We start from the raw sequence: 103,564 nt of genomic DNA, 5'->3' as shown, positions 1-103,564 counted from the left end.
CGAGTCCAGGCTCGGCGGCTTCCAACTGGCGGTCGCAGACCATGCCCAACGCCTGGCCTCTGTGGAAGACGGCCTGAATACGTGGTCTGGTAGGATGGTAGAGCTGGAGGCCAGATGCACAGCTCAGGACGAAGTCATCGGCAAGCTAAAAAACAAGCTAATTGATCAAATCAAATCAAATCAAATTTATTTATAAGGCCCAACAACACACGTTAATGTCCCCATGGGCCGTACAGGTCTTCTTTAAACAAGTCAAGAAGAAAACATAACAATAAGTCAAGAACAGAACAAGGACACCATAAGATCCAACAAATTTAAAATAAATGCAAATAAATGAAAGAATGCAAGCACTCCCAGACATACCCCACGCGAAGGTAAGGAAAAACTCACTAAAACCTAACAATAGGTAAAAATGCTCCACAGGCAGTGTGGAGGAGAGAAACCTTAGAAGGGCCATTCAAGGGGGGATCTCCCTTCTTAGATGTCGGTGATAGTAGTGTTGCAGACGGACAGTTGGTAATGATGTCGAGTCACGCAGCCGGCGTTCTAACATACGCATCCTGGGCCTGGATGAATCCCTACACAGCAACCGTCCCAGTGTCTTTTTCGCAGAGGTCCTGGTGGAAATCGTGGGGAAAGACGTCCTCGCTACACCACCGGAGCTCGACCGATGCCACAGGACGCTAACACCCAAGCCAGCGCCCGGCTCCAGGCCTAGGGCGGTAATCGCCCGCTTGCATCACTACAAGATTAAGGAGGCTATTATCCTGGAATCTCGCAAACGGAGAGGGAATCTGACATACAGAGGGACACCAGTCTGGCAGTCTCAATCTTCGAAGACTACTGCCCCGAGGTGGTCGAGCAGCGATCACACTACCGAGATGTCATGGGCCCCCTGTACAAACGTGGATTTAAACCATCGCTCCAGTTCCCTGCGAAGCTCATCATCAGAGCCAAGGATGGCACGAGGATACATCTAACGTCGCCCAAGGATGCCGTGGACTTCCTGAGGACCCGGCCCAGAGAAACCCCGACCCCGACACCACCAGACCCGGACGCGGACCCGGCGGACCCGATGCCGGCTTCGCCGGAGCCGGACGCGGACTCGATGCCGGCCTCATCAGATCCAGACGCGGTAGTAGCATGACTCTGGGCCGTTAGCATCCTGCTACGGCTATCACACAGAGAGGGGTTGCATTTAATATTTTATTACATAATAGTTATGGATGAATACTTGACGTTAGGCTTCGCCTGGAAGTTTATCTTTTTTTCTCTCTCGCTATCTGACATAAGGGGAGGGGCGGACAATTCTGTTGTATATGACCGTTGTACTGTTGCACGACTATAGCCACGGGCTAGGATGCTAAGTGCTAACGTTCCGTTTCGGAAGAAGCGGGACCTATTTTGTTTCGGATATTTCTACCACGCCTATAACTTTTACGCGCTAATGTGTGAGTGAATGGGTACAATGTGAGGAACAAATTGTAAAGCGCTTTGGATAAAAGCGCTATATAACAATGCAGCTATTTACCATTTACCAAGACGAAAAAGATACCTTTTTTTTTTTATCTACTTTTTCTCCCCATTTTCTATTTTTCTCCCTTCCCCAATTTCGTATTGTCCAATTCTACCCTCCCCTGTCTCGAACGCTGTTGGCCATGCCTCCCACAAGCCGGCTGCAATGTGGACGAAGCCTTGCATCACGTGTCCCCTCCGGTACTCGAGAAGGCAGCCGTCGCATCTTTTCACCTGCACAGTGCGATCTCTCAGCGGCGAGGGTCTGCGTGGGAGGGACACGCCGCCCCCGTCGCTTCTTGATTCTACTGCGCAGGCGCACCAACCGACCTGTAGGAGTTGCTGTCCACAACAGCTGATCCCCACCCACCAGCTTCCCACCCCCTAATACTGCCAATTGTATTAGTATGAACGACCAGCCAAGCTGGTAGCAACGCCGAGAGCTGGGCTCGAACCCAGCATCTCCTGCGTTGGTGGCGAGCTCCTTGCCCACTGCGCCACCTAGCCGCCCAAAAAAAAGATACTTTATTAAAGATGCAGAATTTTTGATTTTGAACATTAATATAGCACCAAACAACTAGCTATGTAAAGATATAATGGAGTAATGGCGTCCTGAGCAGAGAATCATGTCACACTCCCTCTGTGTGCGTTCTAATCCGAGCTTCTCTGTTCTTTGTTTTTGTAGATGCTCCGGCCTTAAGCCACACCTGTGAAATAGTTGCCCCTTCCGTTTCTGGTCATGTGACATGTGCGCCCAATCGCGTGACGCGCCCATTTCCGCCTCGACCAGCAGCAAACTACCTAACGCCTAGTTTATCACTGGTTAAGCTTAGGCAACTCTTTCGAAGTTGGTTAAGGTTAGAGTTTGGAATCAGGGCTGGTGTTCTATCGCCCTGCTCTAAGACAAACTCTAACCTTAACCAACTTCGAAAGAGTGCCTAAGCTTAACCGTGAAAGAACTTGCCGTCACACGATTGGTGCGACCAGAAACATCAGTGGCCAATCAGAGCGCAAAACGCGAACGCGGAAGCATAAATGCGTTAGGATTCGAATAGACGCCTCCAGGACCTGTACGCCTCCAGAACCCTGAAGCGTGCAGGTAAGATTGTGGTGACCCCTACCACCCTGGTCACAACCTGTTTGAGACACTCCCCTCACTGTGTTACATTAACACACCCCTACTGGACTATATACTTGCATAAACAATCAAAACATACCTGTTCATACTTTGCTGATTCATACTCTTTGCACATACCTGCCCAATTGCACAGCCCTGCTAATTATCCCATCCCACTGTATTGTTATTTCATTTTAATTAGTGTATATACTTGACTGTAACGTTCTGGGTTTCTGTCCTTTCCCAGGACTGGAAACCCTACCGCCATTCTGGAGTACGTCACCCTGTTCTCTGCACTGATTGACTGTCACCTGTGGTTTGCTGTCACTAATTCCTGCGTGTGGTATGCTGGGAATTTGGCCATATAGTAATCTCATGTTCTCTATCTTTTGTCGGATCTTCAAACAGAACCTGCGAGCAGTCGGCCACAGGACAAGTAATGGACCCTCTTGTCGCTGTTGATATTATTTAATTCTCTTCCTTAAGTACCCTCAGTTGATGCCTGGCATTTCATTGTATACTTGTATGCCGTGACAAATAAAAACTCTTGACTTGACGCCTGGCGTCTCTTTTGTTCATAACTTTATCTTGCTCTAGTGATTCTGATAATAAAAATAACACGCATTTTGAGAAGAGCAACCACATCTCTGTCTCCTTATTACCTTGGAACTCAACTCCTACCTTGAACCGTAACACTTGACCACATCTTGCCCAGTTGTACAGCCCTGGCCTATAGTATTTTATGTTTTACTTAATTGTACTATATTCTATTGTGCTATATTTAATTTAGTTTATATCCCATTTAATTGTATTCGATCTCTTTATTTACAGTTGTACAGCCCTGACCTATATTTTATTTCATAATTATATTATATTGTGCTTAACTTAGTTCCTATTTCATTTTATTTTACTCCACCTCTTTATTGTAGTATCTGTCTGTTAATGTCACACCGAAAACGACCAAAGCAAATTCCTGTATGTGAAAACTACTTGGCAATAAAGACCTTTCTGATTCTTCTGATTGATGTTGTTTCTCTCCGCTATAGTGAGATGCTGTTAGCCATGCCATGCTGATTAGCTTAGTTGAGTGTTAGCTAGGCTATATAAATATAACATAACATTGATTGATTGATTGATTGATTGATTGATTGATTGATTGATTGAAAACTTTATTAACAGATTGCAGAATGGGTACAGTACAGTACAGCTCAATACATACAATTGTTAAGGGGATGCAGACCAGAGAAAGATTTTCGTCTTGTTTACATCAGGGTCCCCCATTTTCAATTCATCGTAACATATACATACATGACATACAGATAGACAGTACTGCTACATCTATACATTTATGACATACCAGATTTGCAAATACAGTACTGTTTGTGATACAAAAAGAGTCCAGAAAAAAAAGTATATACACATTCATTCAATCATAGTCTTTCTGTTAGTTAGAGCATTGGATTTACCTTTACATTTGGTTTACTGTTTATTTTGCCTGTATTGCATAAACTATTTCCCTGCATACAGTCTATGAATGAATGAAATGAATGAAAACTTTATTTAACAGATTGCAGAATGGGTACAATACAGTACGGCTCAATACATACAATTGTTAAGGGGATGCAGACCTGAGAAAGACGTTTGTCTTGTTTCCATCAGGGTCCCCCATTTTCAATTCATATAGACATATATGACATACATGACATACAGATAGTCAGTACTGCTACATCTATACATTTATGACATACCAGATTTGCAAATACAGTACTGTTTGTGATACAGAAGGAGTCAAGAAAAGGGAGTATATACATTTGACGTAGAAACTGTACATTGGAGGTTGGGTGGGGGGGGTTGGGTACATTGGGATATTGACAACCATACTGGGTAATTTACATTGGAGGTGGTTGGGGGGGGGGGGGGGGGCGGGGGGCATACTGTATAAACAAGTAACACTGTACATTGAGGGGGGGGGGGAGGAGACACTGTACAAACAAACACAATTGTACATTGAACTATTGACAAAACCATACTAGGTAAATGACTGTACATTGGAGGGGGTTGGAATGATTGGGTTAGGATATTTACAGGGGCCAGTGTTGAATTGCAGTCTCCCGTAGGTGTCCCTTGAGAGAGGTTTTGAAAGTGGGTAGTGATCCACATTCCTTTACAGCTTTGGGTAGGGCGTTCCACATTGATGTGGCATAATTGCGAAACGTGTTTAGTCCCTTATTTGAGCCGAATCTGGGTTTGACATGATTTGTGGAGCTCCCTCTGGTGTTGTGATCGTGGTATTCACTGACCTTTGGGAAGTATTTTGACATGTACATGGGTACCTTGGTCGTGTAGTGTATCTTGTAGACCAGGCCCATTGCAAGTTGTTGTACTCTGTCGTCTACTCTAAGCCATCCTAGGTTGTCGAAGTGGGCAGGGGTGAGGTGGGTTCTAGGAGTAAGGTCAAGCAGTAGTCTGACCAGTTTGTTTTGAGATGTTTGTAATTTTGTTTTTAGCGCCTTTGAGGTGCTTTGGTACCATGAGGTGCAAGCATAGTCGTAGTACCCCTGAATGAGTGCTCCTGCCAGAGTCTTCAGGGTGTTCTTGTTTACCAGAGAGGAGATCCGGTACAAGAATCGAGTTCGTTGGTTGACTTTTTTTATTACATTGGATGCCATTTTGTCACAGGAGAGATTAGCCTCTAGGATGGACCCCAGGTAGGTAATTTCATCTTTCCTTGTGACAATATTGTCACCCACTGTAACTGAGAAGCCGTCGGTCTTGCTGAGTTTGTTATTTGAACCGAAGAGAATGGACTCTGTTTTGCCCATGTGTAATGATAGTTTGTTATCAGCGAGCCATATGCAGATTCTGCCTAGTTCCGAGCTGAGGGTTTTTTTGTGTGTTTTTATGTAAATGTAAAATGGTAGGTTATATGAATAACTAGGGTTATCCGAATATTTCTGTTACTATTTGTATTATATTATTAATCATATTATTACGTATTAACCTGTTATCACCTTATTATGTCTATGCTTGGGCGCACTGGGCGTGAACGAGCGGGCGGTGGGCGCGCCCGTTGCGACGTTGCGAAGGCTTCAAGATGGCGGAAGCCCTGACAACTCAAGAGGAGCTGGTAAGGCTCGGTTAACCTATTTTCTCTCGCTTTCGTGTCACGTTTGGAGTATACACTTGGCACCCTCTTTGTCTCTGTTATCTGCATGATGTTTTGATATAATTGTTGGTATTATTATTGTTCTTGGGATATATAATAGTACACTACAGTCTGGTAAACAGCTATGGCCCGTTCGCTTCTTCCCGTCTCTCGAGCGAATCCCGTGTGTGACTGACAGCAGTTAGCATGAAGCTTGGTTAGCTACCTTGCTAACTTTTAGTATGATGGCGTTTGCTGAGTGTCTAGCTAAGAATGTTAGCTACTACACACAGAAGACACTTTGCCGGTTCGTCCGGACTATATGCTGCCTATTTAGTCGGTGGGACATTAAGTGACATGTTGTTGGCACTCGGGCAGAAATTCCTTTTTAACGATGTCTGCTAATCGTTGGCTTGCTAACGTTAGCTAACCCAGTGTGGCAAGTATTTAATGGCAATGTTGGCTAACTAGCGTTAGCTACCACATGTAGCTAGCTATTGTACGCGTTTGGTAGCAGTTGGCTCCGCAATAGCATTATAGCCAGCTTGCTAACGTTCTGTTAACATTGTTTTTATGGCAGTAGGATTGATCGGGTTCGTTTTTAATCACTAACCATGATTTTCTTTACGATGTTGTATTCATATGATTATCACACTGTTGGATTGTAATGCTGCTACTCGTTTGACCCCCCCCCAACATATAAGCAACGGTCCAGTTAGCAATATCCTGGCTATCAAATTTACGGCCGACAATTCACAGAACTGGTCCCCGAGTTCCTAGCATTGTTGTTGTTGCCATTACTCCAGTAAAGGGGATGGGCCTGACATTGATATCAAATGCCATGGCAGAGCCTTCGGTGACAGCTTTTCATTTTTACCTCTGCTGATTCCTTGCCAAAACTGGAACTCAATATAGTTAGCAGGCTAGTTATTCGAGATACTATGTTAAGCCTACCTTACAGCGCCCCGTTTTTCCATTTATTTTAACTAACATGAAGATCGATAGCAACATCAAGCAACTGATATCCTGCATATTGTTTTAACAACCCAGTGTTTTTTTTTCACTTGTAAATTGGAGACTCAGGTCAAGTGTTCCTTTGTTAATCCCGTGGGATAGGGGGGGGGGGGTACAAGTAGGATAGGTAGTAATACTAGACCAAAGTGCAAGTATTAATGATAATAGTGATAATAACGGTAGTAGTGAACAGGTAATTGCATTTGAGGCCAGGTTGTCAAAGACATCCCCATCATTTCCCAAATCGTTTATCAAATAACAATAGCACATCTTAATGCCATTACACAAGTTCGAACTGTTCCAGTATCTTGGCTTCTTGACTGGCATCTGTGTCATGAATATACTGTGTATACTATAGCCTATTCCTACTTCCCACCTCTCCACTCTTCATACAAGTAAATCCTTAGAGTCATTGAATACCACGATCCACGACAATACCACGATCACAACACCAGAGGGATCTCCACAAATCATGTAAAACCCAGATTCGGCTCAAACAAGGGACTAAACACGTTTCGCAATTATGCCACAACAATGTGGAACGCCCTACCCAAAGCTGTAAAGGAATGTAAATCACTACCCACCTTCAAAAACACTCTCAAAGAACACCTACGGGAGACTGCAATTCAAAACTGGCCCCTACAAATGTCCTAACCCAGTTGTACAATAAAGACCAAGCATGGCTTTGTCAGTATTCCGATGTACAGCCCCACCCAACCCCACCCCACCTACCCAACCTCCTCCAATGTACAGTTTCCATGTCAAATGTATGTCAGTATTCCAATGTACAGTGTCCCCCCCCCCCCCCCCCCCCCACCTCCAATGTACAGCCCCACCCCACCTACCCAACCTCCCCCAATGCACAGTTTCTATGTCAAATGTATATACTCTTCTTCTGGATTTTTTTAGTATCACAAACAGTACTGTATTTGAAAATCTGGTATGTCATAAATGTATAGATGTAGCAGTACTGTCTATCTGTATGTCATGTGTGTCATATGATGAATTGAAAATGGGGGACCCTGATGGAAACAAGACGAAAGTCTTTCTCAGGTCTGCATCCTCTTAACAATTGTATGTATTGAGCTGTACTGTACTGTACCCATTCTGCAATCTGATAATAAACTTTTCAATCAATCAATCAATTATGAAAATAAATTGTGCAATATATTATCAAGTAATAATTTCACTGACAACTTCGTTGTAAATTACGCTTTTTTCCCCATAACTGAATAAACAAGCTGTCCTCAGAGGAAAATGAGGTCCCCTGAACGCTGTTTGAAGCTAGAAAGCCACCTGAAAGGTTACTGTTTCACTGCTGTCGTTTACAAAGGCGGTGACTGCACTTTTGTTTACAAACATTCTATTTCTAGGCTTGTGTGAGGTTCACACTGCCTCAAACCAAGCTTGTTTTGATTTATAAGATAGAATAATTTTAAGAATTGCATTTGGCCTATTGTAAATGTACAGTTTCTTCCCCCTCGAAATTCTCTAATGTATATATTCTCTTTTATAATCTGTTTCTTAACACATTCCCTGCCACTGGTTATATCCATCAATATAGCCAGTCTGCCACCACTCTAAGCCTATGGAGATGTTCACCTTTGCACGGCTATAACTTTTTAAATTGTATTGCTAAATTGACATTACTATGGCCCATTCAACATCGATTATCTATCGTTCAGGATGTAGGAACGTTATACTTTTTCATTCATAGATTCATACAAAAATACCTTCTAGAATATAAGTATGTTTTTATCGTTTTCTGCAGTAATTTATAGAACGTGAGTTATAGGCATAAACGTATATATAGATTATCAATTGCCATTTATTCCCGATACACGCTATATTAAAAAATTCAACTGTATATGATCCTATACGTTATGCGTCGTCATGCACGGATGAAAGGTGGGGGGGGTCGTTTATAATTCCGTGATCGTCAGTAAATGCTTTATGTAGTATGGGTTAGGGCTGGGCGATATGGCCAAAAACGTTATCGCGATAAAATTATAAAATTATTTTCATATAACTCGATATCGATAATTATCGTCGATATAATGTCTGTCAAGTTTAATTAACTTCTTATGCCCGGCGCCGATGGACGGGCTATTAATAGACTTGTTTTGCTGCTGCGAATGTCTCGAGTTGATGTCGTCATCAGTCCGCGCACGTTAGCAGTTAGCAGTTAGCCGACAAGCGGTGTATCCCATGACAATGTACTAAATATGACCCTAAAATACTCTGTTTCGCCCCAATACATTGCAACGACGTCCACCGCATACCCCACACTACTATAACCGTTAGGGATGCACGATATTGCTTTTTTGACACCGATACCGATAACTTTATGCTCCTCAAGCCGATAACCGATATCGATAACCGATATTTATTGTATTATTAAAAAAAAATTAATGTATATATTTTTTATCAAAAATATTTTTTTTCCAACATGAAACAAAACATATCGCAATACAATAATAATACATAAAAAGACTTTCCAGGACAATAACTTAACACCAACTTAAATGTGACCTAACCAGACAACAGAAACAAAAGCCAAGACAACAGTTTTGACTGATAAAGTGACCATATTTATTTTTCCAAATGAAAATTCACAATCCGTCAACAGCTTGTGGTGCATCCAACCTAAGACGCTCGAAGCTTTTTGTTCTTCTTTTTTCAAAGCGGAGCCTTGAAAAAGAGGCTTTGAGTGGACACATCACCACCTCACATCACCACCACAACAACAACGGGTCACCTGCGGCATCACCACCGCCACGGTGTTGGGGGCCCGCGACGACGGCGCGAGCACGCTTCTACCTATTGACGAGTCGTTTGCTAAATTAAAGAAGTTTGACAGAAGGGCAACCAGCCAGGCAGCGCCGTTATCTCACGGGAACGAGTAGCTACATTAGTTAGCCAACAACCAGCCAGGCAGCGCCGTTATCTCACGGGACGAGTAGCTACATTAGTTAGCTAGCAACCAGCCAGGCAGCGCCGTTATCTCCCGGGACGAGTAGCTACATTAGTTAGCCAGCAACCAGCCAGGCAGCGCCGTTATCTCACGGGAACGAGTAGCTACATTAGTTAGCCAACAACCAGCCAGGCAGCGCCGTTATCTCCCGGGACGAGTAGCTACATTAGTTAGCTAGCAACCAGCCAGGCAGCGCCGTTATCTCCCGGGACGAGTAGCTACATTAGTTAGCCAGCAACCAGCCAGGCAGCGCCGTTATCTCCTGGGACGAGTAGCTACATTAGTTAGCCAGCAACCAGCCAGGCAGCGCCGTTATCTCCCGGGACGAGTAGCTACATTAGTTAGCCAGCAACCAGCCAGGCAGCGCCGTTATCTCCCGGGACGAGTAGCTACATTAGTTAGCCAGCAACCAGCCAGGCAACACCGTTATCTCCCGGGACGAGTAGCTTCATTAGTTAGCCAGCAACCAGTCAAGCTAACGTTAGCTGGCTCCAGCAGCTTGTTGATGTCGTCGGGAGCATTTAGCCTGCTGGCTACCTAGCTCCACTTCAACCAGCATCGGGAGATCCAGCAGCTTGTCGATGTGCTAATAGCCTCAGCAACCTAACGTTAGCTGGCTCCAGCACTATTGGATCGACAAGCTGCTGGAGCCAGCTAACATTAGCTTGCTGAGGCTATTAGCACATCGACAAGCTGCTGGAGCTCCCGATGCTGGTTGAAGTGGAGCTAGGTAGCCAGCAGGCTAAATGCTCCGCGACGCTGAACTGCATGCGCCGGTCTGTCTGTCGAAGACCGAGGGAACCGCAGAAGGGCTCAAGCCGCTAGCTTTTAAGCAGTCCTTGGTGGTGCAAATTAACCTGGCTACTACGGAGCAATAAGTGACTGCGTATTCAACCAAGGGTTGCATCACAGCCACGAAAGGGGCTAGCTTTGCTTAGCTCCTCGCGTCGTCGTGGGCTTCTAAGTTAGTTGTTAACGTTAACTTGCGTGGCTACGTCACAGCCAAGAAAGGGAGCGCTGGATTTGTGTAAAACGCCCTGTTCCTAAACCACACAATGTCAGTCGTACCACAGTACTGACAAAACGGGAGGAGCCTACAGTCAAAACAAACGCACTTCATTCCAATTCACCCACACCGCATTTTTTTTTACCAAAAAATATATTATATTATCGGAGCTATTAATAACGTTATCGGGTTTATCGGGATGACGTCATACACCCACTCGGCACGTGAAGTATAAAATAGTGCCGTGCAAGCTAATTATCCTAGCCAGCCTGGTTTACAAAGTACTAAATATGACCCTAAAATACTCTGTTTCGCCCCAATACATTGCAACGACGTCCACCGTATACCCCACACTACTCTAACCGTGGCCTCAGAATTCACGCCACACACCCACTCCGCACGTAAACTATAAAATAGCGGCGTGCAAGCTAATTATCCTAGCCAGCCTTGTTGACTACTAGAGTCCTACCTCTCTACCCAGAGGTGCAGCGCGGGTCTCCTTCCGCTGTCCGCCATCTCCTTCACTGATTGGTTGTTAGTGCGTGTGCTCATATCCAAGCTTGGAAAATCGATATCGAAACTTTGCGACCACGTTTCATGTTTATTTCGAGGAAATAATTTATCGCGATAGTTATGGTTTTATCGGTGAAAGATCCCAGGTATAGGACGTCGATCGCCTAGGTCCATTTCCGGTTTGTATGTCGCAATAAACGCCGAAATCATATCGATTATAAAAACTTTATAAAGCGATCCATTATGTACATAGTGTCTGTCGGGAGCCTTGCGACAATATCTGACGGCCGGATGAATTTAATCGACGCACAGCAGCCATATCCTGTTTACCAGTGTAACTCGCCCGACCATCCACCAGGTGGCGGTATTGAGCCGTCGTTGTATTGAGCCGTAGGGTCCAGCTGCAGCGCCGGAGGTGTATATATGAATTATGAATGCCATGGCGAAAAAATGAAATATTGATCTCAATATCACTGTACAGTGTGGTCTGGTGGTCAAAGCATGGCGGGCAATAACGTTTTAAAGCGTTTCCGGCGGTGGATGTGTTAAACAGTACTGTATATTTGTATATCTTGTATGTCATAAATGTCATGATGAATTGAAAATGGGGGACCCTGATTAGGGATGGGTACCGAATCCGGTACTTTTAAGGGTACCGACCGAATCACGTCGGTACTACAGAGTACCGATTCACGTGAGATCCACCGGTGCCACATTTCAGTACTGTAAAAAAAAACGTTTTGTTTACCGCAAAGCGAAACCTATGAAGTGTGCCGCATGTTCACGTCAACATTCACATGGAAAATACACGCTTACCTAGGATTTGACTTGATTCAACAACAAAGCAGTCGGCAATGGCAAGCCGAAAAAGGATGCAAGTGTGGTTACACTTTACAAAGCTAGATGCAGACAACGCTCGCTGCAATATTATATATATATTAACAAATTGTTCTAAATAAATAATAATGATAATACATCATTTGAAGTTTGGATTTTTTTTTTTACAACTGAGGTAGGTAGATTAAATGTTTAGACACTATAGTACCGAAAAAAGGTACCACTGGGTGCTGGTATCGATTCACAGTAGGGATGCACCGAATGGGAAATTATTGGCCGAAACCGATACCGAAAATAGGAAACAGTTGGCCGAATGCCGAAAGGCCGAAAATGATTAATATAAATATATATATAATGTATTTTTTTTTTAGCTACCTGATTATGGCAAAAGACATGATTATGGCAAAACTTAACTTAAATAATATTAATAATAATAATCACTTATGGGCCGATAAAACATTTATTCAGCACTTTTGAATGCATACATTAATTCCAGACTGACTGCTGAAAGATTGTACAATTTAAACATTTTCTCTTTGCATACAACAAAATGTGCATTAAAGTCAAGTGCATTTTCTTTTCTCTGTAGGATAACTACAACAATGTGCATTCAGAACAAAGCCAAGGTGCTTTAAAACTGCATAAAGATCTGCATAAAGGCACACACACGAGAGGGAGAATAGCTTATAGCAGACTTAATGATGTTACTGTAGTGCAGGGCTATTCAACTAAATTGTTCAGGGGGCCACATTGTCAGAAACCCAAGGGGCCAGGGGCCGGCCTGCCACGGCGCCTCCCCGAAATATGAATATATGTACACTTGACACAACACGCAACCACATTTTCACAACTTTTATTTAACTACATTGAAAAAGTAGTATACTTTTAAAAAAAAAGTGCTTCATTTATGTGCCACATCTGCAACATCTCATGCAGAAAGTGCTTCATTTATGACTGTGCAACAACTGCAACATCTCCTCTTCAACATTTCAATATAAAAATAAAATAAAAAACAAACAAGTGCATGATGTGCATCTGAACATTCTAACATCAACACTTGAACAAAAAAACACATTTATAGTGCAGCTGAGCTTATGAAAAAGTGCTTCATGTCTGTGCAACAACAGCAAATCACAGCATCTTATTAGCACTTATTGTCCACTCTTAACTCTCAAACATCAGGGGGGTGGGGGGCAGACAGGCCTAGCCTACATACACACATCTAATGAGAGCGATTGCACTTCTTTGACTGGGCAATGGCAGAGAAAGAGGGTTCATAGGAAGTGAGGGCTACCCGCAAACAGTGATGCAAATGCTCATTTGTCAAGGAGGCACGTTGCTTGTTTTAATGGCATTCATGTGAGAGAAACTGGATTCACAGGTGTATGTTGAGCCAAACATTGTTAGCACAGATAATGCCAGCGTTTTTATTTTGGGGAATGTCTTGACATGAATACACTTTATCCAAAATGTTGTGGTGGATTCATTCTCAAGTGCCTGCTTCAGAGCAGATGATGCTTGCATGTCAATTATTTCAAGTTGCAGGAGACCTTCATCAATGTGAAGTTATGCAAGGAACTCTTGTCCTTTTGTGGAAATAGCAGCTACATTGGCAAATGGGTTGCTCACAAAATGCATCAATTCTCTGGACATGTCAAATTCATCAAATCGACTTGCAAAGTTTTCCCTCAATTTATCAATGAAATCTGTCATTAATTGAGTGACTTTTGGCTCAATTGTGCGTGTTAACGTTGACATAAAAAAAAAAAAAGTAAAAAAAAAAAACTATTTTTTAAATTTTTTAAAAAATTTTTTTATTATCATGTAATCTTTGGCGGGCCGGTCAGAATCATCCCGCGGGCCGGATCTGGCCCGCGGGCCGCCAGTTGAATAGCCCTGCTGTAGTGGCTAGTCATAATTCATGGACTGTTGTATTTACTACATCTCCCATGACTCTTAGCGGGGGATGACGTAGCTTACGAGAAACGAGTGAAAGAGGACCTAACGCTAACGTTAGTTTAAAAGGTTTTAACCACGACGGGCATATAGTAATGGCGAGGATATAAAGCATGTTAAAGATGCATTTATTGGATGCGTTCCTCGCGGAGATTACATAGAAACAGCGCGACTCCCAAGAGGAGTTAGTTATCACAGGCTGCAGAACGCAGGAAGAGCTGCCAAGCTGCTCACGTTATACGTTGCGCAAAGTCTGTAGCCGCGTTTTGATTACGTCATCACAACAACACTTTAGGTTACGAACGTTACGTAACCCTGTTCTTTGACATTCAGTGATATATTTTCGGTGGCCGAATATTCGGTGCATCCCTAATTCACAGGTATCGGTTCAAATATGAACGGTACCCAACCCTAACCCTGATGTAAACGAGACAAAAGTCTTTCTCTGGGCCCTGTTCCTCGTACTTGGCTAACTGAGTTAGCCGGATAATTTTCAGGATAACTTGACTTAAGCCAGATCTGTCGGTTCCCCGACGTGCGATTGTCTAAATCGCTATGGCAACAGATCAAAAAGTTTGAATCTGGTCCACCGCAGGGTTTAGTTCAGTTAGCTTGATAAACCATGGCCACGCCCTTGCAAAGAAATGCCAGCTCCCTTCCTGAAATAATCCTCAGTCTAGATCCCATTATACCATTCTGAATTATATTTTTGTGCTTCGTTCTTCTAGAGGGGGCTTTTGAAATGTAAAAGATTAGACCTAAAATGCTGATAATAAATCATATTCAGCCTATGGATTTACTTTCAGATTCCTTTATTAAGCCATTTGTGTAAAACACATTGGTAATTGTTGCAGCATTACGGTGTATGCATTTTTTCATAATTTTATTCACAGTAACAACAACACCAACACAGACACAGGACAAAAACAGTGCAGTGGAGGATTAATAATTGAAATACATATTGTGGCAACCCCAAGCCACCCCTGGGCTTGGTGATTGATGGGCGTTACGTGGCGACCCAATGGCTGGGCACTGCCCATGTTTGGGCGTCCGCTTCCGGACGCACCTGTCACTAGAGAACCATCAGGAGTGATTATCGAATCATGGCGCGGTGCGCCTGTTGGGGAGGGGTGACTTAACGGAGCCGAGGAGCCTCCTCTCAGTCCCCCGTAGCAGCGCAAGGCGAGAGGCCACAGAGCGGAGACGCCGCCCGGCCGACAGATTAACGCCAGCAAGCGATCATTATTTAAATAGAAAATAAAGAGTATGATTTTGGGAACTGCAACCTGTCTGTGTGTTGTTTATTCTGCCACCCCTACACCTGGAATTGCCACAGTGGTGGAGAATGCGGGCATAGTCTACTGGCAATAAGGGGTGCAGAATAAACAACGATAGACTTTATCGAAGTAGAATAAAAGAAATTAAAAAAATATATAATAACGAAAAGAAGCATGGACGCGCTGGTGCAGCAGCTCGTACAGGCGAACCTGGAACAACAGGCCCGGCATGAAGAGGCCCTGCAAGAACAGAGGAAACATACTGGGATGATCCACGCGGAGCTCCAGCGGATGGCCTCTCACCGGCGGGACGAAGGGCCCGCAGGGACGCGGCCTAACCCCGGGCGCTTCATCCCCGAGCTGACGGAGCAGGAGGATATAGAAGCCTATCTCCTAGCGTTTGAGCCAGGGCTTTACGTTAACTTTTTTTGCACATAGCACTGGTGCTACAGAGGTTGATCGTTTTGTAGCACAGGCCAAAATCTTGTAGCACAAGTATAAAATGTGTTATATTTGTAACAGTCACAAATGTGCCTATTGTATTTGTGTTATTTAGTTGCAGTGCCATGTTTGGCTGTCATTTTCATGCTGACAAGTTGACGTCACACAGCCAGACACGTTACGTGTAAGGAATTATGGGATTTGGTGTTGGGTGTATGGACTCTACTAGGGGTGGGAATCACCAGTTTCATCACGATACGATACGATATAGATTCTTTGGACAACAATACGATATTTGCTGATATATGCCACGATATGATACGATGCAGGTGCCTGCAATCGATATGAGACGATATCATAACATAAGCCCATTTAACACAATCAGTAACATTTAGATCAACTCAAAAAAGGCAACGGAAATATCATTTGACATTTTTATTTTTGACCTCTTCCAGACTTTTAAAGGAAAAACAATCTATTGTTTTTAATACACATAGACCTCCTGTTCACTGTAAAGTGCCACGTTTTGATATATTGAGCTTTAAACTTTAAGTTAAATGTTTTGGAACTCGCAACACGCAACCGTTTTATGTTGCATGATCATGAATACATTTATTTTGTATTGTATTTTTTATGTTTAAATATCAACATTATCTGTCCACCCTCAGTACATTTACTATCAATATAATATACTCGTCTGACTTCATGTGATCTTTCCAAACGCACACACACACACACACACACACACACACAGAGAAGGGAGAATGTCTGCCCCCTCCTCCTCACTCTGCTCGTCTGCTGTTCTCTCTATATAAATATGGCTATGAACAGCTTGTTGTTAGCTCATGCTAACGTAACGTTCATTTCGGACTTTATGACGCGAGGATTGCAAAGCATGTTATATGCATTTGACCCGTTGCCGAATAAAACAGCAGGGATTTGTTTTGGGTCGCGACAAGACTATCCACTAGCTCTGTTTCAATGTCCGCGTTCCAAACGCTATTGCTGCTGAGACGAGTCCTGCCGTGTTGTGAGCTGAGCCGAGCGGATATGAGTCACTGTACATTGAGCTCGCAACTCGCGGGGATATTGTTCGCTAGGGATTATGGGATTTGGTGTTTGATATATGGAGTCTTACGCAGAAGGGACATTGTATTTAATCGCACAAGACTACAAGTACCAAGTGGATAGCGGGCCATCGCACCAGTGCTATTGAAGTCAATCCTTTCATCGCACAGACTGACGTCAGTGTCGCACGTGCAACATATATATCGCACTGTACAACCCTGGTTTGAGCGCACCGCCGGCCGGGAGGGCTGGCCAGAGGACGACTGGGGGGGACTGCTGGCCCCCTTACTGTTGGGTAATGCGCAAAAGGCCTACCAGGACCTGCCACCGGAGCAAGCCGAGAACTACACCCGGCTAAAGCAGGAGATTTTGGGCCGCTACGGCCATAGTCTGCAGTCCCGTGCGCAGCGGTTCCATGACTGGGTGTATGACGCACAGGCCTCCCCGCGCTCCCAGATGCACAACCTAGTCCGCATAAGCCGAGCTTGGCTAATGACCGACCCCGCAGGGCCCACTGTCTTGGAAGTGGAACGGATTGTTATGGACCGCTTTGTTAGAGCCCTCCCTTATGACACGAAGAAGCAGGCGAGTCAGGCGGACCCCCGCTCCGTGGAGCAGCTAGTGAATATTGTGGAGGCCCACCAGGTAACGCGGGACTTACTCAAAGGGGGGCGAGGGGAAAAGCCAGAGAGGCTAAGAACGAGGAGGGGTCCCGACGAGCCCAGCCCAAGGGGCCGGGTAGGGAACGCAGGTGATCCCGAACTACCCCGAAGAAGACCGCTGTTTGACCAGGACCAAAGCCGCTGCTATGATTGCGGCGAGCCAGGGCATCTCTCGTGGAACTGCCCAGGCCGGGATGTGTCCATGCCATCGGCGGCAGCTTCAGACCCCCACGGAAAGACGTGCAATTATGGCGCAGCCTGTTGGGCCCATAAGGAAACATCGGCAACACTTTTACCCGTGCGCGTCAACGACGAAGATGCAGTAGCGCTCCTGGACTCGGGTAGTGTCATAACGCTGGTTCAGCCCCATTTGGCACACTGCGACGCAGAGGCTCCGCAAGTGTCAGTGTCCTGTGTGCACGGGGACACAAAGTTGTATCCCACAGCGCAGATCACCCTGACAACCACCAAGGGGGTCTGCTCGATGACAGCCGGCGTGATACCCAACCTGCCGGTAGCGCTGCTGATTGGTCGAGACTGCCCCCTGTATCGCCAGCTGTGCTCAGCCGTCATCTCCCCGCGCACCCCACCCTCCACGGGTAACCCGAGGAAGAGGAAAGGATTACGTCAGCCGAAGGTGTGTGCTCTGAATGTAACGGGGAGTGAGACTGAGACGCCGGCATCAGATGTGGGTGACGACGCGCCGGAGCCCCTGAATGTAACGGGGAGTGAGACTGAGACGGCATCAGGTGTGGGTGACGACGCGCCGGAGCCCCAAGTGGGCCCCGAGACGGATAGCAGTGACGAGGAACCATTTGCGGAGTTCCCCCAGGCGGACGAGGTGGGGAGGGACCTGGCGGGTCAGTTCGGAACGGCCCAGCTGGAAGACCCAAACCTAACGCAGGCCCGTGCGAATATCAAAACCGTAGATGGAAATCCAGTGGAGGGGGTGAGTCATATCCTCACTTTGCAATAAAAAGACAACTGCTGTACCAAGTCGTAAAAAAGAATGATGAGGTTAAAGAACTATTGCTGGTGCCGAAATTCTTTATTCCCACTGTACTCCAGCTAGCGCAGTCACATATCCTCGGAGCGCATCTGGGCGTGGACAAAACCATGGAGCGCATAAAGGCGCGTTTCCATTGGCCGGGCATGAAGAGAGCGGTAGAGGACTACTGCAGGAGCTGCCCAGAGTGTCAACGCACAGCACCAAAGGTACACTATAAAAATCCTCTGATCCCACTGCCCATCATTGAGACTCCATTCTCAAGAATTGCCCTCGACGTGGTGGGCCCCCTAGTCAAATCGTCCCGAGGCCACCAGTATATACTGGTAATCATAGATTATGCAACACGTTACCTCGAAGCCATCCCGTTACGCACGGTGACGGCCAAAATTGTGGCACGGAAGCTCTTTCATTTGTTTAGTCGGGTGGGAATTGCCGACTCCATTCTCACTGATCAGGGCTCGTGCTTTATGTCGCAGGTCATGAAAGAAATGTGCAAACTAATGAAAGTGGAACAGCTGCGAACCTCCATATACCATCCACAGACGGATGGGCTGTGCGAATGCTTTAACAAAACACTGAAAAGCATGCTAAGAAAGGTGATGGAGAAGGATGGGAAGAATTGGGATCAGTTGTTGCCCTTTCTGATGTTCTCTGTGCGTGAGGTCCCACAGGCTTTCACTGGCTTCTCGCCGTTTGAGCTGCTCTACGCCCGCAAGCCGCGGGGTCTCCTGGACATCGCAAAAGAGATTTGAGAGGAACAGCCGTCGCCCCACCGGTCTCTCATAGAGCATGTGCAGGTGATGAGACAGGATGAAGGCGCTCTGGCCAGTGGTGAGAGAACATATGCAACAGGCCCAAGACGCACAGAAGCGCATTTATGACCAGGGCGCACAGCCACGGGAGTTTAATGTGGGGGACCGGGTCCTCGTACTGGTTCTGACAGCAGAGTGCAAATTCCTAGCCAAATGGCAGGGACCCTACGACATAATGAAAAAGTGGGTCCCGTCAACTACAAGGTCCACCAGCCCGACCGTAGGAAGCATCGACAGTTATACCATGTTAACCTGTTAAATAAATGGCATGCCCGGGATGTGTTGCTCTTGCCCCCCCCCCCCCCCTCTCCCCCCTTTTGCGCAGCAGGTGGCAGAGGCGGCCGATGTTCCCATCGGGGGAAAAGTTGTCCCCGACCCAACGGCAGGAGCTTCGGGAGCTGGTCCAACAGAACCGCGACGTGTTTTCGGCCACGCCGGCCGCACCACATTGGCCCAGCACCACATTATCACCAGCCCGGGAGACAAGGTAAAGCTGAAGCCCTGTCGTATCCCAGAGGCAAAAAGAGAGGCCGTAAGAAGAGAAGTGCGGGTCATGCTGGAGATGGGAGTAATTGAGGAGTCTCATAGCGGGTGGTCTAGTCCTATTGTTTTAGTGCCGAAACCCAACTCAACAACCAGGTTCTGCAACGATTTCAGGAAGCTTAATGACATTTCAAAGTTTGACGCCTATCCCATGCCTAGAGTGGATGAGCTCATTGATAGACTGGGCCAGGCCAGGTTCATCACAACTCTAGATCTAACGAAGGGTTATTGGCAAGTCCCTCTGGCCCCCGCCTCGAGGGAGAAGACTGCTTTCTCCACCCCAGACGGGCTATTTCACTATAAAGTTCTCCCGTTTGGCCTGCATGGGGCGCCATCTACCTTTCAGAGGCTGATGGACAGAGTACTACGGCCCCATCGGGATTATGCAGCCGCATATCTCGATGACATTATCATTCATTCGTCAGATTGGGACTCCCACCTCCAAAAGGTGGGAGCGGTGTTGGGTGCCCTCCGGGAGGCGGGTCTCACCGCCAACCCAAAGAAATGCAGGCTGGGACTAGAAGAGGCAGAGTACCTGGGGTTCACAATAGGCCGGGGCAATGTAAAACCGCAGAAGGGGAAAATTGATGCGATAAGGGAGTGGCCTCGCCCTTTAACCACGAAGCAGGTCAGGACATTTAATGGGCTAGCAAGCTATTATAGGAGGTTTATCCCTAACTTCGCTGCTCGCGCTGCTCCCCTCACAGATCTGACCCAGGCGCGGCGGCCGTTCACGGTGAAGTGGACACCGGAGGCGGCGTTCGAGGACCTCAAGACGGCCCTCTATTCGGGACCGGTGCTGGTCTCCCCGAACTTCGACAAGGAGATGACGGTACAGACAGATGCATCAGAGGTGGGACTGGGAGCGGTCCTCTCCCAGCAGCTGGAGGGTGAGGAACATCCAATCGTGTATGTGAGCAGGAAGCTACTGCCACACGAGCGCAATTATTCTGCGGTGGAGCGCGAAGGTCTGGCAATTAAGTGGGCACTGGAGACGCTCCGTTATTATCTGCTGGGGAGGCGCTTCACGCTGGTGACGGATCACGCCCCCCTCGTCTGGATGGCCAAGACAAAGGGGACCAATGCCAGGGTGACTCGATGGTTTCTGGAGTTACAATCGTTTAACTTTTCTGTCATCCACAGGTCCGGGGTGGCGCATGGCAACGCAGACGCCTTCTCCAGGAAGGATGCCTGTTGGGCGTCGGACGCTCTTCCCCGACGGTCGGAGCTGGAGGGGGGGTACTGTGGCAGGCTTGGTGATTGATGGGCGTTACGTGGCGACCCAATGGCTGGGCGCTGCCCATGTTTGGGCGTCCGCTTCCGGACGCACCTGTCACTAGAGAACCATCAGGAGTCATTATCGAATCACGGCGCGGTGCGCCTGTTGGGGAGGGGGGACTTAACGGAGCCGAGGAGCCTCCTCTCAGTCCCCCGTAGCAGCGCAAGGCGAGAGGCCACAGAGCGGAGATGCCGCCCGGCCGACAGATTAACGCCAGCAAGCGATCATTATTTAAATAGAAAATAAAGAGTATGATTTTGGGAACTGCAACCTGTCTGTGTGTTGTTTATTCTGCCACCCCTACACCTGGAATTGCCACAATATATATATAAAGTGTAAAGTGCAGAGTTCCAGTAAAGACCAGTGCAGTGCAGTGTCATTGAGCCAGTGTCACTTGGGGGCGGAGGGGGGGGGGGGGGCCTGAGGCATTGATCAGCCTGGTGGCTGAGGGGAAGAAACTCAGTCTGTGACGAGCTTTCACAGCCTTTGGGATCCTCAGCCTTCTCCCAGAGGGGAGCAGGGTGAAGAGGCTGTGTCCGCGGTGGGAGGGGTCGGCCATGATCTTTCCCCTCTTCAGCGCCATAGAGTCGGGCAGGGACCTGAGGGAGGGCAGGGGACAGCCGATCACCCTCTCCGCAGAGCGAATCACCCGCTGCAGCTTGGCGAGATCTTTTGCCGCTGCAGCGGGGGACCAGGAGATGATGGAGTGGGTGAGGATGGACTCAATGATGCCCGTGTAAAATTGGGGCATCATGGTCCTCGGCAGTTTGTATTTTCTCAACTGCCGGAGGAAGAACATCCTCCCCTGGGCCTTTTTAAGCAGGCCCGTGATGTTAAGCTCCCATTTCAAGTCCCGGGAGATTGTCATGCCTAGGAATCGGCATGACTCCACGGAGGCCACCTGGGTGCCTCCCAGTATGATGGGAGGGGGCAGGGCTGTGTGGGATATTTGTGGATATCCTGAAGAATGTACTCAGTCAACTAGGGGTGGACGGTATACGGTATAAACGGTATGAATTTGCTCTACGGTATGGATTTTGACTATACCGTGTAACCGGTAGAGCAGCTCTAAAATAGCAATGACGTCATGTAACCACAGCGCGACTATTTCAATCGCATTTGCCCCTAAAAATAGATCGAATTAGTCATAGATAATAGATATGTGCAAACTGGAAAAAGTTATTTAGGAGGCTTCGCGCAGTGGGCGCACTGGGCGTGTCAACACGCAATTGTCATTTCATAATAAACACATATCACCGCGGTGCACAGCAAGTTTCAATTTCAGTTCCTGGCATTTTTAACCAGTGGAGAAAGGTAAGAGATCTTACCTATCGTTTTTCTTATATGAATTATTCTACGTTAATAAAACATACCTGGTGATCAACTACAGTTTGCTGTAAACATTATGATATGTGTGTAGTGTTATGATAACGACGGGAGGACGGCTGCAGCAGTGGATTTGCGAAATAGCATGCAGCTGCAGAGCCGCAGAGCCAGTGGCTCTTTCAGGTCTGGTCACAGGCCCGCTCAACAGCGCCCCCCCACCAAACGGCTGAACGACCTGAAAGAGCCACTGGCTCTGCGGCTCTGCAGCTACATTATGCTTCTAGCAAAATCCAGCCCCGCTGTTTGCAATGGGAGCAGCACGGAGTCTCGACTCGGGACTTATTTTATTTGGAATATAATGACTTTATACGCAAAAGTAGCCTAGTTTTAAGTTCAAATATTATAAATCTACATGCCTTGAGGATGTCATTCTTTATATAGCCTGCCTATCAGGCAAAAAAAATTATTCTAACGGAAACACTGATACCGTGATATATACCGTTACCGTCTATGCTTCAAATTATACCGTGATATAAATTTTAGACCATACCGTCCACCCCTACAGTCAACCGAGATCAAGATAATAAGGTTTATTATCCAGACAGATAGAAATATACACATAGTATTTAGAGAGAATGGCTGAGGGGCTCGCCCCAGGTGATCAGCTGAATGACCCAGGTAGAGAGACCTGGATTGTTCTCGGGAGGAGCCTTATATAGTTAAAAGGGGGGGGGATGTGGTCCCATTTGATAGGTCAAATGGGTGGTGGGGGGGACACAGGATTGGGGAGAAAGGGGAGGGGATTGTCTTGAGGGAGTTGGGGACTCATATTATTCCACAGTTACTCACTTTTCTCTTCATAATGTGGGTGAGATTAATGTATAATATACCAGGATTATTTGGAACAGGTAAAATATTGAAAAGTGAATAGATATGGTAAAAGAATGGGACCGATGTAATCCATCGGTTATCAGATAATGAATGAAAATAGAAAACAATTAAAATAATGAAAATGTTGGCCATTGTGATTTGTTGGTTAACTGGATTAATGAATGAAAATCAATTCAAATCCGTGGTTGGCATAACAGTTTAAAATAGAAATATTTACATACGTGATTCATGACATGATTGACTGGACTAAAGTCTGTGTTATTTTGATATCAGAGATGTGGGATTATCACCCTTTTCTTTTATTAATAATCTCAAATACCTATATCAATGATTGGTCCTCAACTCTGATATCAAACAACAAATAACATAATCATTAGAAGCTCTGGTTGTGCCTATCTTAGCTTGGCACTTACCTCCAGTCATTCACGTCGTGAATCAGACATTTAAGTGTTAACTATGTGTCTTCATGATAATATCAATGGGAGCTAAGATCATGGTTGCACATACAGACATAGTAATAAACCAATTAAATACATGTCTGCATCAGCACACTGTCTCTGTGTGGTCAGAGTGCACAGGGTGAAAACACAAAATCGTGTGTATAATTATCAGGAATAGGATTTACAGATATGCATTAACCTAGTGGCTAATGTATAAACTTTTAAAAACCGTTAACCTAGTGGTTTGTATAAAAAAACTGATATACAAGGTGGTTATGATAATCGTTATGCATTGTTCTAGTATTTTGTGGTTCATACTATCAATGGTCAAACAAAACTTGGTGTCTTGGAACAAACCAACTGGTTCTATAAAATTAATAAGAAATACATAACAAGGTGGACAATGTATGTTAGGCGTTTCTCTTGGTCTATGGGTCTCTGATGATGTCCGTCTTCTAGATGATGAAGTCGGGAACATTCACTCCTCCATCATTCAGAGGGGGCCTACAGGAGGTCGCCGTCCACTCCCTGTGTACCTTGTCAAGGGTCACAGGGTCACCGGTAGCAGTGGGGCGGTCAACTATAGTGGCCTTGCAGACTTTTCCTGGAGCCTATGTTGTTCTCCACCACCATCACATGTCTGCCACTGTGCTCACGCTTGACCTTTATCAGGCCTAGAGACATGGCAATAGGGTGGTCTTGAACGTGCTGTGTGGTGGTTGGTCCCCCGCTCCCCGTCATCGCGGTACCAGAGGGGCGAGGGTTTGCTGGTGTAGCGGCCTGTCAGTAGGACGCTCTCTCTCACACGGATGGTGGAGATACACATGGCCTTGGTCTGTCGTAGGCTGCCGGGGTGGTGCAGCATGTCATCCTTTCTGTGTCTGCTCCCCTTCCTTTGGGGACGTCTGTGTCATGTGGGCTGGGTTGGATGGCGGCTCTCTCAGGTTGTGTCCGCAGCTCCTTGGCGGCGTCCCTCGTGGTCCTCTGCTGCCGTGGGTCGCCCTGGTCTCTGGGTTGTGTTCCTCCTTCTCACTCGTCATGTCCTCTCACCAATATGATCTGAGGGTGATAAAATTTTCCTTAGAATCTCCTCACATAAATGATTCAACGTCTTTCTGCTAAAGAGGAAAATCATTTAGGGTTATTTCAATTCATTGTAAATAAAAGCACTTAATTGAAAATAGGAAATGCAAGCCAATTGCATTAGCAGTGATAAGATTTGCCTTAGAATCTCCTCACATAAATGATTCAATGTCTTTCTGCTAAAGAGGAAAATCATTTAGGGTTATTTCAATTCATTGTAAATAAAAGCACTTAATTGAAAATAGGAAATGCAAGCCAATTGCATTAGCAGTGAGTCCTTATGCCAAGAAGGTCATATTCACTATAATCTATCAGATCTTGTATCTAACTAGATCTTGCAGCATTGGGCTTTAAATAAAATTGTAACTGAATGGCCAGTCTTGAATCAGACAAAATAGCTCTTTATCTTTATAGTCTGTGATGTTAAATTGAAGTTGACCTTACCTCAGTACGATGGTGTGCTTCTTCAGGATACTTACCTCGCCATGACTTCTCAGACAGATAGAAATATACACATAGTATTTAGAGAGAGAATGGCTGAGGGGCTCGCCCCAGGTGATCAGCTGAATGACCCAGGTAGAGAGACCTGGATTGTTCTCGGGAGGAGCCTTATATAGTTAAAAGGGGGGGATGTGGTCCCATTTGATAGGTCAAATGGGTGGGGGGGGACACAGAATTGGGGAGAAAGGGGAGGGGATTGTCTTTACATGAGAGAGTTGGGGAATCATTATATTATTCCACAGTTGCCATCTCCTGTCTTTTGAGCATTGAGCTCAAGGTTGTTGCAGCTGCACCAGCTCTGCAGCCTCTCGATCTCCCTCCTGTAGGCCGACTCGTTCCCCTTGGAGATGAGACCCACCAGGGTGGTGTCGTCAGCGAATTTCAGGAGTTTGACAGAGGGGAGGAGAGAGGCACAGCTGTTGGTGTACAGGAAGAACAGTAGTGGGGACAGGACGCAGCCCTGCGGGGAACCAGTGCTGGTGGACCTAGAGCTGGAAATGCTCTTCCCCAGCTTCACCCGCTGAGACCTGTTGGACAGGAAGTCGGTAATCCACCTGCGAGTGGAGGCCGGCACCTGCAGCAGGGATAGCTGGTGCTCCAGGAAGGCCGAGCTGAAGTCCACATACAAGATCCTGACATAGTTGCCCGCACAGTCCAGATGTTCCAGCGTATAGTGCAGAGCCATATCCTAAATAATGCATGTCAATTCATAGCTATACGGCGCTCGCAGTCGCGATACACACTGTGGTTATTAGGGCTGTCTAAATACTTCGAAGCTTCGTTCGATGGGCATGGGCTTCGAATATGAAAATAAAATTCGAAAAAAAAAAAAAAATGTATATATATATATATTTTAGTTTTTGTGTGCAAAATCAACTCTGCCTCTTTTTTTATTTTTTTTTATTATCTTTTTCCCCCTCCTTTTTTCCGATTTTTCTCCCATCCCACTGTTAGTCGTTATGCCAATTCCCAACCCCCTTCCTGGTTGTTGCGCACCCCCCCTACTGTTGGTCCGGGAGGCCGGAGACTGTCACATGCTTTCCTCCGACACATGTGCAGCCAGCCGGCAGCCAGCCTGGTAGCGCAGATTCTCACCGGGAGAGTGTAACGTGTGGAAGGTCACACTACCTTTCTCCAGATCCTACCCTCGCTGTGCAGGCGCCCCAACCGAACTGTAGGGGTCGCTGTCCACAACACCCAGGACCCACCCACGGCTTCCCTCCCCCTAACTCAGCCAAACGAGTTAGTATAGCGATCAGCCCAAGCCAAGGCAATGCTGACTCTCCGGGAGTCGAGACCGCAGCCTCTTGCATTGACGACGAGCACAATCTCCGCTACGCCACCTGACCGCCCAACTCTGCCTCTTTGTTAATTACAACAAGCAATGCTGTTTGTTATTTAAGATGAGGTCGGACTCGGCACTGACAGATTTGTGTTCATTGTGCTGCTTTTATAAAGCCTCAAATGACGGCTTACAATATTTCATGAAAGCAAAGTGTTTAGTTTGTCTAAGATTTTAAAAGGTTTAAACTTTACAGCACTGACAAAGTTGAACAACGTGCTGTACAAGTCCCACAACATAATTTTTTTATAAAAAAAATAAATAAAAATTAATCTCGAACCTTCGAATTAAAATAGAATCTCGGCCCCGAAGCTTCGAATTCCAAAAAAAATTCGAAGGTCAGCCCTAGTGGTTATTTTAATAACGGTGCATTACAAATGTGAATCCCGCGGGGATATTAAATTAAAAATTAAACGCAATTTTTTTTTAATGAATGAAACCTATCGGGCGTTTGGCTCTGATTCGTTTCATATTCTCCGCGGTTTATGTATTTGCTTAACACTTTCGCGGCCACTGGGATCCGTCTAATCTCACTCTATAAAGCCAGTTTATCATAACAACCTTTCATTGTGTGTGAGGCTGTTTGTAGAGCTAAATCTATACTTTATATTATTGCTATCTGTCCATTGTCATTGTCAATTGACACTAAACCGTCCCTTCAATATGCCTTAAATAAATATTTTTTTCATCAATACGTTCCCATTTTATAGCGTCGTGAATATGAACTATATACCGCAATGTTCTGGGGTATTTCCTGGAAGGCGAGATACAGTGCGCTAAGCTAATAACGTTAAATCGAATGGCGTTTCGGCTATACACAAGCTAGAGCTAAAACTCAAAATGCATATCGGTATCACGGTCCACCATGAATGCATGAAAGGGGGGGGGGGGCGGAGGACGTCGTTTCTGATTATTGATTACCAATAACGGCATTAGCCTCATACGCTGATCGGCTATCAAAGCAAGGCCCAATCGAGCTGTAATTTACGTGAAAAAGCTCTTACCGTGGGCCGGTTGGATCCCAAAACGGATTTCCCAGTTATTGATCGCCATCTGGTAGATCGATATGTCCATTGGCTGATGCTATATTCCTTTACTGCATACTGAATTCAGCGTCCCAAAAAGTTTTCCAGGCTACATGCTACAGGCATAGCTTCAGGCTAACAAAAAAGTCCACCCATGATGAAAAAAAAAAACACCGGTCTGTAACAGGGAACACTGCATTATCGAGACAGCGACCCTACGAGGATCTATCTCCCTATCTCCCTGTCTCCGGCTGTCTCGGAGCGATGACCAGAGTGTTGAACGTCCTGTGATTAAGACGGGGAGGACGCAACCCTTTTTGCGCCGCCTTTGTGCCTCAAATAGATTCGCTATCAGCTCTATCTTTAATCTTTCAAAATGTTCAGTTGCTATTGCATGCACTCATCTGTGTTTCACTACACACATGAGTGCATGCTTACCAACTGTTAGTCTGCAACACTACTATCACCGACATCTAAGAAGGGAGATCCTAGAGCCATATGAAATCCGTTTTATTTTTTTCCAAATTCCATTTTATTTTTTTCCAAATTCTGTTTTTTTCGTTTTTAATATTTCAGAATTCTGTATTTTGCTTTGTACGCTCATTTTACCATCAGAAATAGTGTCTAATAAGTGGGAATGAATAAATGTCCACAATTTAATAAGATATAACAGTCCATTTAATAGGGCTGTCTTAAATACTTTGAAGCTTCGAAGCTTCGTTCGATGGGCATGGGATTCGAATATGAAAATAAAATTTGTTTATTTAAAAAAAAAAAAAATTATATATATTTTTGCAAAATCAACTCTGCCTCTCTTTGTTAACTACAACAAGCAATGCTGTTTGTTATTTAAGATGAGGTCGGACTCGGCACTCACAGATTTGTGTTCATTGTGCTGCTTTTATAAAGCCTCAAATGACGGCTTACAATATTTCATGAAAGCAAAGTGTTTTGTTTGTCTAAGATTTTAAAAGGTTTAAACTTTACAGCACTGACAAAGTTGAACAAAGTGCTGTACAAGTCCCACAACATAAAAAAAACAAGTAAATCAGAGGGTGTCTTGGAATGGAGAGTGGGAGAGCTGTTTGGAGACAACCAAACTGTGAGTTAACAGCCGGTAAGCCGGACAGCGGCCCGGCCTAGTTAAAGACTGGACTATAGCAAAGACAGTTAGGTGCTTCACTGGGAGCCTGTATGATTTTTGTTGCTTTCTTAATTTTCTGTTTTGTTTAAATAAATGCCCCTGGCCATTGCCCAGCGGGGAGCTAAAGCTGTTTGACTGTGTGTTTGATTATTTGTACAACCATATTGCACCTTCCACCTACCCCCGTCTGCTACCTTTGTTACAATAACAAACTGTAGCCTAACCTACAATCGTTGTCATAAATGTGGAAATAAATACTTACCTACTAAATACCAAGCGTCTTTCAAATCACGTTAGTTAATAATGTTAACCAGCCAACGGGTGCGCACATAAATTCACTCTGGGGGGGGGGGGGGGGAGGAACGTTAGCTCAAATGACCCTGCTTCATGGCCTTTCAAAAACAAAACGTAATTACTTAGTTTTATATTCAGATGTGTTCTTAATTATATCTTCTATTTCATCATCCAAACTGCCTATTTATTGAATATTTGTACATACTGCTATACTGGCGTTAGGCATTAGACTTTCAGCAGTCGTATAGAATTACAGTGTTCCCATGTGTAAACGGTTAAAGATGGAAATAACACAGATAGACAAATAAACTGTTTATTACCTTTTTATTTTTATTTATTTTTAGTTTTTTTCCCTGCCCTTTTTTGAGGGCACTCCATCCTTTTTTTTTACCTTAAAGGAAAACTCCAACATTTTGCTTATTTAACATCTTCCCTGTAGTGGTGCGGCATAGCTAACCTATTGTTCAATTTGTGATAAAAGCACCAAATTTGGTACATATTTAGCTTAATATATTTAGAAAATATATGGATATTGGGGCATTGCAGATTGGCATTCTGGTGACCATGGTAACCATTTCCAAATATGGCTGCCAGCGATTACTGGCATAGAACACTTTGGCCACCAAAGCTATTGTTTCCATGTTTTTAACACTAGTATGTACATACAACTTAAAGTGAAGAACATGTTTTATAAATATTTTATAAAAAAAATAAAAACAAAATGGTGATGGGCCTTAGGGCCTATTGCCCGATTAAACTGTAGCGAAGAATGGTTCAACAGGGTTCAACTGGCACATTCTCCTTTTTTTGAATTCTTTTATTTTACCAGTGGACGATGGCCACTAGATACATTTTTTGGTACACATCAGGTAACTTAGAATGAGCAGAGAGGAAAGAGGAGAGAAAGAGGGAAAGAGGGAAGGGGGGGAGGTGACCAAAAGAGAGGAGAGAAGCAGAAAACATAAAAGATCAAATGAAAAATAAACAAACAACAAAAATAAGACCCCAAAAAAAATATATTAAATTTTAAATTTAAATAAAAATAAAAAAGGGGGACATCACATAGGGTCAGACATAAGACAGAACATAAAACAATGATACAACATATCAGACAGGCTAGCGGCTGTTCCTGGGGAGGATCTGTTACATTTGATCGTTATTACTTTTAGCAGAAGTCAGATCGTGTGTGTTTGACATATTCTGTCCATTTCGACCAGATCCGGTAGAACTTCTCCTGCTGAATTTGTATTGAAAATGACATATTTTCCATTATGTAGATGTCATGAGTTACGTCTATCCAATCTTCTACTGTGGGTGCCTCTGGTTTTAACCATCTTCTTGTGATAGCTTTCTTGCTTGCTATCAGAAGCATCATTATCAATTTTTTGTCATTGAAGTCCCATTTTTCATAGGGAATATTTCCTAGGTATAGGGTGTCAAAATTGAAGGGGATGTCAATCTCAAAAATTGCTTTTAGGTTCTTATGTATCTCTTGCCAGTATGGTACCAGGGTTTGGCATTCCCAGAATATATGTGAATGATTGGGATCCTGAGATTAACATATTGCATTCTTTTTCCCATTTCTCCTTTATGTACATTGTGTTAGTTGATTTTGATTTGGCCTGGCAGAGTCCTCCATATATTCTGGAGACGATCCTATTACATTTTGATGATTTGACTGCTGATGTAAACACTTCCATGATTTCTTGTTCTCCCGTTCCTATTTCTCCCACTAAATTTTGATTGAAGTAATGTTGTACCTGCAGGTATCTAAAGAAATCTTTTTGCTCCAGTCCGTGTCTTCTCTGTAGTGATTCGAAGCTCTGAAACACCCCTTTGTGGACAAAAGTAAAATAATTTGTTAGGCCTTTATCTGTCCATTATCCATACTTTGAATCTGCCATCTAATTTATTGGGGGGGAAATTGGAATCGAATGCACACCATCTCAACCTTCTGAGAGGATCCTTCACTCCACACAGCTTGATCGTGTCCTGCCAGATTCTCGTGCTACATTAATTTTTTTTTTTTTTTTTCATGTTTTCTATTAATTTGTTATCTGCCACTAGTGCTGCTAGTGGGACCCCGTCTGTCATTTCGCTTTCAATTTCCTTCCATCTTGCTGAGTATGATGGGGCGCACCAGCAAACTATTGGCCTCAGTTGGGCTGCATAGAAGTAGTCCCGTAAGCAGGGTAGGTTTATTCCCCCTTTTTCTTTTCTTGTCTGTAGTGTTTTGTATCTGATTCTGGGTTTTTTCCCCTGCCAGAGGAATCTTGATATTAGTCTATCCCATTCCATGAATTGCTTAGTGGGTATCTCCACTGGGAGGGTCTGGAACAGGTATAGTAGTCTTGGTAAAATGTTCATCTTTATTGAGTCCACCCTGGAGGTTAAACTTAGGAAGGGGATGAGGCTCCATAATGTCTGACTTTAGTTTTTCATTTAAAGGGCCGTAGTTGAGATAAAATATTTTCGAGATATCCCTTGGTAGGTTCACACCCAGGTATTTTAGTGAGTCTACATCCCATTTCAGTTTATATTTCCCTCTAATATGGTTGGGAGGGTTGTAGTTGAACATAAGAATTTGAGTCTTCAGGATATTTAATTTATAACCTGAAAGCGTCCCATATACTTCTAGTAAGTTCATTAGTTTTGGTATTGTCTGTGTGGGTTGCGTTAGGTACACCATGACATAATCTGCAAAAAGGCTTAGTTTATGTTCTCCGTCTGCCATGCCCACTCTTTATGTCAACATTTTGTCGTATCCATTGACTCAGTAGTTCTATAAAAAGCGTGAACAGTCCTGGAGAAGCCGGACAACCCTGTCTAGTCCCGCGTTCTAGGGTGAAGGATTCAGATAGGTCCCCAACTCCCCATTAATTTTGATCCTTGCAGTTGGTTTGTCGTATAGGGCTTGAAAGGTTGCTATTAGGGATGCACGATAAGTATCGGGCCGATACTGGCTGGCTGGTTGCTGGCTAACTAATGTAGCTACTCGTCTCGGGAGCTAACGTCTCTGTCTGGCTGGTTGCTGGCTAACTAACGTAGCTACTCGTCTCGGGAGCTAACGCCTCTGTCTGGCTGGTTGCTGGCTAACTAATGTAGCTACTCGTCTCGGGAGCTAACGTCTCTGTCTGGCTGGTTGCTGGCTAACTAACGTAGCTACTCGTCTCGGGAGCTAACGCCTCTGTCTGGCTGGTTGCTGGCTAACTAATGTAGCTACTCGTTTCGGGAGCTAACGCCTCTGTCTGGCTGGTTGCTGGCTAACTAATGTAGTTACTTGTCTCGGGAGCTAACGTCTCTGTCTGTCTGGTTGCTGGCTAACTAACGTAGCTACTCGTCTCGGGAGCAAACGGCGCTGCCTGGCTGGTATGTATGATTATTATTGTATTGTGATATGTTTTGTTTCATGTTGAAAAAAAAAATGTGATAAAAAAAAAATATATATACATTTAATCTTTTTTTTAATAATACAATAAATATCGGTTATCGGCAGGGCCCGAAACTAGAGCCCGCCACCCGCCATTGGCGACCAGATTTTAGGTTTGGCGTGTGCCTCTGAGAGGTCTGTCCGCCATTTGGCGGGTCACAAAATAGTCATGTAAAATAATTAAAACTGCAGTGTGTTTTGGTCTTACGACAGGCCTAATTTGTGGCTTGTTTACCGATGTCACATCCACTACTCTTCTGTCCTGACTGCCCGTGGCGCCTGCTTGCACTGTAGGAGCTAACTACGCTAAGCTAATTAGCGTTAGCTGCTAATCCTGGAAACGCTCAAAGCACCGTCAGCGAATCCACAAAACCAGTTCCATTAGTGAGGAAAGGGGTTATATTAACGAGGCTTGACAACAGGGGTTCAAAGATAACTTCACATTTATTGGCTATTGGTTTATTTATATCGCTTCATGCATCCACCAGGCTCCGTGTGTTCTGTTGACATCTTAGTCTGTGTGTGACATCATCAACTACGCGACTCAGACGGAGATGCATCCAGCTGCAGCGCTGGAGAATCCTTGCATGCTGCTGAATGTAGAGTATAGGGTCCAGCTGCAGCGCCGGAGAATCCTTACTGGAGCTGGCGGCTACTCGAGTATACACACAGACAGTGGAGCTGTTTGCAGATAGCGAGCATTTTGACTTGTTGCGTGGTGGCGATGTCTCGCAGATAATACAACTACAAGTATGATTATATAATATATATATTTTATAAAAAAAAATTATATAAAATAAAAATAAAAAAATGTAATCAAAAGAAATGTGGCAGGTAAGAAATATGCTTGGGGGTGCTCCAGTAGCACACCATGTACCGCGCTGTGTCGCGGAATACCGTGCTGCGTCACGGACCTGGTTGACTCCGAGTTCGATTCCCGGACTCGCCGCCATTTGCCGAATGTCTTCCCCTGCTCTCTCTCCCATTTCACCCTACATCTGTCGGTCATGCTTGACCAGAAAAGCGATAAACGCAAAAAAATGAAGTTAAAAAAAAAAAAATGCTTGGCGGGTAGATTCTTCCCATCTACCCGCCACTGGCCGGTGAGTCAAAAAGTTAATTTTGTGCCCTGGTTATCGGTATCGGTTATCGGCTTGAGGAGCATAAAGTTATCGGTATCGGTGTCAAAAAATCAATATCGTGCATCCCTAGTTGCTATTATGGACTCATGAAAGCCAAATTTCTCGAATACCTTATATAAGAAGGACCACCCTATATGAATTGAAAATGGGGGACCCTGATGGAAACAAGACAAACGTCTTTCTCAGGTCTGCATCCCCTTAACAATTGTATGTATTGAGCCGTACTGTATTGTACCCATTCTGCAATCTGTTAAATAAAGTTTTCATTCATTCATTCATTAATTCATTAATTCATTAATTCATTCATTCATTCATTCATTCATTCATTCATTCATTCACCACCTTACCGAGTCGAATGCTTTCTCTGCATCTAAACTTATTAGGGCTGCCTCTATTCCCGTTTGGTTGATGTGTCTAATAATGTGTAATGATCTTCTGATGTTGTCTTGTGTCAGCCTCTGTCTAATGAATCCTGTCTGGTCCAGGTGTATAAGGTTGGGTAGGATCTTATCTATTCTGTGATATAATAGATGTAAACAGTTTATATTCCAAGTTTAATACACTTACGGGGCGATAGCTGCCACATTCCAGTTTGTCCTTCCCTTCCTTCGGGATGACTGAGATTATTGCTTCTCTCCAGGAGGGGGGGATTTCTTTTTTTTCTAGTACCCAATTGAATGCCTTCAATAGAGTTGGGGTCAGTTGGTCTCTGAATGTTTTGTACCATTCTGCGGTGAAGCCATCTGTGCCCGGGGATTTATTTGTTTTTAATCTAGAAATTGCAGTGTGTAAATCCTCTATTGTTATTTCGTTTATCAAATTTTTATTTTGCTCAACTGTGACTGGGTAGGTCTAGAGAGGAGAGGAATGTCGCGATCTGGAAGTTGTTGTCTATTTTAGGTTGGGAGTACAGAGTTTTATAGAAGTTTTCGAAGTTCTGTTGGATTTTGTCTTGCCTACATTCAATTGTTCCTGTGACGGGGTTCCTTATTTTATATATTGCTTTATCTGCTTGTTGTTTCCTTAATCTGTATGATAGGAGTTTCAGTGATTTCCCACCCACCTCATAGTGTCGTTGTTTTGTGAATAGTCGTTTTTTTTTTATTTCTAGGTTGCCTATTTCATTTATCTCGTTCTTTATGTCTTTCATCTCTTGTTTCACTCCTTTGGCTAGATTGTGACTATGTTGTCTTTGTAGGTGTTTTAATTTGATCTCCAGGTTGTGTAATCTTTGTCCTCTAAGTTTCTTTAAGTGTGATGTAATGGCGATGATTTTACCTCTTAGTACCGCTTTTAGCGCATCCCAGAGTATGGTTGGTGCCACCTCGTCATTATCGTTTATTTCTAGATAAGTTTCAATTTCCGTCTTCAGAGATTCTTTAGTTCCTGGGTTATTCAGTATTTCTGAGTTTAGCCTCCATAGTGTAGACCTTGGCTTTCTATTGAGGTGTACCGACATATATATAGGGCTGTGGTCAGAGAGGGCGATCGGGCCTATGTCGCATTTATTTATTCTGTGTAGGTCTTTATTGTAGGTGAAGAAATAATCTATCCTTGACTATACTGTATGTGGGGATGAATAATGTGTGTAGTCCCTGCTGGTTGGGTAAAGTTCTCCATACATCTATAATTCCCAGTTCTTTCAAACCCATTCTCTGCCAATGACTGATTAACACGTCATTCTCCGCCATGCGTAATCTGCCAATGACTGATTACGGCGTCATTGAGATCAATATTTAAATTTTTCGTCATGGTATTCACATTTCACCCACGGAGTCTTGACTGGTGCTGTAGATCTCCGCTCAACTCTCCAACGCTTCAATACCGCCACTTGGTGACTGATCGCTCGCGGGACTCCATCTTGACACACTGGATATCGATCCGTTGCCATAACTCAATAAACAACATTATTTGGACGTATATAGTATTATACAACCTGGAAATGGATCGCATAGATCAACATCCCATAATAGCGATCTTTTTGCTCCAGTATCATCCCCCATTGCTACGAGGAAGCTGCCGTGAGTTATAGCGTTTTTGATTATTATTATCTATACAAACTGTTCTGATTAGGCTTGGGCGGTATAATTTTTTTCACACCGTCATACCTTGGCGGGGGGGGGGGTGGGGGGGGGGGGAGCGGAGCTAAGTTAAGTTAACAATATACTCGTTATCACCATACATAACGCTTATATTGAAACACGTTGACATTAGGGCCGTTCTTTCAACCTAAAAGTGCACTTTCTTCAACCTCAAGCCTAAATTCCTTAGCGACCCGTGTTACCAAGTGTAAACAAACGCGCTGTAAACAAACCAGCGCGCACATTCGATACACGTCACAGATATGAAACGAGTCATACGGAGCGTATAACGGAGGCTGACATTAGAGCAATATGACTCACAAACTCACGACAGTAGTACACAACTACACGGACGCACAAAATGTATTCTGCTCTTAATAATAATCAAAACCCAACTTAAGCCATTAAACCAATGTAGTGAATCGCGAAGCCAATACGCACACACACAGTCGAACTGGAACGCTTTACCAAACATACACTACCACCAGCATTCATATCTCATACGTTCATCTTCCAATCGCTTAACCATAACATAACTTACTTACCGGTAGCCAAACAACGTGTCCCTGAGTCCACATTCATGCACGAATCAATTTCAAAACGTTAGAAAAACGCTCCATTTCCCGATTCCTCAATCATCCAATGTCTGGAAGTGGGCCCATGGTTAATAAACGGTCCATAACCGCATTCTATAGAAGAATAAGTCTTTATTTATCGTGCAGATTAACACATGCAAGATGAAAGACCAACGGAACATGCGCGTTGCGTCACCTGCTCAGCTGTGCTCTGCTCTGACTGAGAGGGAAAGACAGACTGCCCTGCCCTCTGCTGGCGCGTGCTGTGCACTACAGAGTCGGCGCACAGTCTGTGACGTCACGGTATTGAAAATCATACCGTCTGTATTTCGAAATACCCTGGTATACCGTCATACCGCCCGAGCCTAGTTCTGATCTATATATCACCCATCAGGGCTGTACACTGCGATGATATCATCGCGAATTGCCCCTTTAATTGGCCGTTGCGATTGGTAAATATTATCTGGGGGCGGGCTTGCGAGTAGTGCTTTCAAGCCTTGGATTCGCATTTCACTCCTAAATTATCCAAGGCGTGTGATGACGCCACTCACGCGAGCTGAGCAGTGAGCACTCAGCAGGTATGATCAGCGGGAACAATCGACTGAGCACTCACTCTGATAGGGCAAGTGTACCGGTGGAATAAGTCCCCGCGTCGGCAAAATGTCAGGCTGAACTCGCGATGCATCTTGTTGTAGCGTCTTTGCATCATCAAAAACCGATGCATTGATATAATTTCCTCTCATCCACTTGTCAGCAGTGCACTGTGACTGCACACACACACAGCAGATACTATTGCTTCGCTACTACATATAAGGCGAGAGCCGCGTCACAGTTATCAACAAACAGTGGAAGTCGAGGAGACATGAATAGAATTGCTCAACATGCTAACGCTAGTAGCCTCTGGCTAACGCCAGTTAGCCGTTCAGCTAACGCTAAACTAGTGTCTAACTAAAGTGACTCTGCAACACCAGTACCATTAGTGAGGAGGGGGGGTATATTGAAGACGCTTGACAACAGGGGTTCAAAGATAACTTCACATTTATTGGTTATTCATTTCTTAATTATATCGCTTCATGCAATCCATCCAGGCTGGCTGCCTCCGTGTTGTTGACATAATGGAGCTACGGTCGGAAAGTATAGACGACGCATCCTAGTGACCTAGTCTAGTGTGTGACATCATCAACTGTCGACGACAGCTCAGACGGGGATGGGCTCTCTCTCTCTCTCTCTCTCTCTCTCTCAATTCAATTCAATTCAAATGGCTTTATTGGCATGACGTACTTCTACATGTTGCCAAAGCAATATTAAACATAAACATGGATTACAAACAGATATAAGTACATACAAAATATCATTGTAAAATATTATATATACAAAAATGTTCATCATAAAATAGAACATAAAATATTACGGCATATCTCTCTCTCTCTCTCTCTCTCGTGTGTTTTTAGCTAAAGTGGATAGAAAAGACAGTTTATGCAAAAGTCTTCTTAGGCACCCAAGAGTTTTTATATAAATTGTAGTAGATTACAGTAGATTCTTTTATTTTTAATAATAATATAAGCTGCATATAAGGAATACAACCAAATCCTCTGTCATACCATAAAATTGTATTATTTATTATTATTATTATTATTATTTTGCATCGTGTTGAATCGCATCGTATCGCCCCGAATCGCATTATGTTGAATCAAATCGTATCGAATCGTATCGTATCTCAACAGGGGGTGAATCATATCGCATCGCCCGGTGCTTCAAATGTATCGTTAATGTATCGTATCGTTGGCACCGTATCGAGATGCACATCGCATCGGCCTCAGTGAGGAGATGCACATCCCTACAGTATAGGGCCCAGCTGCAGCTCCGGAGAATCCTGGCCGTAGCTGGAGGCTACTCAGTACACACAGACAGTGGAGCTGGTTGCATATAGCGAGCATTTAGACTTGTTGCGTGGTGGCGATGTCTCGCAGATAATACAACTACAAGTATGATTATATAATATATATATATATTTTTTTTATCCACTTTTTCTCCCATTTTTCTATATTTTCTCCCATCCCAATTTCGTATCATCCAATTCAACCCTCCCCTGTCACGAACGCTGTTTCTTGCCTCCCACAAGCCGGCTGCAATGTGGACTAAGTCATACATAGCACAAGTCCCCTCCGGTACTTGAGGTAACAGCAGTCGCATCTTTTCACCTGCGCAGCTCGATCTCTCAGTGTCGAGGAGTAACGCGTGGGAGGCTCACGCTGCCCCCGACACTTCCTGATTCTACTGCGCAGGCGCACCAACCGACTTGTAGGAGTCGCTTGTTCACAACGTTCGATCCCCACCCTTCAGTTTTCCCTCCCCGTAATACGGCCAATGTGTATTACTGCGGACGACCAGCTAAACTGAAAACAATGTGGAGAGCTGGATTCGAACACGCGAATCCTAGCGTCTCCACACTGGTGGCGAGTGCCTTGCCCACTACACCACCTAGCCGCCTATAATATATATATTTTATTAAAAAAAAAATTATATAAAATATATTTTTTTCTTTTTTTTTTTAAATCAAAAACAATCGATATAAATAATGGTAAAATTGTTATTTAAAAATTTGCCCCTAAAAAATATTTTTTGCCCCTAAATTTCTCATTTAGGGGCAAGTGTGCCCCTAGTGAAAAAGCTTAGCGTACAGCCCTGCCCATACTACATGAATCATTTAACGTCGGTCATTGCATTATAAACGACCCCCCCCCCCTCCGGTCACCAGCAGATGATGAGTCATGACGTTTAGGACCTTGTACAATTGAAATTTTTTATATAACGTTGATCAGTGTCAAACGGCATTTGGACGGTTTAGGATGAATCAAAGTGGTGGAGGAGAATGGGTTAATGCATTTATTTTCCTGATTATGGGTCTTGTCTCTGTGTTGCCACTTGAGGCATCCAGCCGCGGGTTTAAACGTACATTGAAATCCCCACCACAGATTAATATCCCTTGGGTTTGTGTGGCCATTAAGTCAAATATCTGTCTGTAGAATGTCCAGTCGCTACTTGGGGGCGGATATACGTTCAGTAAGCTTACCAGTGTTCCATCTATTTTCCCTATTATCATTATATACCTGCCTCTCTATCCTTGAACTCTGGTATGCCACCGTTTTTGATATTAATATGGCCACCCCCCTTCTGTGCCCCGATCCGTATGAGGATGAATATGTAAGGGATAATGTATAGATACGAGGTCATTGTCGCAAAATAATTGACCGACAGAGTTTAAAATACCGAGCCCCCTCTGCGAGGTGTTTTAAACGTCAGTGAAGGTCAATTATTTTGCGACAATGATAGAGTATAGCTATACATTATCCCGCTTATTACATGGCTAACTTACTAACAATATACCTAATTCATTTTACATTGACTCGCAACACTGGTTCTGGCTGCGTTCTGGCTCCGCTCGTCGCTCCGCCCCCTGTCATCGCCGGCAGCAGAACACCGGCAGTGTCTAATTGCACTGAAACAGTGTGTGTCAGTGGGGCTTGATTGCGAACAGCTGCGCACAGCGGTCATTATTGTCCCACAGCGGTCATTATTGTCCGATAATGACCGCTGTCAGGGGGCTATTGACCAATCACAAGCAAGCATTTCGGCGAATGTGAAAACGCCATGTAATAATCATGTTTATATCCCAGTTTATTCAGTTTAGCATGCTCAGTATCGGTAAGGTGGGTTTCTTGTAGGTATGCTATTTGTATTCTTTCTTTTTTTCTTTTTGATAATATCTTCTTTCTTTTTATTGGGTTCAGTAAACCGTTGACGTTGAAAGACACAACTTTTACCTCTTATTTCAGGTTGTGGTATGTAGTAATTCCGCTATGTACATGAGGATCCTCCCCGTCGCTAGCCAACAAACAGTAACACACAAAAAAAAGTAAAAACAATACAGAAAACACATTAACTCTAATGACTTCCAAGGTAGAGGTCACTATTGTGACCCTCCATGAGCCTGATACTAGAGGCTCCAAGGGAAGACCCCCCTCTCGTTGTTGACAGGGGGGGGGGCTTGAGGATAACAGTGTTAGAAAGAGCCATGTCCGTTCGTTTCCCTATTCCTATTTGTATTTTATTTTATCCGCTAGATCGTTCTCATCTTCTTAACTTAAAAAGACAGTTTCTGCAATGTGTTGAACGCACCTATTATTTTGGGCTGCCTGTTTCCTCTTGATTGTATATATTATTTTCACCCTTATCTTTAATTGTTATTTTACTATGGCCCTGTATATTCCATGTATACACACTGTAATTCATCATATTAATAATCAGGCCTGGACATTGATGAATAATAATAATTGACCTGGACCTTGATAAATAATATCAGTCAAACCTGAACATTGATAAATAATAATCACTCAGTCAGGCCTGGACGATGATAAGTAATAATCAGTCAAACCTGAACATTGATAAATAATAATCACTCAGTCAGGCCTGGACGATGATAAGTAATAATCAGTCAAACCTGAACATTGATAAATAATAATCACTCTGTCAGGCCTGGACGATGATAAGTAATAATCAGTCAAACCTGAACATTGATAAATAATAATCACTCAGTCAGGCCTGGACAATGATAAGTAATAATCAGTCAAACCTGAACATTGATAAATAATAATCACTCTGTCAGGCCTGGACGATGATAAGTAATAATCAGTCAAACCTGAACATTGATAAATAATAATCACTCAGTCAGGCCTGGACGATGATAAGTAATAATCAGTCAAACCTGAACATTGATAAATAATAATCACTCAGTCAGGCCTGGACGATGATAAGTAATAATCAGTCAAACCTGAACATTGATAAATAATAATCACTCAGTCAGGCCTGGATGTTGATAAATAATCATTCAGACCTGGACATTGAGAAATAATAATCAGTCAGAATTGGACGTTGGTAAATAATAATCAGACAGACCTGTACATTGTTAAATAATAATCTGCGTGATCTGTGAATGTTTTACTTCAATAGTGCTCTGCAACATGATCCAATGATTCATAAAACAATTGAGAAAAATAGTGTCTAAAAAAGCACCTTGTCCATTAATTACCCCTGCAGTTCTCTCCCTGCTCCCGTGACAATAGAGGAACTGTTCGAAATACCCTGTCTTACAACTTTTCATTCTTTGCATGTATGTAAATTGACCAATTATTTGCCCCTCAGTTGTTCAAGTAAAAAGCACAGGGTATGTGTCTAATTTGAGGCAAATCGTATTAGTCAGGTTGTGGGACAAGCGAGCTCCCCAAAAGGACACTATGCGCCCAATAAGCCCCAGTCCATCACCAGTTCATCTGTACTAATCTGCACGCTATTTCTTTATGGCAAATGTAAATGCTGGCAGCAGATTAAGACACCTGTCACATGCACTGAAAAGCAGGGTTCGCCATTATTATCAATATATGTTTTAACTCCATATCCACAGTCGTGTCCTGTAATTAAGATAATAATTATATTATCTCCATTGTTATGTTATTAATCTGTTCATATATCTCTTCGTCTTACTGTCTCTTCTGACTGGTTCTCAGTCTGCAGGTGAGTCCCTCCTGCTGTTTGGCTGTCTCTCCATGCCTCCCGTTTTGCCTCTGGGGATGAGCGAGTCGGTTCCCCTGGCTCGTCGTCCCCTAGCAGCTGTTTGCCATGACATCTGTCTCAGCCGCTCTGTCATCGTCTCCGGGTCCTCGATTGCTTTGATGGGAAGGCCTCGCTGGGCCATATCCCTCGTCGCCTTTGCCGCTGTCTCGTATATCATGATCCCGTCGTTGAATTTCACTTTTAGGCGGGCGGGGAAAATAGTTTGGAAGTATATCTCGTTGTCCTTCAGGATTCTCCTCACCTCCGTATACTCTCTCCGTCGCTAGAGAACTCGTGGTGCGTAGTCATTGTCTAAACTCACACGATTCCCCTTCCAGGTAAGTCCTTTCCTTTGCCAACCCATTCGCAATATTGTGTCTTTGGTTTTAAAACTGAGAAACTTGACCAGGATAGACCTCGGATGGGCTGCTACAGGTGGCTGCGGGCCGACTGCTCTGTGGGCTCTCTATTTGCAGGTCTGTTGATTCGGGAATCTCGAGGCTCTTGCGCAACATTTCCTCAACAAACGCTGTCATGGAGGGGGAATCTTTTTCCACACCCTCTTGGATTCCATATATCCTGATATTATCCCGTCTGGAGCGGCATTCCAAGTCTGTTAACTTGTCTTCCATTCGGATCTGTAGCCGTATCATCTCTGTCATGACGTCATCTGTATTCTCTATCTTCTCCTCCGTTTTCATAATTCGCTCTTCAGCCTTGTCCATTCTTGCGCTTGTTTTTTTTTTTATTCCCCTTTGATATCCTTGAGCTGTCGAGCTGTTTCGTCATGTTGTGACTTATTTTCCTTTCTTAGGCCTCTCAGCTCTTCCAATATCAGGCCCAGGTCAGCCTGGTCTTCAGCCTGGTCTTCCTCGTTGCTGTCAGATTCCGCATCTGACAGCTCCTTTAATATTGCTTGTCTTTTTTCCTTTCTTTTTGTTCTTGCGGCCATTTCTGCCCTCGTAATTTCGCTATTACTCTAACTTTTTAAAGTTCAATTTCGCCGTTTGAGGGGCTTTTGGTCGGACTTGGAACGGGAGCTCTGTCCTCAAGCTGTCATCCCGTCAACGTGTAAACCGTAAGTCAACTGGCACATTCTCAATCACAGAAGCAGAGGCCTGTACACTGAAGTGCAGCCTTCTTGCACCTGCAGCACTTTTTGCAACCACTCTTGCAGCCACAAGAGATCAGCTCGTGGCAGGATTGTGACGCTTGTGGCAATGTCGTCCAGTGTGGCTCATACATTCCTTCTGTCTTCACCCACCCCCAGTCAAAGCAGTGTCTTCCCCCAGATGTGACCACCCTGGTAGACCAGAGCAGCTCGGGTAGGCAGAATTTTCTGTGCCAAGCTTTTACGTGGAAAGAGTTTCCTTCTTGCCTGGTTCACCTAGGTGCAGGTGCTGGTTCTGTCAAATAGAAGTATGACAAACCTCTCAATAGTGTTCATTGCATCATCTGGGATCTCCTTTGGTCCATTTGCCAGCATCAGTAGTGCATCTGTCAGGTCTGGCAGTGACTTCCATGCTGGGGGGGTGAAACACTGCACAGCTGAGAATAGATATATGGGATGAAAACCTGCTGGGCATATTCATCAAATGTCTTGGCACCTGCTGGCTTCATCATCTGAATCATGGCAGCTCCATCAAGAACTACACAGGTAGCATCAGGGGCTTTAGTCTGAGCTGGAGACAGGTCCTCCAGGCATTTCAGAAGGTCACTCTTGGTCCCAAGTCGTAATCTACCTCCATCAGAGAGTGCTGGTGGCCATGCTTGGTTCTCATGCTGAAAGAAGTCTTCCAGGTTTCCATCTCTTGTTTGACAGCTAATGTAGAGTCGTGAAAACAACTCAACATCACTTTTCATTGGGCGCAGTGGGCAGGGCGCTCGCCACTAATGCAGGAGATGCTGGGTTCGAGCCCAGATCTCGGCATTTCTACCAGCTTGGCTGGTCGTTCATACTAACGCAATTGGCAGTGTTAGGGGTGGGAAGCTGGTGGGTGGGGATTGGATGTTGTGGACAGCGACTCCTACAGGTCGGTTGGTGCGCCTGCGCAATAGAATCAGGAAGCAACGGGGGCGGCGTGTCCCTCCCACGCAGACCCTCGCCGCTGAGAGATCGCGCTGTGCAGGTGAAAAGATGCGACGGCTGCCTCCTCGTGTACCGGAGGGGACATGTGATGCAAGGCTTCGTCCACATTGCAGCCGGCTTGTGGGAGGCATGGCCAACAGCGTTCGAGACAGGGGAGGGTAGAATTGGACAATACGAAATTGGGATTGGAGAAAAATAGAAAATGGGAGAAAAAGTAGATAAAAAAAACATCACTTTTCATTGATGTCAGCTGCTGCTTCTCCTTACTTGCCGTCTTTGGCGTTGAGCCAACAGTTTCAACCGGTTGCGGTGGATTGTGTCATCAATGGGTTTTGTTCTCTCCACAAGACATTCCTTTGTGCATGCTTGACACTGTTGTTGGCCAATCTTCTGTGCGTCCTTAACAGTCTCCACTGCCGATGGATCTGCAATCTCTTTGCTGTAAAGGACAAGCAGGTCTTCACTCTCCTCTTCGAATGGGTTGCCCAGTTCTTCCATTACATTGACGAGGGAGCAGACATCTTTTCTAAATGCTTTCTGCACACTTTGTGTCTGATCATGGTGGAGCACCCCATCTTGTCTTCCCATGAGCTGGTGAACATCTTCAAAGTCCTCAATCAGCACTGCAACCTCAGGGTCAGCTACCATCCACCATCTGAGGGCACTAGGGTTGACCTACCGCCCCTCCATCACTCTTGATGCAAGCATTATTTTGGTCATGTGCTTGATCAATGGGGATTGGCGAGAAGACCTGATTGGTCTTCTGAATGGTGAAATTGCCTACATTCAATTCTCTGGCAACATCTGGGTGTCTTGTTGGTAGTTCAGTCATGTCACGAAGATGAACGGATCCAGCGGGTATAGTTCATATGGTCCAGAGCAAAGAACCAGGGGACGAGTTCTGTCAGAGCATCGAGGTACATGCTGAAGGAGGACTGCCGCAGGGATCTCACATAGACCAGTAAACACAGCTCCAATGCCATGACTGTTGCCCAGTACTGGAACTGAGGGCAGCTCTCCTCCCTCCTTGAGCACCATTCATCAAACCCCAAAGGCGCATCTTCTGTATCTGTATCACAGTTATTGTAAGCCCGATACTGCAGGACATATAGTGCAGCCACTGTGACTTGGTGGGCACGTCTTGTGCGAGCAACATGTGCTGCACGCAAGAAGGAGTCGGCAGTGCCTGCTGTTGTGATCTCTGCTTGTACCAGTGCTTCAACCAAGCCACTGCCTTTCAACCAATCACCCAGGGTCTTCAGAGCTGCCATCTCTATGCAGGCCGCCAAACATCACAACAAATCTGTCTTTTTGCTTTTGCAATGTAAGCTTGGGGCCAGCTTATACCTCATACACTGTACTTAAATAAATAACATTTGCACTTTAGTATGCTATAATATGGAAATTACGTTTTTAAGTTGCAGCCTGCTACGATAACTGTTTTACTGATTCACGCCACTATATATTAACACAATCCCGCCCAAGCACGGAGATCTCTGTGTTTCGATTCCACCCATTGTGGACAGAAGGACGGATATATCCGTGGCAAGTTGTTTTGGCTTTTATTCCATTTTAATAACCTATTCAAGGTCGCCGAGCTGCACTGCAGATGTACCCTACTCTTTGAATTCCCCAACGTGCATTACCAGCCAGATCCTCTTAGGGGCGCTGTTGCGATAATGCAGTGTGCCCTGTGGCTGAACGGTGCATTATTTTTTTTGACTTTCAATGGAGTTTTCAGTTAGCTGGATTCTGGATGTGCAGCCTGTAGCTTGGAATACGTTTTGGATCGCGGATTTCACTATGCAATAAGGGGATTTATCATCAGCCAATGGACATATCGATCTACCAGATGGCGATCGATAACGGGGAAATGCTCGGGGGGATCCAACCGGCTCATGGTAAGATCTTTTTCACGTAAATTACAGCCCAATCGGGCCTTGTTATGATACTCAACCAGGCGATCGGCCTATGTGGCTACTTAGACGAACACGGTTATTGGTAATCAATAATAAGAAACAACGTCCCCCGCCCCCCCCTTTCATGCATACATGCTTGAGGATCGTGCCGATCATATGCAGTTTGAGTTTTAACTGTAGCATCTGTATAATGGAAATGCCATTGGATATAACGTTAGTAGCTATTGCCCTTTATCTCGCCTTCCAGGAAATATCCTAGCCGGAATCCCGTATAACGCTTATATTCACGGCGCTATAAAATTAGAACGTATTGATGACATTTTTTTTTCTTTAAGCCATTTTCAAGGGACGGTTTATGGTCTCAATTGACAATGAGAATGGACAGATAGCAATACTATAAAGTATAGATTTAGCTCTACAAACAGCCCCAAGTCTGTTTACATTTGCTGGTCCTCTTGAGTTATATTAGACGCATCCCAGTGGCTGCCAATGTGTTAATATAATGAAATTACAAAAAAAATTGTAAATGTCCTTAGAATAGTGAGTGAGTATTTTATTTGGTTCTCAGGGTTAGTGGGATCTAGATTATAACCGTTATTGCATGCAAATCCAATGGGATAAGAAAGTTTGACCAAGCGCTGGTGGCCATTTTGAAAAATCCTGCCACAGCCAGTTTGTAACGCCCCAATATCCAGTTTTGTTCCCAATATATCTATCAACACATCTGCCAAATTTGGTGCTTTTATCACAAATTGAACAATTGGTTTGATATGTTGAGCTATGCCGCCCCACTACTGGAGTTAGACAAGAAGATACATACCTTTTTTTCGTCTCTCTGCATGCATTGGGCTTAGGGAACGCCTGGACCGTTAGCCTAGCTTAGCTTCATCACTGGAAGTGGAGCAGACATCTAGCCTAGTTCACTACAGTCAGGAAATATACTCCAAATACAATCAAAATACAACTCCCAAACGTTCCTGTAAACATGTTGTGACCTGTGTATTTACCACGTCTCCCAGTCACACAAGTCACACGAGTCTCTCAGTCACGCAAGTCACACAAGTCTCCCAGTCACACAAGTCTCCCAGACACACAAGTCTCCCAGTCACATGCGCCTCCCAGTCACACAAGTCTCCAAGTCTCCCAGTCACACAAGTCTCCAAGTCACACACTTATCAGAAGGAGAAGAGGAAGGAGAAGAGGAAGGAGAAGAAGGAGAAGAAGAAGAGGAAGAAGAAGAGGGAGAAGGAGAAGAAGAAGGAGGAGAAGAAGGAGAAGAAGAAGTGTGTGACTGGGAGACTTGTGTGACTGGGAGACTTGTGTGTCTGGGAGACTTGTGTGACTGGGAGACTCGTGTGACTTGTGTGACTGGGAGATGTGGTAAATTCACAGGTCACAACATGTTTACAGGAACATTTGGGAGTTGTATTTTGATTGTATTTGGAGTATATTTCCTGACTGTAGGCTAGATGTCTGCCCCACTTCCAGTGATGAAGCTAAGCTAGGCTAACGGTCCAGGGGTTCCCTAAGCCCAATGCATGCAGAGGAAAAAGGTATTAAGGCTGTCCCCAAACCGTTTTTGGGATTCGAACTTTGTCAGGGTTTTTCGAACGAATGTTCGAACCTTCGTTTTTAATAATAAAAAAGGGTAAAAAATTGTTTTAATAATATATTTTTTTTTTTATTTTTTTTACTATCAAACAAAATCCTCAATTTGAATAGTGATTAATCTGATTAAATTAGTATTTTTTTTTTATTAAATCAACTTTCCAGACCCAGCCCAGTTTATTTTAATACTATAATATTAGTGTAGCCTAATCTTTATCTGCAACTGTGAAGAAAAACCCCATTGGTTTAAACAGAATAGAAAAAAGAAAGAAAAAAAAAGATTTTATTCTTAAAACATTTAAATTCGAATGTTGATTTAGAATTCGAATGCCAACATAACGAACAAAGGTTCGAACGGTCGAACGTTTGGGCTCAGCCCTAGTGTGTGTGTGACAGTGTGTACTTCGTTGGCAGTGGCAACCTGTAGGTGTTTGGCACTCTGGGTCTGGGTGATGGCGCTCGGTCTGCCAGTTGTTCCCTGATCTCCCAGTGAAGCGCTTTCCTGTCTTAATCCAGGGAACTTGTACTTGTCCCACTCCCGCTGGTATTGGAAAAGCATGGAGATGGGGTCACACTTCTTCAGGCAGACCTTCTTATCCGTTGGCACTGGCAGTGGCACCACGTAGGTGTGTGGCTCGAAGACTGTGGGTCTGGGTGGTGGCGCATTGTCGGCCAGTAGTCTTTCTCCAGGGAAAGTGTACTTGGTCCACTCCTGCTTGTATTGGTAATACCTGGAGACGCGGTCACACTGCTTGGTGTGTGGGTGGTCCATCACGGGGCGGCTGAAGGACACGCTTCTGGGCCGAAGCTCCTTCTCAGTCCAGTAAGGCTGTCCCCGAACCCTGTTTTTGGGATTAGAACTTTGTCAGGGTTTTTCTAGAGCCATATGAAATCCGCGTTCACGGAATCGCGGACGGAATCGCGGAATTAACCAATAAAAATGGAATCGACTGCAAAACGTGGAATATTGCAGAATTTGGCCTAATCTGGACTGAAATGTCGTTTTTGGGTGGAACGTTTGGTGCACACGCGACCGGGGAGGCGGGGACGCTACAGCGTGTTACACACAACACAGCCGCGGTGCTCAAGCGTCTGGCTGCTTCAGTGTTAACATCGTCAAGAAGCTAAACAATTCCACAATAAGCCCTCAATTCAGAGCAGAACAGTATCCTAATGACTTTTATGCCTCCGGTGATAAGGTGTTTTGCTAATTCTGTCAACGTTCCGTGGACTGGACCCACAAAAACACTTGCGACACTATTGTGATTAAATAGCTATAACGTTAGGACATGATAGCTTCTAGCTAAATCTAGTGCACCCATCCATTTGTTTAATGCAAACGATTGTCATTATACACTGCCCTTTATAAACTAAATACACTTAAATAGCTATGTAACGATAGGAATATAGATGGAAATGATAGCTTCTAGAAGTTCTAGCTAAATCTGGTGCACCCATCCATTTGTTTAATGCAAACGATTGTCATTATACATTGCCCTTTATAATCTAAATAAACTTAAATAGCTATGAAACGTTACAGTACATAGGACTATAGATGGAAATGATAGCTTCTTGCTAAATCTAGTGCACCCATCCATTTGTTTAATGCAAACGATTGTCATTATACACTGCCCTTTATAATCTAAATAAACTTAAATAGCTATGAAACGTTACAGTACATAGGACTATAGATGGAAATGATAGCTTCTTGCTAAATCTAGTGCACTCATCCATTTGTTTAATGCAAACGATTGTCATTATACACTGCCCTTTATAATCTAAATAAACTTAAATAGCTATGAAACGTTACAGTACATAGGACTATAGATGGAAATGATAGCTTCTTGCTAAATCTAGTGCACCCATCCATTTGTTTAATGCAAACGATTGTCATTATACACTGTCCTTTATAAACGAAATAAACTAAACTAAAGGTGCCTAAATTATGCATTACTATATTTCATCAAAATATAATAGATATAGCTAGGTTACTGACATTGTCATTGTGATAATGTCAGTAGTAGCTAGCTGTATCTATTGTTTACACTTGAAATATGTATTTTTATTTTGTCACAATATTAATTGAAAAATATTGTGTAAAATTGAACTGTATTTCTGAGTTGCAGCACTTAAAAACATTAAATGGACTGTTATATCTTATTCAATTGTGGACATTTATTCATTCCCACTTATTAGACACTATTTCTGATGGTAAAATGAGCATAAAAAGCAAAATACAGAATTCTGAAATATTAAAACGGAAAAAATGGAATTTGGGAAAAAATAAAATGGAATTTGGAAAATAATAAAACGGATTTCATATGGCTCTAGGTTTTTCGAACGAACGTAATAATAATAAAAGTAAAAATCTTTTTTTATAGTTTTTTTTTTTTTTTTTTTTTACTATCCTCAAACTAAATCCTCAATTTGAATAAAGTGATTAATCTGATTAAATAAGTTTTTTTTTTTTTATTAAATCAACTTTCCAGCCCCAGACCCAGCCCAGGGAGAAGCCCCAGCCCAACTAAATCAATTAAATCAACTTTCTTTAATGAATATAACTCATCAGTTTATTTTAATACTATAATATTAGTGTAGCCTAATCTTTATCTGCAACTGTGAAGAAAAACCCCATTGGTTTAAACAGAATTTATTAAAAATAAAAAATTCGAATGTTGATTTAGAATTCGAATGCCAACGTAACGAACAAAGGTTCGAACGTTTGGGCTCAGCCCTACAGTCCAGTTAATTTGTTTTACAGAAAAGGATTCTCTTAGGGCATGCGTCCACCTATCTCACAAAAATGCTGGCAGTGCGCCGGTAGTGCTGGCATGAAGCGCATCTTGTAGATGACAGAAAGAAATCTACAGCCATATTTTTATCGTTTTTTCCTGCCGCGGTTTTGCACATATAGCATATTTTAATACACTTTATTGTATATTAATTATATATATAGTTATCGCCTGACACCACAGTTCGCCCTTTGCTTTTTATTAGCTTTTTAGTAGTGTATTCGTGTAGTTATTATTATTAGTGTATTTGTGCTTTGTCGCGAGTCTCAATGGCCCGTCTCTTGTGGGTAGACAGCCAAGACAGGCAGGCAACTCCAGTGTCAGGTTACAAACAGAGTGGTAGATATGAATGGCTGTGATTGGTTGTCTGAAAATGAGCTCAGCGCATCGCTCTGAAGTTCAGAAAGTTACTTTAAACGCTGTGTGCGGCCGCACAAAAAAGCTGAAAAAATAAGCCGATTGCAGCGCATTTCCTATAGGCGGCGCATGCGGCCGCATACACTCCCTCCCCATTGGGATATATTGAAAAAAGATGCTTGCGCCCATAAATATGAGATAGGTGGACCCGGGCCCTTACTTTGCAGTACACAACCTCTTGGGAAGCTGAGAGAAGGATAGTGAACACATTATGACATACTGTGACATCCCAAATGTTCTCGAATGTTATATTATGACATCATACTGTGACATCACAAATGTTCTAGAATGTGCTATTATGACATCATACTGTGACATCACAACGGAACATGTTTGAGTTCCATTTGAATAATATAAATAATATGTATGGTAAGGCTGTCCCCGAAGCCTGTTCTTGGGACCCAAAACCCTGTCAGGGTCCCCCGAACGGACACCCGAACCCCCGCTTTAAAAAAAACGAATTATAATTTTTTAAATTTTTTTTTATCCTCAAACAATCCTCAATTTGAATAAAGTGATTAATCTGATTAAATTAGTATTTTTTTTATTAAATCAACTTTCCAGCCCCAGCCCAGGGAGAAGCCCCAACCCAACTAAATCAATTAAATCAACTTTCTTTAATGAATATAACTCATCAGTTTATTTTAATACTATAATATTAGTGTAGCCTAACTTTATCTGCAACTGTGAAGAAAAACCCCATTGGTTTAAACAGAATTTATAAGAAATTTTAAATTCGAATGCCAACATGACGAATGAAGGTTCGAACGTTTGGGCTCAGCCCTACAGTCCAGTTAATTTGTTTTACAGAAAAGGATTCTCTTTAAGACCACTGATCACCTGGTTTGATTCTCAAGCATCTGTAGCCTGGAGACCATTAGAGGAGAACATAGTGGCACCACATAGACTGCAGGATATAGTATACACCAACTTATCAATTAAGCAATGCAACTTGAAATATGGCCCTCTTATTACACATGTGATCCGGATATGGCGTGACACAGAAAAAATGTCAGATTTCCCAAATGGAAAAAGAAGGGCATACATACATTGGGGGATATCTTCGACGACTGGGATCTCTCCAGCTATCAAGATATATCTAACAGATTTAACCTCACCAGCTCTACTCATATTTTCTATCTACAATTAAGAGCAGCTTTCACGGAGTCTCATTAAAGATGCCACTTGAGCACCACAGATATCACAAATTATTTTATGAAAAGGAGACATCAAGAGGCTTCGTCTCTGACTTTTATTGTCACTTACTTACGTCCTCATATGATGGCCTTCCCCTAGACTTAGTTTGGAGGAAGGATATACCAAACTTGGAAGTAGATTTTGATTGGGATGAAGTCTGGGCAAACGTTCGGCTGTCGTCACGCAACCCAGATCATCAACAGATTAATCTTAATTTTATTCATAGGATTTACTTAACTCCTAGACGTTTGCACCTAATGGGGCTTAAACAAGACCCTCGATGCTCCTTGTGTTTAAACTGTGATCTTGGTACATTTATGTATTGGGAATGCCCTCCTGTTAAGATATTCTGGGAAGAAGTAACCACTCAATTATCAGAATTTTTATTTCTGACCATACCTGTACTGCCTTCTGTATTGTTGTTGAATGATGTTTCTCAGTTATCAACCTCTGTAAGAGACTAATTTTGTCCGGTCTTACGGATGCCAAAAAGCTGATAGCATCACGCTGGATTCAACCCGATAAAATGTGCCGGAAGGTAGGGCTGGGCGATATGGAAAAAAATCATATTGCGATAACGATATGATAATGTTATCATATTTCTCGATATCGATAATTATCGAAATTGTTATAAGTATAAAAAGATTTTTTTTTTTTATATAAATAACAGATGTATGTTTATTTTGCAGCAATTCTTTGTCATTGCCGCCATCTTTAGTGTTACATCCCCTCACATTCCAGTTCTCAGGCTGCAAACCGGCTTCTCTGCTGGCTGTGGCTCCAGGGGAGTTGAACAGTTCTGGCTCTGCTAGTTTATTTTCGATCTTTTGGCGCTTTTTTGGTGGACAAACCACCGCACATGTGCACCGTGACTCGTGACTAGAGTCTAGTTCTGCTAGCACACATAGCCTACTGTGTACAGACGGTTTCAAACTGTATTTTAAATTAGAAAGCAAACAAAATAAATGGACAAGAGAAAAATAAATCTCAATTTGGTCAGTATTGTCATTTGGACAAGCAAAGCCATTACTTTAAGTTGCAGGCAAGAAAGACAAGTCTGTCCACTGTCTCTGGTTTTAAAACTGCCCTGTTGCAAGTAAAAAAAGAAAAAACGTTTTTTTTTTTTTTTTTTTTTTATTTCGATATTCGATATTGATTATTAAAATATATCGCGATATTTATCGTTATCGTTATATCGCCCAGCCCTACCGGAAGGTATGGGTTCTTACCTATCTCGATGTGATTTATCTAGAGATATCTACCGCACGAATTTTAGGTGTTAATGAAGCCAGCATAGCAATCTGGTTAGATGTGGTGGAGAAGATAACTTGTAATCCCCGGTGTTAAACGGATTAATGGATGTATAGTCCAAGAGGGGGTCCTGAGGGGGGGGGGGGGGGGGGGGGGGAAGAGTGAGGAAGAGCAAGCAAGAGCATAATGTATTGTATTTATTATGTGTATGTCTTTTAATCTACATTTATTTTGATTTAAGTACTGGACTGTAATTTTTGTTATTATTATGTCATTGTCCTGATCATAGATTTCTACTATTAATGTATTGTGTGTCTAGTTTTATGTTAAAAAGGGAAAATAAAAAACATTTGTTAAAAAAAAAGAAGAATTATTCTCTTACTATGCAGTACACAAACTCTTGGGAATCTGAGAGAAGGATAGTGAACACATTATTATGAAGTCATACTGTGACATCCCAAATGTTCTAGAATGTACTATTATGACATCATACTGTGACATCACAAATGTTCTAGAATGTTCTATTATGACATCATACTGTGACATCACAACGGAACATCTTTGAGTTCCATTTGAATAATATAAATAATATGTATGGCAAGGCTGTCCCCGAAGCCTGTTCTTGGGATCCAAACCCTGTCAGGGTCCCCCGAACGGACACCCGAACCCCCGCTTTAAAAAAAAAAAGTATAATTTATTTTCCTTCCTTCCTTCCCTCCTTCCTTTTTTTTTTTTTTTTATATATATCCTCAAACTAAAATATGTTTTTATCGTTTTCTGCAGTATTTCATAGAACGTGAGTTATAGCCCTAAATGCATATAATTAGATCATCAAATGCAATTTGATACCGATTGACGCCAGATAAAAAATGTCAACTGTACAAGGTCCCAGACGTTATGACTCATCATGCGCGGTTGACCGGAGGGGGGGGGGGGGGGGGGGGGGGGGTTGTTTATAAGTCCGTGGCCGACGTTAAATCATTCATGTAGTATGGGTGATGTATAGATCAGAGCAGTTTGTATCGAAAATGGTAAACAAACAGGCTGAAACTCACCCCAGTCTCCTCGTAGCGCTGGGTGATGAGCGTGGAGCAAAAAGATTGCTATTATGGGATGTTGATCTATGCGATCCATTTCCAGGTTGTATAATACTATATACGTCCAAATAATGTTGTTTATTGAGTTATGGCAACGGATCGCTATCCAGTGTGTCAAGATGGAGTCCGCCGGACAGAATAGGGAGACACACCGGCGTCACAATTATCGACATCCGGTTGCAACTCGCCGATCGGCCACCAGGTGGCGGTATTGAAGCGTTGGAGAGTTGAGCGGAGATCTACAGCACCAGTCAAGGATCCGTGGGTGAAATATGAATACCATGACAGAAATTTGAAATATTGATCTCAAAGACGCTGTAAAACGTCATTGGCAGATTACGCATGGCGAGGAATGACGTGGTAACACATCATTGGCGAGAAAAGGGTTAAACGGATGTTCGAACCTTCGTCCTTAACACTATGATCGCCGGGGACGAGTTAAGACGTCATTCCTAGCCATGCTCATTCTGCCGAAGACGCCGTAACTCGTCTTTGATGTCAATATTTCAAAAATCTGTCATCGAAATCATATTTCCTTTCCGGAGCCCTGAGATGTACTGGTGAGCTCCACTCAACTGTCTAACGGTTCGAGAGCGCCATCTGGTGGCCGATCGGCAGATCAGCCAAGAGGGAGGGGCGCGCCAAACAGGAAGTGCTCATCCATATGTGCTCCGGGCACTCGCGATCGGTAGCCGGACTCCATCTCAACACACTGGTTGATCAATCGCTCGCCCTAACTCAATAAACAACGTTATTTGGACGTATATGGTATTATACAACCTGGAAATGGTTCATCAGGATCAACATCCCATAATCGAAAACGGTCTACTCCACGCTGATCGTCCAACGGCGCGAGGAACATACGGTAAGATTCAGCGTTATTTTCTAACGTATTCCATATAAACTGCTATGATGAACATATGACCCACTCTGGATGAATCATCTAACGCTGCCCACGGAATTATAAACGATCCCCCGCCCATCTGGTCATCAGATCATACGTAGATCATTCTAGAAGTACGTCCAGTTGAAATTTTTCATCTTGCGCCGATTGCTATCAAACTGTATTTCATCATCAATATAATGCATTTGGAGCTATAAATCACGTTCTGAAGAAAGCTGCAGAAAACGATAAAAACATACTTATACTTGTTTAGACCATATTTTAGTATGAATATGTGAATGAAAAAGTTTAACGTTGCTACACCCTGAACAATACATATAGGACATTGAATGGGCCATAATAATGGCAATGTAGCAATAGAATTTAAAAAGATATAGCCCTGCAAAGAAGGGGAACTTCTCCATAGACAAATAGAGCTGGCGAGGGATGGTAAATTATGAATTTAACCTATGGCGATTAAAGTGTTAACCAAAAAATTTAAATAAAATAAAAAATGTAAAACATATTTTTTTTTTAATTTAATACCGTCGAGAATATAAGTATGTTTTTAAGCTTTTCTGCTGTAATTCCAAAAACGCTAGTTATAGGCCCTGAAGCATATGATAGATTATCGATTGGCGTTTCTTTCCTATACACAAAAAACTCAAATGTATATGATCGGTATACATTATGCTTCATCATGCGTGAAGGAAACGGGGGGGGGGGGGGTCATTTATAATTCCTTGATCATCAGTAACGGCTTTATTTAGTATGGGTTAATATATTGATCAGATGGATTGCAAACAAAGAAATGGACAATCAAGCTGAAAATAACGCTAGTTTCCTCTTACCGTTCGCCGATGAGACTGGAGGCAAAATAGTCCAATTATTTGACGTCGATCTGCTAGATCCATTTCCGGTTTGTATGACGCAATAAACGCCGAAATCATATTGATTATTGCGTTTCGAAAGCGATCCAAATGCACTCGAATCTGTATATTGATCCACGCCACAATATATCTCTGGCGGAGGAATTTCCTCGATGCACCGATCGCCACTTCCGGTTTGGCATGAGTATAACTCGCCCGACCATCCACCAGGCGGCGGTATTGAGGCGTTGCAATGTCAGAACAGGGTCCAGCTGCGATCCGGAGGGAGGCTGGATGAATTATGAATGCCATGGCAAAAAAATGAAATATTGATCCCAAACACGTGATACGCCGTTGTTGGCGTTCAACGTGTTAATGTCTTATTTAACTTAAGACATACATTAAATCAGACATTAAGCACCCCAACAGCCAAAATGGAATGATACAAAGAAAAAAAAATCATAATAATTAAAAAAATTATAATAATATTTTTAAATAAAAATAATTAAGAATGGAATGGAAGGTTCTATTAGGTCAAAGGTCACTGATGTAAGAGATTATGTAAGATGATGTAAGAGAAGTCTGGGGCGTGCTTAATGTCTTATTTAACTTAAGACATGCATTAAATCAGACATTAACACATTGTCCGCCATGCATTGTACCCATCCTTGGGCCCAGTCTGCCAGTGCTGTAACCCTATGGAGATGTTTACCTTCTTTGCAGGGCTATAATTTTTTAAATATTATAGCTATATCGACATTACTATGGCCCATTCAACATCGGGTATCTATCGTTCCGGATGTGGTAACGTTATATTTTTTCATTCATACATTGTCGTGTTAACACAAGAACGAGTTACGTCGTTTTTGCCGGCTATGCGTTGAACGCCAAGAACGACTTATGCCGCTTTTGGGATACATATTTCATTTTTTCGCCATGGCATTCATAATTCATCCAGCCAAGCTCCGGACTGCAGTGGGACCCTGTATGAGATTGCAACGCCTCAATACCGCCGCCTGGTGGATGGTCGGGCGAGTTACACTCTCGCCAAAACCAGAAGTGCCGATCGGTGTGTCGAGGAAATCGGTTGCACTGTGGGGGAAATAAAAAAGTACAGTCGATTTCATTATCTGTTCTTATGCACGCCTGGTGATACTAAATCCAAATTGAACTCGAAGCATTTGAAAGATAATATGTGCGAATTGGCTATAATAAGGTAATTTATAAGCCTCCTATTCTATAATAATATTTCAAATAGCATTGGTCCGGATGGGAGAATTCAGTACTGTATCTACAGAACCTTCTGTTTAATCATCTTCCCTTTATTAATTTCCTTAGATTTTTTTGAACACATGATCTCAAGAAGGTACTGAACGAGGTCAGTGGCAGTTTTTAATGTTTGGTCATTATTAGCATGGTGTTATTCACTGTCAAAGATGCAAAGAAAAATCATAATTCATATTCTCCTTTGTTTCATCACAATTTAAGCAAGTCTAGTAATAGACACAATATTTCTGACACTGTGAATACATTCCCTGAGGTCCATAGATGTCCCTAGATACCAAGAATATGCAAATGGACCTTGTAAAAGTCGAGCATTATTCAATTTACCTAGGTATATATTTTAGGCGGATTTTTTTTAAATATTCCACGAGTGGAAGAGGTTAACTTGTCGGTGAGGCTATTGAGCCGTACTGTATTGTATCCATTCTGCAATCTGTTAATAAAGTTTTCAATCAATCAATCAATGCCGTTAGAAAATGAGAATTTCTGCGATCGACACCTGCTGTCTTTTCAGGTGAGGTGGCCGCGCGCAATTATCCTGAGTATCAAGTCTGGTTCGAATTAACGAGACTGAATCAGCGTTCGAGGAACAGGGAAAGCCTGGATTAAAACATCTGGTTAATTGAATCTGGATAATGGGACTTTTGATCGACTTAGTTGAACCAGGTACCGGGTATAGGTCCCTGGTCTGCATCCCCGTAACAATTGTGTGTATTGAGCCGTACTGTGTATTGTACCCATTCTGCAATCTGTTAACAAAGTTTTCAATCAATCAATACATTTTGTTAACTAATTGCAGGCTCTGCATAGTGTACCTTTTGGTTTATTTCACACCATCTCTTCTCCCTCTGCCTCCTGCCCCGTTCTTACTTCCATCGCTATCAATATGTTCCCTTCCTCCTGCCTTCCTATCTCTGCTTGAATGTCACTTTTCTCTCTCTGCCCCCCCCCCCCCCCCCCCCCCGTTGTCTTTCCTAGGCGGTGGAGGAGTTCCTGAGCGTGGTTCGTAGCAGGGAGCATCCCCACAGTGCTGCTCTGGTTTCCCAGTCCACAGCTGTCAAGTTCCTCATGGCCCGCAAGTTTGATGTCTCCAGAGCCATCGACCTCTTCCAGGCATACAAGGTAGTGAATTACCGTATGACAGCTGATGGGTGATGACGGCGCTCTGTGCCAGCTATGTAATTTGCTCTCCGTGATTAAGTAGCCTAAATTATGTTTTACTTTCACTTGGGGATGCACCGAAATTTCCGTCACCGAAAATAGCAATTATAACATATTTGGCATTTGGCCGAAAGACTGAAAAGCAGAAGATTTTGACCCATTGTGTGCGTTTAATTTCTTTATTATTATTATTGTAGCAAAGGTATTAGGGATGGGTACCGTTCACATTTGAACCGATACGGTACCGGTACCTGTGAATCGATACCGGTACCCAACGGTACCTTTTTTCGGTACTTTAAGCCCCTTTTCCACTGCATGGTACCTACTTGACTCTACTCTACTCTGCATTTTCGGTTTTCCATTACCAAAGTACCTGGTACCAGGTACTTTTTGGGTACTTTTTGGGTACTTTTTTAGTCCCTGCTCTGTCGAGGTTCCAAGCGGGTAGAAGTGGTACCAGAAAAGTGACGTGAAACACTGCAGACCACTGATTGGTCAGAAGAGATACATGTCACACGTTGGAGCGTCTGCACAAAAACAGAAAGCCGCCATCTTTAATGCCTCGCTTAGGATTCATTATTTGTTTGCAGCAGGAACAAGTGCAATAAACAAAAAAGGATAGATTCACTGTGTATTCTGCCTCATTTATTGATGAAACAAAACCGACATCAACACAATTTACCACAGAGCGGAGAGTTTACTCTCACAAAAAGATCGCTGATTTGTTAAGCTTGTTGTTAGCTTAAAGTGCTAATGTGCTTGCGTTTTAGCATGGCTAGCGAACATAGCGTGATGAATATAACTCGCTATTGATTGTTTGTACTAGTAACGTTAATGCTAGTAGAATAGACACAACGTAAGGTAATCACCATCCATTTTAAACCGGTTATTACCTAATGCTAACGTTAGCAGATAGACGCGAGAGGTAACGTTAAAGCTTGTTGTTAGCTTAGGTGCTAATGTGCTAACGTTAAAGCTTGTAGAATAGACACAATGAGAGGTAATGTTAACGTTAGCAGAATAGACATGAGAGGTAGCGTTAACGTTAGCAGAATAGACACAACGAGAGTCTGGTTAATGTTATTGATTGATTGATTGAAAACTGTATTTACTCTGGCTTGCTCCAAGCCCTCACGGACATAGCTATGCTGGAGCTCTCATGGCTATATGCCAGCGGCTCCGCCTCCCCACACGGAGACAAACTGAGTACTACCTGCAGTGGAAAAGGAACGAAGTACCAGGTACCTAAAGCGGGTAGAGTAGGGTAGAGTCGAGTAGGTACTATGCAATGGAAAAGAGGCAAGTCTCTAAAAATGTAATCTACCTACCTCAGTTGTGGAAAAAAAATCCAAACTTCAAATAACCACACTTTCGACCGTTTTCGGCTTGCCATTGCCCCGACTGCTTAGTTGTTGAATCAAGTAAAATCCTAGGTAAGCGTATATATATATATATATATATATTTTTTTTTTATGTCTTCAGTATCTCACGTGAATCGATACTTTGTAGTACCGACGTGTTTCGTACCTTTTAAAAGTACCGAATTCGGTACCCATCCCTAAAAGGTATAGACATAAATGTGACACTGTTTCCAAAGAATTAGATTATCTCTATGGCTGTTTCGTTGCTCTCCTGCGACTATTGACGACTTGTTCAAATCCAAGTAACGCATCCCTTCATTTCCTATGAGAGCCTGAAGCAAATGTTGCCGTCAAGCTCCTCATACTCAGCCCGCAGTTCAAACAGTGCCGGCAACCCATGCTGATTTGTGAACGCTAAGTAAATGGAAGATTGCTCCACTTCTATAAGATCCACTTGCATGTTCTTGGTATCTAGGGACATCTATGGATCTCAGGGAATGTATTCCCAGTGTCAGAAATAGTGTGTCTGTTACTAGGCTTGAGTAAATTGTAATGAACCAAAGGAGAATATAATAATTGTTTTCTTTGACGATGAATAACACCATGCTAAAATTTACCAGACATGAAAAATTGCTACTGAGCTCATTCAGCACCTTCTTGAGATCATGTACAAAAAATCTAAGCAAATGAATAAAGGGCAGATGATTAAACGGAAGGTTTGGTAAATACAGTACTGAATTCTTCCATCCAATGCAATTTGAAATAGGATTATAGAATATCAGGCCTATAAATTACCTTATTATGGCCAAGTCGCACATCTATGGATCGGGCCAAATCTCTCCTTTCCAATGGCAGAGTTCAATCTGGATTTAGTATCACCACTTCACCAGGCGTCCAGCAAAAACCGTGAATGAAATCTACTGTAAGTACAGTTACTTTTTTATAATGTAAATCTCTCTGCTATTTTTCATCAGATTGCAACGCTGTTTTTTGCTAGACGTTCACAGAAAGGTAGAGAAACGAACTACATTCTAATTTATGGCAATAACTTTCAGGTTTGTTCCACTCGTGAGATATGATCCCGAAAATAAAGAGGGGAAAAAACGGAAAAAGAAGTCCGATGATTGACCGGGGCTGGCGTGAGCTGGGAAGTGTAGTTTTTTTTATTATTCAAAAGCCCTGGGTCTCGTCTCTCAAAAGACTACACTCAAGTTAGGTTGCGCCAAATCCTCGCCTTTTTCCGACTCGATGCCCTCAGATTTCTATAAACGAATATTTCACTAATAACATTTAAAATGATTGGTAAACAAACGTAGTGCTGAAAATATACACCTTCACTGCTGTTTTGACAGGGTTAGGGTCTTTACTCTTGGCTACATTTGAAGAAGAAAAAAACGCAACATTAATTCATACATTCTGTAGAGATGGATTTATGGCATGATGTCATTCTCGTACCGGTACCGGACCGCTCAGGCTTAAGAGGTTAAAGTGACATTAAAGTGCATGTGCTGAAGGCCCTTATATATTTTTTTTTGATCCACTTTTTCTCCCATTTCTATTTTTCTCCCATCCCAATTTCGTATCGTCCAATTCAACCCTCCCCTGTCTCGAACGCTGTTTCTTGCTTCCCACAAGCCGGCTGCAATGTGGACGAAGCCATACATAGCACGAGTCCCCTCCGATACTCGAGGTAGCAGCCGTCGCATCTTTTCACCTGCGCGGCGCGATCTTTCAGCGTCAGGGGTCTGCGCTTTGGAGGGGCGCTGCCCCCATCGCTTCTTGATTCTACTGCGCAGGCGCACCAACCGACCTGTAGGAGTCGCTGTCCACAACGTCCGATCCCCACCCCTCAGTTTTCCCTCCCCCTAATACTGCCAATTGTATTAGTACGGAAGACCAGCCAAACTGAAAACAATGTGGAGAGCTGGGCTCGAACCCAGCGTCTCCAGCATTGGTGGTGAGTGCCTTGCCCACTGCACCACCTAGCCGCCCCTGAAGGCCTTTATATACGTTTATGCAACCAGTGAAGCATTTAAGATGTGGAGTGCTTCAGGGTAAGTGCTATTGAGGAAGCAAGGTGTTCTGGTCGTAATACTGTCAAGTATTTTACCCTGAAGGGAGATGATTGAATAGGGGGTTGGCTGGGTGTGAGGAGTCCTTTTTAGAATGTTAAAACCTTTGGTTTGGTCCTCCTGAGGAAATCAACCCTTGTGATTCGAGGATCAAGAAAAGAGGGCTGGTTTTGAGATCAGAAATGGTGGGGAGTTCACTGCCCAGTAGTCTTTTTTTTATTGTGGGCTGTAGAATTGCCATATGATAGTTTTTGACAAAAGTGAACTTAAAAAAAGTAAGTTCTTTAGTTTTGTTGATGTTCAGTTCCAGATTGTTATTGCTACACCAGTCGACTAGAGAGGAGACATAATTTATATAAGCCGTCTCGTCATTACAGGAATCGGTCCCACCAGTGTTGTATCATCATCAGCAAACGTAGTCATCTTCACAGTGTCGGAGTGTGAAATACAGTCATATAATGAGTAGAGCGGAGGAGAGAGAACACACACCTGAGGGGCACCTGTGCTATTGGTCAATGAGTTTAAATATCTATTGTTGATTTTCACTGTGTTCTGCCTAGTAAGAAGGCCAAGACGGGGGGCTCCAGTAGCTCACCGCGTATCTCAGCGCTATTTCAGCGTCGGGGACAACCGTGCGCGTCACGGATCTGGGGTACACGAGTTCGACTCCCGGACTCGCCGTATTTTCTCAGAGTGTCTTTCCCCGATCTATATCCCATTCAACCTGTTTCTGTCGGTCATGCTTGACCAGAAAAAGCGATAAACGCTGAAAAGAACCAGCTGACTGGTCAAAGTTTAAAAAAAAAGAAGGCCAAGACATAGACTGATCATCCACCAATTGGCCATGTTGGCAAACTGATTGGGATCGAACACACCACTGATGGGGATCGAACACAGCACTGATGGGGATCAAACACAGCTCTGGTGGGGATCTAACACAGCACTGATAGCTAACAGTGGGCTTCTCAAACACAGGAATTATTATTATATATATTAGTATACTGGTTGATAGACCAATTAAAAATACAAAAAAAAAAGCACACCATTTTAAAGTAGCTTAGGACACAAGGTCAGGTCCTGCTATTGTTCTGATTGCGCAGCAGACACCTGACCCCATGCTCCCAAATCACAAAAGGTGGACCCCACTGTAGGCAGACTCTGTTATCAAAAGTAGAATTCCTTAAGTTCATCAGGGAGCTTGGGGTCCTCATTACAGGCCTGTAATGGGCTTGTAGTTAGTTGGTAATTTGCCACAGTCCCTGCCACACACCTTGTTCTCCAGCTTGCCTTTGTAATTGCTAATATATAAACAGTCACACGAGCCCCTCCATGGCTTGGGGAGACCAGTGTTTCATCACCCAGGCATCCTCAAAGTCCGGACTCCCATCCGGACCCGGACCGAACCACAACTGTCTCTGGACTCTGAGCAAATTATACTTGTCATATGTATTATCTGTATTATCCACAACGCAATGAGTCTCCACTATCTCCATCTCCACTGAAAGCAGGGCTCTGCATGTCCAACTGCTCCACTGTCTGTGTGTCTGTCTACTCTGCTTTGGTCCAATCGCATTCAGCGTCCTGTCTGAGCGTAGGTGGCAGGCATGTTCAAAGATGGCCAGTAAAAGAAAAGTCGACTGAAAATCGGCAATTCAAAGATGAATTGAAAAATGATGCATCCTCCCTCCAATGAGCACCAAACCATGTGCCTAATATTTTTACTGTATATTTTATATTAGAATGTATATACATAACATAGGAAATGTATATCCCGGACCGTATTTTATTCTTGGGCTTATTTTTATTCTTATTCCTGACTTTGTTTTGTCTACCTAAATGTTTACCGTGAGCGATTTGTAGTGCCAAATTTCCCTCGGGATGAATAAAGTATTTCTATCCTATTCTATGCCAAGAAACGATAGCTTCTTGTGGAAATATTAAACAAAACAGTTATTTTGATGCAACCTTTCCTCAAAATTCAGCACTAAGAACCACAAAAATAAATGGAATGAAATCGTCATATCAAGCTGCAAGCAGAATTCTTGTTACATCTATGTCACAATGAGAAAAAGCAACCCAAATCCTCACTCTGAGTGGCATGGGTGTTGGCTAAACACAAGAAGGCATTCTCTGATGCAGAAATAATAAAAAGTGTGGTGAGTCATGTTTGAAGGCAAACAAAAAGAGGAAATGACACGTAAAATTAAGCAAATCCCCCTCTCTAATAAGCGGACCTTTGTCTTATTGAACATTTGTGGACCTTTAAGATTTGTATTTGAGTACCCTTGCCCTAGTATTTGGTTTTGTGTGTTTTCAACTTGTGACGATACTTAGATTGATTATAAATGAATCATGTTATGATCAGACTGACCCATAGATGACACTGTACCATTGGTGACACTTTGTCATGCCTGCTGGCGACATGGATCTGCTGCATTCAAATGTGAGCTTCAGTTGAGGATTGTGCGAGTATCTCAAAGAAGTATACAGTGGCACATGGTCTAGAATGGACTATACTTGAACCAATTACAATAGATTGAAGTGAAACTTGGCCAAACAAGAATCCAAGATGACTGTTTGTGTCAGAAGAATAGAGAAATGTTTTTTTTTAAGTTTTCAGAACCAAGAATAATGTTCATTACTTAATTACTTTTGATGTTTGCTTCTTATAGTGTTTTTGGCTCATCTCTCCCAAAGGAGACCAGCAAAGGAAGGCGCTGTAACCCGCCTACATTTTGTGAGGCCGTTTTACCAGTTTAACATCAGTCTAATCACTGCTGTCTTTATCGTTGATTAAATCAGAACACACGGATCAAAGAGGGCATCTTCAACATCAACCCAGACGAGGAGCCACTGCGCTCTGAACTGTTGAGCGGCAAATTCACAGTTCTGGTGAGAGGTCAAATGAAAATACGGTCATTGAACTTTGGTAGCCATGTTACACGTGGTAATTTGAATCAGTCTTTTTTCAGAATGTATGAGGACTTGGTGTATACAATGGCCTAATCGTGTGTGTGTGTGCGTTATTTATTTTTTTCCAGCCTGGCCGTGATGCTAAGGGCGCTGCTTTAGCTCTCTTCACTGCTCGTCTCCACCGGCCAGACGTCACTACCCATAAGGCCGTGCTCCAGGCCATAATCTATCAGCTGGACAAAGCCATTGAGGAGTGAGCTGTTCTTTCTTTCCTTCTTATTTATCAATAGCCCTCCACCCCTCCTCCCTATAACACATTCTGACTGTCCCTTCTCCCTATAACACATTTTGACTGTCCCTCCTCCCTATAATACATTCTGACTCTGTCCCTCCTCCCTATAATACATTCTGACTCTGTCCCTCCTCCCTATAATACATTCTGACTCTGTCCCTCCTCCCTATAATACATTCTGACTCTGTCCCTCCTCCCTATAACACATTCTGACTCTGCCTCCTCCCTATAACACATTCTGACTCTGTCCCTCCTCCCTATAACACATTCTGGCTGTCCCTCCTCCCTATAACACATTCTGACTCTGTCCCTCCTCCCTATAACACATTCTGACTCTGTCCCTCCTCCCTATAACACATTCTGACTCTGTCCCTCCTCCCTATAACACATTCTGACTCTGTCCCTCCTCCCTATAACACATTCTGACTCTGCCCCTCCTCCCTATAATACATTCAGACTCTGTCCCTCCTCCCTATAATACATTCGGACTCTGTCCCTCCTCCCTATAAAACATTCTGACTCTGTCCCTCCTCCCTATAATACATTCTGACTGTCCCTCCTCCCTATAATACATTCTGACTCTGTCCCTCCTCCCTATAATACATTCTGACTCTGTCCCTCCTCCCTATAATACATTCTGACTGTCCCTCCTCCCTATAATACATTCTGACTCTGCCCCTCCTCCCTATAATACATTCTGACTGTCCCTCCTCCCTATAATACATTCTGACTCTGTCCGTCCTCCCTATAATACATTCTGACTGTCCCTCCTCCCTATAACACATTCGTTCTGACTCTGTCCCTCCTCCCTATAACACATTCTGACTCTATCCCTCCTCCCTATAATACATTCTGACTCTATCCCTCCTCCCTATAATAAATTGTCTGACTCTGTCCCTCCTCCCTATAATACATTCTGACTCTATCCCTCCTCCCTATAATACATTGTCTGACTCTGTCCCTCCTCCCTATAACAAATGGTCTGACTTTATCCTTCTTCCCTATAATAAATTCTGACTGTCCCTCCTCCCTATAATAAATTGTCTGACTTTATCCTTCCTCCCTATAACAAATTGACTGACTCTGTCCCTCCTCCCCACAGCATTCAGACTCAGAAAGACGGCCTCATATTTATCGATGACATGACCAACTCCACCTATGGAAACTTTGATTATGAGCTCTGTGTCAAGATACTCAACTTACTCAAGGTAAAGATGGACCCATTCTTCCACTTCTGTCTTTTTCTCTGCATACATCTTGTCTTGTCCTCACTGGGATTGAATATTTCCCCATGGTTTTCCAAAAATGTTAAATGTTTTATCTGGGTATTAGGGATGGGTACCGAATTCGGTACTTTTAAAGGTACCTACCGAAACACGTCGGTACTACCGAGTATCGATTCACGTGAGATCCAACAGTGCCAATTTTCCGTTATTTATTTATTTTGTTTACCGCAAAAACAAAACCACACGTTAAGCGGTTCAGCTTGTGCAAACCAAGCGTTGGCACTTTGTGTGTGTGTGTGCGCGAGTGTGAGAATGAAAGTGAGAGAGCGAGAGAGAGAGAGCGTGTGTGTGTGCGAGCAAGCATGAATGAGAGTAAGTTACTTACTAAGTGTAGTAAGATGACGGAGGCCCGCTAACATACGCTACACCATAGATATATATAATAAACATAATTATGCGTTACACTGCCCCAGAGCCTTCTAAAAATATTCATTATAGCAGTGCAGGCTCTGCACTGCCCCGGGTGAGAGTCAACCAAACTTGTCGTGAAGACCCGCCCTACTCAGCCTCTGATTCGCAGACTGTGGGTTAAGGCTGGGCGATATGGCCTAAAAATAAAATCTCAGATTTTTTTTTAAATCCGATTTACGATTTTAATCGATTTTTTTCTCTTGAAAAGTAGAAACGCCAAGGAAATCATTCAAATAACCTTTGTTTTTATTTGACACAAAAAAAATCAAACCAAGATGAATTTCCCTATTGGGATTGAAGTGCAAACCTAACTTTCACCAATCTTCACTTACAAAAAAATATATAATAATATATATATATATATATATTAGGGATGCTCGATATTGGCTTTTTTACCTATACCGATATTGTCCAACTCTTAATTTCCGATACCGATATCAACCGATACCGATATATGCAGGGTTCCCCCCCCCAAAAAAATGGAACAATTTCAGGTAATTAACATTACATATATCTTGTTGTGGAATTAACACAACATTATGCATACCTTTGACAATAAATAAAATCAGAATTTGTTCTTACTTGCTTGCCTGGGTAAATAAAGGTTATAGAAATGTAAAAAAAAAAAAAATTGAAAACCGATACCGATATTTTCCGATATCACATTTTAATGCCGATAATATCGGTAGGCCGATAATATCGGACATCCCTAATATATATAAAAGGTTACTCTTGATCAAACAAAGATGAATGTCCCTATTGGGATTAATAGTGCAATAACTTGCTTTTTCACCAAACTTCACTTAAAACAAGAATGAATTTCCCTATTGGGATTAATAAAGTGCAAATCTAACTTTCACCAAACATCACTTTTTGTAAAAAATAAAAGGTGACTCTAAAAAAACATTTTTTTCAACAACATTGCCGAGACAGTCAACATTGCAGAGACAGATTGTTTATTCATTCGTACATTTCCGTTTTATACCGTTTTGAATAGAGTATGGTTTGGGTGTTTTTCAGTAATTCCAGGAAAAGGCGAGAAAAATGCATGTTACTGTAATCCAGTCATCACGTTGTAATTTTTCGGCTGATTATCTAATCATCCTGAAATCAACGCTAGATTATCACTCATGTCTCCTCGTCCATACATGAAATTACCGTCGTAGTGGGGCGCCCCCCCCACCACCACCACAGCCAACGGTAATAAGCACATACACCTACACACAGATCGCTTTGATCGCGGTAGAAATAAATGTCAGATCAACGATCAAATTCATATATGATGTTCTTACCTTGTATCTGATGTAATGCAAAAGAGATAATCCAAATATTTTATCGCAATTCCAAATAATGCTTGTGGAGGTCCGCACCACACTACCGACGTTTCACAATGACGGACGGGCGGGCGGAGTTACTGATGCCATCGTTGTATAGAAGTGGCTCGCCTGAATATTTAAACCCTGGCCGCCCGGCTCCGATCGCCTCCTAAAAGACACAAGCTAATTTTCAATGAGATGCAATAGCTCCGCCTGGCAGTAGAGGGCGGTGTTGACCGTCTGCCAGCTCAGACAGGGTCTGAAGGGACTGCAGAGGCTGCGGCTATGAATTATGAATAGATATAGCGAATAAACTATATAACAATCCCAAAAACGAGTAAACTCGTTGTTGACAGACAGGCTGTCATCCCCACCTGTCTGAAGAAGTCCACCATCATCCCTGTACCCAAAAAATCTACGCCCGCTTGCCTCAACGACTACCGCCCTGTAGCCCTCACCTCCATAGCCATGAAGTGCTTTGAGAAGCTAGTGAAGGGCTACATCTGTTCCTCCCTCCCCATCAACCTGGACCCTCTGCAATTTGCATATCGCCCCAACAGGTCCACGGAGGACGCCATAGCCCATGTGCTGCACACAGCAGCATCACACCTGGACAAGAGGCAGGGGAACTATGTGAGAATGCTGTTCATCGACTACAGCTCAGCATTCAATACCATAGTCCCCTCCAAACTCATAGCCAAGCTCAGGGACCTGGGCTTGAACTATGACCTCTGCCAGTGGGTCTTGGACTTCCTGACGGGCAGACCCCAGGTGGTAAGAGCAGGCAACTGCACCTCCTCATCCATCACGCTCAACATAGGGGCCCCCCAGGGCTGTGTTCTGAGCCCCCTCCTCTACTCCCCGTACACACATGACTGCGTAGCACAGCGGAACAACAACACCATCATCAAATTTGCTGATGACACAGTAGTGGTGGGCCTAATCTCTGCCAACGACGAAAGGGCCTACCTGGAAGAGGTAGAGAACCTGTCACAGTGGTGTCAGGAGAACTGCCTCTCCCTGAACGTCAGCAAAACAAAAGAGATGATTGTGGACTTCAGGAGGTCGGGGGTCAAGGACTACAGCCCCCTCAGCATCGACGGGGCACCGGTTGAGAGAGTGAACAGTTTCAAGTACCTCGGAGCCCACATATCCGAGGATTTGACATGGACCACACACATTGACAGTGTTATGAAGAAGGCACGACAACGCCTCTACTTCCTCAGGCGCCTAAGGAAGTTCCAAGTCAGTCAGAAGATCCGTAGGAACTTCTACTCATGTACAATAGAGAGCATCCTGACTGGCAACATCACCTCCTGGTTTGGGAATAGCACTGCACAAGACCGTAGCAGACTACAAAGAGTGACACGTTCAGCCGAACGCACAATTGGAGGGGGGCTTCCCACCCTCCAGAACATTTACAACAAGCGGTGCAAGGGGAAGGCTAAGAGAATTATTAAGGACTCGAGCCACCCGAACAACTGCCTCTTTGACCTGCTGCGGTCAGGCAAGCGATACCGGAGTCTTAAGGCGAGCACAGAAAGACTCAGAAGAAGCTTCTATCCCCAGGCCATCAGGCTGCTAAACGAACAATAAACACTATGCAACAACCATCAAATGCACACAGCACACACACCCACACGCACACACTCACTTAAACAAACAACACACTGCAGCACCCACTCTCCACACTTTAGATCACACAAACACACTTTATATTTATTGATAAAGGATTTGCACTACAACTCGTACACCTACTGTAAATTGTACCTAAATTGCACCTCATCCTATTTCTGCCTTGCACTATATAGTATTGTATATTAGTACACTACACAGTATTGTATATTATATGGTAACTCAGTTACGTCTATTCTGCATCGAAAATTGTACATATGTCTATACTGAACACTGTGACCTCATTTTTTTACTTCTAATTTACATGCTATACTATGTTATTTTATTTCATACTTATCTTGTCTTGCACAGTCTCTGGAGCGTAACAGTAAGAAGCATTTTGTATAAAAGTATTCTGTACTTCTGTATGACAACTATTAAAGAAACTTGAAACTTGAACTTGAAACATTGTGTTAAGAGAATTGTCTGACATTGTTAGCCTTTTGTCCATTGCTTGACAACGCTATAAGCATGCAGAGCTCTGCATTCATTCTTCACACTATAGCATTGCCATAGACGAGCAGCTGTGGAAGGTGAATGTGCTTTGTGTTTTAACTTTTCATCATCATAAGACAACAATGTATCCGTCTTGTTTGTCCTCAGGGTGCATTCCCGGCTCGTCTAAAATGTGTCTTTATCGTGTCGTCGCCTCTCTGGTTTCGAGCTCCTTTCGCCGTCCTTCGCCTCTTTGTCCGCGAGAAGCTGAGGGAAAGAGTAAGTATAATTCCAACCGGACATGTTGTCAGATTAGTACTTGCATTGTGTGTGCCACTTATAGGGTTGCACCATACACCATTTATAGGGTTGCACCATACACCACTTATAGGGTTGCACCATACACCACTTATAGGGTTGCACCATACACCACTTATAGGTTTGCACCATACTAGAGCTGAGCCCAAACGTTCGAACCTTCGTTCGTTACGTTGGCATTCGAATTCTAAATCAACATTCAAATTTTTTATAAAAAAAACAAAATTTGCATATATACTTATAGGGTTGCACCATATACCCATACTAGAAAAGCATTGCGATACCCAGCAGTTAAAAACGGTCCAATGCACTTTCTCTCTCCCTCTCTCTCACTCTCTCATAGTGTGTAGTGTGTAGCAGCTCTATCAGAATAATTGTATTATTTTTTTATTATTTAAGTTTCAACAGCATCAACATATTTTGTTATTTTATTGTATTTTCCATGTTCTGTCATTTAATATATTCCATTACCTTTCCTGATATTTTAGGTTTTTGCCGTGGTATTGTTTTAGAACCGATATCATGATACTTAGGCTTGCATCGGTGTCGAAGTAAAAATGTTGGTATTGTGACAACACTAGCCACTCATAATGTTTGTATTTTATTTGTAGTGAAGAATATGTAATCTGTGTTCCATGTCGCATTCCCAGGTCTGCACGGTGAAAGCCCACGAGTTGGCCAATCACATCCCAGTCTCCTCCCTCCCGGAGCACCTGGGCGGGACTTCCCAGTACAGCCACGTGGCCTGGATTCAGTCCTGTGTTAACTCACACACACACTCTGCCCCGGGTGACACACAAGACACACACGACTTTATGGGCAGCCTGCTGCGCTCCTACAGCCTGGAGAGCAGCAACACTAGCGCGGGCGCTACGCTATCCCACTATCCCACCCATATGAATACAGTGTTAGCTTCTGTGCTAGTGGTGGCTAACTCCAACTGCTATGATGATAGCAACGCTAACCCACACGCTAACCACTGTGGTGGATTGGAGGGCAGGACTCGAGGCCAGGGCCAGAACCAACACAGTCCAAACAGGCCGCAGGGGAACCACCATCACTGGAATGGCTCGGCGGTGAGCGGGGGAGCGGTTACGGTTAGCGGCACGAGCCCCAACGCTAATGTGAATGGGCGCGACCGCCAGCCCCCTCCCCAGTCGGACACGCCTCCTGACACACCCTTGTGTCAGAAAGGGGATGAGGATGCGGTTGACGGTACGACGACAGACTCTGCACACAGACCCCAGGACGAGAGCATAGAGGAGGAGGAGGAGGAGGAGGAGGAGGAAGAGGAAGAAGAAGAAGAAGAAGAAGAAGAAGAAGAAGAAGAAGAAGAGGAGGAGGAAGAGGAGGAGGAGGAAGGTGTGCCCCCACTACCACAGAAGTCTTTGCCACGGCCCCCCCACCAGCTATCCTCCCAGTCCCCACCCCTCTCCTCGTCGTGGGGTCCTGAGGACGAGGACCCCTGCATGGAGATGGAGGTGTCCATTCACATGCCAGAGCGAGGCGGGTTGACTGTGCGGGAGCTGGTGGAGCACGTGAAGAGGAGGAAGAAGAAGGGGATCTACCAGGAGTACGAGGAGATCCGCAAGGAGCCGCCGGCAGGCACCTTCGACTACTCCAAGTAAGAGTCAGTCTTTCTAGTTTATGAACCTGGATGGTGGTTATCTTCTGTCATGTCTTAATTATCATGGAAGCCTTCAATTTAAAGCATGTGCTTGAGATAAAATGACAACTGTATGCATTTCTCCCCTTTTAACAGGAAGCTATCCAATCAGATCAAGAATAGGTACAGTGATGTCCTGTGTCTGGACCAATCACGAGTGCGACTCTGCCAGTTCTGTGATGATGAGGACGAGGTAATTAAATTTATTAAATTTAACTGTTTTCATATTCTACTCAACTCCAGATCCATTACACAGGCAAAGTTGTCTCTAAATGACAGCTTTCATTAGCACTACAATGCCCCGTCCTATACCATGTACTAATATGGAAATATATTCCGCCCACCTCTAGTAGTGATACAGAGGGTAAATCCATAGGGGGCAGTAGAACATCACACTTTGAAGTTGGTCTCAACTCTCATATGTTCTTCAGACAACAGACTACATCAATGCCAGTTTCATGGACGGGTACAAGAGGAGCAACGCCTACATCGCTACTCAGGGTGAGCACCTACTAAGCCTACACTTCACTTAGTTATTTACATTAGGGCTGGGCGATATGGCAAAAAATTATATCGTGATAACGATATCGATAACAATATCATATCACTCGATATAGATAATTATCAATATTGTATAAAAATAATCGTTTTTTTTTAAACAACAGATGTATGTTTATTTTGCAGCTATTCTTTGTCGTTGCCGCCATCTCTGCTGGCTGTGGCTCCAGGGGAGTTGAATAGTTCTGGCTCTGCTAGTTTCTTTTCTATCTTTTGGCGCTTTTTTGGTGGACAAACCACCGTGCACCGTGACTCGTGACTGGAGACTAGCTCTGCTAGCACACATAGCATACTGTGTACAGACGGTTTCAAACTGTATTTTAAATTAGAAAGCAAACAAAATAAATGGACAAGAGAAAAATAAATCTCAATTTGGTCAGTATTGTCATTTGGACAAGCAAAGCCATTACTTTAAGTTGCAAGAAAGACAAGTCTGTCCACTGTCTCTGGTTTTAAAACTGCCCTGTTGCAGGTAACAAACAAACAAAAAAATAATAATAATAACAAATTCGATATTTTTCATTTTCGATATATATTTTTCCGATATCGATTATTAAAATATATCGCGATAATTATCGTTATTGTTATATCGCCCAGCCCTAATTTACATACACTACTACTACCGTACTCCTCTGCGGGGTGAGCACCTGTCCTCTGTTGAAACAAACTATAACTTTACTCTTCACTTAGTCAAAGAGACCCGACCCCTTAGCGCTATGTCCTACTCATCCATGATGGTGTAGAAGGCTAGAGTCCTTTCTTGGCACAATCGAGTTTCACAATTTTTTTGTGTTCAGGATTTTTTGTGCCGGCCTGAAATCATGGCTCGATTGACACACTGGAGCCATCCTTAGCATAACCCCTCCCCTAACACTATCGAACCTAGAATGCATTAGCATGGTTTCCCCCTGAAGTCCATAGTTGCTCAAAAGTGTAGCTTAGCAAAGCTAATGTTAACTGTTTCATGTACAGTACGTGACTGGAAAATGCTAAAGCAATTAGCACCATACTCCGGGAGGTATAAATAAAAACACCGATTTGGCTAGTTAGTCAATGAATCAAGCTTAGCTAAATATAGCAAAACATTTTGTGATTGAATGGAAAAATAAAATGGTACTTGAGATGAAAGCGTGACCAAAAGCGTGACAGCCGTGACCTGACCACGACCCCACAATCTGAGTAAATCTGGAGGAGGAGCCAAATTAGCTCTTTTTGAGCTGGGTCTCATAATAGTTATTAGGGGTGGGAATCACCAGTTTCATCACGATACGATTTCGATTCTTTGGACAACGATACGATAAGTCTACCACGATACGATTCGATCCAGGTACCTGCGATCGATTAACACTATCTGTAACATTTAGACCAACTCAAAAAAGGCAACGAAAATGTAATTTGACATTTAAATTTTTTGAGCTCTTCCAGACATTTTAAATGAAAAACAATCTATTGTTTAATACAAATAGACCTCATGTTCACTGTAAAGTGCCACATTTCGATATATTGAGCTTTAAACTTAAAATAACTTAAGTTCCATTTTTTGGAACACACAACCTAAAACCCCTCCCTACCGCCCTCTCCCAAACCGTTCCTACAACAATTTATTTATGTTGCATGATCATGTATAATTTATTATGTATTATATTTGTTATGTTTAAATATCAACATTATCTGGCGAATGTGCATGCGCACACACACACACACACACACACACACACACAGACACACACACACAGAAAGGGACAATGGCTTATAGCAGACTTAATGATTTTTGAATATTTGAATATAGTGTAATGTTTTGCTACTTAAAATCATTGAAAGTAGAGAGAGAAGGGAGATAGGCTCAGTCTCTCTGTGCCTCTGAGCAGGGTTAGCTTAGCGTTAGCAGGAATGGCAAGGATGCAAAGCATGTTAGATGCATTGGACCTTGCAGGGACTTATTTCGGGTAGCAAAATGCGACCAAATAGGCGCACTCTGGAGCCCTGCTGTAACGTCTTCACACACGGGTGTTTCACATGCTGCTCCTGTTGGGCGTATATGTTAGCCATCCCGCTAACCTGACTCTGTCAGGTGGTTTGTTTTCACATTTCACGTGATGATCTTGCGTGAGTCCAGCTGCCAGAGCTGCGCTTGGGCGTAATGAGACTTGCCACAGGATTTTCAGAATAAGAGTATCGATATGAACCGATCTTTTTACATTGCATCGATCCTATTGGATCATTGATAATTATGTTTTCACTTTACCCTGATTTTAATAGACTGGAGAGTAGCCCTATTACTTTAGTTTGTGGCTAAGTGTGCATCTACCGTAGTATGAAGAACAGCATGGATTATGCTGAGAAAGGACTCTACTAATCGACAACACAAGTGGTTACACAAGTATTGTACGAAATGGGAAAAGTGAAGTTAGTGAACCATAACTGAATGAATGAATGACTTTTATTTATATAGCACCCTTCACAGCACGAATGCACAGGGTGCTTTACACTACAGCTTAGTATATAAAAAACACAACAAAACAAAATCAGAAATAAATGACAACAACAACAGACAGCAGTTAAAGGCGGCTACGTGGCGTAGTGGGCAAGGCGCTCGCCACGAAATGCTGGAGACGCTGGGCTCGTCAGTTCGAGCCCAGCGCTCCACATTTGCTTTCAGTTTAGCTGGTCATTCATACTAATACACATTGGCCGTATTAGGGGGTGGGAAACTGATGGGTGGGGATCGGGCGTTGTGGACAGCGACTCCTACAGGTCGGTTGGTGCGCCTGCGCAGTAGAATCAGGAAGTGTCGGGGGCAGCGTGAGCCTCCCACGCGTTACTCCTCGCCACTGAGAGATCGAGCTGCGCAGGTGAAAAGATGCGACTGCTGTTACCTCAAGTACCGGAGGGGACTTGTGCTATGTATGACTTAGTCCACATTGCAGCCGGCTTGTGGGAGGCAAGAAACAGCGTCCGTGACAGGGGAGGGTTGAATTGGATGATACGAAATTGGGATGGGAGAAAATATAGAAAATGGGAGAAAAAGTGGATAAAAAAAAACAGACAGCAGTTAAAAAACAGTGAAACCAGATAAAAAAAGTAGAATAAAAGAATTTGGATAAAATCATGAGTCACTAATTAAAAAACAAAACTATAGGAACAGTGAGGACAAGAAAGAGTGCCTATGTATGACCAAAGGCCTGTCTAAACAAATGTGTTTTTAGTTGTTTTTTTAAAAGAGTTTTCAGAGGGGGCAGGTCCAGGGGGAGAGCCTTCCAGAGCCTTGGTACTGTCACCTCGAAGGCTCGATCACCCCTTGTTTTGAGCCTGGACTTGGGGACCACCAGGAGGTGCTGATCGGCAGATCTGAGTGAGCGGTGTTGGTGTAGGGATGGATGAGTTCAGTGATGTAGATAGGGGCCTGACCGTGGAGTGCTCTGAAAGTAAAAGTGAGGACTTTGAAGTGAATTCTATAGTGTACCGGGAGCCAGTGCAGGGATACCAGAATGGGAGTGATGTGACATGATTTTTTTTACCTTGTGAACTGAACCCTAACCCTCACTTTAACCCTCTTTAGAGCCAGTTGTATCATCTGGCTGAGATAGTGTGTGTTGTGGACAGTGGGACGGGTCTGACGGGGTCTTTGTGTTTCTCAGGTCCTTTACCCAAGACCTTTGGGGACTTCTGGCGCATGGTATGGGAGCAGATGGTACTGATCATTGTCATGACCACCAGGTGAGAATCCCACCACGTCCCCTGGTTTCAAGGACAGTGTCTTGTGTCATGAGAGATACACAGGTTGTAAATGTATGCATTTAAAGTGATCAATTACGTGAAGAGTTCCTTTAACTCTTGGTGTGGGTGGGTGGCTGTAGCTGGGTTGCCTCTTTCTGACTTTATTTACAATGCTTATGTGGGGTGACAGTGGCTCAGGATGTAGAACAGTCGTCTGCTAATCGGAAGGTTCCCAGTTAGATTGCGGCTCCTCTCGGCAGTGCGTCAAAGTGTCCCTGAGCGAGCAAGACACTTAACCCTGCTATTCTCATAAAACTACTACATTAACTACTCCTCAGCGACTTGAATTAGGGGCATGGTCACAAGGTGGTTTGAGAATTCTGGGATACACCCATTGTCGGCCACTGCATTTCTAGTTAATCATTCGTGTGTGTGTGTGTGTGTGTGTGTGTGTGTGTGTGTGTGTGTGTGTGTGTGTGTGTGTGTGTGTGTGTGTGTGTGTGTGTGTGTGTGTGTGTGTGTGTGTGTGTGTGTGTGTGTGTGTGTGTGTGTGTGTGTGTGTGTGTGTGTGTGTGTGTGTGTGTGTGTGTGTGTGTGTGTGTGTGTGTGTGTGTGTGTGTGTGTGTGTGTGTGTGTGTCCTTCTTCCAGGGTGGTGGAGCGTGGCAGAGTGAAGTGTGGTCAGTACTGGTCTCTGGAGGAGGGGAGGACGGAGAAGTATGGATTCTTCCTGGTCAGGAACACGCATATCCAGGTGTTCCAGGACTTTAAACTCTCCCTCCTGGAGCTCTACAACACACAGGTGAGACACAGTCCCTAGTTCCACTGGGCCAGGGAAATCCTTGGCAGTTTGGGAATTTGAGAAGGGTGAAATTAGGCATTCAAAGTTGTCGAAAATGGATTGATGTCATGCCTTGATGAAGGTAATTTCTTTAACCTCATAAGCATTGGACACGCATTCGTGGCACTTTGCGCTCGTCTACCTGGTCGGGGCTGAATTTTTCACCGATCATCCAATACACTGTTCGAAAGTTGAATTTGACGCCTTTCGATCGCCACCACACTCAACCAATTGCATGCTTTGGGTCTCCAGTTACATGACGATATATCCGTCGAATGACCACGTCCAGTTCTGAACGGTCTAGAACTGACCAATCACCACTGAGGCGAAAATGATTGACCATTGTAGCCAACAAGCGTCCGCTCCAAAAGAGACCGCAGATGGGCGGGTGAGAGTGGGGGAAGGTGGGGAAAGTTGACGAAGAAGTCCGTTGTTGTGACTCAAGCATCAGAATGAATGGAAGCGGATCGCCATTTTGGATAATCACACTGTATTTTTACCGGTACGCACATTTTCTCAAGCACTCATTTTTTAATGGATTTTTATACAATTTCAACCTGTACTACATGTAGGGATGGGAATCCAAAACCGGTTCCCGTTGGGAGCCGGTTCCTAATTGTCCGATTCCTGGAATCGCATGCCTCCGTGATTATCGATTCCTCTTATCAATGCCATGTTTTTTCGACAGTTGCGCATTTTAAAACAATAACGTTAGCGCCACGGATGCAGCCATAGAGCAGACTATTTGATTCCTTAACACATTGAGAGCCACGCCCCTATGCCCAGATAACCCCTTCCGTGCCAGCGCCTTAGTCAATGGGAGGTCGGGGATATTTGCGAACGCTTAAACTATATCTTAAATTATGGCTATGGGTCTAAAACACCCCTCGCTTATCAATGACTTGCTTGCAGTCAACATGTACGAAACGGATTGTTTTTTCATTGGTCCATTTCCGTTTTATACCGTTTTGAATACGAGTATAGTTTCGGAGAGTTCTAGTAATTTCAGAGAAATTCCGCGATAATAGCCCTTTAGTGGAATACACAAAACACGTTGTCATTTTTCGGCTGATTTATGAATAGTTTTCAAATAAACGCTAGATTATCGATAGTATATGTGTACTTATGCACGCTAGAGAAGCGGGCTGAAAAATCTATTATCCATGACCTGGTCGCGTGAATATTTTAGGCAACCAACTTGTGTTTAGCGTTTCTCTGATTGGCCAATACGCCCATGTGACCACGGCAGCGCGAGAGAGAGGCAGCGCGGAAATAGGCTGTCTATTGCCTCGCGCTGCAGCGCGGAAATAGGCTGTCTATTGCCATTCTCTAAGTCAAACTCTAACCTTAACCAGCTCCTTAACAGCGCCTAAACTTAACCCTTCTAACCTTAAGCAACTCCGAAACAATGCCTAACCTTAACCAACTCCGAAACAATGCCTAAACTTAACCGGCGAAATGAATGCACGTTAAAAAATATTGCCATTCTCTAAGTCAAACTCTAACCTTAACCAAGTCAAGTCAAGTCAAGTCAAGAGTTTTAATTGTCACGGCATACAGGTATACAATGAAATGCGGGTGGTCTTGCCCGCAACGATGTGCAATACAGTGGTACATATAATAGAATCAAAAGAAGAAAACAACATTGTGCAGTAACAGGTAGCAGGTAACATGGAGTGACATCTCGGTATCTGTACATAGTTATTTACAGAGCATGTGTGACATGCTAGTTAGCTTTGGTAGTGCAATACACTGTTCCTGTTATTCTAATTTAAAGTGTCCTTTCCTTTGGCCATAAGTGTGCGTGTGTGCGACATGAGTGTGTGCCCGCTCATGTTAAAGTGTTAAGTGGCTGCTCGTGTGTGAGCGTGCACAGTGTGCGTGTCGTGTGTGTGTTCATGTGTGCTTGTGTGTGGACAGTTCAATGTTCTGAGCACTCAATGTTCATTGTTCATGGCTCTGATGGCCTGGGGGAAGAAGCTGAGCCTAAGCCGCTCTGTCCTAGTAGCTGGGGTTCGCAGGCGTCTGCCTGACCTCAGCAGCTGAAACAGGCTGTTATTGGGGTGGTGAGGGTCTTTCATTATCCTGCAGGCTCTGGATTTGCACCTCTTGTTGTATAGAACCTGCAGGGGGGGTAGTGCAATACCCGTGGTACACTCGGCTGAGCGCACCACTTTCTGTAGGGCCTTCTTGTCCTGTGCCGTGCTGTTTCCATACCAGGCAGTGATGTTTCCGGTCAGGATGCTCTCTACAGCTCCTGAGTAGAAGGACTGGAGTATCTTCCCCGATACTCTGAACTTCCTTAACTGTCTCAGGTGGTAGAGACGCTGTTTCGCCTTCTTTACTACTGTGTCTATGTGTGTTGACCATGTCAGGTCCTCTGAGATGTGGACCCCCAGGTACTTGAAGCTGCTCACCCTGTCCACGGTAGCCCCGTTTATCATCAGTGGTGTGTGTGTCTCCTGCTGTCCTCTCCTATAATCCACGATCAGTTCCTTGGTTTTGCCAATGTTCAGGAGCAGGCTGTTGTCCTGGCACCAGCGTTCCAGTACCTCAACCTCCTCCCGGTAGGCCTTCTCGTCGTTGTCCGAGATCAGCCCCACCACCACCGTGTCATCTGCGAACTTCACTATGGAGTTGGAGCTGAACTTGGCCACACAGTCGTGTGTGTAGAGTGAGTACAGCAGGGGGCTCAGAACACAGCCCTGGGGGGACCCGATGCTCAGGGTGATGGTGTTGGAGGTCTGACCCCCCACCCTGACCGCCTGGGGTCTTTCGCTCAGAAAGTCCAGTACCCAGGCGCTCAGGGCGGAGCTCAGACCTAGCTCGATCAGCTTGTCCACCAGTCTGGTGGGGACTATGGTGTTGAACGCTGAGCTGTAGTCAATGAACAACAGTCTCACATAGCCCCCCTTCTGACGGTCAAGGTGCGAGAGGGTGCTGTGCAGTACCTGGGAGACCGCGTCGTCGGTGGACCTGTTTGTCCTGTATGCAAATTGCATAGGGTCCATATCACTGGGGAGGGAGGCACAAATGTGGTCCTTGACCAGCCTCTCGAAACATTTCATGACCACAGAGGTGAGTGCCACCGGTCTGTAGTCATTTGGACATGCTGGGGAGGGTTTCTTCGGCACAGGGATGATGGTAGACATCTTGAAGCAGGCAGGGACCACTGACTCCGCCAGTGATTGATTAAATATGGCGGTGAACACAGGGGCCAGCTGGTTGGCACAGGTCTTGAGTATACGTCCTGTTATGCCATCTGGGCCAGCAGCCTTCCTGGTGTTCACCTGCATAAATGCTCTTCTCACACTGTGTTCCGACAACGAGAGAGCGTCCCCCCCCCCTCGCGGTTGCCCCCCCCCCTCCACAACAGCCGGCGCGCCAGTGACGTCACTAGCCGGAGAGCCAGCAGCGCCACTGTCTACACCAAACCGAGCGTAGAAGGTGTTGAGCTTGTCCGCGAGGGAGGCGTCGTCGCTCCCCATTGAGGGGGCGCTGACTTTATAGTCAGTTATTGTCTTCAGTCCCTGCCATAATCCTCTTGTGTCGTTTTGTGCCATTTGTGTCTCCAGTTTATCAGCATATGTCCTCTTAGCAAGTTTGACAGCTTTGCGTAGAGTATAGACTGAAGCCTTATACTCCTCCATGTTTCCTGACTCTCTACCCAGGTTGTAGGCGGTGGTACGAGAGTTCAGAGCTGCTCTAATGGTGCTATCCACCCACGGTTTCTGGTTTGGGAAAATCCGCACCGTTTTCCTGAGGACAATACCATCAGCTATTGTTGTTATGTAGCACACCACTATGTCTGCTAGTTCACTGACGTCACTGGCGCTTCCTATGAACATATCCCAATCCGTGTCTGCAAGCACGTCCTTGAGCGTGGCCTCTGATTCGTCGGTCCACTTCTTTGTCTCACGTGACACGACGGCGTCACGTGATCTCTGTTGATATGCCGGAAATAGCAAGATGGAGTCATGATCGCTCGAGCTTGTGGACCCCGTTAATGGCGGAGCGGCTACTGCCTTGTAACCCGCTTTGAACGGGGAATAGCAGTGGTCGAGTGTGTTCTTCCCTCTGGTGGAGCAAGCGATGTGCTGGAAAAAGGACGGCATCACTTTCTTCAGGTTGGCCTGGTTGAAATCGCCGGCCACTACCATCGCTGCGTCTGGGTGTTTGATCTGGTGTCTGTTGAGATGATCGTGTAGTTCGCCCAGCGCTTTGCCCGTATTCGCGTGTGGGGGAATATACACGGCAGTCATGACGACTGCTGTGAACTCCCTCGGGAGGTGAAACGGACGACATAGGATAGAAAGATGTTCCAAGTCCGGCGAACACGAGTTTGAGAGGACCTGCACCCCCTCGGGATTAACCCAGGAATTGTTCGTGATGAGAAAATAACCAGCTCCTTAACAGCGCCTAAACTTAACCCTTCTAACCTTAAGCAACTCCGAAACAATGCCTAACCTTAACCAACTCCGAAACAATGCTTAAAGTTATGCCTAAACTTAACGGCGAAAGAATGCGAATGCACGTTAAAAAAAATTAAGGGAATCGAACTAGCCAGCAACGAGCCGTAGGATCGTGCCAATTGAGCTATTTCTGGATACTGAATAAGGGGCGGTTACTGGCATATAATGCTGCCGCGACGGAGCTCCGCGGCCGAGCTCCGCTCTGCTGCTGCCGCGTCGCCGCGGGGGCGTGGCTAGACGCAAGTTGGTTGCCTTTAATATTTAGGCGACCTGGTCAGCGCTAACGTCATACACGCACACACACAGACACGTTGTGATCGCTATGAAAAAAACATCTGATTAACCCAATACTGGTCAAATAGAGTCCTTACCTCACATCAGATGTTCTGCAAAAAGATTAATCCAATTCCTGATCGCCATTCCAAATATTGATCGCGTTTATTGATCCAACGTTATAGTCCGAAACACATAATCGACGCTGCTCTGAGGGTCCTCAGTCAATCTGGTAACACGATACTGCTTGCCAGAGATGGGAAAACCCCGGGCCAGACTTTTTTTCTGATGCACATGGCCACCCAATCCAATCCAATGATGTGCATTACCATCCGGGAGACGATAGGCGGCGGTATTTGCCCTTTTCGAGCTCAGACCCATTCACAATGATAACGTCAGGCTGGATGGATGAAAAATGTCACTAAATATCGCTAATAAAAGAAATAACGATTAAAAAAACGAGAACTCGTCATTGGCACTCAACGCATGGCGAGTTAGCACGACTAATCTCGTCGTCGGCACTCAAAGTGTTAAGGGCTCGAAATATCAGAATAAAAAAAAAAAAATCTAACCCTAACTAACCTTACCGTCATGCACTTGTCCTAATAAACTAACCTACACTGTAGCACTCAACACTTTGATGAACATTGTTACTCAGCTGATAGAGTTGTGCCCTTCCTGATGACTTGTCGTACAGAATTTGTAAGTAGCTTTGGATAAAAGCGTCAGCTAAATGACTAAATGTAATGTAAAATGTAAATGAAATTGCCTGGGCTTTGGTCGCATATGCTCCCGAAATGCTCCCGCTGTTTGACTGTTTCTATGTGCAGTGAAAACTACTCCAATGTTTTGCAACCTAGTCATTCATTTAATTCGGGGTAATCTAACGTTAGCCACGGAGCTAACGCTATCTAACCAAGCTAATACAGACACACAGAGACAGACACACTGAGCTCAATAGAAAGGGTGTGGGCGAGCGGGGACCGGGCAGGGAGCTGTCTGTGTGTGTGTGTGCGCGCGCTGGTCTTCTGAGGCTGCGGTTACATTAGGGCCAGAACGATTAGTTGCATTTCATTTTTCAGAATGCTGCGTATTGGCAGGCAAGTTAGAGTTAAGTTAGACGTCGTTTTGTCTCGTGACCACCGAGTGATGTATATAAATGTAGTACAATGCCAAAGCAGTAGGTGGCGATGTAGGTCAAACATGAAGGCCATTTTCAACCAATCAGAAAGGTTGAACGAGTTCATTCATTCACACTCCACATCCTGCTCAAAATCTCAGAAAGCCACCATCTTTAAATACCTCGCATGAGCCATTTAGCAACATAGCATTTATTTTTCAGCAAGAAACAAAGTGCAATAAACAAAAACGGATACATTCACTGTGTTCTGCATCATTTGTTGATGATTTGTTGATGAAACAAAACTAACATCAACACAATTGACCACCAAGAGCGGAGTTTAGTCTCACAAAAAGATCGCCGATTTTGTTAGCTTACGTGCTAACGTGATTGGGATATGCCATTATAACAGTATAGCATTGTGGCTATTGTACATTAACCTAGTAATGAATGGATGAAAACGTTATTTAACAGATTGCAGAATGGGTACAATACAATACGGCTCAATACAAACAATTGTTAAGGGGATGCAGACTGTTGTAGTTTGGACTGGGTTCCTTATAACAATAACTTGACAACACATGATCTTAGTTTAGCCGCAGCTACAGGCAATCTGAGGAGGACGCAGCTGATATCCTGTATAGGTCCAGCCAGGGGAGAATTTGGCGTCGGTGTTTACTACTGCGCATGGACGTTGGGCAAGAACGGCTCCGTATCCGGCTCGCGCAAATTACATGGCACTGTTGTCGACGAATTTCCAAAACGAAAACACCCTTTCAGCGTTGCCGCTAGGAAAACGCGTTTTCCTGCCAAAACGGCGTTTCCTTTTAACTTGGACATGCAAATGTAATCATTTGAAAATACAACGTTGCTGTTTTTCCCCAGTGTAACCATGGCCTGAAAGACCAGAGACAGAGGAGTCAGAGGAATGGCGGCCTGTTGAATGCAACTACAGTTTAATAGATTGAATTAGTTTGGGATATTGAGCTGTGGTTGCATTTAACACGTCGTTATTCAATAGATTAAATTAGTTTAAGAATAAAAAAATTTATAAATTAGTTTAAGAGAATCTCAAATACATTATTTTATTTAAGTGTATAGTTCATTCTTTTTTTTTACAGTTTTTGTATTTTTCTGACATGGGGGCTCAACAATAAATGACAATCAGAAATGTCAAGTTGCATGTTGTTATTCTAACCAGCTTAGTTCTGTTGCATTTCCAATTTATTTATTTAAATTATAAATTTATCAGGGAGCGATAAGGGAATCGATAAAGAATCGGATCGATAATGGAATCATATCGATAAAATCTTATCAATTCCCATCCCTAACTACATGAGACGGAATAAATACTGTCAGACAATCTAACAATAACACATTTACAAGTCATTAAGTTTAGCAAATAAGGAAACCGATAGAACATTTCAAAGCACTCAGAATTGCCCATATCTCAATTTCAACCTATTTCTGATTTGTGCAAAATTTGGCATTTCTGAAGAATCGTCTCCGCCGAGATAGGCTGGCCTAGACCGCACCGCGTCACATCTATTAGATAAGAAGAGTGCCTTTGACTACTGTTTCAAGGCCAACTGTGGCACACACATATACTGTATGTCAATAACGGTTATTCTGTTGCTTTCTCAACTACTCTGCCAGACCGGTGAGAGGCGAGAGGTGTCCCACTACCTCTACGTCAGCTGGCCAGACTTCGGTGTGCCCAAGTGTGCATCAGCCATGTTAGATTTCCGTGAGCACGTGCTGCGGAGGCAGGAGGCAGCGTTCAGGAGCCTGGGCCCCAGCTGGACCGGGCCCCCCGGGGGCCCTCCTGTGGTCGTGCATTGCAGCGCGGGCATCGGACGCACAGGTAGATGACTGTAGTCAAGTGATGTTACTCTAACATCATGTTAATCATTTGTTGACTTGCAGTGAAGTATATCTGTTGTAGTTTAGATCTAGTCTGTCCCTTCAATCATTCTCTCCTGGAAATAGCCATTATTTGCAGTTCTACAATATAATGTCTTACCTCAAATGCAGGTGTACAAGTGTGACAAATAAACTTGAAACTTGGACATTTAAAAATATTGTAAGGGCGCTTTGCACCTATTCTCTGAAGTGTACAGCAGACACATTTATTTTAAAAAGTATAACCCGCCATCTCCCGCCCTCCCCTTCCCCTTGCGCTCCCTTTCCTGTAGGGACGTTCTGTACGCTGGACATCTGCCTGTCCAGGCTGGAGGACATTGGCACAGTGGATGTGCGCCAGACGGTGCGACGGATGCGTACTCAGAGGGCCTTCAGCATCCAGACATGGGATCAGTACTACTTCTGCTACACAGCGGTTATCGAGTACGCCCAGCGCCACGGCAAACTGAGCCCAGTGCAGTGGTCCGATTCCGACCTAGAGACTGACAGCGAGTGAGACGGGGAGGAGGGGATGGAGAGACGGATGGAACAGCCAACCAAAGCGGGAGCGGTAGAAAGAGGCCAGGGCTCCAGAGTGCGACTGTTTTGGTCGCACTGTGCACCCAAAAATCAGTGCAGTGCGACTGAATATTTTCCCTTGTCGCACCGGTGCACCTCACATGTAGCATGTGCTATGAAAAAAACGGTCTGTGCGATGAATGAACTTACTGCAGTAGCACCCGTGCTATAGCCCGTGTGTGAGAAAAGAAAATTGTGTGTGAAGGAATCGATGGGCCACGCTATTCTACTTGGTAGTTGTAGTCTCTATCGTGCGATTAAAAACCATGTCCTCCCGTCTGCGTAGAGTCCATACATCAAACACCCAATCCCATAATTCCTAGCGAACAATCCCATTTTCCTCAGCGAGTCGAGAGCTAATTAGCCTACGACAAAATGAAGCAGTATTTTCAATTGCATCTCCGTGAAGTGAAGATTAAAATGTGGCCTATTGCATCGCCAAAGAACTTCCTTTCAATAAGTTCAAGCCGCTAATTTTACTCTGCAATAAGAACGGAGCGGATATCAGTCCATCTTATGACAACCATGTCCAATGTGGATAGAGACCATAGCCGATGAAATAAAGTTGGAACTGGTGGAGGAAATTGGAGGAAGCCGCTACCTTTCAGTGATGATTGACGGGGACACGGACGCTTCTAACAAAATAATGTGAAATGGTCTACGTTCGAATCATTATAAATGGAAAACCAACGAACAAGCTGATCGGGCAACATGAACATGCATTAGGTGAGTAGCCGACTATTAGGACGTTTTTCAATACTTAAATACTGGCTACTTAAATTTCCCTCCGGCGATCAATAAACTATCAATCTATCTATCTAATAACGAGACAATATGCAAATAAGGTAATACTAATAATTGTCACGGATCCCCGGATAATATGAAAGTGGCTGGCAACTTACTGCTGGTAAAATCACTGTTTATTTCTCGTTTTGCATAGTATTACATTCCTCTTCTATAAACAATCAAAGTCCCACCGTAAGAGCTATGGCCTCATACAGGTCCATTAAACCTTTTTGATTAGCGTATTTCCTTCAAGCTAAGTTGAACTGAACATTTCACTGTCAAAAGCGCAAACGTAAATAAACACAGTTGCCTCGCAACAAGGTGACACGGTTTTCAAAATAAAGGTCACATACACATAACGTAGTAGGTAGGCCTCTCTCAATTCTTCGAATAAAAGTCCCGGATATACATAAACATTGATTGGCATAGATCTCTATAAACCGCCCAACACATTGATCACTTTAGGCACACACTGAAACCAGTAACATCACAAATATGAAGCAGGTAATTACCCATACAAATAATAAACCTTTCATGGGGTTATTTACAATAATAATAATTCATTTTATTTATAAAGCACTTTTCATTGTGAAACAAAAGTATGCAGAGTTCCTTCTGATTAATGCAATGGTGTGTGTGTGATGGTCTCATTCAAGGAGTACTACAAACGCACACACACAGTTTGTTGTTTTTGTTCTATTAGTGATTTACACACTTTCTAAAAAAAATTGTGTGCACCTAAATTATGTGCTGGTGCACCTAAAAGAAAAAGTTAGGCGCACTGGTGCAACCAATGTAAAAAGTTAGTCTGGAGCCCTGCAGAGGAGTGGGGGATGGAGGAGTGTGCGGTGGAGAAGAGGAGATGATTATCCCAGAGAGAGAGAGAGAGGATGGTTGTTGCCTTGATGTAGCGATGCCAACTCTGAGTTACACCTCCTTCAGCAGGACGGACATGAGTCTGGACAGAGGGAGGGGTTGTACCTCCTTCAGCAGGACGGACATGAGTCTGGACAGAGGGAGGGGTTGTACCTCCTTCAGCAGGACGGACATGAGTCTGGACAGAGGGAGGGCTTTATGTAGCGATGCTGACTGAGTTACACCTCCTTCAGTAGGACGGACATGAGTCTGGACAGAGGGAGGGGTTGTCGGAGAGAGGGAGGAAATGCAGGGAGAGGAGATTATGCGTTGCATCATTGATTGATTGATCGAGCGAGCTGTCCTGCCAATTTCCAAGCCCTTTTTTTTATTTTTATTTTATTTAGCAAACTCTCTCCAGGGGACTTGGCCTGCCCTGAACCTGTCTTGTTGACGAGAGTGATGAGTTGTAGCATTTTTATATTGACTTGTTGCACATGAGGAATGACAAACTTGAATTTGACCCCTTGAAATCCCTCACCTTTTTGACCCTCTTTGTATTTCTGTGTTCCTTCTTCTCAATCTCCACCCTGAGCAGAATGCTCTGTGATTGGTCAAGTTCACACAGGTAACATGTGAAGGGGGTGAAGAAGGTCAAACTTTTTTTTTTTTAGCAAATGGTAATGCGTGAGCCATTTAGTCCATTTCTGTTTTTTTTTTTTTTCTATTTTCTGTGTACTTGTGCTTTTTTATGGTGCGTTATTCTGTGTGTGTGTGTTTCATATTTGTGCATAATGTAGACTAACCTTTCAAAGCCAAAGTCCTCACCCTGAATGCTTGGATGTAGTACTTACTATGATATTATAGACTGAAGCCTGTGTATATTCTTGTAACATACATTTATATATTATTGTGCATAATAACCTTTGAAAGAAGAACAAAAAAAGCCTTGTTTAATATAATTGACTTAACCTTGAGTAGAAATATCTATTTAGTGGGCCAGACTATGAAAACAACAGATGAGTTTTTTTATCATGAAAATTTATAGTTACGTATATAACTGAGGTTCTATGAATCCTGGGTGACCGCCAGAAGCGGTGCTTAAAGCACTGAATCTTCCATCTTGCGCAGGTCGAGTATCTATACTGACAGTCACGTGTGACCCCAGATGACCCGAGGGTATATCTTCCGTTGTCATACGCGGCTCGGTTCCTACAGAATCTTCACGAGGATTCAGAGTGAACGATATATTAAGAATATTAACTTAAACTAGCTTTTAAGTGAAAGCGCTACTGCTTATGTGAAAAAATTTATAATTATAAATCAAGAACGGGGAGCGAGCGCGCTGTCTTCACCAACAAAGGATCTCAACATTAAGTAAAGTTTGCTTTGAGTGAAAGCACTACCGCTAACTTTGAAAAACGAATTGGGAAACGTCATACCGACAGCAGCTCATGTTGGCGTACGATAATCTACTGACTGTAGGCTTCTGTACTTATCCAGTTGAGACCACTCAGTCAGTGATGAGGCTAGAATCCACAATTTGGTGTAGAACGTCGACACCAAGTTACTTCCCAGGAGAGGGATAGCTTGTCACAGCCCTTGGAGGGCGAGCAGTACTTGCCAGAACCGAGCCACTGACCCCAGGAAGATATACCCTAGATCGGGTCATCAGGGGTCACATGTGACTTTGTTGGTATAAATACTCTACCTGTGCAAGACGTAAGATCCAGTGCTTTAAGCACCGCTTCTGGCGGTCAGGAAGGATGAAATGGAACTCTTGTCATCGTATCGTAAACCTGTGTGATTGGTCAGGTCTTGCATCATCTTAACTGTTGGAGCGTTCTAATGGGACGATCTTGTGTAAATTGGCCTTAAACTTCCTCATTCACTGCCTCGTCGTCCTCAGATTGAAACCTGACCTGAAACCTTGTTGCTGTTTCCTTCCTTTCTCTGTTTGCCCCACCCCCCTTTTTTATATTAACTATTTTCACACCACAACTGTTGCATTGTTTGATTCTCGAGGCATAGTCTGCCTCAGATATTTGTGCCTTCAAGCTGTTCTTAGCGTGTTGTCGTGCAGTCCAGACATATAGCAATTTGACCCAAACTAGCGTACTCACGTAATACACATAGACTACGTCTCACACAGGACACCCATATTTTACCTGTAGGTCTATATTATGTAGTGCACTACATTTGAGTGCATTAAGTTAGTGAACTATCTGGGGAGCAATGGTGCGGTCTGAGACATAGCTATCCTTTATCATTTGACCTCAGGGGGTAATTCTACTAGTGTTTTTTGCCTAGTGTCAAAGATCTGTTTTCTGGGTTCACCTCTGGTGATTTATCATTTAAAGAAAAGAATATCAACTTTATTTTGTATTTTCTACAGTATACTGTATTGTATCCTATTATATTTATGACTTTGTAAAACTTCAACAGTATTGAAATCAATGAATGTTGGTACGATGCTTAAATGAAAACAAAACAGTTCTCTCATTTGATAAGCTAAACACATCAGATGGGGAGTGAAAAACATTTTCTGTTGTTTACGATGACATTTGGTGGAAAATGTTACTTGCCATTGTACTTTCAGAACTGACTTGTATAAAAAAGAAAAAGAAAAAAAAAAGTGATTGTTCAATTCCAGGACAATAGAAAAAGGTAATGTTTATGTTTTTAAACGGCCTGTTGCAACACCCTTATGTAACCATAACCCTGGTATCGCTGTTTGGACACCCAATGCCAAGGAGAAAGCGAAAACGGATCGCTATAAAGAAATAATAATAAAAAAGGCAAAAAAAAGGACTTTCAGCTGCCATGTCTGTTCACAAAAAAATCCCAGTTCATAGTCAGAGTAAAATATATCGAAAGGGTTGAAGAGTGAATGATTAAAAAAATATATATATATTGAGTTGCTATGGAGAGAGCCTTGAATGTGTTGGGGGGGGAAACGCTGGCCAAGGGATTTAGTGGAGACAGATGGGGATGATGGTGATTGTGGACCCTGCAACCCTCCATGCCAAAGGCCCAGGCTCATCATTAAAGCTGTTCCTTCCTTCCATACATCCTTAAACAGCCTACTGGCATGGACCCATCAGTGCAGCCTTGCATCCACAGAAAGAGTAACCAGAAGAACATTGTTAAAATATTGTGTATAGCTAGAGAGGGAGGGAGAGAGTGTGTGTAAGTAAAAGGCTCTTGGTCCCCATGCTACTTTTAAGTTGTTTGTTTTTACGAACAGCCGAGAATGCTAATGTGAGTTTGTCGTTGGTGTACCTTTTAATGTTTATTTTTGTGCTTTTAAGTTGTTGGTTTTAAAATGGCTGTCCCATTAAACCAATGGTATTACTATCCTGAATGAAAAAAGCAATGCTGCTCTTCTCTTCTTCAGTAACTTCATTGATGAAACCGTTCAGAATGATCTCTTCAAGGTTCACTCATCAGTTGGATTTTAGAGATGCTTTCTCATCTACAGTGTTGCTTGAAAATATGGGGACCTCTTTGGAATAGTCAGTTTTTCAAATATTTCACACAATAATCTTTATTATATCTTCAGCTAAGATACATTTTCTGATAAAGCATGTCATGATTCAAGGAAAACACAAATAGTTTGAATATATTTGGATTATTTACTACCGTAAATACAATTATTAATGAAATATCCTAATGTGCATAATTATGTGAACCTTTGGGATCCAGAAGCTGCTGGCACCTATGGCTTCAACTAAACCTTTCCTAGAGCTGAATACTAGTCTCTTGTATGTGCTTTGATCGATTCTGGTTCATTTTCATCATTGAACTCCCTCAATTCACTGACATCTTAGGGATTCCTTGCATGAATAACTAGTATTTAAAAGTGTCCCAATGTCATCTCAGACCATCCATAATGCTACATGTCTTCTCATTTAACCACTATTATGTATTTCTGCTTGAATATTTAGAATTGTTGCCTTGCTGCATAACTCCTTTGGCATGGCTACAGGTCATTCCTCCGTAGAATTTGAAAGTAAAAACATAGAATTCACTGATTTCCTCATAATGGCAAGGTCAACAGGACCAGAGGCAATAAAGCAGCCCACAGAAATTACACTCTTACACCATGCATAATGATAGGTATGGTGTATAAATGGTGGATGAAAATGTGAATAACCACCACTTCAAAATGTTTTTTTTGGCCAAAGAATACACCATTTTGATCAACTTTTGATATGCTGGTCCAGAAAATATATCTTCCAGTGGACTACTAAATTCATTTTGAATGGACATGTGAGTCGAAACTTGATAGGTTTGCCCATAACAAGATGCATCTTATTCACTAAGTTCACATACTTATGCACACTAGAATATTTCATGTTTAATCATTGTATTTAGTAAATCATCCAAATGTATTCAAACTAGGGCTGCCAGTTTATCGTGTTAATTAGATTGATTAATTAATTACACAGCAAATTATCGCGTTATGAAAATGAACTCAAAATGAATAACACATTTTATAATATTAAAAAAAAATAAGTCTCATCCATTCCATAAGAACGTAGAATAAACATTTACAGACTATTTTTTTTTAAATGGGCTATTTGCATGTTCTTGGTATCTGATTCTATGGACATCTATGGATCTCAGGGAATGTATTCCCAGTGTCAGAAATACTGTGTCTGTTACTAGGCTTGAGTAAATTGTAATGAACCAAATGAGAATATCAATTCAATTTAATTTATTTATTTTTTATCTTTGACTGAATAACAAAATGCTAAAATTTACCAGACCTGAAAAATCTAAGCAAATTAATAAATGGAAGATGATTAAACAGAAGGTTTTGTAGATACAGTACTGAATTCTGCCATCCGGACACATGCTATTTGAAATATGTTTATAGAATATAGAATATCAGGCCTAAAATGGTTATGCGATTAATTAATTACAAATCCTGTAATTAATTAGATACTTTTTTTTTATCGCCTGACAGCACTAATTCAAACTATTTGTGTTTTCCTTCAATCATGTCATGCTTTATCAGAAAATGTATCTTAGATGAAGATATAATAAAGATTAATGTGTGAAATATTTGAAAAACTGTCTATTCCAAAGGGGTTCACATACTTTAAAGCAACACTGTATAAATGTATATATTTCATTAGGACATTTTCACTTTCAAGCAAGAATGACCTCATATTGTTAATAAATAAGTCATACCCCCACCTCCAATTTTTTTTACATTTATCAATAATGAGAATTGGAAAACAAACCTAATGAATGCCCAGCAGTTAATGGGGGTTGATTGGTGATGATATGTATTGAGATATGCTTAGGAACAATGTAAAATAAAGCAGCCCGTCAATGTGGAAACAACAACAGTGCCCCTGAAGCTGAATGCCTTTATTTAGAATAAATATACCATCTTATTTCTTTAACAGAAAGAAAATTACATCACAAAACGTGAACAGTCCATATTGAGAAGGTAAAGCCGAGAATGAAAACGCAATTGATCATGTACATTTAAAAGATCTCTCAGTATGTTCTTCATCCAACTTGTTGTCAGAATTACATCAGCAGTCAAATAATTTAGTCGTGGGGCTGTGTTGGGGAAGGATGGCTAACTTCTCAAAATGTGGTTCTACATCGAAAAGGTTAAGAAAACCTTGACTGTACCTCGGTAAGCAGCCTCACAGATCCTTAAAATGACAATTCTGGTTACTTTCAACTGAGACCCTATTCTTCTCATCTGATATACATATTGATTCCAAACAAAACCTCAACTGGACCATGAATGATTTGTGTTTTTCTTTCACACCTTTCACAACCTGGTCAGACATGGCCAAAGCTGGGACTGTTGTATCATCATGGATTTAACTCATGTACCACAGTTGGTGGTGTGAATTGTGAAAGGTTGCCTAGCAACTGGAGAGTTTACAAGAAACTCAATGGGAAGGTGGCTAGGTGGTGCAGTGGGCAAGGCGCTCGCCACCAACGCAGGATATGCTGGGTTCGAGCCCAGCTCTCGGCGTTGCTACCAGCTTGGCTGGTCGTTCATACTAATACAATTGGCAGTATTAGGGGGTGGGAAGCTGGTGGGTGGGGATCGGACGTTGTGGACAGCGACTCCTACAGGTCAGTTGGTGCGCCTGCACAGTAGAATCAGGAAGCGACGAGGGCGTCGTGTCCCTCCCACGCAGACCCTCGCCGCTGAGAGATTGCGCTGTGCAGGTGAAAAGATGCGACGGCTGCCTCCTCGAGTATCGGAGGAGACACGTGATGTAAGGCTTCGTCCACATTGCAGCCGGCTTGTGGGAGGCATGGCCTAACAACGTTCGAGACAGGGGAGGGTAGAATTGGACAATACGAAATTGGGGACGGGAGAAAAATTGAAAAATGGGGAGAAAAAGTAGATAAAAAAAAATAATAATCAATGGGGACACAAACCCAACAACCCAATACCACGCAGGACCATGGCTAGCCGCAGCCAGGCTGAACATATGCTAGTGAAGACAAGGCAATAGACTTCAGTCAGAATCGAACGGCATGATGCCAGATTGGTAGAGAAATTGGGTTGCAGCAGTTCTCCTTGAATGTGTGTTTGCACCACCCTAGCAGCATCACCTGCGGAAGTGGTTCTTTGGCAGTGTATTAAAAGGTGTGTTTGGCGCCCGGGAGCAGGAGACACAGCAGGCGGTTCTGTAGTAGGGGTACACACACAGCCGGGCCTGCACCACCACCACACAGTTATAGTACTGGTCTCTGCATGATGGGTCTGGAGGAAGGAGAGGGAGGAGAGAAGGGCAGAGAGCGGGGTGAGAGCCGGAGTCAAACCCCATGCTGTGCTTTACCTGTCTTGGCTACACAGGGCTGAGAGTGGGGTGTGAGAGGAGAGAGAGCACGGGATGTGAGAGAGCGGGGTGTGAGAGAGCAGGGTGTGAGAGTGGGGCTTGAGAGAGCGGGTTGTGAGAGCGGGGTGTGAGAAAGCGGGGTGTGAGAGCGGGGCTTGAGAGAGCGGGGCTTGAGAGAGCGGGGTGTGAGAGAGCGGGGCTTGAGAGAGCGGGGTGTGACTGAGAGAGCGGGATGTGAGAGAGCGGGTGTGAGAGAGCGGGTGTGAGAGAGCGGGTGTGAGAGAGCGGGGTGTGAGAGAGCGGGGTGTGTGAGAGCGGGGCTTGAGAGGGCGGGGTGTGAGAGAGCGGGGTGTGAGAGAGAGCGGGGTGTGAGAGAGCGGGGCTTGAGAGGGCGGGGTGTGAGAGGGCGGGGTGTGAGAGAGCGGGGTGTGACTGAGAGAGCGGGGTGTGAGAGAGCGGGGTGTGAGAGAGCGGGGTGTGAGAGAGCGGGGTGTGAGAGAGCGGGGTGTGAGAGAGCGGGGCTTGAGAGAGCGGGGTGTGAGAGAGCGGGGTGTGACTGAGAGAGCGGGGTGTGACTGAGAGAGCGGGGTGTGACTGAGAGAGCGGGGTGTGACTGAGAGAGCGGGGTGTGAGAGAGTGGGGTGTGAGAGAGAGAGCGGGATGTGAGAGAGAGCGGGGTGTGAGAGAGAGCGGGGCTTGAGAGAGCGGGGCTTGAGAGAGCGGGGCTTGAGAGAGCGGGATGTGAGAGAGCGGGGTGTGAGAGAGCGGGGTGTGAGAGCGGGATGTGAGAGAGCGGGATGTGAGAGAGAGCGGGGCTTGAGAGATCGGGATGTGAGAGAGCGGGATGTGTGAGAGCGGGATGTGTGAGAGCGGGTGTGAGAGAGCGGGGCTTGAGAGAGCGGGGTGTGAGAGAGCGGGGTGTGTGAGAGCGGGGTGTGAGAGCGGGGTGTGAGAGCGGGGTGTGAGAGAGTGGGATGTGACTGAGAGAGCGGGATGTGAGAGAGCGGGGTGTGAGAGAGTGGGGTGTGACAGAGTGGGGTGTGAGAGAGCGGGTGTGACAGAGTGGGGCTTGAGAGAGCGGGGTGTGAGAGAGTGGGGTGTGACAGAGTGGGGTGTGAGAGAGCGGGGTGTGAGAGAGTGGGGTGTGACAGAGTGGGGTGTGAGAGAGCGGGTGTGACAGAGTGGGGTGTGAGAGAGCGGGGTGTGAGAGAGTGGGTTGTGAGCCGGAGTCAAATGCCATGATGTGCTCGTCTTTAGATTCAAGATTCAAGAGTTTTATTTGTCACATACAGTACATACACAAGACAGGCAGTGAAATAAAGGTGGCCATGCCCGCCTTGATTGTGCAAAAATACAAATAATAAAATAGAATAATAAAATAGAATAGATAATAAAATAAACTAGACATGATAAAAAAGTTATAAGAATAAAATAAGTGACCATACCTGTCTCGGCTAGACAGGGCTGAGGGTTGCATTCCTCTCGACTCTCTGGGGTCGTACTAGGGTCACAAAGGTCACTTGGCACAGCGTTGCCGGCAAGGCAACGCACCTCACGCACGCGGTAGCCACCTTCACACGAGCGCGAACACTGGAGGGAGTCAAGAAAAGCAGAGGTAATTTCTCACTGGGTCACAAATGTGTTCTGTGCTGATGGTGCATGATATATGGGCTGGGCTGATGGGTGAGAAGTTAGAGGCGATGCAGGTTGAGGCCCCCCTGTTGTCCTGGGTTGTTGACTATCTGACTGGCAGACCACAGTATTAGGCTGTGTCAGACAGACTGGTCAGCAACACCGGGGCCCCGCAGGGGACAGTCCTCTCCCCCTTCCTCTTCACTGTCTACACCAATGACTTCCACTATTGGTAAGAGTCCTGCCACCTTCAGAGGTTTTCTGATGACTCTGCGATGGTGGGATACTTTTGACTAACTACAGTAAATGTTCATTGTGAGCGATCTGTGGTGCTGAATTTCCCTTGGGATTAATAAAGTACTTCTATTCTATATATATACTCTATGCTGATGGTGCATGATATACGGTATACTCCATACTGAAGATGGGAAATCAAGTACATAGAGATTTATGAACAATGCATCTGTATATATATATAGCAGTTCTGGACATCTGCACACATTATCTGTGTCTGTAAAGTCAACAATACATTTTATTGTTGACTTTACAGACACAGATAAAGTGTGCAGATGTCCAGAATTGCTATGTGCAGCAGACAAACCAATATACTCTAACGTCCAATCACAGCTAATACATTAGCATCATTTATATATTCAAGCTCCACATGTTTATAGACATCCAGAATTGCCATGTAGTACAGTACGGACGGCTAACAAGAAGATACTGTCTTGGTAGTTGGTGACATCAGTGACATCAAGGGATCATGAATAAAGTCATTCTAGTGTCTCTTAGCTGTGATTGGTCGGAGCATCAGTACCTGTATGGAGTATAATTAAAGAGGTCATATATAACAAGGTTAGGATACTCACTGCACTCCAATCTGTGGCAAACCACTGGGCGTCACACAGCCTCAGCTGGCAGGGCTGAGAGGCGATTGGCTGAGGCAGGTGGGAGCACTTTGATTGGTCCACAGCCTCCATGCCACCATTGTCATGGAGGACACAAGCCAGACCCCGGGTCTGAGTGCCATTCCCACATTCTGCAGAACACTGACACACACACACACACACACACACACACACACACACACACACACACACACACACACACACACACACACACACACACACACACACACACACACACACACACACACACACACACACACATGCTTTGTTTTATGTGGAAGCTGTTTTCATGGTGTGTGTTTCATGGTGTGCGTGTGCGTGCGTGCGTGCGTGTGTGTGTGTGTGTGTCTGAGAGTGTGTGTTTGTGCATGTTAGTGTGTGAGTGTGTGTTGTACAGTACCTGTCCCCAAGATCCTGTGTACCACTCTAGGCGCTTTTGACATGGTCCCGAGTCACAGGACATCACTTCCAGTGGGCGTTCCCCTTCACAGCTGTCCAATCGGAGACTGGCCGTGTGATCCATCAAGCATAATGCGGTCCGGGTTCTACTGCCTCTACCGCATTCTGCAGAACACTGTGTGAAACGGCAACCACACATAATAGTACAAGTACACACACACACACACACACGCACGCACGCACACAATCAGTGACATCACACTGCAGATTTCAACTTGAAAACATCAGACATTGTGCACAGATGGGGCGACAGTGGCTCGGGAGGTAGAGCAGTCGTCTGGTAATCCGGAGGTTCCTGGTTCGATTCCCGCTCCTCCCAGGGCAGCGTGTCGAAGTGTCCTTGAGCAAGACACTTACTTAAACCCTAATTGCTCCCGATGAGCAGGTTGGCACCTTGCATGGTTGCCTCCGCCGTCAGTGTGTGAATGGGTAAATGTGAGGAACAAATTGTAAAGCGCTTTGGATAAAAGCTCTATATAAATGCAGTGCTCTGTCTTACCCGTTGGCTCCAATAGGAGGTGAACCAGCTCCGGGCGCAGGCTCCCATGTCACAGTTCTGCAGTGAGTCTGGCTTCATGCCTGTGTTACACTCCTCATCCTCCTCCACGTCCCCCTGGTCCCCCACACACACCACCTGCCTGCTGCTCTGACCCACCCCGCACGGCACCGAGCACTGGGAGAGAGAGGAAGGGAGAGGACATAATTATGTCAAAGGTCATGACTTCCTACATGTTAAACAAAAAAATTTGCAAAAAAATAAAACACACACAAATATTTTAAGTACTTGACTTAATTCCTAAACTTACTGGATGAGTTAGAAGTGTATATGTTTAGTAAATAATTGTTAACTGAAAATTATAGGAATTGTAACAATCTAACTGAACTATGGGATAACCTTGTCATACAAGCATGTTGCACTTTGAACACTGGTATTGCTGTACAGTGTGTGTGTGTGTGTGTGTGTGTGCGTGTGTGTGTGTGTGTGTGTGTGTGGTGTGTGTGTGTGGTGTGTGTGTGCGTGCGTGTGCGTGTATCTTCTCACTGGGCTCCACTCAGAGCGTGTCTGCCAGTGGCTGCAGATTTTCAGCTGACAGGTGGAGTTGGTCTCTGGCCTATCAGACCCACACAGCTCTGTCGCCACGGTAACCACTGTAGCCGCCTGGGCACCTTGGATACTGGTGACCTGGCGGCAGATGATCTGGCGGTGCTGAGTCCCTGGGCCGCACCTTCTGCTGCATTCTGACCACTCCCCTAGGTCCCAACTATCAACCAATCACAGCCAGAGGAGAGATGGTTAGAGTCATCAAGTAGCGCTGGTGATGTTATATATGGTATTAACCACAATCCTGCTCTAAGGCTGTTACAAAGTAATATGTTATTAACACTTTGAGTGCCAACGACGAGAATTCTCGTTATTTCATGCCAACCGTTCAGTGCCAATGACGAGAAATCTCGTTATTAATCGTAATTTTTTTTTATTATCGATTTTCCATACATTTTTCATCAATCTAGCCTCACGTTACCACAGCGACTCTCTCTGAGCTCGAACAGGGAAAATACCGCCCCCTATCGTTTCCCGGATGGTAATGCACCCTTTGGATTGGACTGAATGAAAACGCATGGGGAAAAGAAAATCCGGAATCCACATTTTACTTGTCAGGCATGTAATCCGAGCCGATTGCAGTCTTTGTGGTCTCTCAGAACAGCGTGGAATGTGTGTTTCGAGCACCCAGCGTTGGATCAATAAATGACAACGTTTTTTGTGTATTCCAGTAAAGGGCGATTCCTGCAGAATCACTTTTTTTTCTGGAAATTTCCAAAAACGAGCGTTTTTCAAAATGGTATAAAACGGAAATGTACAGATGAAAAAACAATCCGTTTCGACAATGTTGACTGCAAGCAAGTCATTGATAAGCGACGGGCGTATTAGACACATAGCCATAATTTAAGATATAGTTTATGCGTTCGCAAATGTGCTCGCCCTCTCATTGAATAGAGCGCTGGCACTCAAGCGCTAAATCGTGCGCCCCCTGCTGGCACTCAAAGTGTTAACACACCAATTAGTCTTTACATTGTTGGACATGTCACCATAGCGATGTAATGAGGGCACTGTTACATATGCAAGGGCAACATGGCACACATAGTACAAGCTGGTCTGAGTTAGAGGTCTCACTGTTACTGCTAGTTTCCATTTTGTTCTGTTACTGGTTATTGTTCTGCTCCGTTATTGATGCATTCCACATAGAGGCAGTTGGCAGTTTAGATGACTCACAAAAGTCACAGATGTCATACTTTGGCCAAATATCAGACTCATTTTCAATGAGCACAAATCCACTGACACCTCATTACATCTTGGCTTCAGTTGACTCTGTGTGTTGGCATCTGCCAGCAGATCAGGGGGATCAAAGCTACAGCAAAGTGTGTCCGTTTGATTGGCTGTGCCTGAGTTATGACTGGCGCAAGTGTGAGTGATCAAAGCTGACAATTCTACAACTCCATATGCAAAGATAGAGCATTATGTGTGAATACTGAAACACATGCATGCTTAATCTTTTTCCTTTACATGTGTGCATGTGTACGTGTGTGTGTGTGTGTGTCTGCATGTGTGTGTGTGCATGTGTGCGTGGGTACTGTATGTGTGCGTGCGTGCATGCATGCACATGCATGTGTCTGTGTGTGTTTCTCACTGAGCAGGACAGGACTGGTCATTGCAGGTCTCTTCCTGGTTCTGGGGTCGGAGGTCAGGGTCACAGAGGTCAACAGGAACAGTGGTTTGGCTCTCCCTCTCCACACATCCCCACAGCACCTGGTGCCTGCCTGGCACGCACACACACACACACACGCACACACGCACGCACGCACGCACGCACGCACGCACACACGCACACACACACACACACACACACACACACACACACACACACACACACACACACACACACACACACACACACACACACACACACACACACACACACACACACACACACACACACACACACACACACACACACACACACACACACACACACACACACACATATACATAGGAGAAAGTCTTTAAAGGTGACATATTATAAATAATAATGATTATAATCTAGCAACACACCAATATATAAATTAATTATGTCCTTCCCTACCTGGCTACCCCAGACCCAGAGTAATAAAAAAAAACGTTTACAAACTGGAGAGTACATTAGAGTCTCCAAAAAATACAGATAATTGATTCATTACTGTAAAGCCAGTTGGTTGCTTGTGCCCCCATTGTGACATTACAAAGGGCAATACTTGTGAACAGCTTGTTTAGGCTTGTTAACCTGAAGACTTCAAACCATGGCCAAACAGCAAGGAGTCATAAATAATCAGATAATCATAATAATGTCAGACTGACAAATCTACAATGACTAGACAAAACAGTACTGCAAGCATTTTGACTGAAGCAGAATCATGTTTTGTGTGTTATAGGTTCTAAGAGGCAGTATGCACAAATATTAGCTATATTATTCATCATCTGGTTTACATTACTTACAGTGTATCTAACATGTTATTTTATAATTATTTCATTGATTCCAACTGTGCTCATATCTTCTCATATGTTTCTGGTTTGTTTGTTTGTTTGTTTGTTTGTTTGTTTGTTTGTTTGTTTGTTTGTTTGTTTGTTTGTTTGTTTGTTGTCGGTTCTGTGTGACAGCTCTGGTACTCCAAGCCAGACATTTTGAGGAGCCTGCTGTTCAGAGTTTCAACCTTCAGTTAACCTTCAGTTACATATTAGCATGTGTGTGTGTGTGTGTGTGTGTGTATATGTGTGTTTGTGTGTGTGTATGTCCGTGTATGTCCATGCGCATCTCCACTGCATACAGTACTAATGATCATGTAATAATCTCATGTTTTTGCTTACCAGTGCCACAGGTGGCGCTGCAGGCTGTGTGTCCACTCTGCGTCCAGCTGTAGGCAGGCTGGGTGTCAGAGGGCACCTGGTTGTGGTGGGGTTTCTCTTCAATGATGTCATTGTTGATGATGCCACCTGGGTTCTTATCCTTGCCCGGGTGGGCTGGGTCAACTGTCTCAACTGGTTGTGTCAGGGGGTTTATAGGTTAGAGTTGAGATGAGAGAAGACAGTGTTGTAGTCAAGATCAATTCAATCGAGACCAAGACCAAGATTTGTCCTCATGGAGATTAACCTGACCCTGGTCTGTTACACAGAACCAAGTGAACTTTCAGAACCGTAGCCGACAGTAGCTCCTCAAAGGACGCTGATTGGTCCGAACCACTGTGGTTCGGGCACGAGCCCATAACGTGAACCCTGACAAGATGGATCCTTGCGTGATCTTGTGAAAGCCAGCTACCGTGCAAGGTTAAGTCTTGATTGCATCCATCGTCCTGTCCCACCGAGCATTTCATCATGGGTGACACTGGTCTTAAGACCAAGACCACATGTTTTCTGTTTTAATACTGGTCTTAAGACAAAGACCACAGGTTTTATCACTGGTCAGACCAGTTTCATGAACTACAGCTTTACAACTACAACTGAGGTCAGGTCAGAACTGAAGGTGAAGAGAGACAATGAATGAATGAATGAATGAATGAATGAATGAATGAATGAATGAATGAATGAATGAATGAATGATGAATGATGAATGATGAATGAATGAATGGATGGATGGATGGATGAATGAACGAATGGATGAATGGATGAATGAATGAATGAATGAATGAATGACTTTATTTGACAATATATAAAATAACATATGGCAGAAGCATAGTCAGAAAATACTGCCAAGGATGGACACAAAAAAGCTCAGAGAATAATAGAATGAAAAGGGCTGTGGTTGTGGTAGAGACATAATCATAATCAGGTTTTTATGCACCTGAGTCTCCCGAACACATAGAGACAGCGTACATACGCTGAGCTATGGTAACTTTTACGCACCTACTCCCTACCAGTGAATGCCTCTTACCTGAAGAAGGTGTTAGGTTGGGGAGGGGTTAGGTGGCAAAGGCCAGTGGGTATTTGTCATTCTGCATGCATCTTAAAACCCTCTGAGGTCTGAGCTATTTTGTGATAATGTAAAGAGAACAGCCACCAACCCTTTGAAACTCTGTAGCTCAAAATGGGCTATTGTGTTATCATTTAATAAGACATAGATTGAAAAGTGTCCGACCAATTTGTACAAGGGATGGCTTATTCTGTACTTTTATATCATGTAAAAAAAATTAAGATTGCTCAACAATATCCTAATGTCTGTGCCTGGTCTATCTTAAAGCAAGGAAACTGTTGTTGTGAAAATTACTAAAGCCCTTTGATCTCCCGCCTGGATATCAACAGAATCAAACCATTTCAGATATCTAATCTGCTTCCCTGAAATCATTCTCTGGTTACTGTGTTTGGCCTATGGATCAGGCTGTCAATTATCAGCAGGGCCGATTCTAGCTTTTTGGGGGCCCAAGCAAAATGTTGTTTGGGGGCCCCTATTTTGTGAAACTATGGTTTCGAAACCCTCTAAGGTGGGCATGCATTTAACATTTAAATGCATCAATATGGTGCACTTTAAGAGGAAAAGAGGCTAGATCCGTGAAAAACTTTTTTTCTCACAAATTCAAATCAAACATCTCTAGTTGACCACAGCAATGACGAACACTGGGGCTTCCCTACATCAAGAAACTTCTGAAAACGTACAGGATTTACCGAATCTGCATTATAACATCTCCCAAATACGCATGAATGAGACAGATACTGCATTTTCTTTAAAATGTTTATTTTAAATGTTGAGAAACGCCTCATAAGCAGTAGCCTATTGGTTAATTTTTTTAAGCTGATGATTTGTTACATCCCTACAGGATATATATATATACAGTATATATATCTATTACATTTTTCTTTTTTTTCCCTTGAGCATATAGGTGCTTTCACTCAACGCACGAGAGTGCTTGGCTACCAAGAGAGATTGGTCATTTTAATTTCGGGGGGGGGGGGGGGGGGGGGGGGGGGGCTTGGTGGCTTCGGGGGCCCTATGCAACCGCATAGTCCACATTATGGCAAGAAACGGCCCTGATTGTCAGTAGTTGTGAAGGATATATCAGCTACTTAGCCCACAAACAAGTAATGGAACTAGTTTCCTAAAATGTTGTTACTTTTAGTGGTTCAAAAACATCCACAGCAACTGTGACAATTTATTTATTGTGAAAGGATCGCACACTCGTAGCTACGATGCTAGAATGATTAATTTAGTTACCAACGTTTCGAGCAAGTCTTCTTCAGGGTATTTAGCTA

General features: G+C 43.8%; 1 protein-coding gene across 1 annotated transcript; it reads left to right on the top strand.

The window, feature by feature from the left end:
- The first annotated feature begins 5,718 nt into the window (after positions 1-5,718).
- On the top strand, positions 5,719-90,734 carry ptpn9b (protein tyrosine phosphatase non-receptor type 9b). The gene is made up of 13 exons (XM_084319120.1): positions 5,719-5,759; positions 58,437-58,580; positions 64,855-64,944; positions 65,094-65,218; positions 66,360-66,465; positions 70,548-70,658; positions 71,348-72,321; positions 72,460-72,556; positions 72,795-72,864; positions 76,560-76,638; positions 77,288-77,438; positions 84,999-85,206; positions 85,538-90,734. Exons 1-13 carry the CDS (start codon positions 5,727-5,729, stop codon positions 85,759-85,761), a joined length of 2,412 nt encoding a protein of 803 aa, XP_084175246.1. The 5' UTR covers positions 5,719-5,726; the 3' UTR covers positions 85,762-90,734.
- Positions 90,735-103,564: the final 12,830 nt, after the last annotated feature.

This window comes from Notolepis coatsorum, assembly GCF_963971535.1.
Source record: "Notolepis coatsorum genome assembly, chromosome: 7".
Classification (NCBI taxonomy): domain Eukaryota; kingdom Metazoa; phylum Chordata; class Actinopteri; order Aulopiformes; family Paralepididae; genus Notolepis; species Notolepis coatsorum.
The sequence above is the reverse complement of the archived record's forward strand: the minus strand, read 5'-3'. Positions and strand labels throughout refer to the sequence as shown.

What these genes read in the sequence shown, in the direction of transcription:
- ptpn9b (XM_084319120.1), top strand. Translation starts at nt 5,727, where the DNA reads ATGGCGGAAGCCCTGACAACTCAAGAGGAGCTG. An exon ending in GCGAGAAGCTGAGGGAAAGA is followed by an intron (nt 70,659 to 71,347) that starts GTAAGTATAATT and finishes TCGCATTCCCAG; the next exon opens with GTCTGCACGGTGAAAGCCCA. An exon ending in CGCGGGCATCGGACGCACAG is followed by an intron (nt 85,207 to 85,537) that starts GTAGATGACTGT and finishes CCTTTCCTGTAG; the next exon opens with GGACGTTCTGTACGCTGGAC.